The 126,169-nt window shown below is 39.6% G+C and overlaps 3 protein-coding genes across 8 annotated transcripts; 2 read left to right on the plus strand and 1 right to left on the minus strand.

Annotated features, from left to right (window-relative positions):
• Window positions 1-3,364: 3,364 nt before the first annotated feature.
• NBEAL1 (neurobeachin like 1) lies at window positions 3,365-91,265 on the plus strand. 6 transcript variants are annotated; one of them, XM_080621867.1, is made up of 56 exons: window positions 3,365-3,498; window positions 3,998-4,295; window positions 21,725-21,816; window positions 27,137-27,298; window positions 28,613-28,694; window positions 28,882-29,009; window positions 31,030-31,112; window positions 33,418-33,503; window positions 34,861-35,167; window positions 36,133-36,239; window positions 40,077-40,163; window positions 41,614-41,697; window positions 43,217-43,315; window positions 43,410-43,990; window positions 44,463-44,595; window positions 45,139-45,258; window positions 46,530-46,833; window positions 48,246-48,331; window positions 48,755-48,844; window positions 51,013-51,181; window positions 52,247-52,380; window positions 52,781-52,940; window positions 53,037-53,139; window positions 54,387-54,543; window positions 55,357-55,515; window positions 55,858-56,017; window positions 56,287-56,375; window positions 57,227-57,808; window positions 58,390-58,565; window positions 58,940-59,093; window positions 60,605-60,733; window positions 61,984-62,289; window positions 62,392-62,541; window positions 63,456-63,613; window positions 64,300-64,424; window positions 65,343-65,469; window positions 66,553-66,701; window positions 67,220-67,353; window positions 68,270-68,371; window positions 69,402-69,497; window positions 69,619-69,743; window positions 70,956-71,096; window positions 71,195-71,325; window positions 72,532-72,641; window positions 73,201-73,318; window positions 74,064-74,161; window positions 74,472-74,588; window positions 75,098-75,187; window positions 76,338-76,447; window positions 77,116-77,288; window positions 77,546-77,640; window positions 79,352-79,468; window positions 80,134-80,295; window positions 81,387-81,535; window positions 82,189-82,324; window positions 84,847-91,265. In XM_080621867.1, exons 2-56 carry the CDS (start codon window positions 4,245-4,247, stop codon window positions 84,946-84,948), a joined length of 8,175 nt encoding a protein of 2,724 aa, XP_080477993.1. In that variant the 5' UTR covers window positions 3,365-3,498; window positions 3,998-4,244; the 3' UTR covers window positions 84,949-91,265. The 6 variants fall into 6 exon arrangements, with proteins under 6 accessions (XP_080477993.1, XP_080477989.1, XP_080477991.1 ...); XM_080621863.1 differs by lacking the exon at window positions 40,077-40,163; XM_080621865.1 differs by lacking the exons at window positions 40,077-40,163; window positions 70,956-71,096.
• A 417-nt stretch (window positions 91,266-91,682) lies between these two features.
• Window positions 91,683-98,441, minus strand: LOC308222834 (alpha-aspartyl dipeptidase-like; the record flags this gene model as incomplete). Its single annotated transcript, XM_080621267.1, has 8 exons — window positions 98,313-98,441; window positions 98,149-98,237; window positions 97,031-97,105; window positions 96,437-96,516; window positions 94,864-95,037; window positions 93,353-93,412; window positions 92,300-92,382; window positions 91,683-91,761 (listed from the first exon to the last, which is right to left on the minus strand). The coding sequence occupies exons 1-8, from the start codon at window positions 98,411-98,413 to the stop codon at window positions 91,683-91,685; spliced, it is 741 nt and encodes a 246-aa protein (XP_080477393.1). The 5' UTR covers window positions 98,414-98,441.
• A 117-nt stretch (window positions 98,442-98,558) lies between these two features.
• Window positions 98,559-113,901, plus strand: CYP20A1 (cytochrome P450 family 20 subfamily A member 1). Its single transcript, XM_080621326.1, has 13 exons — window positions 98,559-98,635; window positions 99,232-99,281; window positions 99,369-99,535; window positions 104,415-104,560; window positions 105,215-105,382; window positions 106,074-106,152; window positions 107,835-107,950; window positions 108,365-108,419; window positions 109,668-109,788; window positions 110,679-110,790; window positions 111,435-111,499; window positions 113,370-113,459; window positions 113,632-113,901. The coding sequence occupies exons 1-13, from the start codon at window positions 98,564-98,566 to the stop codon at window positions 113,780-113,782; spliced, it is 1,392 nt and encodes a 463-aa protein (XP_080477452.1). The 5' UTR covers window positions 98,559-98,563; the 3' UTR covers window positions 113,783-113,901.
• The last annotated feature ends 12,268 nt before the right edge of the window (window positions 113,902-126,169 follow it).

The raw sequence follows: 126,169 nt of genomic DNA on the forward strand, positions 1-126,169 counted from the left end.
AGAGCCAACTTCCTCCTTTCTAATAGCCCACCAAATGCAATCTCAGGTTAATTAGGTTTGAATGGCTAGAAACTAGTACATACAAAGCCCTACTTCTTTACATACCCAAAAGGTATTTTGATAGTGGGAGTTTTAAACACAGCTGCCAAGGCCACTTGCTTACTTGGAATGTACAGATTACACTTTGCTTCTGTACAAGGGTCTGTTTGTATAGGAAGGTGGAAGAATTGAGAGGGAGGTTCAATTCTAAGCATAATTCAGGTCTTCATTGTTAGTAAACAAAGCATTAGCCCCAAGACATCAAGGAAAACCTCAGATAAAAACTTTGCCATAGATCTACCCCAGCATGATTTTTGCTGCTCCTGGGCATGATCTCAGTAGAAGCCTCACAGCCAAACAACATGTTTGAGAATATCTGAAAGTCAGATACAGATTTGTATCTTTTTCATTACCTCCTATAAAAAAATAAGTATAACTTAACAAAAGCTTTACTATAAAGTGTGTGGTTTTTCCTGCCACTTCAGAGGTCCCTGGTCTCCAAACTGCAATCCAATGCAGTCCACTCCTTTGTTGAATCTTTCCTTAACATCAAACTCATGCTTCTTCCCTATCCACACCCTTCTCTCTAACCTTTCTGTTACCTGAACTTGCTGACTGACAAGTTCATAGCAAGACTAAATTACTAATATGCAGCCACTGAAAAGAAATAAAGTACAAAACCACAAATAATGTACAACGTATGAAAAACAACCACTGCTGTAAACAGACAGTTACCACAAGACAGCAGCTAAGGGACAATGAAATACAAATGAACACTGCCTACCTGGCTATTTAAGATCCATGAAACAATTGATACATAGTTACAGAAGAAATGATGATGAAAAGTTTAGTAATTAGTTTTCATTGGTAGACCAATCCGTACACAGTCACACTTTAAAGTACCCATACAAAGCTAGTAATGCTTCTTTTTACACTCTCCCTCCATTCTTTGAGTTCCACATCCTTACCTGAGTCTTTATCAGAGTAAGCATATTAAATTATAATTTCACTCTGAGTTACACTACACCTGTAAGGACAGAGCTGTATTTCATCTTTCCCTACTGACCTCTCTTTGTTGCTCATATTTACATGTGAGAAAGAACTCAATGAATACTGCCTGTTTATCTATACTGACAGGGAAATATTAAACTTGTCCTACACCTGGCAACACAGACATCTAAAAGTCATCATAAAAATTCTACAGTGAACAAACTGTTTAAAAAAAACCTCTGAAAATCAGACCAGTAGACTACTCACCCTGGATGCTGCTGGAACAGGCTATAAGTGTTTTATTCTCTCTCCAGAGCACCTATAAAAGGCAAGAACTATCTACACAAGCAGCAGCAATTGCTTAAGCCCACTAGGATAACTATGTCATTACAATTCCAGTAGAGTAGGAAATGGCTGATTTATACTCTGTGAGCATCCCAATTAGGTGGGCAGCACTTGAGAAGGGAGGAGTCTCCCATCTCTGTCAATGGGTGTTTTTTATTGTTTTAGTGGAGTCTACTTCAGGACTTCTTTATGTAGGAGCACCTCCTATCACTGGTAAAAGTTAATAATGCAAGAAAACTGAGCTGTATTTCAAGCAAGGATTGGTGGGTTTGCATGGTTTTGATTGGGCTTGGCTTTTTCAGTGGGAGCAAATTGTAAGAGACGCTTGAAATAGACTGTTGTTTAGTCTAGGAAAGGCTATAAGAAGGTGTGATAGGAAAAATATAACTCAAAGTATGGTACAAAGAGTATCCTTTTTCCATATTACTATGGAAAGGACAAATAATATTTGAATTTGCTTCAAAGATGATACAGGTTGGCTGTTAGGGAGGACCTCCTAGCAGTTGAGTCCTGAGATAAGTCCCTCAAGAAGGAGGCAGAATCTCTTCTGTTCCCGGAGGAACAGAGTGCTTTAAGCATAGCAGGTCCTGCCCTGGGACCGAGCTGGACTCTGAGCTCCTGTTTTTTTCTTGATGGAAAAAATTATGATGCAGCCTTAAGTCAGGAGACCGTGGTGGCTAGCAGTAAGTACCACAGCACTTGTCTCACACAACTAAAAATATTACAGACTCCTTTTTGTCAGTGTCTCTCTATTCGTGCTAGGAATTATGTTTAGATACTGCAGTAAAAGATATTTCTCCCACTACCACAATAATGATCTAGATCATACAACACCAAGCACACATTAGCCCTTAAATTTCTCCAGGGAAAGTTCACTAATCCAAAAAGAAAGCCATATCACAGGGACCAATATCAGACTGTCTCTGGGCTTTTGGTGACACTTCTCCATCCCTAGCAATTTTTTATACAGCAGGCAATACAATGACATCATACAATCAATGCCTTTGCAAAGGACTTTCACAACTCACGTGAAACCATTGCAGCAGTGTGGAAATCCCCTGCAAAGGAATCAACAGCGCAATGAATGCTTCATCACCTGATGCTGTGTGAGATTTACACAAGTGAGATGACCCAGTGGCAGGAGCAGGGCTGTGTTCAGAGGTTGCAGGGCCTCACAGCAGACTGGAGGAGAAGGCCCAGGCCTCCTTAAACCTCCTTCTCCCTGCGTTGGAGCCTGACACAGCATTAATTTCCTGCCCCACTTTCCAAGGGAGCAGAGGGACGCCTGTTTCCTGGCAAGTCATGCTAGAAGGATCCTACTACTGAGCAAGTAGAGCGGGAGGAAAGTCCCTTGCTGAAGCACTGTGCCTTCGGGAGGGTCAGCGCACTATCCGCACGCTTGGGAAGAGCCACACCAGCAAGCTGAGGAATGTCTTTTCACATTCCTCCTTTAGAAATCTGACTTTATTTTAGGAGTGTTTTCTTAGTTCTACTCAAGCTCTGCATACGAGGTACAGACTGCTTTAAAGCAGTAGCAGGTTGTATGTGCATACATGTCCACACTCCTCAGGCTACGGAGGCAGGCCGCTCTGGAGTGTGTGTAAAACACATGTACGTGCTTCATTAGCTTTATTTCATTAGCTTTATCGCCTACAGTGCGGAGGTTTCCTGAGGTGCTCGCTCTCAAAAGGACTGGATATGCCGATCCTTTTACACGCAAGGAGACCCCTCGAGCAGCAGAGGGTCGCGCCACCTTACGGGGACCGCCTGCTCCTCAGGTGAGGTGCCGTGTGCTGCGTATGGCTCTGCCACCACAGCTGCCCCAGCCCGCCTCACAGGTCTCCCTCGGTCCAGGCAGCGACCCCGGCCTCAGCCGCTCCGCCTGCACTGGCGGTACTGCCCCTGCCCGAAGCCAAGATGGCGCTCGCGGCCTCCCCGCCCCTCGGCGGCGGCCCGGGGCGTGTGCCGGCATGCGGGCGGGGCGGGCGATGTGGCGAGGTCCGGCCCTCTCTGCCGCCCGGCTGCTGCGCGGCATTGCCCGGCCGCTGCCCGCCGTGGCCCGGGAAGGCTGCGGGGAGAGAAGGCGCGGTAGCGCGGTGGGAGCTGCGAGAGGCCGAGGGCGCGGTAGGTGGTGGCGCGGGGCAGCTGCTTTCTCTCGGGAGCGGGCGGCGGGGCAGCCCGCGGCCCTGCGGGGCGCGGAGAGGCCGCGGGCAGCGTCTCTGCCTGGGCAGCCCTCAGTCTGCGGGAGGAGACTCTGCCTGGGCCCGCCGGGCTCCGAGGCCGCTGCGGAGTCCGGGCCTGGGGCGAGCAGGGCAGCGCAGCGGTTGTCACTACCGGGCCGGGGCCCAGGCATGCAGGGGGCGTCAGTCCCCTCCGGGCGTTACCACAGCCGCCTCAGGGCTGCGCCGTCCCCTCTCAGCTGCCCCGCTGCTTCCCTGCAGGAAAAGAGAAAGCGTCACGGAGATCAGAAACCGAAGTTCTCCGTCGTAGGGGTGATAATGTCAGACACGAAAAGGATGCGACCTGCCGCCGCGTAATTCCCGAGGTCGTCTGTGGGCTTTAAGTGCGGATTTGTTATTTCCTTCCTTCACCAAAGGCTTGAAGGGTATGTTTTCACTTTCAGAGGTTAAAACCGAAGAGGCGCTGGCGAAGAACGGACATGGTTGACACTTGCCTGCAGTTGCCTGTGTTGTGCTACGTTTTTTACCCGATAAGGAGAGACTGAGACGCTATTATTTTCAACTTTGACTCTTCGGGTAATGATATAACTGTAATAATAAAGTAAAACCTGTGGAAAGAGCATCTGGGAACTGAGCATGGTAGGATCTTGAACAAAAGTAGCTGCTACCAGGAAAAGAGCAAGAGAAGGAATGGCATCCCGAGAGAGGCTGTATGAGCTTTGGATGCTTTACTGCAATAAGGTAAATATCTGGGGGAGTGTTGTTTGTCTTTTTCCTCTTCTGTTTGGAAGTCAGGTATTTAAAATGTGTCTCTAACATTTTTTAGCCTGTTATTATTTTTTTTTTTCCTCACAAATTGCATGGACTTGTCTGGCTCCTGTAAGGATATAACTGCAGACTATATCCAACTATATTCTTAGACTATATCTAACCTTATCTCTTGATTTGCCCTTCAAGTTGGGCTTTTTTGTGTGTGCGGTGTGAATTGCACAGTGTTTGTGGCTCAGTTTAAGCAGTTATTCTAGCTATATCTTTTAACCATGTGAATGCATATGTTCACATAATTCTTTTTATGGCCTTGGCATTAAAATGTATTAATTCAGTGCTGTCTGGTACTTAGCTTTATACTTACCTTTTATGTGAAGCTCCAGTTTCTTTTAAACTATGTTAGCAAAAGCCATCCTGAAGAGCAGATTTATCAAGTTACTCCCAAATCTTCCTTTGCTGGTTATCATCAGAACACCTAAGTATTCCATTAATAATAATGAATTTCCTTCATCTGGCAAGAATGTTATTAAAATACTGTTTCCATTTGCATTTTATAGCATAAAGCAATTGATATGTTTAAAGGACAGAGCCTAATTGCCTCTGGGTTGCTGAGTATGTACACGAATTGAATTGCAGATGATCTGAATAGATATCTGTAAAATAAAAAACATACAAAAAGTAACTCTAGAGGCATGGGAAAGGACGGGCCTACTGTCACTCGGTGGCAAGGCTAGCTTTTGGTGGCCTTACTCTCTGGGTTTGTTTTGCCTTTTCTCTTTGCAGTCTCATGCTTCATAGGTATCTCAGTTCCTTAAACTTTTCAAACCAGTAGGACATTAAGGGTAAAACAGACATTCCCTTGTTCTTCTTCCCAGTTAATTTCTACAGAAGGCCTATCTTGAGAGCATAAAATGTTAGAATTTAAGTATATGCAGTCTGAACAAGTGCACTAAGCAGTGGATGGAGGTTGCACAAAGCAGTGTTAATTGTAGCTTTTCTTAATTTTTGTGTGTGTGAGTTTGCAACCCTAATGCTCTAGATGTTAAAAATAAAACTAGTGCGAACATAACAGCATGGTATGACTTCTTGCTGCTACTAGGGTGGGTGATCTGTTGGGTTGAAACATATTTGCATAGACCTTTGCCTTTTAAATTAATTTAGTACTGCCAATGGTAGTAGGAAATAGCCTAGCACTGGAGGACATGGATGTTTTGCCAGTGAGTTCATCGATGTGAGAAGAACAAAGACGCTTGGAACAGACTCCAAGAATCCAGGCTTTCCTCTGCTTTGGGAGACTCAGGGCTGCAGAAATGAGCCAAATGAGCCAAGCTCTGAATTTCTTTACCCAGCCGGTCTATGTCTGTTTCCTCCCTAGTTCTTTATAAAATTTTTATGTCTGTCTTACACCTTCTCCTCCTTTGCTGGAACTTTTCATTAAGATTGTATGCTTTCCATCTCCATGTTGTCCTCTTGCTAGCAGGAAGTTTGCATAAATAAAGGACTGCTAGTTAAAATGTGTGCTTTGTGTGCTTTAGATCACTTAAGAGGACGTTCAGTTTCTCTGTGGGAATGCTGTGTACTGAGTCAGTTAGCTGTCGGTTCGTGGCAAATGGCTTATTAAAAGAAAAGTATCCTTTTATATACTCGGCCTATATGAGCTGTTGGTGATGTTTTTTTGGCCTTTTTTTTTCCAGAGCCATATGTTAAAGGCACAATTATTAAGTGGGTTCATATGTTGACAAGGACTAGGTTTTAAGTAGCAAAATACATATATGTATATATACTAAAAAAACACTAACTGTCAAAATTTGAAGGCAACTAGAGTAACTCTGAAAAAGGAATCTTCACTTCTTCAAAAAGTGCTGGACACAAAGCTGGTTTTTCTTTCTCTCAACTGGTTTACCTCATTCTGCTTGGGGCAGGCATCCAGCATAAGCGTTTTATCTTGGATTAAGTTTGCTGAAGTTAAGAGCAACTGAAGAAGCTAGGTCTTAGGATGTAAAATGTTGTAAAGCTTTAATGTAAATTAGATCGTTCAGTGATATATTGAAAACATCTGTGTGCTATACTTTGTTCTCCTTGGAGCATCTAGCATAAGGTGACAGGATGTAGTGGTTTAAGGAGAAGTCTCCGTATACCTGGGACTGCCCAGTGAAGTATCATATCCTGTATGTTGTACTGTCATGACTTTGTGGCTGACGTCCTGGGAAGGAAGAAAGCTAGGCAATTCCTCCCAACTACAAAAACTGCTGGAGAGTCACAACTGAGTAAGGTGGGAATTTGTTGTGCCACAAATACCAAGTATGTGGTTTTAGCTTTTGCAGCCTTGCTAGATAAAGAAACAGTGAAATCCAAGCTCCTTTTTTGTGATGCTTCATATTGTTGCTAAAAAATAGACTTGTTTGCCTTGCCTTTTTTTGATAATCGGGTCCTTCATGATAGTATGTTAAATATAGCACGCTGTGCTACAGCAGCCCGGTTTTTCATAGCTTCAAAGTGATGGGTAATGCTGTGTTAGTATCTCACCTTCTATCTGAGGTCGTGACTCTTGTTCTTTGTGATCACCTGACATCTCTGGCAGCATCAGGTGTCAGCCACAGCTATTAATTTTGTGTGAAGTAACATTAGGAAAGCATTTCTGTTTTCATTGCCTCTTCTGCAGTTCAGCTGGTTTGGGCAGACAGCAGCATGTAGCTGGGATCTCTGCAGAAGCGGTCTTTGGATGACACTGAGGTGGTTTCTTTTTATTTTTTTTTAAGGTCATGTTTGTGTGGCTGGAAAAGTTCATTTTTAGTTGGTATTCAGCTGTGTTTCATCTGGCAGTTTCTAATCTAAGGTTGAGGTTTGGTTTTGGATTTATATTTTTTAGCTTTTGTTCCCCTAAAAGCTATCCTGTTGGACAGTTGCTGCAAAGTGGCATATTACAATCTGCTGTTTAAGATGCCCAGTGAAAGTAGTAGCTACACATGATTTATGCATGGAAGCAGTTTAAAAATTCATTAAACTTAGTGAAATTGTGATACAACTGGGGTTGTATCACAGCATTGTATTGTTGATAGTCTGAGCTGTTAATGTTTGAATTTTGTTTGGTTTGTTTGTTTTTTCTTTTAAATGGTGATGTCAAACTTTTTGCAAAGAAAGCATTGTTAAGGATGCAACTTGCATGGTTTTTTATGCTTTTAAAATGTTTTTTTGTTCTGTTTTTTCTGTTCAATTATCTGTTAATGTACAACGCTGTTACTTGAATATTGATTCGGATGTAAGCTACTCTCCCCTCATCCAAATGTAGGAGCGTGGTGTCTTTTAAGATAAATGAATTATATGTAGAACAGGTAACACGAGTCCTTTCTAGAAGGACTAGACTAAAAGGACTAAAACTTTTGCTAGTGATAGAAGTCACTAGAAAAAGTTTTCTGCAGTAAGCTAGGTAGACAATAGTAATATCAAGCATATTGACTATCAGTTGGAGGCCTTCAATACACAGAATCCTGAAAGACTTCTCATATAAGTGCATATGCAGCAGATACCTGAAAAGGCTTTACTAACATAAATGTACATCAGAAGAGCTCTCTTAGGGGAACTGAAGTAGTCTGGGGAAAGGACATGCTTTCATGTGTATCTGTGACCTTTTCATGTTCACGTGACTGAAGTGATCTGTACCAGTTTTGCCTTGTAGCCTTAGACCAGCATAGCTGTAACAATATTACTATTGTAATATTAGTTGATTAAGCTTTTCTTAGATGTTAAGTATGTATCCATATACCAAAATAATCTGTGTTTTATAATCCTTTGAAGTAACCATTACTGCAGATTGAAATTAAAGAGGTTCAGCTTCTATTTTATCTGTAAGATTTTTAACTGTGTGTATCTCATCTCCAGTTGTTCTGGTGGGTGTTTCATACCCTTAGGCATAAAGCATGTCAGGATTTCTGATATTAATTATTTTACTTGGAAAGTGGTCAGATACCCTTTTAAATGGAAAGAGATTTTCTGCTCAATCAAAAAAGAAGGAAAGACAAAAAAGTCCTCAGTTGCCTTAAAAGTGGGGTTTCAAAGGCATAAGGGGGAAGGGATGGTTTGTCAGTTTATATTAAATAACATGAGGTTTTGCTTGTGAGGGGTTTTTAACTTCTGTCCCTGTATAAAATTGGAGAGTATTTGTAAATAAGCTAAAAAAGCTTATGATCAAATCAGCTTATAGTCATGACTATTGTAGGGCTGCTTCAAGTAATATGATTGAACTGAATTTGTTCACCTAAATGATATAGTAGTTGTGTTTCTCAAAGAAATGTGGTTTTAGCAAAATTAGGCTCAGTTATGGTGAAGCACATGTAATTCAACAAGAATATAATCTTTGACGTGAAACTGTGAGCCTCATGTGAAACGCTGACCTTTGCATCCCAAATATGATCTCGACTTGGCTTGCACTTGTTTTCTTTCTTGTGTAACTGCTGATTTGTCAGCGATTCATCTTGCATGACTATATATTGCCTTTGTTATGCTAGATAAAGAAGTATTCAGCTTACAGCTAGATGAATACTTGAGCAAACAAAGTGTTCAGTAAAAGTGGTTTCTCCTAAGTCACAATTATCATGTAAGTTCATGCCTCTGTTAAAACTTGTGAATGAAGATTTATTAAACAATTGCTGTGTCAAAATAACTTTTCTGCCCATAGTTTTAAATAAATCTCTGTATTCTGAGGGAGTGTAATTTGTAAAAGAGCATGTCACAAGTCACAGGTGGCCATATGTTGGTGAAAATAGCTTTGCCTTTGTTTACTAGATGCTGAACTAAGAATGGATATAGATAAACAAGAACAGTTGGACTTCAATTTTACTGTCTGCTATTTACAGAGCTGTCTCATAGTCCAAGAACTAACACAGTTCTGATATCTACAAATATAGAACTTTTCATATAAATAACTGACATATATATGAGATATCGGTCTCTTAACTTGTAGTAACCACTACCTTCCTTAATTGTGGACAAGGGGTGACCTTGTGCTGATGGTTGTTCAGACACAGAACAGCAACTCTGCCACAAAGAATGCAGACTTCAGGTTGAAATGAGACAGCAGAAAAATCTAAGAGACAGAGATGTAAGAAAACCATCATATTCTGAAAGCTACATAAAAACTATTTTTTTTCTTACCATTCTATAGCATCTTTGGCAATACCTATATGTAGCTGCTACTTTTAGATACAGAAGTAGCTGAGGTTTGTCCATGCTTTGACTCTAAGATTCAAGGTTTTACTGGTGTTCAGCATGAGACTGTAATTCCTACATGTCCACAGGTTTGTGGATTAGTGAGAAACTGTGGAATTAATGAGAAACATCAGTTCTGAACATACCAACAAATGTATTCCAGATCAAGTTTTTACAGAAGTGAAAGAATCTAATGTCTGTTAAATGGAATGATTTATCACAAAGCTAGAAACACAGGCTGTTGGCTCTGAGTGTTGATGTACTAATATTAGAGTGAATTTAACAAACACGGGGCTGTTGTGTGGTATGTGAGTTGTGGCACTTTTAATTTGGTCATGAGGTTCAGATCCAGGGATAGCGTGTGTTCCGATAAAAGAATATTGCGGAACCAACTCAAATGTGCGGTATGTTTGTGCTGTAATATGGAAACAAGAGAAAGGCTTGCCAGTTGCCTGTTGAACAGCATTGTAGCTTAATGCGTGAATCCAAATTTGTCAGTAGGTACTGTTAAAATATTTACAGGCTTCAGAAAGGTTAACCAGTTGTTATAGAAGAGAGAAGAGCTTCTTTAATTACTGAGCTTTTCTTGATGAAAGAAATATATGTAGTGAAAACCACCAAAACATGCAGATGTCTCAACAGTACAGATAAACATCTTATTTTTAAAAGAAATCATTTGTTCCAATAACTTTTCCGATTTATCTTCCGGTAAATGTGAGGCTGCAGTAGAGGATGGGAGGTGTGATGGAAACACCAAGAAATTAAAACTATATTTTAGTGATTTTTTTTTTCTCTTATCATAAATGCTGTTTTAAGTTGGACATCTCACTAAGGCTCCCCTATGCATCTGTAAATCCAAACATTAGCTCTTAGATTTGTGTGCTGATAAATATTTGTGTGTTGATGCTTATTCTGATGTTTAAAGCATTTATGACAATCTGTTTCTCTGATTTATGGTTGAGGATTGCATGTACCTATAGTAAGCATTAGGAGTAAGTGGCATTAAATAATTGTTTGACCATTGAGTAACACTGCTAACTATGGCTATATAAAATTAGCAATTAAATTTAACTGTAAGAATAGCTAGTTATAGCAGTATCTAAAAGCAGAGCATATTTTAAAACAGTCAGGATATTTAAGAGGTTAAATTCCAAAGGCTTTAAAGGCTTTTGAATGCTTTAGATAAAGGTTATTTGAGGAAGGCACAAACAAAACCTTAAATACTACTTTTACATAGAACAAAGCATAAAATCAAAGCAGATGCTAAACCTTTAATTATCCAATAGATAACAGTTAGGCATAGGAAATACAGTTAAATTACATAACTATTTTGAGTAATTCTGGCTTTTAGACTGAAGTTGTGGAGTGAATAGGGATGAAGCCAAATATTTGAGGACATATTCCTGAAGTCTGAATTAAAACAGTGAATGAATTTGCATTTAATTATTAATGTAGGGAGAATTGGTACTCTTTGTATTGTCAGTTGTCATTCACCAGAACCTGCCTGAGAGCCTGTAGGAGTATCACATAAGACATCTAAAAAAACTAATAAGGAAGTGAAATCAGAGGTTGGAAAGGTTTGGAAAAAAGGATTTGACATTAATGCCAGAAATATCTATTAAAAGGAAAGTAAAAATGAAGTGGTTTGAGTCTGACTCCTTCAATAGGATAGCATGATTATTCTGTTAGTATTAGTAATAAGTAATAATTCTAGGAAAACATTGCACCTTCATATGGCTTACTGCCAGTTTTCCCTTTCAATGTGGAAGGAGAATTTAGGAACCAAAACAATTTTAAAAGTTATTGACACTGCTTTTCCTAAAAGCATCATGCAGTAAGAGTAAATGCTTGGCTTCTGTGGAAGAGTGATGGAAATGTTAACCGACAGTATATGTGGGGTATCAGCTCAGAGTTTCCAGTGACATAATCTTCATCAGCTTTGTAGAAAGTGGTTATGTTAGGTGCGGGCTGCTTGTAAGTCACCTTACCAGCTCTGTCAATGAGTGATTGTCTAATGCACTCAACTATGTGAAAGTTGGTATTCATTTACATGTGCTTTTGCTGAATTTAGGACTAGCTGGAATGGACAGTTTTCTTGATAAATGACTGAAGCTTCATGGGGGGTGTACGATAAATGTTTTAGCATGTTCTGAGAAGCAAGGAGAGAAAAGGTTTTATTTGATGTTCCATAACTTAATTAAAAAACAAAACAAACCAGGTTTTGGTTAGATATGTAGCGTTCACATGCTTTCAAGGGCAAACTTGGAATTGGGGAGAGAAAATACCATGATGAGAAGAATGGTCCTTTAATAGCTGTTGTGTATAAATTACCTAAAATGCAAAAAAAGGGTCTCAAAATTGGCAGTGAGTACCGTGGCTCAGGTATGACTTCATGCAGTTTTTTTTGTCCTGAGGACCCCACATCATTCACTGTGCTGCATGGGTAAAGCTCTTGGAAATAAAGCAGGGCATACAGGACAGTGGTGTTATTTGCCAAAATCTGACCTCAATATCTACGTGTCCTAATCATTTAAATCTGTACTGGCAGAAGTTCAAGGGATACTAAACAGCAGTTGAAGAAGTAACACAAATTCTGCTATGGCCTAGTTTTTGAGTCTTTTTTTTTTTCTTTTTTTTTTTTCTTTTTTTTTTTTTTTTTTTTTAGAAGGGTTTTGAAAAGTGAATTTAGGTGAGGTGTTTTTATACCTTCACTGTGCAGTTCAGCTGCCTGGTGAGGCTGAGAAGACAAAACCAGTGAAATTCATAGCTAAAGAAAGGAAAACTTGCTTTAGTTAAATTTGGTGTATGGTAATCTTGTAACACTTTGAAACAAATACAGATGACTTTTTGACAAGCTGTGCACAAGTTCTCAGCCTTTGCTGAAAGACTTGACAATATTTAGCTGTTGGTTGGGTGAAATAATAGTCCGGTTTTACTGTTGTAGCACCATCCTGCTTCCTTTGTCTGTCTGTGTTAAACTTCTACATTACACGCAGTTAGAAACTTGATGGTGCATAAGCTGTCTTTGTGTGTGGTGTTGCTAAAACTCAGCCCTTTTCTCATGTAGAACGACAGCATAACTTGGAGTTTCAAAGCAATCAACTGTTAAACTCTAAGCCTTCCCTAAGCTATAGTTTGAATTTTCATTGTTTAGGCTGATCTTGGCACTGTAGACTTTTGACTTCATGTTTAGTTGTCTTAGAGTTGTTTAGGATGCTTCTTGTTCTCTTAGGCATAAAATACAGCTTCCAGGTTTTAATACTGTTGGTTTGTTATTTCAACTTTGATGGAAAAAGTGAATGTCAATAGAATATAATATTCTTGGTAAGTGCCCTGTGCAGTGGACTTTAAAAGGCTGAAATACTATGTATCAGTTTGTATGTGGAACTTGCCAAGTGGTACTTTCTATCAAATGTGAAGACATTGAAGTTGGATTAACTAGATTCATCCTATGGATGGCATCAGTCACATGCCAGATCCAAGCTACAAGGCTGTAATTGTGTTGTCATTGAAAAACAACAGCAAAAAAAGAACAAGAGATAAAAATAGAGGCTTTACTTCCATTTTAGTAAGAAAACTAGTTCTGTTTTCCCCGTTTTGTTGGGGAGTTGAAGTAGAAAAGAAATCAAATAACAGCTCTCAGATAATGGGCTTTTTCTTTAACCTAAGGCCTTAATGGAAAATTAGTGGAAGATTATAATTATTTTCCTTGCTTTGGAAAGAGAGAAAGTATATTGACTTGGACTTATGATGTTTGTGAGCTAAATTTTATGATGATTGACAGCTATAGGTTTATTTTGATATAAATCTGTATGCCAAATGGAGATTTTTAACTTGCCCCAAAATAGTTGTTTCTATCATGATTCACTGCAACTCCCACTTATAAAGCAAAACACATCCCCCTTTTTCTTTTAATTCCAGAAGTGGAGCAGAAGGCTTGTGTGAATTTTGGAAAAGGGTGTTTATAATGACTTGCTGGGAGCCTTCCTTCTTTTGGATCAACAGCTGATTCAGAAATTAGCATTGTGGTCAAAGGGAAAAAAGTTGTGCCCAAAGGTGGTTCCCTTGACAATTAGAATTGATTGAATTTGTCAAGGCAATTTAGCCAGTTTGACAGTTTATCATGAAGGCTTTTATTAATTCTAACTCTGTTGTTGCTATAATGAGGCTTTTCAGGTTTTATTTTGGCATTTTACAGATTTTAAAGGTTTATGGAAAGCATAAGCACTTTGGCATATTTTGGAACAAAGGCTGCTAGGAGGTCTCATGCTGAAAATGTTGCTTTTTACATCTGAAAACATGAAGAGGAAAAAGCTCCCTTAAAGCAAACCTTGTAATTCCCCAATGAAGAGTTTATTTCAAACAGTGTTGAGAAATGATCTACCGTTCTGTATTATGCAGGCTACTTCAGTTAGTTTTAAGACTGTTAAACTCGCTAGTGATCTAAGGGCAGTAGTATTTAATGTTTAATTTCCTAATGTCATTTTTGGTAGGTCTAATTCAGCCTTAACACCGAGGAATTGTTCTTATTTTAAATGTAATGCTTGGGGATGGGGAATTAGTTACCATAATACCAGTGCCAGTGGGATTTCATGGTAGTGCTTCTAAACTGAAATCCACTTTGAAGGTTGACTGACTGCTACGCACAGTAGTCGGACCAGGCTGGCTTTTTGATGTTAAATTTAACGACTTCAAACAACTGTCTTGTCAAACAAGTCGATCTTGTCTCCCTGTCTGACTCTGAACTGCCCTGCAGGGAATTTTTGCCTTTGGAGCATGGAATGTGACACCGCAAATAGCCTCGGGGGGGTCCAGCTTTTGTTTTAACAACTAATACTTCCTGGATGTTGCTATAAAAATTGTATTGAGCTTTGCCCTTCTAGTTGTGTCTGTTTGCTTGGAGGGTTAGTAGGGCTGGAAGTTATGGTTATATCTAAAAGCAGCACTTGTATTGATTTGAAACCTTGGGTGAATGTGCCTGTATTCCACAGGTGTGGGTCTAAACACTTTCAGTGGGAGGATTTCAATGCCAGTTTTGTGTAAGATGTTTTTGTTTAACTTAGGTGTAAGAATTCAACACTGCCTGGCTTGTTATGAGTTTTAAAAATCTTATTAGTGCAAAAAATTCCTGTTGACCTTCTTGGATAGGCAAATAGTTACTGGGGGGAAAAAAGGACTGGACATTTCTTTGTCAGTCATTTCATCAGTCTTCATAAAGAGTAGAGAAAGCTATTATAATTTCTAGATAATTTAGTATATCAAAGACAAGAGCCTGTCCAAAGTTAGTGTAGTTTTTGCTTACAGTTTCTTTTTCCTTCATTGCCTTAGAGAACGTTGTATCTTTCAGAAAGGCATTAGACTAAACTTCTCTGCTATTGGCTTTGGTTCAGCATAGCTAAAATTAAAGTTGGTGTTAGCATTGAGAGCTTGTTTCCCAGTTCCACCAAGTCTAAGGATAGCCTTGCTGGAGTTTATATATTGCAACTGTTAAAATGTAGACTTCCTGGAAAATTTGGTAATGTTTGGCAGTGTTTAGCCACAGTATTGCTATCCATACTGTACACCAAGAGACTGGTTTTATTTAGCAACATTTTTTTTAATTTTCTAGTGTAGTATTAACTATGTTAGTTAAAAAAACCCAAATGAATGAACCAGCCTCTCCTGGATGTTTTATGATGATTTTTAGTTGTTTTTGTTTGTTTGTTTGGTTGGGTTTTTTATGTTGGTGTGCTTTTTTGAGTGGTTTTTTTTTTTTTTTTTTTTGGGGGGGGGGGAGGTAGGGGGAAAGGGATGTTCCTGTTAGGAATGCAATACTACTTGGGCCTGGCAGTCTTTCCAAGTGTAAAGGGCTATGACAACTATTATGGTGCCAAGAGGATGTTATGAAAATGGAGGTTTAAAGGCTGGTAGTTTGGGGTTTTTTGTTTGGTTTTGGGTGTGTTTTGTTTAACAAAACCAGAAATATTTAAGGAAGGGCAGAACAAGGAAGTATTTTCACTTTCAGGTGCTCTGAGCTACATTTGGTTTAATAGGCTTAAAATATTTTTTTCTTTCATTACTGCAGGTGAATAACTGTTACTATGGCAGTTTCACAGACCTTTATTACAGTATGTTGAGCTCAGATGCCGAAGCTTAGGCTCTGCAGACTTCTGGATATCAATTACAGGACTGTTTACCTTTTAAATTATTTATTTATTTATTTGTTTTAGATTTGCACATATCCTTACAACGACACTCTCTTAAACTAGCCCTGTCAAAACTCTGGTTGTTCCAGTTTATTGTTATGAAGAGAAATAGTGAAATGGCTAACTTAAGTTGGTTTTTTAGCTTCTTGGAATTTTAAGCCTTGGAGAAATTATCTTCCAGAAGTATTAAGGCATGCAGTCTCCATATATGAATTATTACTCAAATAAGATACAGAAATTTGTTTTGCATTTACCAAATGGCATAAGGCAAGTTTCATCTAAAATAAGTGAAAAGATTAGGCTTGTGGCTTAGAAGGCTGCAAGGTTTAGAAAATCAACATTTTCTTATCTTCTTCTAGTGATTGGAAAGCTGTAACTGGTGACGGGTGTTTTATTACCACATCTAGCTTCTTTCTGCTTTTACTGCTTTGTACAAATCAAATGTTTCCTTTGCATTTCTTGCTGATCTCATAAGGCATGTCTGCAGAGTGTGTGTGGCAGGGCTGGGAAAGAACACAAACCTAAAATCGGTTTATCACAGTTTATCCTTGTGATGTATTATCAAAACATACATTGCTTTGTACACTGTGCTTTAAAAGCATGGTATGTCTTCAACCAGCACTACAGAAAACACCTTGAAGTTGTTGTCTGAGGTGTGGGCTGCAGCTACCAGTCTGCAGAATGACAACAAAGGGAAATTATGAAAGTGGGGAATCAGGTTTCCATAGGTTTCATGGCTTTTACTGGTAATAAGGCATCTGAGCGTTTAAGATGCTTTACTATGGTCTGACTAAGTTATTGCTTCCCTTTGGAGGACTCCAGATACAATGGAGTAGCTAACAATTTATAGTGTATCAATTGGAGCTGGGGTTGCTGTTCAGACATCTGTTACTCTCAGTAGCAACACAGATCTGAAGTATTGCCGTACACATGGAATGCTATCTTCTGCCATGTGGTAACACAGATACTTGTTGGATTGCAACATATACTGTCTTGGAAAGTTGATCTGGCATTGAAGAACACAAATATGTTGATGTTGAAGTTAGGTCAATTTGTATTCTGCTGTTAATGTGCTTTACCATTTGTCATGGGAAAAAAGAGGATAGTTGAAAAGGTGGGTATGGAGGGAACTCAGTTGATTCTAAAATCCACTGAATGTAAACTTCATATTGATGGCAGCAGCTGATGTCAAAAAAAAGTTCAGTTCAAGATAAAGAATGAAGCCTTGGGTGGCATGGTTTAGTGTGGGGTGTCCCTGCCCATGGCAGGGGGGTTGGAAATAGATGATCTGAAGGTCCTTTCCAACCCTAACTATTCTGATTCTATGATTCTATGATAAAGATGCTGGGTAGGATAATTGCAGTGTACATGGTGCAGGAAGCAGCTGAAACCCATTACTACTGTCTGGTTTAATTCTGAAATTATAAATGTAAACCAATATAAAAAGTCAGTTTTTATCCTCAACCAACGCTCTTCTGGTTTAGGAAAATATAAGATGCATTTGAAACTCTCTAGGCTGGTCTTCAGAAAGGTGTGTGTTTAGCTATGTTTTAGGAATGGACATTTTTGTATACTGTGCCATGGGTAACACCATTGTAAGTTTCCTTTCTTAAAACTGCTTCAGTAAAATTTAGATTTCTTGTAGCTTTCCACAGGTGACTGGTGCATGGGTTCTGGGCTGATCGCTGCTAATAAAGAAAACAGAAAATCTGGGCCAGATTCAAAGTTTGAAAGCTGGTTTTAACTGAAGTTTCTAACATCTTTGAAATAATTTATATGTCTGTAGCAAACCTGGTGAATATTGGGTCATTTTTTCCTGGAATGATGTACTCTTAGTTTGTAAGTCTCCGTATTTGTTTCTGGAAAGGTGGCATACTTCTATTAGGTGGTTTATAATGGAGATTTATTTCTTAGTGATTGTTATGTTGCTAAGTGATCTTGTTTGTTTTTTTGCCTTGATGATTTTGTTATTTTTTTTTTCCCCAAGTGCTATTGCCTGGATGGGAATCTCTAGATTTGTCTCAGAATGAGTCAATTGTTGTGTAAGCAATTTGCTACTGGCACATTCCAGTGGTGTTACCTTGTATTTTGATATCAAAGCTTGATTATTTTAATAACTTGGAATAATATGTAATTAGTAGGCTGACAGGGGATTGAGGTACAAGGGAGTTAAATATTGTGCTGCAAGTAATGATCGAACAATGCTACAGTTCTTGGTTTTTACCAGAATTGGGAGGAGTTTAGTGGTAAAGTGAATTGAGTAGTATGTGCTCTACAGGTAAGCAAAAACATTTAGCCTTTTATAACATCAGTGCCCTATTCTTGCCATCTACATAATTGCTTTCTACTGCATATTTTGTCTGCCAGTATTCTTCTCTTGCACTGATAGTCTTGCAAAGGCATTATAGTTTAAGGGTAAGGAGGCTTAATTTCATCTTAAAGTTGAAGTTGATTTAGGTTATATTATTAAAAATGAGCAAGCAGACATTTAATCTAATTTTGTGTTTTGTCCTCCCATTCCTCTCCTCTCATTCACAATCTTTTGTTAATGCAATTTTAAGTCTCATAATGACATTACTTGCACAATTTCCTTCAAGATATGCGACCAAGAAAAACTGAGTTTTCCTACAAAAGTTTATTGTCAACAGCTAGTGGTGAGCCTTATCTGTGGCAACAAATTATTTTAATTTGGGAATATGAATAGGATCAATTTAGTAATTCATGTTACATTTCAAGGAGAACTTGCTCATGCCAAGAGAAAGCTGTTTGTTCAACAGGTGAAAGTCAAATGTGTTCAGTTTTGCACATTGTCATTAGGGACATGGACCATGCATATGGCAAAATTGCTGTTGGTTACTTTGCCATGGATGGTATTGTTTTGTCCTCTGTAGCTTGAGCTATACTGTAATTGCTAAAATCATATCCTGGTTTTCCTAATCTTTATGATGCTGTGAAATGGTTTGCATGTGGCTAAAATAACTTGCTGTGAATTACAAGAAAGCTAAAGCTTTAAATATGAAATAATTTTTTAAAAGCTTTAGTGTCTGCAGACAACATCTGCAACTTTGAGCTCATTCTTTTCAGGTATTAGCAAGTCTTACCGCTTGCCCATCTTTTAGTTTTATTTTCAAGGTGTTCAATCTCTGAACCTTTGAAACAAGTATTCTGTACTCACCTGATTGAAATAATCTGTCTAACTCTGTAGAGGTGGCGTGGAAGCATTGAGTTTATTTTTTATCTCAAAGCTTGCTTCATTCTGTAGGTTGCAGTTGCATCCTTAGGGCAGTTACTAGGTGTGTGTTTAAGATAACTGTTTAGTACTTCTGTACATATTAAACGTGAGGACAAGACTACATTACACTTACAGGACGTAATACTTTTTTGACAAATTTATAACAGAAAAGGAGTGATGACTTAAAAATATGAAAAGGCAGTAACGCAGAGATGAGGAAGAAAGAATATGAATGAGGGAGAAACTGGGACTAAAGTGGAAGAAGGAAAAATAAGACAATTAGAAAAAATAAACAAGAATATGCATTAGAGGCAGTGGAAGCAAATAGGTAAGATATATATCTAGCTGAGGGTTTTATTTGACAGCTGTTGTCACAGTATCTGAACACATTTCATATATTATTAATAGTGATAGTTAGGTAAATTGTGTTGGGGTATTTCTGACACTTCTTGCTTAAGAGTGATATTTGGGGGTATGGGGAAGGGTGAAGTCTAGAATGAGAAAGGGATTCCCATGTCTTAAAACATGTGGAGAGATGCTCTGAGAAGCATTTAGCAGCTCTTCAGATTCTGGATTCCCATTTTGATTTTATTCTGCATGCCCTCCCCTCCAGAGGCTCCTTTGTACTGACAATTTTGCACTGACAGTACTCTTATCAGACAGTCTCTCTTGGCAACTCTTTCCGTTAGCTTGATATAGACCCAGAATACTGTGTGTGTTAGTTATTCACAGATTACTCTTTGGTCTTAAAACTGAAGGGAAATAATTGGTTATTTGGGAATATCTGTGGTAATATAAAGGCAACAAGCAAAAAGAAGGAGATACAGAAAAGAGAAGGATGATCAAAAAGGTTGAAGTCTTTTGCAGATTTTCATAAAATTTGGAGTATATCAGAAGCAATTTAAAATCTGTAATACTTCAGGCAAATATTTGAAAGTTATTTTGAAGATTATTTATAACATAGAATGTGGGACTGCATGATGTGCACTAATGGCCATGACTGTACAATCCTCGAGGAGGAACATGTTACCTATGGTCTGGCAGCTTGCTTTTGAAAATTAAGCAGCTTGACTTCTAAAATGACACTATCTCAAATGGCATATTTTGACAGAGTTTTCCTGTGGTGACTTGCAGTGGTCTAGTATCTACCCTACCTTCTGGCAATGTTGCCCAGCCCTGGGGAACTGGTCATGAGCAGAGTCTCTGTGCAAGAACAACTAGGAAGCCTAAATTTAGATTCCTGTCTGTTTTATGGGTATCTAATATACAAGGCACATGAAAGTATCCTCCTTTCCCCCATCTGTAAGCCGTTTGATTTGAGCTTTCATATGGGAAACAAGTGAGAGTGACAGAAGAATGTAGAAGAGATTGCTCAGTTTCATCAGACATTATAGAATGGCAGCAATGCCTCAGGCTTCTTAGGTTGAATTGATAATGACATTTCATCTTCAATCAAAAGACAGTAAACGAATGTACTGCAGTGAAGCTGAGTTTTACAGTGCTTTCACTAAAACTGAACTTGTTTTCCTTCATAATCCCAGGTGTGGGACTTATCCCACACTTCAGTGGTCCAGTTCCAAAGTGGATGGAGTGGGATTTTCTGTAAGAATAAGAAGAACAAAGTTGAAAGCTCCTTAGCATCATTCCCTACCTCCCTGGGAGCAGACGTTTTTCCTCTACAAGTTTATGGTGGCTTCTTCAGAGCATATTCTTAATGTCCCTTTAATTTCTTCTGTGTTAGAGTACCCTGTTATACTTTTCTCATAGTGGTTTGGGGTAAATGATGAACACAGTTGGGTTTGGAAATATGTAGCTTGGACATTTCAGGTTTAGGGCTACCAAAATCAGAAATGACTTGTCTGACTACCTTGGATTTTCTAGGGTATGACCCAGAATGTGATAATATTATTATAGTATGGCATGAGAGAAGCCTTGTTATTACAGCAGATAGATTAGTAAAAGCTAGACTATATATGTGTATATATATATATACACATATGTTTTTCTAGTGTTATCTTAGTACCTAAGTTACCAACATCTAATCAGCCAAATGCTTCTGGCATACAATTGACCTGTTGCTTTTGCTGTTGTCTGTTTGGCAGTCCTGCAGGCTCTAGTGTTTGTCCTCCCTTCTGTCAGTGATGCCCTGCTCTGAGGAACTGCTGGTCATGAACAGAGTCTGTGTACTCTACAAAGAACAACTAGGAAGCCTAAATTTAAATTCTTATCTTGTTTTATAGATATTTAATAGACAAGTCACAAGTTCTGCATTGTCTCTTGGAACACTCAGTCTGACTCTGATCTGCTGCTAGCTGCCATATTGATCAATGACTGAAGCAAAAAGCAAATTATTTTGTGATTAGGATTGTCATTTGAGTTCTTACCTAATTTTATAAACCATAAAGAGTGTGGTGTACTAACATTTATGCTATCTAGACTAGAATATACTAGTAATTTTGTAAACCTGATATGTATTACTCTGGAGAGTAGGTAAAGATTGGCTGTTTGGGGGGAGAAGCTAAAATGCTTTGGTTGGCACTGGTACCAGGAAGTAGAAACACATGAACTAATGAATACATTAAGAATGTCACATCAGCACCACATGGCTGGGAATTTAAAAGGACACTGGGTTTTAAATTTTAATTTTAAAATCTGCATATTCCCTCCTTTGTCTCATTGAAATGCATTAAAGGAAAGCTTTCTATTCAAGTTAGTATTTCAGAGTTGTTGACAGATTTTCTTGAGGGCAATATTGCTTAATATTCTCCTCTTATTTGCAGAAAGATCCGGATTACCTGAAGCTGTGGCTGGATAGCTTTGTTTCTAGCTATGAACAGTTTCTGGATGTGGACTTTGAGAAGCTGCCAACTCGGTATGTAGAATTACAGACCTGTTCATCTTTGATACCTGAAACAGACCTGGCTGAGAGCCCAGTCTTGTTCAATGTCAATACTACCTTTAAACAAAAGAAAGACTTTTCAGTTGTTGACTGGCACTCCCATTCTTTTGAAGGTCAAATCAGGAAGGGAATGATGAAACTAGGCAAATACTGGTATTTGCATTATATCAGGAGATGACTTGAGTATTCACTTGCTCTTGCTCACAGAAATACTGTTCCTTGTGCATGTTTTTAAATAAGTATTCATTAAATGTTGCATATGAAATATTATTAGTTTTAGTGCTTGGCATCTGTATCAGCAGCGACTGAAGAGAAATAAAATGTAGGTAAAGGGTTTGTAATTTTATCTCAGGGCTTAGCTAAGATATCAGAATCTTTCACTGGAAACCTTTTAAAAAAATATGTACAAATGGTAGACTTCAAAGTGGTTTCTTTGCAATCATGAAGACTTCAGTTCAGGGCCAGAATATTGCTGACTTCATTCATGTTGCTGACCACAGGTTCTCAGAGATAATTATGAGGTGATACTGAAGTCTAATTTCAGAGTTCCATATTTAGTATTTTGAATTTGCTGTGTTCTAAGGATTGTGTTTTGAAGACTAACTTTGCAAATGAGGAATAGAAACTTAGGCACTGGATGTTTCCTCTTGCTTTTGAGACGCTTGCATGAACTAAGGGTTTTAAGGAAGAACAAATGCTGTGGAATTCAGAATCATGAGAAGTGGTGTCAGTATTATAGCTGATACAGCTACTGGTGTTTGAATGCAAAGAATGGCTCTCCCTGCGTGATGGCTGCAGTCCAAGCCCTGTTGAAATCAATGGAAATTCTTTAATGGACTTTGGATCAGATCCTGTTTGAAGTGTAAGTGATAGCCTCTACTGTTACAATAAAAAAAAGAATGTTGCAGCTCGATCTTGGTGAATAAAAACTGGGCTTCTTGGCTCTTTGTATTAAAATGTTCTGCATAATGCCCATTCAGATGTAAAATATGTAGTGCAATTACCAAGAAGCAAGACCTTCAGCTTAATTCTGTGCTCTTTCTTGAGATCTGTTTTGTTTGCAGTGTCAAAAATGCATCTTACTTTGTTAAAGAAAAAGGTTTATCCTTTGGCACAGGTTATCTTTAACATCCTACTTAATATTGGAATCTGAACAATGGAAGAGAAGAATGCCTTGGTACTTTAAAGTTCTTAAGAGTTCTTTTGTTTCTCCCTGTTGATGGTTTTTGAGTTTTGGGGTTTTTTTTGTTGGTGGTTTTTTTACAGCAACTTAAACAAAAAACACATGAAGCTTAGTTATGCAGAACAATAGCAGCATCTTTGTTGTGCTAAATGATGGCTTAGTGAGCATAAAAATAGTGTATTTTTCTGAGGTTAATGACAGGATTAGTGATTTAGCCTGGAAGAATAGGCCCATGTGGATTTAGACTCATTTGTATAACAAATGTAGAGAAAATGTATCAAAAACAACACAGGGATGAAGGCAGATCAGTCCTGTGTTTTTATGGCTGGAATAAAAATTACACAGTTTGAGAGCAGATATTAGGATTAACAAATAATTTCAGTTTCTGCCCTTATTGGCATTTATGAGATAACCAGGTGTGTGAGAAGTGGCATCTTTCTGGGGTTTGTCAATTTATATTGCAGGCATTTACATTGTGGAACTGATATTACTAAGCCCACAAAAAAGAAGTGGGTCGGTGTGGAACCAACAAATACTGATTTCCAGTGAGTCTTTTCTTTGGGCCATAGGAGCCTGTGGACTCGAGCAACTCCAGTAAAAACAAGTTATTCAATAAGTAGTTCTGTCTTTTGATACTGGAAATAATGCATAATGCTAGTAAATGAGAAACTGTGTGGACTTTGGTGTTTTTTTGTTTTTTTTTTCTCCCTATATAAATCTCAGTATGCTTTACAGATACATGTCTGAATGACCTGGTGTGCTGAAGGGCAAATGCCAGGAAATAATGAGAAACTGTGCAGGGAGAAGAAAGCTTGTACAGATTGCTGGACAGAACTAACCTTTTGGAAGACAGGCATGAAGTTCTGTGTCAATGTAAAACATATGTGGGGTTTTTAGCATCCAAGCAAACACCACTTAAGAAATTTAATGAAACTATTAGTGATTTTGTGGGGTTTTTTTCCTTCTTGAAACAAGGACTGTTTGATTGGCACTGTCACATGCTGGTTTAACTGATAAAAGTATTTCTTCTATGAATTAAAATATATAATTTCCTGAAATCTGCTTTGGATATCTGAAAGATGCTACATAGTGCAGAATTAGGAAATCTCTACATACAGAGGATGTGTGTATTCAGGGATATGATCTGACTGTATAAGTAGAGCTTATACAGTTATGCAGCTTATAGGCTTATACAGCTCCATCTTTGTGCATCTACCCTATATTTTTAAATGAAATGATTCATTAATGGTATTCTTGATGATTTTACTGAAAAGGTGAGGTGATTTTACTGAAAAAATAGGTATGCTGATGGCTTTGAGCATTGAGCATGAAAGATTTTTAGTGCCTGTTCTTTCTCTACTATTCATTTTATATGTATTTACTGTGAAAAGGATAAAACCTTTGCCAGCTGGTGGGAGGTTTTTTTTTCTCCTCATTGAAGGAGGGGAATTGTCATTTGGTTTAATGCTTTTAGAAACAACAAAGGCCTCCAGAGTATTCACATGCTCTTTTTCTGCCTTTGGTTTGCATGATCTCAAGCAAAGCAGCTTAAAGGCAGCTCATGCAAAGTACCATAGAAACCATGTTTTGGTGACTTATTGACTTCAAACCCACATAAAAATGATGCAGGAATCATGATGGGAATGCTGATTACATGGTTTCATGGTGGTTGAAAAGTAAAGCCTGGTTTTCTACAGCACTTTGTTCCAAAGGTTGGAGGAGAGGTTGAAAGTGCCAGTGTGAGTTTGAGCTGCAATAGGTGAATACGATTTAGAGAGTAATTTAACTTCCTTTCAGACACCTGAGATGGTAGTTTATATTGCTGCAAAATGTTAATGTAATGCAAGGAAATTATAAACAAAAAGAACCCAAATGTGTCAAGGTCTTCCTCATATGTGAGGTAGAGTACCAGCAGTTGAATGTCAGTTAAGATATGTTTTTTTGAGATTTATAGGGGTTTTAAGCTTGCTTGCTTTTGGAATACTTAGTTTACATAGGTAGCCTTGTTGGGAAAAATTAGAACTACATGTCCACAAATGTAACTTCCTCATTTTTGTGGTGATAGAGTAGTAGTTTGCTCCAGGGTGAAAAGAAGTTTGATTATGAACATTTATATTTTTTTTTTTGTATACTTTGTATTATTTTCAGTTTTAGTATTTCTTGTGCTAGTCTTGCGTAAGGCAGTAAATGCTCATGGGTTGTGCAATAGCACAGTTAGGCAGCTACTGCAGAGAAAACATACTCTGGGACGTGAGGCATGAAGGGTATGCGGTTTGCTCTCTTGTAAAGCATTTTATGATCTTACTGAAAAAGACTTGATGGCCATTTTAGGGAAATTACTTCTGGATATATAATTTCAGCTGTCAAAAAGTATGGTTTTCCTAATACAGAGATATGGTGAATTACCAGATTATGAGGAGCCATGTTTATAGTCCCAGAGGGTATGGGTCTGCTGGCATTTTGAGGGGTGAAGCTGCTATCACAGAAATTGAGATTTCTTTCTTGGCAGTTGTGTTGGAAAAAAGCAGTTGCTTTTAATTTTGTGGTTAGTGTCTGTATCAGTTTAAAGCTGAGGCCCTGTAAATAATTCAGAAATTTTTAACACAAATTTGAAGATTCTGAATCCCAGGATCTGAAAAGCAAATTGCACAACTTTGTGAAGAGGCAAAGGAATCAACAGTATTCGGTCCTTCGTATACGTATGGGTTGCACTTGTTTCCTAGGATGTGGGAGCTTGCTGTCATTTACACCTGTCTAGTTTTACTAAATTTGGTCTCAGTTCCTCCCTTCTACATACGCTTCCTTTTCAATTTAAAATCTAAATGACATATTGTTCCCACTTTTCCTGCAAATAACTGGTATCACAGTGTTTAGTGTCAGTCATTGCATTTCCCTTATTCTTACAGGGATATACATATGCAAGTGTCATTAGTGAGTTTTTGAGCTAGCTGAATTTTTGTTGTAATTTTCCCTGACTTTAGTCATGTGTAAGGCTTTTGTAAGCTGTAAGGCTTTGCTTGTGTTTTCTTTTTCCTGTGTAGACTTCATAGAGAATGTGTCAGATTACACAGCTGATGCTAGAGGCAAACCCTCTTTAGCGTGTTCAACAGTAGATAAACATATTCACCCAAGAGAATGTTCTAACACACCTACATATTTCCATACTGTTGATGAAAATGGGTTTCTATGTGGCTGTAACTGGGTTAGTGGCTTAGCTACTGGGTTTTTGATTTTCTTCTTTCCTTCCTTTGGTTCTCACTAGTGTATTTCTAAAAATGTTTCAGTTTAGCAAAGACATTAGGCAAGAATACCTCATGTTCTTCAGGGCCCTGTCTGGCTGTTAATTTTAACTGCAACACAACAGTCTTCTTGACTCCTAAAAATAATCAGATAGCAGAAAAAAATCCTTATTTGCTGGGTTAATGATATCCAGAAACTAATAAGGATGGGTGATTTTTTTCCATGCAAAATTGGTGTGCCAAGACTTGGATTTTTGAGAGCTCCCTCTCTTGCACATTCAGACCTTGGTTTTCACATCTTCCTTTGTTCAATCTTATTGTGAACAGCTTTCTTTTTGTATTTAATCCTAGCTTTGTAATTCATGTAAGAAAGACACGAAGCTCACTGTGGATGTCTACCAACTGGGCTTCATTAACTATTTAATAATTGGTATCTCATTTATTTGGGCACTTAATCTTCAGTAGAAAGTTGAAAATATTCCCTTTGAGTTTAGTTTTCATGTTTCATTCAATTGTGGCCATCCCTTTCCTTATTTAGGGATTTCCCAGGCCACCCATTTACCTGATGAAAATTAATGTAATTTCTCCATGGCAGTTAAGGCAGATCATTGCATGGAGGAGCACTGAGGAATCCAGTTAATGAATTTTTAACACCTTTTTATTCAGTGACTTGTTGCTGGGGAAAAGGAAGCTCAAGGTGGCATATTGCCACCAGGCTTTCCCTTTTGGTTCATTAAGAAGTGTTTGTGAACCATCAGTTCAGCAACTTTTCTTTTAGAGGCTTATTGGAACATTACATAAGCACCTTGAAATTGATTGGTAGCATGTCATTTGCATGATTAACAGTTGTGTGTGTGGTTTTTCTCTTTAGGGTGGATGACATTCCTCCAGGAATATCACTGCTTCCTGATAACATTCTTCAGGTCCTCAGGCTCCAGCTGCTACAGTGTGTCCAGAAAATGTCAGATGGATTAGAAGAGCAACAGCAGGCTCTCTCACTTTTACTTGTGAAATTCTTTATCATCCTTTGCAGGTATTCGTTCTGATTGTTACCTCAGCAGTGCTATTGTTTTGTTAAAGAAATTGTGGTACAGCCAATAAATATAGGTTGTAATGACACAAACAATGTGATTTGACACTCTCCAGGAGAAACAGAGAAATTTCACTTCTCGCAGTCTTCAAAATAAAGGAAGAGGGAATAAAAAAGAGGGGAACAATGCAATCATCTTGGCAGTAATGGTTGCCATGAGAAATAGAAGGGATATCCTTGTAGTTACATAAGATATATCGAAGGGAATTCAAGATATGGTGTACCTGGTATAAGAAATACTTTTAAAAGAAAGGACAGACTCTAACAAGTGTTGGGTATGAAGTAACTTGAGAGAGAATTGTACAGGAAGAACTGTTTCACATTCTTAACATGCTTGTAATTCCATAAACAGCTTAAGAAACTGACTGATTACACTATTAATGCAACTGGATACCTTCTGAAACTTGTGCCTCATTTTGTAATTCTGTTGAAGCAAGTGAATAAACTGGTTTTAGAGATCTAGTCCTAACTATTCTTCAGTCTTCCATTATAAACTGCCTTAAGAGAGGAAGGGGATCTACTTTTCTGAGGAATATTTGAAGCAGCTTTTAAGACCACTGTCTCTCCTTCCCATGAAACAATATAAGAAGCTGTAGGGCAGTGTTTGTTTCCTGGAATATTAAATATAAGCTGAGTAGGTGGTGGTAATGTGTCTGAAGTACAAGCTGTTGTCAGTCTTTAATTGCTGTCAAGCTCTCCTTACATCATCTCTTCAGTATCTGATCTTTGTGACTTATCTTCAAGACTAAGAAATAACATGTGTATGCTATTTCCTTATTGCGTTTGATTTATTTATGTTCTAAAATAATTTATTAGATATTTGTTTTCCTTGAGAGAATTTAAAGTGAATAAATGCTTCTGGGTAATATGTTTGCTAAAGTTTTAGAAAGTCTATGCACAAGTAATGTGGGAGAAGTGGAAGCTGCTGTCTTTATTTTCAGATGCCATTTTTGAGCTTTCTATTTAGAGTGTCCTGGGAATCTGCTTAACCTTTGAAACCCCAAATTCCAGATAGAATTGGCCTATAGCAGAGTGACTGGGGCCTTTCTTTTCCTTCCAGTAGAAGAAAACTTGTGAGCTCTGTTGTTACTGTGACAGAAATAAACATTAGAGTACATGCAGTCTTTTGGAGAGTATTTTTGAAATGCTGTTATACTTTTGTATGGTTATAGACAGAATGCTAAAACAAATGTTGTTTGAACTAGGCTCAAATGGTACACTGTGTACATTTCTGTGGTTTTTATGTTGTCTTCATAGAAATTTGGCTAATGTGGAAGAGATTGGGATGTGTTCATACATTAACCATGTTATCACCATGACTACGTTATACATTCAACAGGTATGTGATTAACAATTCTCATTTTTTGCCACCCAATACTTCCTGCTCCTGCTTATATGATCCACTTTTTCAATACTAGTGTTGTGTGGGAAACAACCTGTGGGCTCAGAATTGTTCTGAAGGCGATCAAGATGAACTTTCAACTTCTAGAAATCTGATCACAGCTTTCTTTTTTTTTTTTCCTCAGTTAAAAAGCAAAACAAAAGAAAAAGAACTGGCAGATCAGACCCCTATAGAAGAATTTGTGCGACATGCATTGGCTTTTTGTGAAAGCCTCTACGATCCATATCGAAACTGGAGGCAGCGAATTGCCGGGTATGTGTGGATTGGAACAGGATTATAAATACTGTGGTTGATGATAACTTTAGATGAACAATATGTCAAGTTTCTAACAGAACTACTGCTGCCTGATATCAAACTAAAATAAAAAGTTGTTACCTCTATATTACTACATTTTACAACTGTTAAAATTGATAGCCTTGAGCACTTAATAGTATGTTTAAGGATTCTTTTTCCCCCCAAGACACACTCTTTAGAATAGCATTAATGAAATAATTTTTCTACCAAAATTAACATCATGAAACGCATGCTAGGAACTGAACTTCATTGCCACCAAAGCTGTCAAAGTAATATATCCCAAGAGTACCAGTAAATCCTGTTTCATTTAGTGAAAAGCTGAGTTGTGATGCTTTTTGTAAGATGGAAAGTGTAGAGAACCAGGAAATGGGCTTTTGGTGATGCTTAATTTCTGTCGTTCTAGATACAGGCCCTGATCTTTGAACCTTCTAGTGTTCTTTATCTGCTACAACTGGCTCTTCAGAGACTTCTTACAAATTGCTGAGAGATCTTTTTCTTGCACAGTTCTCCCTTATTAGCTCTAAACTAATTGCAATAATGTTAAATGTACATAGTTTTGTATAATTAACATGTTTTTCTGCTGTGTTGTCAAGGGCTGAAGTTGTTGTTTGACCCTTGCTGCTGTCATTCAGAGCTGCTTTTCCTTTACGTCCTCAGTTTTATTTCCATCACGACCATTTTGACATGCATCAGATATTAGACCTGTGCATACAAATAAATAAAGGGATAGAGAGATCATATCTCATGTTACTTAGTCTTGTAAAACATCAGGTCCATTCTCACAACATACATTCTGTGCAGCAAGTCACTCATGCAACTCCATGCAAACAGAATGGAGATGATATGAGCTGTCTACCTTGGCTGCTGGGGTTTCTTTGTAGCTTGAAACCTGCAGTATGCCATAATACTGCATGGACTGCAGGTTTTATGAGGCTGTTAAGGAAACAGAAGATAGTATTCTCAATAACAGCTTGAATTATTGTGCACAAAATTTTAAGGAGCATGTAGGGATCACAACTTCTGGTATTACTGTGCAACATGAGAATTCCCCTTTTCTAGGACAGAGCATGAATTGATACCAGTTCTCACATATGGCATGCCAGCATACTGCTAAGCTGATTTGAGATGTCATGTAGGCAATGCCAACAAATTTCATGGGAACTTAGGTAGAGTATAGGTACTCAAAATAAGTAAATTTACAACCAGTGAAGGTGTAGAATTTGGCAATGAATCAATATAATCACACCACAGAAAAGTAGTATGCTTTCTGAAACTGGATATGACTTAAATACCTTTCTAAAGTTATATTTACTAGCAGTCTAGGAGTTAAAACGAAATTGAATTTGAGGATATACTAAGAGGTGTTTGGTTGTAACTGACCAGCATGAAGGTCCTTCCATTGCTTTCTTCTTTCAGAAACAGGCCCATTTTTCTGAACTGGTGGAACAAGGATGCCAAAAGGGATTGGGAGGCAGACCTAGCTGAATTAGGGCAAAAGGAAATATTGAAGATCACAGTATATATGTTACATTTTTGAAAAGGTTATAAGTGTATCAGTAGAATTAAATCCCTTTAATTTGATGGTGTCATCATCTCATTCCGCTCCCTCTTCCTCCAATGAACCATAATAATGATTTGTGTCCATTTCAGATTGCATGCTTAAGAAATTTGGCAGTCTAGCTGGTAGCTTAGTTACAGTAAGCAAGGACTAAATAACAGCTTGCTGGCATCTAAACCATATTGTATAAAGCTGAGGTATTTCTAGCAGTAGAACAGTAAATATGGGATTAGCTATGATTCATTTTTTCAGGATAAAATATTACTATACTATTTTTCTTGATCCTGTAGGTGAAAGGTAACTCCTGATTTTTGGTAGTGTTTGGTAGTGTTTTTTATAGTATCATATAATATGGTATATGATACCATATACCCAAGGTGTCATATCTGATTTCTGTATCTTTTTTTAATGTAATTGCAGACGTTTCCTTAGTACGGTTGAGAAAAGCAGACAGAAGTATAAACCAGCTTCCCTTACTGTTGAGTTTGTCCCTTTTTTTTACCGTAAGTATCATTCACAGCATGTTTAAAAATAGTTATTGTTAAAGGAATCAACTTAGTGATTCCAAGTTCCTTTCCCCTAAGAATACCTGATAAATGTGAAAGCACCTTGCTTGCTTTCTGAGGCTGAATGAAGTGGGTTGCTTTCTTTGCTTGTTTCATGCTCTGAGCATCACCATCTTGCCATCCTTGCTGATCTTGGAAAGCTTGGATTTTTTTCAGACTTTGTCATTGCCTAATGTAATTTAAGAGGGTTGGTTCTCTAAATTGCCAACTTCTGTATTTATTAGGGTACATACAGTGATTGAATGTAAGATCCCTGTAGCAACTGTAATGATTCACATGGAAAAATAATCTCAGGGAAATATTCATGCATTTTTGTCTGTTAATATGATTTAGTAGCTAGAAAGAAGGCACCATTGTGCCATCCAATGAGGAAATGTTCCTTGGACTAAAAGTTTGGGAAACTACTTTGTTTTTTGTCTGGTTATGCCATTAAATATCATGATGGCTACTTTGGAATTCATGTGTTCTCACCGTTACAGATTGGCTGTGTGGAAAAGGAGGACTTATGTGGCATGTTCTGTACTTAAATCTTGGGAAAGTGGGGTACCCACCTAGTTTTCCAGTTTAGCATACCAAATTTCTGGTGACAACAGAGTTGAAGCAGCTAAGTGCCAATAGAATTGAAGTGGCAGGAATATACTGGAGTTGGGGTATGAGTGAAATTGGTCCTTTTTGCAGCTCTCTGTAACTCGGCTTTAATTGGAAATAAAAAAGGAAGGCTCTGTTCCTGTTAGTGAATTTGATTTCTCTAGGTTTGAGTCATATACTCGTGTTGTTCCTTGAGTTTCCCTCTGTATGTACATAAAATAGGCTAGTTGCCAAAAAGACTGAAGAGCAGATGCCAGTAAAATGCCGTTATCTTCATGCCAGAGTACTGGAAACCCTCTTTAAAGGCTGCTTCTGGGGAATATCATCTGCAGGTTCTTTCCTCCCCATTCAGTGCATTGCACCCTGGTTCTTCCTAAATCCCTTAGACGTTATATACTGTGACTGAACTACAAGTGTACTAATTAGCTGGCAGATACTCATCTGCTGGTTGGCCAACTGGCAGGAGAGACAGAACAAGAAATTGCAGAGCATGTGCTTTAGGAATTCTGCTGTGGCAGCACTTACGAGGCTTTTTGTTTTTGTCTGCCCACCCTAACAATTTACTTGCAATCTGCTGGGTGCTGCTCTTTTGAATTTGTCTGAGTTTCCCCAAAAGATTCAGAGACTGTCAGTCATGGGAATGGTGGGACTACCGTTAGAACAGTGTGATCATCTAAGCGTTGTTTCCTTGGAAGACCAGATTTAAAAAATAATTGTGCAATTTTCTTTTCAAACAGGCTTAATAATTCAGTATATAGTTTGAAATCTTACTTGTCAGTAATTGTTAATTGCCTTAAAGGTTATATTGTTATTTTAATGAATATAAAATCCTTGCATTTTCAGTTTCTATTATTTGCTTAAAATCTCATTTTTTACAAACCCAAGTTGTTATTGGTTCTACCTCATGATGTTATTGGAAGTTTTACAATGGTTAATTCCAAATAAAATAATCCTTTGTACTTTGTTGCAGCTACTTTGAATCTAGTGTTACTGCTATAGCAACAATATCCAGGTTACATCTCTTTCTAAGAAAAGTTACTGAGGCTGTTTATAGTTAATTAATATCAGATATGGCATAAGAAGAGATGCAGGAGAGTGGCCTTTAAAAAGACTACTACTAGAAAGGTTACAGACCTCCATAGGCTTCCCTAGGAAGTTTGGCATAAAAGGAGCAAATTCAGAGACTGTTTTTATTGAGCTACCTGCACTGCATATAGCATTAGACAATCTGTGCCAAAATTGCTCTAACTTTTGTCATGCTTGCTAGCTGCTTGCGTTTTAACATGTCCTCCTGTTTCCCATTAGTATGGACAAAATGGGCTCATGTTACATTATGGATCAGCTCAACAGCTGTTCTGTCTATAGTTCTGCCGGCCGGTGTGAAAAGTTTTATGCAACCTGAAGGTCTGGCTTTGTGAATTCCTGATAAGTGTAGTCTTGTTGTTACTTTGGTAATGCTGGAATTGATGTGTTTACGTGAAAGAAAGTGGAGATTATGTAGTTGAAAATTTTTTAAATAAAACTTTGCATGGTGATAGGGAGTGGAGATGCTTTTTATTATTTTGTTTGGTGTTCTTTTTTTGAGAGGAAAAACTTTGTATAATTTATGTGACCAAAGTAAGGAGTCCTCCTCCTTTTTATTTACTCCAATCAGAATGCTTTCAAGAAAGTGAACATCTCAAGGAAAGCCTAAAATGTTGCCTGCTGCATCTTTTCGGAGCTATTGTGGCTGGTGGTCAGGTAAGGATGCTCTGAACTCTTTTCAGCTGCTGAAACCTTCAAATGCATGTTTATTGTTTAAGGCTTATAAATACTCCATAACCCACAAATGAGAAGAATTTATTATTAACTATGATTTGTCCGTTTGTCTTATGAAGTTTAGGATAATTCTGTATGCAATAGTATCTAAAATGCTAAAAGCTAGGTCCTGCTTTCAAATAACAGTAGGAATTTGCTGTCTATGATAACCACGCATTTGTATGAGTTTACTGTAATAATTTTATATCACAAAGAAAAAATGTGAATAACTAGATTAGGAATTTCCATCTGCAGAGATACAAGTTTTGTATCAACATGTGAAATTCATCTAGCCTACTTCCCAATCGTAGAAGCTGTTTCAGTTAGAGGCACGGGGCCTTTATAGCTTGGAACCTGTTTAAAGTCTTTGAAAGAATATGAAGATGTGAAGAAAAGAGTATGTTCATTATCAGCAAAGCCAACATTCACTCTCTTGACTGACTTCTGTGATGTGCTACTTAGTCAGGTCACAAGCAAATGATGATCCAGAAGAGAGAAAACAGCAAAGCCAGGCACTGGTCCAGCAGGGAAGGCAGGATGTGACTGAGCATAATGACCAGGAAGGTAGAGGCAGTTGACCTCACTGGCAAAAGGTGCAGTCTCACTGTACTTGAACAGGGGGATATGAGTAGGTCTGGAGGTGGTAACCAGGATCGACCAGCCTAGATCACTAGAAAACTCCGTAGTGATGAAGCCTGAGATCAAGTCAGGAAATCTGGACATCAGGATGGGCATTTAGTCTTGTGGTGTTAACTAGGGTTAGTTAAGAGTCCAGTGGTTGCCAGCCCATCCATAGTGATGAGGCAGGTCTAAGGTCAATCTGGGCAGTCAAGGTTCAAGACAGTACGTGGCCTGGCGTAGGCCCAGCTGCAACATAGCTCAGGCAAATAAAAGGTTGGGAACCTGGAAAATGCATTTGGCGCCTGGACAAGTGTTTGCAAATTTTCAAAGATTTTAAAGTATCATGAATCTTATGATCTAAAAAGGAAAATTCAAATGCAGCTTTACCTATAATTAGCAGTTTATCAAGGCTGCTTTATAAGAATTCTTAACATGCATTTAAATTATATATCTTTTTCCCTTTATGCATTCTCTTTGAAAAAATGAACAAGATGGGATGCATTTCATCTGTAGCCGTCGATACAATCCAAGTAGAATGTTTCATATTTAACAATTACAGGGCATTAAGAGGTATAATAATGCATGTTGAATGATTCAACTCAGAAACTGCTGGTTTGAAGAGGCTTGATTTTTATATGTTACTTGTTCCTTAATCACTTCTTTACCCCATGGGTTTCAGAGGAATGCTCTTCAAGCAGTATCTCCTGCCACCATGGAAGTCTTGATGCGTGTTTTAGCAGACTGTGACAACTGGGATGACAGGAACCCTGAGGAAGTGAGCAGGAAGGCAGAGCTGACTCTGAAGTGCCTGACAGAAGTTGTCCATATCCTTCTAACCAGCAGTTCTGACCAGCGGCAAGTGGAGACAAGTACAATATTGGAGAACTATTTCAAGTTGCTTAATTCAGACCATTCAGCTTTACCTAATCCAAGGCGATGCAGGCAGTGGGAGAGCAGGTTCATAGCACTACAGATCCAAATGCTGAGTGAGTAGTCCATTGTGCAGCTCCTTTAAGTATCTCTTCATAATAACTCTGAAGCAAGTAATGATTAAACCATGATAGTAGTATAACTGAATGTCTACCAAAAAATGTTCACTTGGGTGAGCAATCCAAAAATTGCAAACATTTCTTTATTGACATCACTTTAGATGTATTCTTGTTTAATCATTCACTACAAAAAAACCCCAAAACAACGGAAGAGACTATCAGATGGCTACCGTTTAACCAGAGTGTCAAGGTTCATGTACTGCCAGTCTCCATTTGGAAAAAAAAAACCCCAAAACCAACAAAAAAACCCCCACGAAATCTTCCCACTCCCAAAAAACCCCTAAAACAAACCCAAACCCCTTTTGCTAGGCAACAGCTGACATCAGCCTATAATTGCATGGTAAAATTGGTCTGTAATAAAATACCCATGTAGTGGCTGTTTTGTGATAGTTCACTTTTCAAATGCCATTGTTGTAAATATTGGCTGAAAGTAATGGCCTGAAACAGTGGGTTTAAGTCACTAGATAAGAATTCAGGATTTGGAATTTTTTTCCATTTTGATGTACAAAATGGGAAATGTAAATAAAGGTATTTCTTTTCCCAGACTTCCAGAGTAATTGCTTCATGAGGAAGCAAGTGTTTGTGTGCTTTAAATAAAAGACAGGCTGCTTCCGTACTCGCAAATAGCGATGACTTTAAACAGAGCCCCAGAGCAATCAAAGATACTTGGTAGCTGAATTTTTCTCCAGAAATAGTAGGTTACATGATAATTTTTACAGCATCAAAATGTTTAGCTTTAGGCCTAGTGCTTTGTATTTAAAATGCACATCATTCTTGATCAAAGAATTCACAACACAATTTGTTGTATAATTTTCCCCATGTTTATTATGTAATGTGCAGAAAAAAAAATACTTGTTGGGAAATGTTTTGGTTTTGATGCCAATTCTGTTTTAATTTTATAGATACCATCACAGCCATGTTAGACTGCACAGATAGGCCTGTTCTGCAGGCAATTTTCCTTAACAGTAACTGCTTTGAGCATCTCATTCGACTGTTGCAGAACTGCAAGGTAAATTTTCCCTTATCAGCATATTTTTAACAAAACTTGTCTTGTAATACTGCAGGTATATTAATTACCTTTAGGTTTTCTTTCTGAATTAAATGCAATTTTATAGTGTCTGCATACTGCAAGTAAAACTTGGAATGGTTCGAGCCACTAATGCTATGAAAGATCTGAAAGTTTCAAGTCACTCTAGAATATTTATTCTTAATTAAATAATGGTGTTTGTTGTTTGTCGTGTGGTTAAAGCAATGAATGCTTATTTTCAGTCTCTATCTTCACAGACACCTCTTGGTCTCTAAAATCTGTTGAGGTTCTTACTGGAATCAACCCCCATAAAGAATCTTTTGGGTTGGTGTTTTTTTTGTTTTGGCATTATGTTTTCTATATTCTGTCACTGGATTGCTAGGAAGTCACAACTGCTGCCAGATGGAGGTGTGAATTCTAATTTCGGAAGCATATTTTTACATTAAAGAAAAAACAACAAACCCTTGCTGGTCTGCCTGGTAATTTATTCAAAATATTAGCTGACATAAAACACAAGTTCAAGCTCTTACAAATGTTCTTCAATTGTTCTTCTCCTTCTACATAGGACTTAGTGTTTACATAGATATTGTGTTTTCATCTCAATCCCAGATGGTGATAATTTGCAAGATAGTGTCTTCCATTGATTGCTTTGTAGATTTCATTTCTCCCTGTGCAGAAGAACATAGATGTGATGTAACTTTGTGGAATATTTTATTTCTGTCTGTGATACGTTGGTAGTGTAGCTATTTTGAGCTCATTTAATGCTAGCTATAGTATGCAATTTGATTCAAATCCATTTAGATTTTTTATTAGAACATAGTTCAGAGCAGTGATTAATTAAAAATAAATGTGTTTGGATTATGTTGTAACTATAACTATAATCAATGGCAGAATGCCCACTGACTTGAAGAGTTTTAATAGTGTTTGTAGTTTTTTTTTATCTCCTTCTGAAAATACATGACCTTTACATTCTCCTCCTCCTGTTTGGGAATCTGTGCCTATTTTTGTACTGACCTTTTACTCTATAAGAAATTTCTCTTTAGTTTCTCCTTAAATCATTAAGAAATGTCATTGTTTATCTGTTCATGGAGACTCTAGCCATGTTTCTGTTCTTATATAAACTAGTGGTGGAATTTAAGAAGGTGGGAACAGTTATTCTATTTTTGCAACCTGCTCCTTTTATTTTTATTTTGCTTGTGTGTATGTCACAAGAGATGCTTTTTTTAATTCTTTTGTTTTTTTCCTGTGATAGTTACTCATTACTGTGATTGGATATCAGTTCTGCCAGTTTGCCACATGGTGGGAAATTTTTATCCTTTCACAATTAGAATACTCTAAAGATGAGAAGTGGGGAGAGGGTGGACACTGAGAAGGTGTTTTATGTTTATTTTTCAGTATACTCTATTCTTTTTCAAAGCCAGAAAGCAAAGATGAATTTAGCTGTGGAATTAGGATTTCTCCTTATTAGCTGGGGTGGAGACTGTAGATCTTTTTACTTCACCTATGAAAATCTTGCTGCTGGATTCAACAGCAAGCTGTGTGAAAAATGTTCTTCACATAGTGGGAGAGTCCATATACATATCTGAAACTCAGGAAGCTATTGAATTTTCAGCAAATTTGAAGTGCAAAAATTACCATGGAAAGAAGGGGTAAAGAAAATCCATGCTAGTGTTTCTACTATGGATATCCCAAAGAACTTAGGATATTCAAGGCCAGACTTCTAGTCATACTTCTTAGTCCTTTGCAGTTCAGTAGTCTTCCAAAATTTAGATCTCCCTTATATTTACAGATTATAAGACTTATGGGCAAACTGTCTTCCCTTAACTATGCTCTAGGGTTAGAGATCTGCAGAAAACTTAAGTGTCTGGTTAAGTTTTGGTGGTCTGAATGTTGCTTTTTGCCTGTGACATTTGGAAGAGGGACTGTATTTTAGAGGTATCAGGAGGTGCTTATTCTACGCAGAATCACTTAACAAGCTGCATTATTGGCCCTGAATCTTTTCTCGTCTGTTAAATTCTCTTAGAGAGGTCAGACTGAGCAAAGCTCAACGACCTCTAGCAGTATGCCTGGTTAAAAAAATAGTTTCTAAACAGCTTTTACATAGAAGAATTAATACCTTATGGACATTGTCATAAAAATCTGTTTTTCCACTCGGCATGTATTATCAGAACTGAAGTAACCCATATGAAAAATCTGAGGGTTTTTTTGCGTGTCTGCATTTGCTTCTGTTTAATGTTCTTATTTCTACTTGTTATAACCTTCTGAGGCGTGTTATAGTTATTCTGCAATGCTAAATTCTTTTGACTGTAATGTACCTTTCAAAATGACATGTGTTTCTATGTGCTTTCACACCTATGTAAGTCAAAATAATATCTTGAGTGTTGTCCTTCTGTTTTGCCCTAATTTATGCAAGTTGATTTCTCAGGTTGTTCCTTTTCAGAGAGACTACCCAGCAGAGAATGAAACAAAATGTCTGAGGAAAAAAAAATGACAAATGCTGAGTTCTTACCCATTCAGGGCAACTATTGTTAATTTCTTTCTTTTTCTTTTTTTTTTTTTTTTTTTTTTTTTAACCCTACATGACTTCTAAAACATTCTGATCAGGGATCAGTAGAATCTAAAACCAGAAAAAGATAAATTTTAGTTCTGATTTGGTTTTGGCTAAACTTTGCATACAAAGTGACTGCAATTGATTATGGAGCACCTCCCATATGAAGACAGGCTGAGAAAGTTGGGGCTGTTCAGCCTGGAGAAGAGAAGGCTGCGTGGAGACCTCATAGCAGCCTTCCAGTATCTGAAGGGGGCCTACAAGGATGCTGGGGAGGGACTCTTCATCAGGGACTGTAGTGACAGGACAAGGGGGAACGGGTTCAAACTTAAACAGGGGAAGTTTAGATTGGATATAAGGAAGAAATTCTTTACTGAGAGGGTGGTGAGGCGCTGGAATGGGTTGCCCAGGGAGGCTGTGAATGCTCCATCCTTGGTGGTGTTCAAGGCCAGGTTGGATGAGGCCTTGTGTGGCATGGTTTAGTGTGGGGTGTCCCTGCCCATGGCAGGGGGGTTGGAACTAGATGATCTCAAGGTCCTTTCCAACCCTAACTATTCTATGATTCTATGAATTTGAGCTTTAAACTTATAAATTCAGGAACCGATCAGGAATCTAGCTACTATACTCAGAGCTGTTTCTTGGCTGAAGATGCAGTATAGGTGTATGTTTGATGTAATACTATTTACAACCTCTCTGATTCTTAGGATGATGACATAGGTATTTTACTCTTGTCCTAAAGACTATGTGCCCCAGAAATTCTGCTCCTGTTGCTGTTTGAAAATTAAAAAATTCTGTCTGTGTATCTTCAGTCTTCACCTAGGATGAAACATAAGTACAAAAATGGTGAAACGTCAGCACCAATTTCTTTGCTAATGCCCCACTGTTGTCTTTCTTTCTTACAAGTAAATGTTTGAGAACCTCCTGTCATGTTGCATACCTTAAATGAAAACCCAGTTGCTAAGCCAGTGACCAGTATGAATTCTAGATAAATCTGTTTCCTTGTCTCAGCCATTACAAACCTTCATTTAATTCTGGGGAAAAAAAAAAAAAACAATTACTACTCAGGAAAAATATTCTGTAATCTTTGGTATTGTAAGATCAACACAAGACTGATAGTAATGGAGGACTATGTCTCACCAGTGGGAGAATTTTTATTATTTTTTTCTATTTTTTAAATGTGAAATTCAGATCCAAGGCAGCCTCCACAGTTTTGGCTGCAGGTGACTGTTTAATGCGATTATTTCCATTGTTCTTGTCTCTGTTTCTAACAGCTGTTTTTAAATGCTAACAATAAAGTGGCAGACAAGAGTGAGAAAGACCTTGCCAACAAATTACTGACAGAAATGAATGAGGACCAGGTACCTACCTAACCTCTATTTTGCTTCAGCTGAAGTCAAGACACAATCACAGGAGAGTTGATTCCTGTGCTTCACCTTAACCATCCTGTTTAAGCCTTCTGCAATGAGATGAACTTGTGCTGCTGCACACACCAGTATTCCCTGTCTCCAGAAAATAATTTTTCTGAATTACTGATTGAATTCAATGTCAGTTTTATTCATCTGCTTCAAATTACAGATATTTGCAATACTAAGCTTCAGTTATGCTTCTTTTGAGGAAAAGGTGAAGTACATGAATGGAATCCAAGTAAATTCTGTCAACCTGGTGGTGATTTTTTTTCCCCCCTCCGTTTCCTCTTTTTCGCTTCTTTGTCTCAGCACTGTGGTGTTTTGGATTCTGGGGCCTTGTTTGTGAATCTCAGTGGTTGTATTTGTCCTGATTTTTTGCTTGTTATCAAGAACAGATGTTCACAAAACAATGGACAGGCTGAATCAGGGAGGTAGGAATAGCCTGTTGCTTTAATTTTTCCCAAAATACTGTGTAAAGTTTCAAATGCAAATTGTTGTATTAATTTTATAGTAGGATTTTGTTCTGATTTAAAATGTAAAGAAATGCTAAATTCAAGGTATGGTAATTATAAATTGTGATCCTAACCAATAGCTTTGGCTTTTGTAGAAGCTCAGTGCAGCACTCTAACCGCATGTAAATGTTTCTTCACGTCTAACACTGTCTTTGATTCTTGATGTTTCATTTTCAAAATATGTCTGATACACATATAATATTTCAGAGATGATGAAACAGGGTATGTTTGTTTGCGGTTTTGCTAATTAGATTTACTGATGGATGTGAAATAGTGATCCAACATATTTGTCCTTAAAACAACCAGAGAAATATCAATATAAACATGAATTACAGGGTTAAAAAAAAAAAACCCTCAAAAGATGGCTTAATTTGGAAAAAGAGATGTTGATCTATGCAATAAGGCTATGAGTGAGGCAGCCCACCCTACTGTGCTGGTGTAATTTCTCTCTTATGTTTTGTTTGTGTGTGTGTGCTGTATTGGTGTGTAGGGGCTTGGATGGAAAAGGAAACACTTTGTATGAACTGCAGGTGCCTGACTGTCCAGCAGCATACACACACATACTGCAAGGGGTTTCCTAATTCGTTTTCCTCCCTCCCTCTTGAGGTTGTCCATTAGACGCATGAGGAAAACCTGTTCGTCCATCAGAATATTTGAAGTGCAATGTGTGTTGTGAGTGCTTCTCTCCTCTTGAAGTATGTGGCTAGTTGTCTTCTGTCATGTAATTCCCGTAGGCCATGGGATGATGAAATCTTGACTGGTGGGGAAATGATTTTTGAAGCATGTTAACAAACTCTTAGTTTCCCTCCTGGCAGGAGGGCACAGTATAGATTTTAGAGCTGAACTGTCTTTGTATATTAGTATATAACTTCTGTACCTGCTACTTTCAGGTGTTTCAGGGGCACCTAGACCGCTTGGCAGTTTCAACCATTCAAGCCCTCACTGCAGTAATGCACAATTCTCCAGCTGCTAAGGTAACAGTTTATGCAGAGGTCTGTTTGCAGTAGGTTTCTTGATCTTGTGTCCAGTTAGTGTTTTTATCACAGTATCTTGATGAATCTTGCTAGTGAAGATGAGCAGGTTGTGGTCACACATTCTTGCCAGATAGGAATAGCGATTAACATCCTTTATCCATTTATATGCATTTAATGGATGGACAATGACCCATCTTTCTAACAAAACTGAAAGATTGAAGTATTAATAGCAGTTGGAACCTTTGTAAAGGAAATACATCATTATTTGCCACATGAATATTTGGGGTAGAATTCATGGATGTTTGCAGGAATTTTCAGGTAGGAGTCTGTGTTGTAGTTTTATTATGGCTTTAAACTAACCCAGGATAGTACTGCTGTCCAAACGGTGGTTTTGCCTTTCTCCTGACCTTTGCAGAATCACAGAATGGTTGAGGTTGGAAGAGACCACTGGGGGTCATCTAGTCAAATGTTCCTGCTCAGCAGCATCACCTAGAGCACTCTGCTCATGATTGTGTCCAGGTGGCTCTTGAATATCTCCGAGGAAGGAGATTGCACAATCTCTCTGGCAATTTCCTTTGTAATTATGCTTGTAATTTGATAAATGTTTAGGCTGTGGTTGGTTTGTGAATCTAACTGGAAAATGAGTGTATTTATTCTTAGATCGCTGAGTTCATTAGATTCACACCATGGTTGAATGATTCTCTAGTCTTGGCATAGGGAAAGGGATGTGGCTGCATAGTGGAGAATAAAGAAAGAGTGGGAGTCATCTGGTTTGGTTGCTATTTGCAGTACAGTCAGAGTGAAAGCTGTGCTCCTCCAGAGCATTACTGAGAGTGCTTGTTTCTCCACTGACTCTGGAAAGCCTGGGAAGAGTTGTATGTTGGAGGTGGCTGTGATTCACAAAGGGTCAGTAAAGTTTTCAATTGTACTTCCACCGCAACATATATATTTATTTCTTTCTGCATTTACCTAAGAAACCACCTCATTTCTGACAGATTCGTCCTTTTGCATCTTGATATTTTATTTTCGTAAAATCAGTTCGTTTTCAGAAAAGCTTCTCTGGAATGCTTCTCTAATTTTTAAAGTGTTCAGAATGGATGGTTTTTCATCAAGCTAGTCTAGGAAAGTCTTTCACTCAGAAATTAATAGCTGAATACTTCTAATTCTCAATGTAATCCCTTCATTTCATGCTATAGTTTGCATTAAAAAATGAAGCTATTAGTATTTTGTGACAGAACTAACATTTGTATTATACCAAATCAATTATATTCTTATACAGGTAATTATTAAAGTATAACTTTTAATCTTTAGTTTATCTGCATGCTGCAGTGAAATTCTTCTCATCTGCAGCATGCTAGAGATTACACATTGGACATAGCAAAAAGAGACTTCCAGCCTGCATTATTCTTGCATTCTAATTCTTTTGTGTCTAATATTGTGTTAAATTAGAACCTGCTGCAGTAGATGAGCAATTTTTGTCCATTTTATTTGTTAGTGAGACTAGGATTTTTATCCTCAGGAGGTCTTCAAAGAGAGGATTGGTTATGCACATATCTATGAGGTACTGAAATCGATGGGTCAGCCCTCACGGGAATTGCTGGAAGAACTCATGAATATGGTGAGATGTGCTTTTTTGAATACTAACATGCTTACATCTTTTCAACAGTACTTATAGCTCTATTTTATTGTATTTCATGTCTGCTGTTTTTCAGGCTGTTGAAGGTGACCACATGGCTGTTGGGATGCTAGGCATTAGTAATGTCCAGCCCTTATTGCTGCTTATCCAGTGGCTTCCAGAACTAGAATCACATGACCTGCAGATTTTCATCTCAAATTGGTTGAGGCGAATCTGCTGTATTAACAGACAGAGTCGTGCCACATGTGTCAATGCGAACATGGTCATCCGTATCATTGAGACACTGAAGTCTCACTCTGCGCTCCACTCTACTTGTGCAGAGAACCTCATTGCCCTTCTGGGCTCTTTGGGGAGCCAGTCAATGGGATCAGAAGAACTGCTTCAACTAATACGGCTCCTGAGGACTGAGGAACCAAAACGAGCTCACCCTTACGCCGTTCCAGTGATGCGAGCCATATTGGCAATGGCCCGAAAGCAGGGCATGGCTAGTGCTTTGCAGTATTTCAACTTGTACCACAGCATGGCTGGAATTGCTGTTCCATCAATTCACAAGTGGCCAGGCTCTGCATTTTCTTTCAATGCTTGGCTCTGCCTTGACCAGGACCGGGTGGACCCTAGCACAACTAGCAAAAGTGGCAAGAGGAAGCAACTCTATAGGTATTGTTACTGTAACTACATCAACAGCACAAATCTTGATCATCTGTTCCCTGTGCACATGATACCCTATCTGGTTATCTTTATAGAATGCAATATATAGTGCTTAGTTTGGGAAAGGGGTCAGTTTCACCTGTCACCTGAGCCAGGCTGTGTTGCAGAAGCAAACATGTAGTTTCTCCATTATAATGGTTTCTTGTCTACAGTTTCAGTATCTATAATTCCAAATTTTGTTAAGGTTCATAGCTTAAACAAAACAAGATAAAAAACCACCTCAGAACAGCCTTTTCACTGTTTCCTATAAAAGTGGTTTTCTATGACAGCACAATGAAAAGGACACTTCAAATAGTAAATGTTGGACCAACGACAAGTGGATAAATTGGTTCTCTCCTTAATGAATGTACTGTTAGGTGATTTCCAGTAGTTTTGGTGAAGTAAGTCCTTGATTGTGTGTTTTGTTGTCTTTTTTCTGTAGCTTTTTTACAGGAAGTGGTATGGGTTTTGAAGCATTTATTACGTACTCTGGGGTATTGGTGGTTGCCGTTTGCACGAAGAGGGAATATGCGACAGTGATGCTGCCTGACCATTGTTTTTTTGACTCTCTCTGGGTAAGATCTGATACTAAAAACCATTTTGATTAGGATAGCTGTGTTAGCTCAGGAGTCAAATTTCGATTTTTTGGTTGTTTTACAAATGGTCTATTATATTTAAATAATTCATGGCATAAGAACAGATCCGATCTCAAATAATGAAAGCTATTCCCATGTAGATTAACGGTTGATTGAGCTAAATTATGCCTATGTTAATAAGCATTTGTTACTGCACAATGCCGTAACCAGCTTATATTTGAGATTTTTTTAAACATCCAGATTTTTATATATTAAATTATAACAAGCATAGGTGGCTGTGGTGCTATGGGAATGAATTAAGTGTGCTATTGTGTTTCTGCCTTGCTTTTTTCTATTCATATACTTAAGGACTGATGTGCATTATCATGAAACCTGTTAAAAACAGCTTATCTTATTGTTGCTTAGGATTAATTTTCTTAAGCGGTTTCCTCACCAGAGTAGTGGAGATAAAGTTAAATATTTCTGTACAGTCATTTTGCTGCTTTTTAATAATGACCCAGTTATTTTATATTGCTTAACCAGCACAACATAACTATTGTTCACATGCCTGGAAAGAGGCCCTTTGGTCAGAGCCTTGTGTACATCTATGTCAATGGACAGCAGAAGGTCTCTGCCCCACTTCGATTCCCTGCCATGAATGAAGTAAGTTCACCTTCTGAATCATACTCCTGTTGTATTGAGCTCTTACAGAGCAATGAGACCAGAGTTGGCTTTTTTTAATTTGGAAATTATATAGGAGTTTACGATACCTTAGCCTATTGCTGTAGGCTTCTGTTCAACTTTGGACAGTGTCCAGAGTATCAATTTGGAATATTAACTAACCATTCATTAATGCTTGCTTAGTCATCTCAGTTTAAAAACCAAAGAGAAACTCCCAACCAGGTTAGTTTAGATTGTGAGGTTTTCCTCAAAATAATTATCTGATCATACTAACATAATTTTAGTAAATCATAATAAATCACAGCTCTGCTAGTAGGATTGATGTGTCAGTCCTCAGTGATGAATATTACCTGTTGTTTTTAGCAGTAACTTTTTTACTTGTATTTTATGGATGTTCCCTTAATATTCTAATCTCTCATCTGCTGTGTTAGCTGGATAAGCAGTTTACATGCAGTTACTCTAACTATTTTGAATGTTTCACATTTAGCCTAAAAAAATCATACTAGCCATCAAAATAAATATATGTCATGTTTAGCTTTCTTTGTAAGTTTTGTCCATTCCTTTTGTGGAACAAATCCATTTTAAGCTGGGCTACAGCACTGAGCCTTCTTCCCTCTTTGTAAATCCTAATTTTTTATTTGTTAAATATGTGGATCAAACACTTAATTTGGACACAGTCCACTTAAACACTCAAAAATGAGCGTAAATAATTTCCATTGCAGGATAAAACTCCAGATAATGGCTCATCTGTAGAATAAGCACTATAAACAAAGTAGCTAAAAGCAGGGCAAGTAAGCCTCTCATGAGAGTATCTATTTGAGTGGAATAGCTGATATGAGAAATAGAAGTAGGAGATATGCTGGGCTAGTATTTGGGAATATAATCCAGAAGAGGAACATTTACCAGGGTATTTGAAGCACCATAATTCTTGGCTCTGCTGCCACTAGAGGTTGGGCAGAGGTCAGACAACAGTTGAGGTGATCAAATGGCTCTTAATTGGAGAAGGGGCACTCTCTGCAGTTGTGCAAAGTTTATGCTTTTTTTTTGGCTTACTTCTGGATTGCTCCTTTTCTGGGGCATGCCAGAACTTGTTGGCATGCCAACAAGTTTAATAAATTAAACTCTTGGTTTAATTTATTTTGTTGAGGTTTGCTAGAGATAGTCTTCTGATTTATTTTGGAAACTGTGAAAAGGAGCAGGTTAGATTTACAGTATGTGTTGTGTTTTGTTTTCTTCCATGCATGACTCTCCAGTCTTTTACATCTTGCTGCATTGGTTCAGCTGGTCAAAGAACAACAACTCCTCCTCCATCTCAGATACCAGATCCACCTTTTTCCTCCCCCATTATGCCCCATCGGACATCACTTGGGGGCATTCTCTCTACCGGAAGTTGGGGTGGGGTGCTTGGAAAACCAGAGCTCATCACCAAGATGATCTCAGCAGGGACTCAGGACAGTGAATGGGGATGTCCAACATCTTTGGAGGGCCAACTTGGGTCAGTTATAATCTTTCATGAAGCACTGCAACCTCCTCAGGTGAAAGCATTATATTTAGCAGGTAAGTGGTAGTTACACTGGTTTTAGTGGCATAAAGGTATGAGTTATGGGCAAGATCCCACTGAGCTTTGCTCTACACAGATGCAAAATGAAGTTATAACCCAGATGAACTGCAGAGCTGACCTAAGCGAGAGGGCCTTAAAAAAAGCTTAAAATGGAATTATAAATACTTTATGAAGTTTTATTTAAAATGTTGTATTTGCATTAGCTCATATGTCATATGTACAGACCTGTCAAAATCAAAATGTTAGGTAGTATTTTCACTTGCAAGTTCTTAATTTTTGCTGAAAGTATTGCCCTTGTTTCGATAGGCCAATTAAAGACGATTTATGCTTGAGGATTTTTCCACAAGAATCCATTAGTAAATGAAGGGTCATTTGAAAAAAAGAAAAATCTGATGAAATAGGTCTTACAGTTCAAGGTATTAAGGTGTTATGTTCCATAATGACTTGAGGTTGTTAGAGAAAAGAAATATTTTGTGTTACTAAAAAACCCTCACTTAAAGTTTACTTGTTTTGTGGACATTTGGGTTTGATGACAGATTTGTGACAAATATGAGGCAGGTATTTCAAAGACAGAAACATTAGATCTGTTTGAATGTATAAACCCCCCCTTCTTTGTATAGTTTAGCTTTTTATCAAGAATGTATTTCTTTTTAAGCAGACCCTATGGAATGAATTATTTAAGTCATAGAAACTGCTTCAAAGCGTATCTCAAATAGGTATGGTTCAGAGTGTCCTCTTTGTTGTTGTAGTAAAGCATAGTAGTATAAAATCTGTGAAGGTTGAAATCAATATCCAGTGGACTCTTAACATATATAAGGAAGAGTGACCATCAGGTTGAAGGAGGTGATCCTGTCCCTCTTCTCTGCTCTTGTAAGACCTCACTTGGAGTATTGTGTGCAGTTCTGGTGTCCTCAATATAAAAATGACATGAAACTGTTGGAATAAGTCCAGAGGAGGGCCATGAGGATGATCAGGGGACTGGAGCACCTCCCATATGAAGGCAGGCTGAGAAAGTTGGGGCTGTTCAGCCTGGAGAAGAGAAGGCTGTGTGGAGACCTCATAGCAGCCTTCCAGTATCTGGAGGGGGCTTGTAAGGATGCTGGGGATGGACTCTTCATTAGGGACTGTAGTGACAGGACAAGGGCTAACGGGTTCAAACTTAAACAGGGGAAGTTTAGATTAGATATAAGGAAGAAGTTCTTTACTGAGAGGGTGGTGAGGCACTGGAATGGGTTGCCCAGGGAAGTTGTGAATTAGAGCCAGGTTGGATGAGGCCTTGGGTGACATGGTTTAGTAGGAGGTGCCCATGGCAGGGGGGTTGGAGCTAGATGATCTTAAGGTCCTTTCTAACCCTAACTAATCTATGATTCTATACATACGTATATAATTTAATATATTTTTTTAATAGGTCCAAACTGTTTAACTCCATGGAAGTCTCAAGAGGCTGAAGTAGCAGATCTCCCCAGTAAGGTGTTGCTCCATTATACACCAAAGGTATGAAACAATACATAACTTCTCTTTGATTACACAGTGTGTTTTTATTTCAAAATATGGTCTAGATGGTCTATTTTGCTTTGTGATTGTTGTTTCATAGAACAAGTGAGTTTACCATCTTTACCCTGTGGTGGTTATGGGGAGATAAGGAGCATTGAGAGCTTTCCTAAAGTATAGTCTTATGCAGGGTTGGTTTGGTTTTTTTGTCTGCCAAAAGGACAGAATTACCTTGTACAATTGTGAATGTCAAATCTAAGATACTATGTACTATATTCCGGGAATTCCAAATTGTTAAAATACTTCAATATCAACACAATGGCACAAACTTCTTGTAACATGTTACACATAATTTATGAATCTTGTGCTCAAGGATCTGTAACTTGTTTCCTAAATGATATTGTAGCCTCTTCATTTGTTTAACAGGCTTGCAGAAACCCAATTTGTCTTGACCTGTCTGCAAATCTTTTACATGGAAGGCTAACTGGAAACAAAGTAGTGAACTGGGACATAAAGGTAAATTCATTCTGAAGAAGCAGAACCAACTGTGAATGTGACAGTGGATGCATAAGTTCAATTAAATTTTGGAATGTGGAGATCATTATCATAATGCAGATACAGCATATGTTTTGTAATGAGAATTAATGGGTTAATGCTGAAGCTGGAGTAGTATTGCATTACATTTACTGATAATTTAAAAGGGCTACTGCTCTTCTCATAGATAATGCATTGAGATATTTTGTGGTGGCTATCTATTTTTCATAATCTGTTCAATACATGTTTTGTGTTGAAAGCATTTTATCATTTTCATCTAGGGAGCTCTGTCATGGTTTTCTTGCAGTTTTAGACTCTGATTTAGATTAAGAATAGTAGCGTTAACATGTATGACTTCTGCTGTGTTAGTCATAAAGAATGCTTTTGAATTGCAGACTAACTTCAGCAGAAAGCAAATTCTAGAATTCAAATATCACAAGCACCCAGCATTTATTTTAAGCAATAAGTTAATCTAGTTATCATATTTATTTTGGTTTGGGTTGGCAGGGCTAGATGATCTCACAGTCCAAAAGCCTCATTTCAGAGGAAAAAAACAAATATTCACTATAGTTTTCTGCGCTCAAAGTCTGAGTATAGAAAACTTGTCAGTGAATTACCTAATCTTTTTTGTCTTGAGGAAAAATATACAAACAAATAAGTATGAGCTGCTTTTTATATTTAAGAACAGTGCACAATCAACTGTTCTAGCAAACTAATAAGGAATACTGTTGGAGCTACACTGTGAGTATGCTGACTTGTGGAGATGAATGTTAAGAAAATTCAGGTACTTGCTAGTTAATTTTGCTATGATATGAATAGTTTGAAAATACTGCAATTTGTTCTCTTCATCCAGTAGTGGGAAGAGGGGTGGATGAGGAGTGTTTATATCTCTGGCTTTATAGGAAATCATATTGTTAGTGCAAGTTTTAGGAGAATCATTCGTTAAAAAACATGATGGGGTTTAGCCCCCTCTTGGGGAGGACTAGAGTGTGGAAAAAAACCTGAGAGCTGATGAGGATCTCATGAGGAGATAGAGACAGCCTAGAAGGAGCTACAGTTACTGCTGTCTTCTGGTTCAAATTCTGCTATTCAACTTTAAGTTGATTTCTGTTTCCAAAAGCTGCAGGTTTGTCATGCCTCTCGTTTTGCTGAACCATCCCAGAAATCTTCATCCATGAGATAAATTTTGCAGATTTAAAGAACCTTCTTAATATAAGTGTTCACTTTTGTTAAATTCATCTTAATAAATGTAGGCTGGAGAGGGAGCATCACAAAAGCACATGGAGCAGTGTAGCAACTGAAAAAGTAGAAAAAATGAAGGGGAAAATGATTATTTTCTTTACTTCTCCCCAATATTTCTGACTACGACAGGAGAATAATATCTAATGTTAATAAATTGGTTTACAGGATATTAGGGTTTTTTGGCTGTTAAATTTTTACTACGCAATAGTTTTCATTTGATTAAGCTGGGCAAATTAATTGGTGTGTCCAGCTAGTTTGCTGAGACCCTTATTTTCTAAATGGCATTGTGAATCACTTCTAGAAATCTTCTGGTTTGAGTATCTTATACCTCCCCACAAGAAGTGAAATCTCACGCTGTCCCTGCTTGAGGAGGGAGGAAAAAAGGGGGTTTAGGAGACCTGAATTTTAAAGAAGCTTAGAATTGAAGTATGTGTAAAATTACTTGGGGGGGGGGAGGGATATCAAATTTTATTATTTATTAACTGCCTGAAGTTGAAATCTTGCAGGAATGCAATTAAAACATGTACAGTGTTTTCTTACTGCTTGCTGCGAGTATCTGAGCAATAGGAGAAATGTTTTTCCTAGTTTTCAGATATACTTAGCAGAAGATTCTTTTTAAGATTTGTATCTTTCACTTCCCACGTTTATGTGGGGAGAGGAGGAAGGAAATGTGAAAATGCACTTTCAAAACAAGAGCTGACAAGAAGGTACGTGTATAATTGCAGCGTCTGAGACTTCGGGAGTTCTGTTAAACAGTGTTTTAAACTAGTTTCAAAGTGGTACGTGAAACATTCTGATTAATTCGTGAGTGTGTAAGGTTTCTTGTATTTGGAGTAAATCTGTGTTATGTAGATTAGGGGATTTTAGTTATGGTGATGTTTTTCCTGCTTCTTTTTCTCTTGATTTAGGATATGATCAACTGTATTGGTGGAATAAATGTGCTGTTTCCATTGCTGGAGCAGATCAGTTTTCTTGGTGGAAAGGTGCCCGAGAAGTCTGAAGGGGAAACTCTATCTTCAGAGCTAGTTACTCCTGTAGAGGGAGACTGGGTGGTGGTGTCATCCACAAAGGCATCAGGTAGGAAATTATAGTTGAACTGAAGTAATTTTTAAGCTTGTTTATTAAAAATCTCCCTGTAATGACAGAAAGCCATTGTGTTATGTGCTAGCTTTTGCAGAGTACCTATGTAAAGCTGAAAGTTTTTTTCTGTTCCTCGATTATCTGACATAGGTACTCGGGACGAACTGTTTAGCACTCTGTAAAATTAACTTACGTATTTAAAATATCTCTATATTTAATAGTATTATGTTTCTTTTAATGATTTACTATTGCATTAGTATAATTCTGAAAGTTTTGTTCTGATCACTTTGAGAAATTGTTTGTTGCAAAGCCTACTAATGTCAATAGGAGGAGCTTTCCTACAACTTGAGTGCTGGATCAGCCAGCCACACAAATAATTTGCAGCATCAGAGCAGTGTTATTTAGCCTTTAGCCAAACTTTTAGTAGGAAAATGTTCAGACTCCTACCTATTCCATACAGTCAGATTTTCTGATTTTAGTATTAAAATTTGAAAAATATGGAAAGGAAGCTTTAAGAATAGATTTTTTTTTTTTTTTTTTAAACTGTGCTAATACCACTGAAAATGAACTTTGATCTTAACAGAAGACTCGGAGAAGTCAGACCTTGCAGTGGAAAAAAGGGGGTTTGCCTTTTTTTTTTTTTTTTTTTTTTTTTTTTTGAGTTTTTTTTTCAGATGATGTGGAGTAAATAATAATAAAGTATCTTTTTTCTCTCTGTCTCTTAAATTTTCGCATATCATGGCTAGAAAGTGTCGGTTTTCTACTAGAGAGGGAGAATACTGCATCTTATGTAAAACATTGTAATTCAAAGAAAATGTCCAGTGTACAGCCAGATGGATAAAGCAACTGAAGTCAGGTTCTGGAGAGGCATGGAACAGCTATGACTCTGAACTGGAAAAATCTGAAGATAGCCTGCAGCTAGGGGACAAACAGAAAAGAAGTTGGGAAGCTCAGGAAATAGCAAGGAATATGAACACTTGGATTTTACTTCTTCCCTCTGCTTTTGTGCAGTGATCTAATAATAAACCATGAGGCTTTTGCTACTGCTGTTCTGTTTTGCAGAAGCCCGCCTGGAGAAGAACATTGTTGCAACTTTTATCTTGATGATAAAACACTTTATTCAGAGACACCATGTTAACCAAGAAAATCTCATTCACTCCCATGGAGTTGCCACGCTCGGAGCCTTGTTACAGAAGGTGAGGAACTTAGAGGAGCATCCTTTAGTAATAAGTGTTATGATGAGGTTGTGATTACTTTAGAACTGTCTTAGTTTAGCCAGGATGCTTCAAAGGTCTCCTTATTATGTGCTTTCCTTTCTCATGTTTCTGAAAACAAAAAAAGTGTGAGGAGTTGATCTTGGTTTGCAAAGTGAAACACTGTGTTTTGGCTTTTTTTAATGTTCTACTTTTTTTGTTATACATACTGTGTTTGTACGATTATTCAAACTGGACTGGTTTCGTGTTCCTTGTATTGCTTTAATGTAAGCAGACATTGCTGTAGAAGATAAAAGATTCTCAAAATTTGATTAAAAAAAAAAAGGTAGTTTTTTAGGATATTCAATTTTTTGAGTGCTAACACCTGTTGTTATTTTGAAAGGTGCCAAGCATCTTAATGGATGTAAATGTCCTGATGGCTGTGCAGTTGTTGATAGAACAAGTCTCTGTAGAAAAGAACATGCAGCTTTTGCAACAGATGTATCAACACTTACTTTTTGACTTCAGTATCTGGAACAGTGGGGACTTCCCCTTCAGAATTGGTGAGCTCTTGGACTTGGGCAACTGTGCGAAGACACAGTACGCTTCACTTGACATAAATCTTTATGTAGGTTCTAATAGAAAACTTTGCTTTGTAGGGCACATACAATATCTTTCTACAATCATCAAAGACAGCAGAAGACTCTTCAGAAAGAAATATGGTGTGCAGTTTCTTCTAGATACACTCAGGATTTATTATGGGTATGTGTTTTACCTCTTCTAATTCCTCATGTATTGTATATGGCTGTTGGTTTGTGGTTTTTTTCCCCCATCATACTAGTGAGAAAATGAAAAAATAAAGCTGGAGGTTGGCTTTGGGTGGTTGATTTAATTTTCAGAATAGCACTGTTTTTTTCCATTTGACTTAATACTTTTCCTTGACTTTAATTTTATGATAGTGTCATGGTTTAACCCCACCCCACAACGAAGCCTCTTGCGAACGTCCCCCGAGTGGGTTAGGAGTGAGAATTGAAAGAGTAAAAGTGAGAAAACTCATGGGTTGAGATAAAGACAGTTTAAAGGGTAAAGCAAAAGCCATTCAATGCAAGCAAAGCAAAATAAGAAATTCATTCACCACTTCTCATCAGCAAGCGGGTGTTCAGCCATCTCCAGGAAAGCAGAGCTCCATCACACCTAATGGTTACTTAGGAATATGAAAGGCATCACTCTGAATGTCCCCTCCACCCCCACTTCCTCTTTCTCCCAGCTTTATATGCTGAGCATGACATCATGTGGAATGGAATATTCCTTGGGTCTGTTGTATGAGGAGTAGAAAAGGCCTTGACTCAGTGTGAGCATGGCTAAGCAGTAATGAAAGCCATTCCTGTGTTATCAACTGTTTCCAGCACGATTCCAGAACACAGCCTCTTACTAACTACTATGAAGAAAATTATCTCTACCCCAGCCAAAACCTGCATGGATAGGATTATGTAAAATTCATGTCAGTTATACTAGAAATGCTTGGAAGTCATTAAAATTACAAAATTGAAGAACTTGTTATCAACAATGCAAGTTAAGTCATCATTACCATTATAAAAAGAGAGGGTGACTATCATTTTAAGTTCTTTTATATCCTTGTAGAATTTTAAATAGGACTTTTTTAGGAATATAACATTTTGGCTTTCAGTCTTGGTGATTTATATCTGCTTACGAGTATAGTTATATCACTGAGGAAGATTGGCTCTTTCATTTAGAGGGTGGGTGGGGGGGACCTGAAATCCTGACCTGTATCCTGATCAGTACAAGTCTACATGTCAGAGTTTTTTTCTGACTTAGTAGATCTGGTCTGCTATTGCTTATTACCATCCAGTTGCCTTACTTCAGTAGAAATTGATAGCTTGTGTCATGGTATCTGGGTAGATGAGAAATTACAAAGCTAGTATAGTCTAGCTGCTATTAATGGTCATGAAGAACTTCCTTAGGTTGTCTTCCTGTCTATTGGTGTACAGGAGTAGCTGTAAAGGCAGTGATTTGGCTCCTGATGACCTCAGAACAATACGGACATCCCTCTATGGATTGATCAAATATTTCCTGAGCAAAGGTGGAACACATGAAGAAATACAGAGCATCGTAGGATATATCGCTGCCACCAGTGAAGAGGAGCAGGTATCCAATATGGCATAAATTAATAGTTTAAACTGTACGTGTTTTTGATCTGGCTTGTTGGTGCTTGAAAACCTTGTGTGCTTAAAATAGGGGAGGGGAACAAAATAGAAAAAGACCACGAGCAAAGCGTTCTGTGTGGTTCTGTTTGTTTGTAGCTAAGGCAAGTTATGGAAGGAGTCTGGGTGCTTGACAAAGTGCTCTGCAGGTGGCCGTGTTTTTACTGGTTTTCTTTTCCCCTAAAGAGAGCAGAAAGCACATGTTTTGTAATACTGTCATTAGAAAAGTTCTCTTAGTTTACAAACCCAAATGAATTGGACTTAAACTGATCAAAAGCTGTAATGATGTGGTTTGTATTTAGTAGACATCAAGAGAACTTGAACTTGCTTTGTAGCTCTAATTAGCATTTGATAAGGTGTTCTATATATGGAAAAAATATATTAAAGTTTTAAATGCATAATATAGAGCAGATAAAATGTCTACTTCATAACAAGCAAAGGGTAAAATTAAATGTAGTTTCTTGCTACTCGTGTGGTGAGGGATGGAAGCACTAGTTCCCTCCGAACTAGGGTTGAGACATAGAGCATTCACAGAATGCGGGTCAACAACAATTTATTGCGCAGTTACAATTCCTTATATACGTTGCCTAAGCGCCTCCCTAGAGTCAGCTGGATCCCACCCCTCCTGGCAACTTCCTGTCACATCACGTGATCTTCCGTGCACCAGTCCCTACATTAAAAGCCAAGAAAATTTTTCCCAAACAGAGCACAAAGCCTGAATGAACTGTGAATTAATGCAATTGTCTTAATTTTGTAGCTGTGTGGAATTCTGGATGTCCTCTTCAGCCTACTTCATTCCAGCCCGACCCCAGACCAGCTTTTTCTATTGCTTTTTGAACCAGGGAATGCTGATATTCTTTATGCTCTGTTATTGCATCAAAAGTACTCTGACAGGCTAAGAGAACTTGTGTTCAAGGTAACGAATTGAATTCTATGACTTTAAAGTAATCAATTGAATATAAATTTGCATTTTTTCAATTGTGTGACTGCAGAAGTGTATTGTAAAGATACTAAACCTCCAAGTTCTATGAATTTTTTCTTCTTTCATGTTAGCTAGATGTTACTGTTTATTAAAGTAGTCATGGTGGAATTAGTATTTTCTCGAAATAGAGCATTGGGATCTGGAAAAAAGTCCATGTTGTTTGAGTTGGCACACAAAGTAAACTTTAAAAACAGTGCACCAGCCTGTTACGTATAATTAAGAGATCTGGATGCTCCCTTGTGTTTATTTTGCATTCTTCTGGACTTTTCATTGCAGATTGTGGAAGAGATGCTGAAATGTACTAAAGTTTATGAACGTAGTAAGCACCGTATGAGGCTCAGAGAAGTGGGATACTCTGGTCTGGGGCTCCTTCTGAATGAATCGCCAGTTACTGTTTCTCTTATTAAAAACCTTCTTAACCAAGTTCTGTATGCAGGTAATTAGCAAATGTTGTGCTTAGCATTAGTAAATTCCTGCTGCTGGGAGGCAAATATATTTGGGTTTTTACTCAGGAAAACTAGAGTCCTTACCTTATGGAGCTGTTCTATTTGAAGTTCTCATTAGTCTCCAGTAATGTGTTCTTAGTTCCTTTAAGTTTGTTCCCTTTACTATGCCTGGATGTAGAAGTGAGCGCTAAGGCAATTTTTAATATTTGGCTCTTACATTCTCTTGCATGATACTGTGTTTGTTTTTTCTCCCCTACAGATCCTGTTGTGAATTATAAAGATCTATTAGCTGTAGTGCATCTTGCTCACAGATCAGATATAAATGTGAGAGTGGTTATCTGTAGAAAGGTTAGTCATCTCCTTTAAAACTGAAATACTGTCCTTTAAGCCTATAAGCTGTATAGTGTGGTATTGTTAATTATTTGAGACACTGGGGTGATATTTGTTGCTGCTGCTCTCCTAAGCAATGATTTATGTTAAAAATGAAGCCCATCTGTCATTTAATGTTGAATTTTATGTATTCAAGTCCTTTTAAAAAACTAAAGAAAAAAACAAAGCGTCTGTCATGATTCTCAAATAGCTTGCATTTTTAATATGTTATTTTGATGGATCATACTGTGGTTCATGAGAGTGGTCGGGGATTCAGGGAAATGATAGGGAAGAAATGGTGACTTGACAGTGATTTCTTCCTAAACTGAACCCTGTATGTCTTGTATCACTGGAATTGATACTACTGAACTTAGCTGTGAGGCACTATATTGTCTATTAAGGTTTCTCAAAGTGAAAGAAGTGAAATGGTAATATGTATTATCAGTAAGCTATTAATACTGCAGCTTTCTTAATTTTATCTATTTAATAGTTCCTAATAATCCATGTTTTCTGTTCTAGATTTTCTTTTCTTGTAGAGTTGTGGCTGAATAGGATTATTTGTTGTGATAACTGGCTTTAGCTGGAATTGTTGCAGAAAAGTGGCTGAATGCTTTGATACGCTTCTTTTCTCCACTACTCCTCATATTTTTTTTTCTGTTTTTTCTCAAATATATTTTTCTAATGAGAAAAATGAATTTATGGCTTGTTTGCTTATTATTAACCACAAAAAACATTCTAAGATCATAAAATGATTATTGAAAAATCTAGAATTAATGTGGTTACAAGCAAAAAGTAATGTGTAGGTGTGGGATATCTTCTTCTGTCCTTAGGTTTTGCATCTTTTGCATTCCCAGTTGGATGCAGCACAACAGATTTCTCAGCAGCTGGGCTGGCAGGACACTTTGATTAGACTATTCCTGAAAGAAAACTCAGATGTTCAGGTTGTCTTTAAAGAGAACAGGGCTGATTCCACAAGGGAAGAAGAAAAAAAGCCTCCTGCTGAAGAGCTTCAGAAACATCAATCTGATAAGGCAGAGGAAGACAAAACTGGCAGCTTTGCATCTGTTAATGGTCTGTTTGATCAATGGAGTTTAGAAGACAACAAATCCCTGGATGTCCCTGCTCATTTCTCTGTTATGCCATTGGAGGATGCATCCACAGCGGAGATGTCTTTTAGGTTGGAGGACCGAGAAGAACTGTGGCACAGTAACCCTTCACATTTAAGTTTAGATCTGTCCAGTGTGGACTCCTATGAATTGGCTGACATTGTGAATCAGATGACAGATAGCCAGCCCAGCACACCATCACCTACAGAGACCACAAAACCATTCTCTGGGCATCCTGACAAAGAGCTGGGTGTTATAAATGATGTGGACTTCCCCGCGGATCTTTCCTTATTTGAAAACCAAGGAGTAAGTAGTTTACTCTGTGTGGTTAGTTTTTACAAATGTCTGCAATTCCTTTCTTTTCAATCATCTCTCTGATGGATAATTATTGTCCATTTTTTGTTCCTCCCATCTTCCACCAGAAAAGCAAACATATCTCTAGTACAGCAATTAAGGGTATTTTGTTTTGTAATGTCTTTTTTTTGTTGAGTAGTTGGAATGGCTTTGATGTTAAAAAAATAACAACAACAGAAAGAACATAAGATTCCCCTCCCCCCCCCCCAATAAAAAACCTACCAGCTCCCCCACCCCTCTGTATTTCAACATTCTTTATCATCCAGAGGAGGCAGGGAGCAGACTTGCTGGGAAAAATTCAAGAGTAGCTAAAGGTCGGGTTGAAATAACAATGTTGAAGTCAAGTCAGTATCTATTGCAGCATACAAGCAAGCCAGAGTCTCTTGTATTTGCATTTTCATGTATTTGGCAATTGGACTTCACACTGCAGAGTTTTCAAAAATGCTGAAACATGCAAGCATAAGGACTGTGATGAACAAGAAATGTTTTGAAAGTGTTCTAGAAGTGTTGTAAACATTTATCTTCTTTTGTAGGGGGGTGATAATGAACTCATACAGTTACTTACAGACATCCTACTGTGTATAATGTGGAAAGGCATTGAGAAATCTGATGATGATGCTTGGATTGAGAGAGGACAGGTGTTTTCTGCACTGACCAAACTGGGGATATCCAATGAGTTGCTGCGACCTTCTGATGAAATAAAACTCAAGTGAGTGTACAGTTCAAAGACAGGTTCTTTGATCCCTTTTGAGGAAAAACAGAAAAATAAGGGGCAATAGTGACACTGGGAAGAGGTGGCTGTTTCACAACAAGGTGTATTTTTTGTTACTCTCTCATCACTTACTGTCAGAAGCGTATTCTGCTACCTATTTAGTAGTGTCATGTGGCAATAAGATTTTGAAACTGTATTGCTGGTTTCATGAGCCTCTCAAAATCTCACGTACCTCTTTGGCTTATTTGAGGAGATGGAAGTTATGTCACTACAGACTAGGCAGTTCAATTAAATACTTATTTGGATTTTTTTAAAGCCACTTACATTTAGAACAAGTAATAATTAACTTTGGGATTTTGTTTTCTATGCAGCTTGCTGGAGAAGATGTTAGAATGGTCAGTCACTGATAACAGAGATTCAAAAGCTCTCCCTACCCATGCTGAAAATGCCTTCAAGCTCTTGTTAATTGTACAGGATTTCCTGCAGGCAGAAGGACTAGTTAATTCAAATTTGTGGACAGAAAAGGTATAGTAACTGCATGATGGAAACACTGTGTTTATGTTGAAATAGTTATGAAAAAGTTGTCTGCTTAGATACTCTCATCCCTTCTAGGCATATGCTTTTAAGCTATAGATATTAAAGGGTTCATAGTGGAATGGATTGCCCCTTCATGAGTAAAAAAGAATGACTACTTACTATAGGGAATATAGTTAATTTTATAAGTTAAATAGGCCTTTAAATGGTACAATGTATTGAAAATCCAGGCCTCTTCAGACTGGAGAAATACTTAGAAAATGTAGGAGCTAATGAAGCCATGTCAGCTGTAGCCTAAACAGATTTTGCACCATTAATCAGTCTGTATTGCTTGTTACATTGTATGTGTTCTGAATAAAAGACCAGCCAAAACTCTGCTCTTACTTGGAAGTGGAGAAATGTCACTTCTGGGCTTTGACCCGTATTGGAGTGTAAACATGATTTTGTGCATATATATGCAAATAGCTCAATTTTATGTATCAGAGCCAGAAACATGAGGTCTGAGGAAGAAAATGACTAGCAAACACAGTAACTAGTAAGGTAAGGAAGCTTTCTGTCATCTCTCTGCTTCTCTTGCCTTCTTGACATATATGTTGTAGACACCCATAATTTGCCTCAACATTCATGTAATTTCTGGCAGTGGTCTTGCTTCCTTCACTGGCTGAGTTGCCATTGATTTTTCCATTTTTCAAGGCCAAAGGGGAGAGGTGTTATATGTAAACCATCATTGTCATGATAAATCCTTTAAAGAAAAATCAGGTGGTTTAAGCCTACTTTTGAAGGAGAAGAAAGTAATGTTAAGAGTCATCAACACAGTAATTCCTAAGGTGTTTGCTAGAATGCCTGCTTATAAGTAAACTTAGCTTAATCTTATAGCTTTTGCTTGATTTTGAACAGTGTCTTGGTAAAACCTTTGCTTTCTGTTACGGTCTAGCTTTCTAAAATCTTATGATTTTAGAAATGAGATCTGAGCTTTGGAGCAGTGAGGGTTGTGCTAATTGCCAAGTCTGAATTGGAAATAACAGGAGAATTTAAATCACCATAATATTCTAAGCAGGAGAGCTTTCAGATTGCCACAGAAGCATTCATGTGATTCCAGGACTTAACAAAAGCATGATTTTACGTTTGAGTAATTTACTAGAGGATGTATCAAGTATGTTAGTTTTAAGCTAACACATCTGGATAGTGAAATATGTCATTTGCCCTGGGAGTATCTACCTTTCAGAAAGTTTGCATCACTTCTAGTATGGAATTACTGACAGAAAGGAGTATCTCCTGATTTATTTATTTTGAAGTGTTTTTAAAAATACATTAATATTTTTTTCCAAGACATTATGAAGTTTCAAGCATTTCACTAAATCAGATATTCATAAAAGAAGCTTTGTTTTCCTTCCTGGGGGACTGTGCAGATAGCTGCTTTGGCTGTTTGAAATTATTGTGTCTCCAGCTGCAGTATCTGTTGCAAATTTTATTTCATGCAAATCTTCTTGTTTTTACAATAGCTCTTGGAAGAACTAGTGACTCTCATGGATAGCCTGTCAGTCTGGTACTCTGCTGGCCTAGAAGCAATTAGGCTTTCGCAAGTACAAGTCCAGTTGCTCCTTGGATTCATTGCGCGAGATAACTTACAGGTTTGTTACAAAAGCCTGCAAATGGTACTGTGTTGTAAGTGCATGTTTGATGAAACTGCTTTGGCTTATGGAGATGCTGCTCATACCAGTGAGCAGACTGATGGCAGTCCTTCACCCTTCTATAGGGAAGATATTTTATTGGTTCTTACCATTGGCAAATTTCCTCTACAGTCTTGTCAATGTGCACTTCCTGAGCCCAAGAAAGAGGTAGAGGACAAGCTGTTTGAAGATGGGACTATAAAGGCACTAGTGGCAGTAAGATTTTGGTTCTACTGTAAAATATATTTATTAGCTGTTCCAGGTTTACATACATTAGGTGCATATGAACCTGGACTGTTGTGACAAATGAACATTTGGAACAAAGTTAGTCTGGAATATTGTCGTGGTTTAAGCCCAGGCCGTAAATCAGAACCACAAAGTCCACTTCCCCCCCCCCACTTTTCTTCCCTCCGCTTCTGGAGGGACAGGGAGGAGAATCAAAAGAATGCAACTCCCACAGGTTGAGATAAGAACAGTTTAATAACTAAGGTATAACACAAATCACTACTGCTACCACTAATAGTAATAATGATAAAGGAAATAACAAGCAAGAGAATACAACCGCTCACCGACCGGTACCTCACCCCCACCCTGCCATGATCCAGCCCTTCCGGGGACTCTCCGTTCTACATCCTGGGCATGACGTGCTGTGGTATGAAATACCTCTTTGGCTAGTTTGGGTCAGGCGTCCTGTCCCTGCTTCCTCCCAGCTTCTCCTCCTCCCTGGCAGAGCATGAGACTCTCAAAGTCCTTGGTCAGTCTAAACATCGGTGTTATCAGCCCTGTTCCCAGGCGGAAAGTCAAAAACACAGCACTGCACCAGTAGAAAAACTGACTGCTACTGCTAAACCAGGACAAATATGAACCCTTCAATAAAGCCAGGATTGTTAGTTTAAGTATGTGATTGTCTCAGTGCAGCTGTGTGACTTTAGGGTTGCAGCTGACTCAGGTTTGGTCATCATAGAACGAATAAGTGATCAGTGCCCATATAGAATCATAGAATAGTTAAGGTTGGAAAGGACCTTAAGATCATCTAGGTCCAGCCCTCCTTGCCATGGGGCAGAACACCTCGCAGTAAACTATCTAATGCAAGTGCGCCTTCAGGCTACTTGGTATACAGTTAGAATATGTACGTACTTCTGTGCTAAAAAGATAGGTGCTCAGAATTACTATTCTGAGAATTGTGTTCATTTTTTGTTGTTTCTGTATAGGTCTGTGCTATGGCAGCAGCCAAGCTAAACACCCTTCTCCAGACCAAGGTAATTGAGAGTCAGCCTGAAGCATGCTACCTCCTGGGGAAGCTGGAAGGCATCTTGAGTAGATCAATTGAAGAGAAGACAGAAACTTACTCATTTTTGATTCCCCTTGTTCGGACATTGGTATCCAAGATTTATGAACTTCTCTTCATGAACCTGCATCTCCCTTCGCTGCCTCCTACCAATGGCAGCCCTTCTTTCTTTGAGGACTTTCAAGAATACTGCAGCTCTGATGAGTGGCAAGTTTATATTGACAAATATGTAAGTAGTAGATTCTTTCTGTATCATTTTCCTCCTTTTAGCCACGAAAGCAGAGGGACTCCTTCAGAAATCACATAGTGCTTTTTGTTTTGGTGGGACCAGATTATTCCAAATATGAAGCAGTACGAAGAGAATTCATTCAGACATGATCACGAGCAGATGGCACTTTACTGGAAAGATTGTTATGAAGCATTTATGGTGAACATGCACAAGCGAGACCGGGAGAGAGGAGAAAGTAAGCTTAAATTTCAGGTAAGGTTTTGAGTGAGTTCAAGTTTCTCTTTGAAGGCAACTCCTGAGACAGTTTGTCTCAGGGATGGAGAAACTGAATTCCAGGATGATCCAATTCAAGTGATTGCAGGCAGATTGATTGTTCCAAGGTTTTTGTGGGCAGTGTGACTATATGCACTTGTAAGATATGCTTTTTAATTCTGTTCTTTCTATTTGAGAGTCTTATCTGTAAGCAGAGTTACTTCAGGAGAGTAGGCCTTTCTCATAGTACAGCAACCTAAAATTATGCTTAGCTATAAGCTACCTCTTCTTTTATTCTGATTTCTATTTTGTAATATTAAAACATTCTCCATTATGTGATGAGTAGGAGGGTTTTTACAATGAAAACATTTGAAATTCAATAGTTCCTATTTAATGTGTGGAAAAATTCTTTTTGGGCTGATCTTTCTATGTAAGGTCCAAACTCAGTTTAAGCATTAGAATTAACTGGTAATTACAGCAAATATTATAGCTAAGTTACATTTCTCTTTTATTCCCTTTGTCATCTTAGCAAGGATCCTTGTAGTAAGTCATTTTTTTACTCAGGTAGCTAAAGGGTGAGTACATTCAGTCACATTCTAGAATATCAGAATTTAAAGAAAAATCTTACCTAGATTTCAGATAACGACAGCTATTCTCATAATGAAAAATTGCTTTCATATGCATTCAGTATTGGTAACTCTTAATTCACATCTTTAAGTAGAAATTTGACTCCATTTCTTCCAGTACTAAGCATTTTAAAATTTCTCTCGTGAGCATTAACTTAAATTTTCAGAAGTCTTTACTGCTAAACTTTTGTTCCTTCTTAATTTATGAGAATTCTTGGAGGCCCCTAAACTGTGTTTTCAAAGGTCAGAGCTGTTTCAGTGATAGATATATTTTTAATGGTCTTTCAGGAGCATTTTGTGGAACCTTTCAGCAGAAAGGCTCGACAGGAAAATCTGCGGTACAACAGTATGCTAAGGCAACTTAACAGTCAACACACAGCTACTCTGAGACAGTGGAGAGCAGCACAGCTTTACTTACTCTCTGAACGTGGTCCTTGGTCTGAAATGTAAGAGTGAAGTTCTTAAGTCAAACCATAAATGATGCTTAAACCCTGTTTTTTCACATGACTAACTTGCTGTTTCACATGGTCAGTTTGACAAGGTTCACATGAAAATTGTCAAATTGACTTTGATAGCCATACTTGAGATGCGAAGTTAATATTGAATGCAACTTTTATAATGTTTTCTGCATTTAATTACCAAAATGCAAAGTTTGAAATGTAATGCTGAGCCATTCACCTGAAAACTAACTTTTCTTGCAACAAACAAAAAAAGTATTTATCAATGGAGTGTTGCAAAAACTTTTTGAGAGCTCCTATGGATCGGTGGTTCTGTTGGAAGACAGAGACCAGACTTGATAATAAAGATGAGGTTTTTATGCATAAAGGTAATTTGAGTTTAAAAGAATACATTTTGCTTGTCTTAGCTTTTTGGGGAAATTCTGGATAAAGTTCTGGAAGTGTAAGCAATTTGATACATTTCAGTAGAAAATGAATAGTGTTTACAGAGTACTTTAGGATGATAAGAGCTGCAGTGTGAAATATGAAATTAAAATGCAGTTTATTGCTTATATATTTTACAATGTACAAGTGGATAACCAGTATTTTTCTAAATGGGTACTCTTTTGTAATCAGTTCATTCCTATAGCTCTTCAGCTTTTTGACTGTTTTTATGAATATTCTCATTTTCTTAGGAAACGGCATCGTATTCACTGGAAACTATCAAACGTGGAAAATTTTTCACGTATGAGACTAAAACTAGTACAGAATTACAACTTCAACTCTCACCAGGATGCTAGTGACCTGAGAGACAATTTAGGTAAAGTTATATTTGATATTTTACTTAGTATTCTTCAATCTTTACTGAAGAAAGATACATGCTTTACTCTTTGTATTTAAGAACCAGTGATGGTAGATATCTATATCTTGGTTTTTCTTTATTTTCTCAGTAGTAAAATACGTAACATGAGAGTGGTGCTTTGACCTGAAACAGCATCTTCCTACTGAATTAATTTCCCCTTGTTCATTGAAATGTGTATTTTCATTGGGGGGGAGAAAACCAAAGCAACAGCAACAAAAAAAACCAAACTAAACCCAACCCAAAACATAACAACAAAACAAGCCACCAAACCTGCCAAACTCCTTTGTTATATAAAAATAAGCAGTCACATAGATTTCTTTCATAAGGTTTTTTCCAAGAAAAGGGAACAATGACATCAGAGGAAGTAGGCAGTATTTTTTTAAAACCTTTTGGAGCTTACTGTTAACATGTGTAAATAAGACGTGCTTTATTTCAGAAGCGTGCCAAACAGCTGAATTTAACCTGCTTGAAGTCCTTTAAATAGGTGTATTGGATATTAAGACTCAAACAAATAAACCTCACTCCTGTAAACCTAAGTAAGGAAAACCAAATGCAGTCTATTTCCATGAAGTTTGCATGATTTAAGCATCTGGCAGAACACTGAAAAGTGTTTTTATCAGAAATGTCCACATCAGGATTCAGTTTAAAATTTTCGTACGTGTTTCTGTCTTTCCTTTATACTGTTATAACTTGACATATATTTCAGTGCAGTTTGGGAGTATTTTTAGTTCTGCTTGCCCCCAGGAGTATTTAAGTCTGGTTGCTTCTTAACTCAGTTAAAACCAACATTCCACAGTAGAAAATACACTTGGTAGTTTAGCTTTCCAAAGCATTGTATCAAAAAATTTTCTGAGCTCAAATGTCTACTTATGATAGGTATGCATCAGACACAGCCCTCTAGTGAGTCTCTGCTTCTGGAGGTGGTGAAGCAGGTGAAAGTGAGTGACTTGGAAGATGATGTTCTTGAACTACTTGAAGAAGACACAGCAGCCAGTTCTAACTTGTAAGTACAGTAGAACAGAAGAGTTGAAATTTGTTTCTGTGCTAGGGATAAGGAGAAAGGAACAACTTTGGGAGCTGATTAGCATGCAAAGCTTCCCTCTTTCTTTTCTGGCCTTAACAATACAATCCAGGGCTTTGTTGTAATTTTGAATAGCAGAATAGTTGCTGTTGGATTTATCATTGTGAACAGTGAGAGATAGAGCCCCAGGGAATGTAAGGCAGAGCAGATGTTTGTGGTTTGTGAGGATCTTTTAGTGGTTCATTCCTCATAGCTGGCCTGAAGCTGCAGCTACAGAATTGAGGCTTTTCTATAATGTACATTTGCTATAATTCTCAAGAAGTGGCCTGCACGGTAGGGCATAGACCAGACTGGAACTGTCTCTTGTTCATAGATGCCAGGGGCATTCGCTGTACTGTCATCTGCATAGTTGCTTAGTTGGTATTAATCTGCTGGAGTCCTCTCTGTTTAAGAGCATTCCAGGGAGAAGACTTGCTGTGCTTCCTTCATGTGCTTTCCTTGAAGGCAGGGAGAGATACCAAATGCTTTGCTTCAGTAACTGCACATGTGATTTTGTGCATGCATTCATGTGTTCAAGTCCAGTAGAGATGTGGCACTTCTTTGAATGATACTAATGCATTTTCTTATATCATAAAGGTTATTAAATGCTTGCTTGTGATGTGTCATACCTATAGACTTCTGAGCAAGCATTTCTTCAAATGCTTCTGAAGGTAACTTTAGTCACATGAACCAGGACTCAGCTCTGCTCTGGGTCAGAGCATTTAAGCACCTAGCAATTAAATAAGAAAGAGAAATGCAGCCTCATGTTTTCATATTTCAAAGAAGGTCAAGTCCCTTGTGCCTGAGACTGAAATATCAAACCTGAAGAGTGATGCTATGAAATGATGTTAGGTAGTCTAGTCTGAAACATCCAAGAGCCCCGATGGAAGTAGCTTTATATAATAATTTATGTTGCACTTTTAATGCCATTCAAATTTGATTCTTTTCTGAACTGTACTCTTTACCAAGTACCTAAGCAACTGTATAATCTAACCAACTGTGTAATGCTTGGTGGTATTTTTGTAGGGATGACAAGGACGAGCAAAGTCAGAAAGAAAAGCTAATGCTGTCTGAAGACTGTGAACTCATTACAGTAATTGACGTGATACCTGGCAGGCTGGAGATCACTACCCAGCACATCTATTTCTTTGATGGTAGCATTGAAAAAGAGGAAGGTGAGCATGATTAGTATTTCTTTCTTTTCAGTGCAGTTCAGCATTCTGTTTTTAGTAGGATGAGTGTCAAACTAATTGTGAAGAGACAAGTTGTGAATCTACCTAAAATTAATGTTGTACTTGGTGATCAGTGGCTGACTTATCACTTCAGAATCAGGAATCTGGAACTGTACTTGCTGAGCTGTTAGATTGATTCACTATTCTTAGTATTTTTTTTTTTTTTTAAAAAAAACTTATAAAATTAATCAAGTTTGATTAAAAAGTCATTAACTCTAATTTGCTGCTTAAATGGCATCTCCTTCTTTTTGTCAGCATTATAGATTTAAAATGTGTTTTTGATCAGAAGGCAAAACCAAATTCTATACTCGATCAGGTATTTCCTGTTGCCTCTTTCTTTCAGCAGAACAGTAACTGAAGTTAGTAATGTTTTCCTAGCAAATGATTGGAAACGATACTGCATTATGTCTATGAAAAGTTTTTGATATATCCCAAGCCACTAATCAAAGTGCTCTTCCTAGGGGTAGGTTTTGATTTCAAATGGCACCTTTCTCAAATTCGAGAGATACATTTACGTCGGTACAACCTGAGGAGGTCAGCTTTGGAGATATTTCTTACAGATCAAACCAACTATTTCCTCAACTTCAACAAGGAGGTATGGGTTTCCCATATTTGCTTGATTTATATAATTAGCACAAGTGTCAAGTTTAAGTTCACTGATAATGTCTAATTTGAGGCTGGTGTCTTTCATCCTCTAATACTAGTAGCAAAAGGTTTGCTAGATATAGCCATTATGGAAAACTAGACTGCAGTCTGTGACAAATACAATCTGGCATCTAGAAACTGATTAATTGTGAAAAGATGGATAAAACAAGATTCTTCTTTTACCTGTCTTTCTCTCTCTCTGATACAGAACAATTATTCAACTAGAATTACATGAATAGTAATCTAAATATCTTGAAGCCCACACTTAACCAATCTTAAGTATTCTGAGCAAATTAATTAAAACACAAAAGAAACTTTCCATTTTACCACAATACTGGAAATTGTTGCTATGTCTACATTCCGTGGTTTAGGATTAGTGAATCATTCTTGTTCACTCCCTCTCCTCTCATGTCCCCTCCAGTAACAATGTCACTGTCAGTGACCCTTTGTATGAGGGACTAAGGTATTAGAATTTAAGATGAGTTATATACTAGTAGGTGAGTTTATGAATAACTCCTATAAAATGTGTGTGCTTAAGTAAATAAATCTTTGCAATAGTTTCGTAGGGAAAACATTGGTGTAATTTTATTTGAACAGCAGCAGTATTTCCCAGACAACTTCTCTGGCAATAGTGATTTTCTGTGTAGCATCTACACACAAAAAAAAATTACATATATTGCCATTATAACATGTAACTGAAGGATGTCACATTCATCCATGTCCCAGATGTTTTACGCAGCAAGAGATAAAGAGCTTGAAAGTGTAACTATGCTCTGTTTATTGCACATTTTAATTAGGAGGGAAGCTGTTTACTTGTAAGCTTCAATCTCCAGAATAATGTTTTTATTAATGCTGTTTTCTAACAGGTACGAAACAAAGTATATAGCAGAATACTGTCGCTGCGTTCTCCAAATATTTCTGGGACCAGATCTCCACAGGAACTTTTTAAAGCTTCAGGTTTGATGCAGGTATGAGACATCTGGAGCATTCCTCTGCTTCTTGAAGGAGTCCTGGAAGGTCCTGGACTACTGATTTTAGGTTGCTATTTTTTCCTCAGTGTTTAGATGACAACTGCCAACTTCTGTACCTCAGTCTGATCACTGAACTTTCACATGCATACTTTTTAGAACTGCTATGTTTTGTCTTTGCAGTCAGTGAGGTAAATGGAGTCAGGCTCTAGTGATGTGATTATGACAAATGTTCCAACAAGAATGGAAAACCTGCTTCTGTTTTTAGTGCACGGTCTTGAGTGCACATCTTGGAACTTCTTTCACCATCTGTGCAAATAGTTTTCCATGCTACCTTTTCATGATGGGGCTTTCCTCAAAGTGCATGTGAAGATTAAGCAGGAAATACAGTCTTTAAAGGAACTAGTAATATTGGTATAAAAGGAAAAAGTCAAAATGTCTGTATTACTCTAAACATGGACAAACTTTTAAGTGTAGTAAATGTGTTTTTATCTTCTGAGGGAGATCATTTAGGCTTCTCTGAAAAAGGTTTGCAAATGACTTTTAAAACATGGCAAATGCTTTTTCTTTTTTTCCTTAACAATAAAAGCTACCATGTTTTATGTTTACATAGAGAAAATATCTTCTGTAATGAAATGTCTCCATCACATTACAGAGAGATACTGAGATCTTCTGAACAGAGCTCTGTTGTTTGGTTTGAAGTATAATAGGTGGAGCAAAGGTGCAATGACAGTGTTAGTTCACAAATTCCTGTTTTTCTTCTTCTCTTATTCGGAGCCTGCTAGTTATCTGCTGCCCTGTATTTAAAACAGTACTGGCATCAATCAGGGACATTATTTCAATGAAATATAGGTAGCACAGTCACTGAATCAGTGGAAGAATTAACTTTATTATGAGAAAATACATTTAGACTTTCATACCATTCTTACAGTCTTGTGCCTTTCACTTCCCTGGCAAGTGAATGTAATTTGCAATAGTGGTATCTTTGCTATAGTAACTTCCATTGTATCTTTTTTCTTTTGTCCTTCAGAAATGGGTGAATAGAGAAATATCCAACTTTGACTACCTTATTCAGCTGAACACAATGGCAGGACGAACTTACAATGACCTCGCTCAATACCCTGTGGTAATGAAAAATTAAGAAAAATTTTAAATTTTTTAAAAATTTTTACCAAAGAGATGTATTTTTCTATCTTGAAAGATGTACTTTTAATCTCAGTTTGATCTTTGACTCTTTTTTGTTTTAGTTCCCCTGGATTTTACGAGATTATACTTCAGAAGAACTGGACCTGAATAATCCTGCAGTCTTTAGGGATCTGTCCAAACCCATAGGGGTGGTAAATGAAAAGAATGCGAAGACTGTGAAAGAGAAGTATGTGTTTGACCTCTCGATTATATTTCTTAGTCTTTTCTGAATCTCCAGGCCAATAACACATTAGAAAAGTAAAGTTGTAACAATGAAATTCTTAAAGCTATTTTTATAACATCACAGATACATTTGCAAAGGTTTTGTTCCTGCTGCTGTGAAAGGACAAAACTTATCATTGTAAATTTTCAATTGTTTCTTAGATGTGGAGAATAAAAACTGAAAGGCTGTAGAAACACTTAATTTAATGGCCCAGCACCTTGAAGAAACATACTGTGTCCCATGTCTGATTCAAGATCTATCAATTACTTGAGCTGCTTGTGCTGAGAGGTAGCACTGATCCTAAATCTGTGCTTCCTGTTCTTTTTGAGCATAGGTTATTAGCTTTAAAATAAAATATAACTCAATGACTTCCAGCAACTCCTCTACAGGTAGGAATGACATGTACTTACACCCACGCATCAACGTAGCGATCCTTCCTTTTTTGCTAGTGTGGAGAGCGAGCGTGCTGTTGTACCAGATTGCACTTGTCAGGCATCCGCGAAAACCAGCATTCTTCTGGATACTTGGAGAAACATAGAGAATTTTCTTTGCGATATTAGGCTTTTATCTCTGACTGTAATGAAATTGGTTCTCCAGCAGTATGCTTAACTATCTTTTCTCTTACTAGCCTTGTGACACTGAGGAATATATCAGCCAGATGGTGGCATAGTACTGTAGAGTGAGTCTGCCAGTAGAAAGGGAAACGGGCATCAGTGTTATATAAATCTCCTTCCTGCATCCTGATACATTCACACACACGCTTCCCCCACCAAACATCACCAGCCCCTTAAATCTTGCAGGAAACTGTCACAAGTCCTTTCAATAATAAATGTTCAGCTTAGTTGATGGTGGAGGGGTTGCCTGTTATAAAGGCATGCTAAATCAGTCCTATCTTACCCTTTATCCAGTTTCTTAAAGCTGATAGCAAATGCCTAGGGAAGAGTATAAGAATAGGTATGTAAAGGCTTCATTTGATGTATGTTTCTATCTTTCAGCAGCCTTGCTTAGGGACTTTCTAAGTCAGATTTGGAATCCTCATGTTTAATAGAACTCAATGTATTGTTCTCTTATAGATTGCTGTGCTTGCTTCTTTTGAATCCTTGCCTCCACTAAGCATAATCCACATGTGAATCAAGTGTAGGGCTCAGCTGTATTCACAAATATTTTTTTCTTTAGATATGAGAATTTTGAGGATCCCCTTGGGATGATTGACAAATTTCACTATGGGACACATTACTCAAATGCTGCTGGTGTCATGCATTACCTCATTCGGGTAGAACCTTTCACAACACTTCATATCCAACTTCAAAGTGGCAGGTATGATATGAGCAAATAAGCAGCACTTCTTCTTTTTTCTTCCATATCATTTTATTGAGGGAATGATTAAAGTCTAACCTGAGTTTCCTGATCCACAGATTTGACTGCGCTGACAGGCAGTTCCACTCTATTCCTGCTACCTGGCAGGCGCTCATGGACAACCCCAATGATGTCAAGGAACTTATACCAGAGTTCTTCTACTTCCCAGAATTCCTGGAGAATCAGAATGGTAAACTGACTGCTCAGAATATTTCCATAGAAAAGTGTTCCTGGATTCTTCAGATTTATTTTTTTTTTTACCACCATTTGTGAATGCTGTGGAACACTTCTTGTTTAAGCTTTATAGTGTGCTTATAGAAATTACTTTAATCATCATGTTGGCTTCAAACTGTTTAATGAAGACATCAGCTGTGCAAAGCAGCAGCCTAAATGTTGTTCAAAATTCAGACTGGGGGCTTAAGGATTGTTAAAAATAGTGTTATTTACCTAGTATAAAATATCAGAGGTGCTCATTTGGATGTTTGGAAAAGAAAAAGTTAGCAATAGTTAATACTGTCTAAATGGTTAGCAGAAGTTAATGCAGATTAATTAGTATTCTTTTTACTGAGTTCATTGGATGATAGAGTTTGGACATCTTCAAACATGTGAGGTCTTTTATTTGTTCCAGGCAACAAGCTTATTTTTTGCTTGTTACTGTTGAAAGTCACCTGATTTTAGAGCCATGTAAGATTTCACTACCCATCAGAAGAAGGAAAAAACCCCAAACTGTTTCACTCAAATATAATGCTGTTTGAAAAGGCACCATCTTGCATTATGAGATTCCTAACCATTTTTTAATTCACATTTGTTGTATAGGAAATTCTTTCTCTACCTATTATGCAATTTAAAAATGGTTTTGTTTTTTTGTGCTGATGATGATTTAGTCTGCTCACAACAATCTACTAGAGTTCTAAATTATAAAAATGGGAAACACCCAAGTCACGCTTTCAAAAGTCATTGAAGTATTTAGAGTTTTTCTAATTAAAGTTAGTGGGATTTAAGATTTACTGAAAGCCTTGATTATATAACCATTTAAACCTGTAAGTAACCTAATTCTTATGAATAACCTCATTGAAATGTTTTGGACTCCCAACCCTGTTAAAGCAAATGCAGATATGTTTACAGATAGGTGTGTAAAATATTTATGCTACTTTAAAGGTTGGGACTTCAGCTTCAAAATCACTTGGGAGCTTTGGATGTTTGTCATCCTTTATTATTTCACATTTTAAACATTCAGAGCAGACCCTAGCCTCCTATGTCAGTGGTAGGGTTATTGGAGATCTGCATTGGAATTTTTCATTATCCTTCATTGAGAAAAGAATGCTTTTTAATCTTTATTAAGAAATCAAGATAATATTTTGTAGTAATTCTTAAATTTTTCCAAATCATTCACTAGGTTTTAACTTAGGTCAGCTTCAAATATCCAAAGAGGTGGTAAATGACGTTGTTCTCCCCAAATGGGCCCATTCCCCAGAAGACTTCATTTATAAACACAGGAAGGCTCTGGTAAGATGATGTTTGTATATGTGAAGTAATGATAAAGAAAGCACATTTATACGTTATCACTGTGTAAAATACTGGGACTACATTCAAACTACAGTTGTGGCTGCTTTTGACTTAAGAATACCATTAGAACTTTCAGTTAAAAGCGCTGTGCGTGTCAATAAAGTGTTCAAAAGAAAAAAAGAAAAGTCCTGAAGACTAATAATTTGGGAATTTGCTGCCCTAGGAGATACCATACAGAATTAGGTGGGTTTAGGTAATAAGACTTCCCTTGCTTTTTAAACACTATTCTGTGTGGTGCTAGGGAACTAGCAGCTTACCTTTGCTTGCACAGTTGCATTTCAGTAGTCTAAATGTGCTGCTTCACTGTATTTATTTTCCCTCTTACCTGGCAGTTACTGCCCTGAACACACATGGATATTCTTATGCTTCTGCCCTGTACATTGGTATATACCTGGTTTGTGGATACTCTGAGTTTAGTAATTATATCTTTTCCATAGAAAATACTTCAAGAAGGGAGCAGTACTTATCTTACTCTTACAAGAGCATTTTTTTCTTCTAGGAATCTGAGTATGTTTCTGCTCATCTTCATGAATGGATAGATTTGATTTTTGGCTATAAGCAGAGGGGACCAGCTGCAGTGGAGGCGCTCAATGTATTCTATTATTGTACTTATGAAGGTACTAAGCAGTATGCTCTCTTGTCATTGTCATCAGACTTGTGGGTTTTCAGTATTAGAAAACACTTGATTTTTGAGCATGCCATACAGTAGCATACGGTAAGGTAGCAGAATCATAGATGAAATATGGCAGCATAACTTGTAATTTATCATCACATAAACAGAATATTTGATGCTTTGATCAGCAGTTGTGAACCTGAAATATTAATAAAGATGTTCTGGTTTTGTTTGGGGGGTTTTCGTTGTTGTCAGTTGGTTTTTGGTGTTTTTTTTTCTTTAAGGGGGTGGTTCCAGTGGCTTGTATTTTTGTTTCTAAAAGTGCTTGAGGCTTTTTGTTAGTTTCTCATTTGCTTGCTTTAAAGCATTTTGTGGGAAGAAGCTTCTTGTGGTTTAGGGGTCAAGGCAAGTTACTTAAAACAACAAATACTTAAGACAGATGTTAGTCTGTTAATTCGTTGGAATTTTGGGTGGCTTGTGTGCAGCTTGTTGCATACATGAAACATTAAATTCATTTGATAAGACAAAAGCCTACAATTCGTGCACTTACGTATACTTAAAATGCAGAGTGGAGTTTTCAGATCATATTTTATACAGAGGCATTGTTTGGAGGCTTTTCCTGGGTAAAGGATGATAATGATGAAATTAAGTTCTGCAACATTTGTTGACCATATTTATTCTCAGTAAATTGTTTGGATTATGTTGTTTTTCATTTTTTTCTACCCTTCATCATTCTGGTTGTGATCCAGGGGCTGTGGATTTGGATGCTTTAACAGACGATAAAGAAAGGAAAGCTTTAGAAGGGATGATAAACAATTTTGGACAAACTCCCTGTCAGCTGTTAAAGGTAATGCTCTTTGTTGCCTTTCAGTCAGACCTTTGTGGTTAAATCCAATTGAGTTACAAAGGACTTCTGAGAAAGTGAAAGAATAATGGTTTGTAAGATAATAGTTTTGAATTTTAGGAATATTAAGTCTTTGCCACATTACCATTTGTAAAGGTCAAAATGATGGAAATGTAGCGTACAGTTTTCAGAAGAAATTAATTTTCTTTAAGAAGGAAAATTAGGCACTTGAAAGTCTTCTTTCCCATTGATTGCCATACAACAACTTGATAAATTTGATTAATTTGATATTCCATCAAATATTGTCTCCTAGGAGCCCCATCCACAAAGGCTGTCAGCAGAAGAGGTAGTACAAAGACTAACTAAAAGTGATACCTCTACTTTGAATCTCTTCCAACACCTCACTGAACTGAAATCATTCTTCATAGAGGTACATGTGCTACTTGAAACTGTTTAAAGTCTAACCTGAAACTTCTGATGTACTTGAAACAAAAGATCACAATGTAGATGAAAATAAACTTGTTTCCTATTTATAGAAATATTTTAAAATGCAGTGTGCATAAAATGAACTCTGTCTTCTTTGTTAGCAACATAGAGGTTGAATCCCATAAATCTGTATGTGTTGGCCACTTGTGTGGGTGCTGTTTGAGTATTAAGTTAGCCACCACACAGGGAAAGCTAAGAACATCAGTGGTGGTATCTTAGGACTTGCTGAACTTGGTAACTAAACTCACTGATTCAGGACAGAGCCAGGGTTTAATTTCTGGTGTTTGTGACAAAGCCTACTTGCATGAATTGAAAATGTGTGTGCCAGTACCTTAGAGTACTGTAAAGGTCTGGCATTAGCTTTAGAGGTGCTGCATATTACTCCTTACAAGTTCTAGATTTGTCCTTCAGCTCTTGGACATAATCAGACCAAAACCGTGTCCTTTCTTGTAGGGAATAAGTGATGGTGTGCCCATTGTCAAAGCTGTTGTCCCCAGGACCCAGTCACGTTCTTTTATTTCTCAGGGAAGCCCAGAGATTTTGGTGAGTTGTGTGTTTCAGTGCTATTCTTAAACTGCAGATAATCAAATAGGTGTATTTTTTCCCATACAGCTTGTGAATAAGCACTTAACTATCCCTGTTCAAATGTGTTTCCTTAATCTATAATGAATGTCAGCTGTAAGTTAAATATTTGTCTTCTGAAGGGAAGCCAGGCTGATTTGTTGAATGGCATTTAAGAGCTGCTGATGATACATGAGTGTAAGTTGTAGTGAGGTGTGTTGTAAGTTGCCCACTTGATCTGCTTCCATGGTAGCAATTTCCTAATGCAATGCAGCCCAGCTTTAAAATGACAGGATTGAGTTATTAATAGTATCATTATGCTTATCATTACTTTCCAAATCATATATTAAACTATACCATATGTGGCATATACATGCTCCAGAGGCCTTCACTGTTCATAAAGTTAACTTTTGCACTGACTAGTAAAGACGCGGGTACTATAACAGATGGCTAAATGATGAAAGGAGGAGAGTGGTTTTGTGATTACATCTGTATGTATGGTCTGCATACTGGCAGATATTGAAAGAAAAATATTCTTTTTCAATATTCCTATTTTGTAGGTCAGACTTATTGTCCTGGCATAATGTCGTATGTGCATGTGACATTTGGAACTTGGACATGTCTAAAATGCTTATTGAAAATACACCTCAACTATTTGGATTCTTTTCTTAGTTTCTCAGAAATAGAACTGTAGTGTAACTTTTTCAAAACCTTCTGTGTTAGTATGTTAACTGTTAGTGATTACTGTTTCAAAGTGAAGCAGCAACTTAAACTAAATGACTGAACTGTAATGAAATGTTTATGAGGGGTTGGTTGGCTGAGTTTTTTGTTTTGTTTCATATTTTTTTGTCTCTGCCCTTTTTTCCCCATTCAACTTCTCTGACCTATCTAAAACATTCACTGTTCTAACTCAGTAATATATACCACACACAGATTAACTCACCTGAGTGAGGTTATTTTATTTACTTGTTTAGAAAATTTGTGGGTGAGGGGATGTGTATTTTGTTTTTTTTTACTTTGTGGTAAATTCTCAAGAAGCCTATACTGGATTTTATGCAAGCTCTGTTACCATCAAAGCAAGAAGAGAATATACCTCTGAGTTTCACCGATGTTTCTATCACACCATTTTTAGGTAACGGCAAGCCTCAACTGCATTATTGGAACTCATGGTTGGCTGCCTTATGATAAAAATATCTCCAACTACTTTACATTCATCAGGGATACCACAGTGACAAATCCCAAGTAAGCAAATGATGAGGAGGGGTGCAGATGAATAAAATTAATTTTATAAATTAATATTATATTTTTAATTATTATAAAATTATTTTAATTATTATTAAAAAATTACAGTAATAAAATACAGTAATGGTTGAACAGTTAGTGGATTGTACTGTTACCATTGCCTGAATTTTCACCTAAGAATGCATCTTCCAGTGTTCAGTAACATCGCCTCTAATCTGTAACACCGTGAAGAGTTATGCAGGTGGCATTTTAAGGTTCTGCATTCTAAGAGCTATTTCTAATTTTTTTTCTAATAATCATAAAACCTCATCTTGGAATCTGAGATGGGCGATCTTTATACTTTGTTATACTATAGCACAGGTATATGTGGTGGTTTTGTTTCTCTGTTTTTAATTCAATGTTTACTTACTAGCCACATGAGTTATTAAATTGCATAAAAGGTTGAAAAGATCTAAGGTGAAATCTTGCTTCCACTTGCCAATGGCAGTGAGTTTTGCTGTGGTTCATGGGAGGCAGAATTTCGCCTTCTTTTTTTTTTTTTTTTTTTTTTTTTTTTTATATAGCCTCTTTTATAGATGGAATTTCATAATTTTAAAGTGCAAAATACATAAAATATATTGATTTGGACTAAGGTTACTCTTATTTAACTGCTCATCATTTCCCTACAGAACACAACGCAACGTGAGTGGTCCTTTTGCCCCGGGGCTGGAGATTACCTCCAAGTTGTTTGCAGTATCCCATGATGCAAAACTGCTCTTTAGTGGAGGACACTGGGACAATAGCGTTAGAGTAACATCGCTTACAAAAGGCAAGCTGATTGGACAGCACATCAGGCATATGGGTTAGTAACTAATTCTTTATATTGTGAAATTAAAGATTTTACGTGTTGTAGCTTGATGTTTGGTCTATTTGGAAAGAACTATAGCCAGGGCACTTGAGCAGACAAGCATAGCAGGTATAAAGAAATGTCAGTGTTAAGAAGAATGCTGACTGCAAACCATCATACATTGTTGATGTATTGCATGCACATTGTAATTCTGTGGGAAAATAGTCTTAAATATGTATGTGATAACTTTCTGTTTTCATTCCTTCATCTAGATATTGTGACCTGCTTGGCAATCGACTACTGTGGAATTCATTTAATTTCAGGCTCCAGAGATACTACCTGTATGATATGGCACATAATTCATCAGGTAGGTTATTTAGGCATATTCTAAGAAGCAGTTTTAGAATGGTTTTTTTGTGCTTCTCTGTTTTGGTGTGATTGTTCACTGATTTCCTTCTTTTCAGGATTGCAGGTAAGAAAGTCCACTAAAATTGATTAGCTTAGTAATTTTGTTATTCCCGTTGTGTTCTGTGTTTGAAATATTCACTTACACACATTAGTTACTATATAGCTGAAGTATGGTATTTTAGAGTCACTCTCAAAGATTTCATAGATTATTTTCAGTATGGGCAAATATTACCCCTCATCATACAGATGGGAGAATGGAAGGAGAGAAACACTGCTTTAGACTACCAGAGTTAGTCAGAACAATACTTATAGTTGAGTATTTTTACATTTCTAGGAGCTGTTCACTCCAGTAGTTGCATTTTAGCATTGCATTTCCTCTGTGGGTAGTACTGATGACTATACTAGGAGTTAGCAGTGACATTAGACTGTTTCCTGGGTTTACACTTGTGGTTTTGAATTCTTTAATATTAGTCTTGTGCTTTCACATAATGAAAGTGCTTGTGCAATGCATGTCTGTGCTTACACTCAAAATGTAATACAGTTTCCATTCTTAATGCATGTTAAATGTTCACTTCTGATTGCTGCTTCAAGCAACTTTAGATATACAGGTGGAATTAACAGTAGGCAGGAGCTGTCATGTTACAGACAGTGAGACTCCTTAGTGCAGTATTTGTTTGTCTCAAGTAAGGATAAATGTTGGAACTTTAAAATTTATTTCTTTGCATTTTGTGAGTTAAATCATCCTCTGGTGATTAACTTTGTTTAGAATTGCTTTTTTTAAGACTTCTAATGTATTTTTCTTTTTTATGTAATGTATATGTAAGTGATACTGTATGTATTTTAAATCCTTCTTATGAGACTTTTATCTTGGTCTTTACAATGTGGCAGCAATGGGACTGTGTGCTGTCACTTCTGTTCTACTTGTCTGTTCTGCATTGTCACCTTCTATCCCAGCTCTGTATTTTGATACTGGTTCTGCATTCCTGCATGCTTCAGGCTTCCAGGGCTTGGTTGGCAGTCAAATTTCTATCACAGAAATGAGAATAAATAGTGCTTTGCAGAACTGTTTTCTGTACCTTCTCTTTAAGTACAGGTCTTGCCTTTGAAGTGGTTTGTGAGAATAAGTCTGTATACGCTGACAGTACACTCCCTGGAACAAAGTATTAAATAATTTTGACACCCTGCAGTCATGTGGGGAAATTACTGTTTTCAGTGAACAGTATTGCAAGATTTCCTTTGCATATCACTCTACTGGTAGTCACTGAGAAGGATTATTTCCATACTTTTTCCTTAGAAAACAGAACTTAAAATAGAAAATAGAGTTGCTGTAACTTTAAGCAAAATAGCTTTCAGTCTCTTTAAGCTTGGCTGTGAAGGTAGTGCTTAATTCCTTGCACACCTGGACATCTGAAGGGATAGAAGTCAGCTAAGTAAATCTGTCTTTCACATCCACATAGTAACTATGTTCATTCGTTCTTGTGACTTCAGTAAATAGGGCTGCTGACATAAAAGGCAAAAAATTGAAATTGGAATGTGTGAGTTGTACCTTTGGTTTTGGCCTATGTCAAATATACATCTCACACAACCGATACTGAAGATACCAGAAACTTATTTTTTGTTTGTCCTTCAGCTGCAAGAGAATGTGTCATTGCACTTTTTGTTACTCTCAGGGAGGAGTGCTTGTAGGCCTGGCACCTAAGCCATTACAGATCCTTTATGGGCATACTGATGAAGTTTCGAGCGTTGGCATCAGCACTGAACTGGACATGGCAGTATCAGGATCTAGGGTAAGCGTCCTCATACCTTCCCCTTCTTTGCCCTCTTCTCTACTCAAACCATAGAGTGTGTCTGAAGTTGATTGAGTACAATAAAATGTGACTATTTCACAATCTTTTTTTTCTTCAGCCTTGCAGAAGATATGTGCCATCTCCCTAGCTGCCTGCTTGAATCAGGCTCTCTTAAACTGCACAGCATAGGCCTCAGCTACCATGCTGTGTTATTCTGCACAGAGGAACTTTAATGTGTGTGGACTTACTTGGAGATCTTAAGTTTCTCATAGAAACAATTCTGTGACAGTTTCTTCCCTGATTCCTTAACCTTGAAGGTTCTGTGCAGCTTACTCATGCTCTACTGTACTCTACTATAGGCAGGCTGCTGAACTCTGACTCTATACAGCACATAATGCTTACTTATAAATATGACATATGAAATACCTGATTTACTGTCTGTCCTTCCCCTCTTGCCCTGTTTGCTTTTGTTTTTTCACATGCCTATAGTACATGGCCTTGAGGGGAATGCCTCTTCGTCTAGAATTCCTAATGCTCAGGAGTCTTGATCTCTGGTTAAGGATTTAAGTGCTTTCAAAGTATTCTCTCTGTATTTAAATACTCTTTCTGCATGCTGTGGTAATGTGTCTGCTGAGTAGCAGCTTAACTGAATTTGGTCACTGCAGGATGGGACTGTTATTGTCCGCACTATTCGGAAAGGTCAGTACGTGAGGACTTTGCGACCGCCTTGTGAGAGTTCTCTCCTGCTGACTATTCCCAACCTGGCTGTGTCTTGGGAAGGCCATATAGTTGTCCACACCAGCATAGAAGGAAAGACTACTCTTAAGGTATTTAGTTTCATGGAGTACCTCTGTTTCACTGAAGACTTTAATAATAAATGTACCTCACTTTATCCTTATTTCATAAAGTAATGAGTCTTTTTAAGCATGCTGTGTCTGTTTCCCCGTTTTCTTTTTAATTTTGCTAGCCAATTTGAATGGAATTTGATTAAAAGATAAATCACAGACAGACTGTGCTCGTGTGAGCTTCGTGAAAATCTTCAAACACCTGCAAGGAAGATGCCCAAGCATGCACTAATGAATCTTCCTGGGGGAGCTGCTTTGAAACATAAAACTAGGGAAATGAGTTCCACTGTGCACAGATAAAGAGGCTTATAAGGGGAGCATTAAGTTCTGGGTGCAAGATGCCCAGTGACTACACTGATGTTCCTTAGCTTTGGATTGGAGTTATAGCTGAAATGTTTGCAGTTTACCTTATCCTATCTATTGAGTAGCTGTGTAGTTGCTTTAATAAGGGTAGAGCTATTATTTCTATGAGCATAGGAAATCTCTTGGAAGATAATTTTATTGGAGATAGGCATGCTAGCTGCATTGGGAAGATGGGGAGAGAAGTGACCAAGGTGTTGTCAGGCTGGAAGAGCTTCATATGGTCATGTTAGCTGTATCTTTAATTCATCAAGAATTCATTGCCTTGTCCAGAAAATGCTTATGTATCAGGCTCTGTGGAAATATACCCATTTCCTTCTGCTTTTCAGATTGGGGGAAAGGGTAGCAGCAGGGCAGAAGATAAGTGCTCTTTTCCCTTCTTCTCTCTTAACAAAAACCCATATAAAATAGACTTGTCCATTAAATCCATGGATGTTTCCAGAAAATTTGGGATTGATTAGACAGATAGGTAAGACGTTACCATGTTGCATCATGAGGTAATGAGGAATAACTTCAAAAATTCCCATAGAGGACCTGGTATACATACACATCACATACAGGCTTGGTACTCTTGTATTGTTCAGCAAGGAGGCTGTTGTCAGCCATATGTGGATTATTGTCCAGGTTAGCTCCTGTTAGAGAGCTAAAGATACAAATAATACAATCTTAATCCATTCAGTCCTCTGTGACAGATTTATTTTTGATCTATTCAGGATAAGAATGCATTACATCTCTATTCTGTCAATGGAAAATATCTGGGTTCTGAGACTCTGAAGGAGGAAGTGTCAGATATGTGTGTGACTGGCGAGTATATCGTGATGGGCAGCTTACAGGGATTTCTTTCCATACGGGATCTCTACAGGTAATGTACCAAAACCATCAGTAGTTTATTATTGAGATGTAAATATAAAGGCTTACTGAGAAAAGCTGTGATTGTCCCCATGTCTCATTAGTCACTGGGAAGGCAGCAACTGCAGGTTCAAGCCTCATGTAGTTCTGTGCGGAGTTTTAAAGTCCGTGTACTGCTATGCCCTGTAGAGCTCCATTGCTCCTCAGAATGGGAGTTGTTATAGAATCATAGAATGGTTTGGGTTGGAAAGGACCTCAAGATCATCTAGTTCCAACCCCCTGCCATCGACAGGGACACTAGGCCATGTTGCCCAAGGCTCTTTCCAACCTGGCCTTGAGCACTGCCAGTGATGGAGCAGCCACATCTTCCTTGGGCAACCCATTCCAGTGCCTGATCTTGTCTCTTAGGCAGTTGTGGGACTAATGTCACAGTTCTTCAGTGAAATGGCTTAACTTACCTGTCCATGCCTTTTCTTGTTATTTGAGCTCTATTCTGGGATACGGTTAGATCATTCCTTAGGAGTTTACAATAACTGAAATTGCTAACTGGATCCTTGAGAAGCTGTTCTAGAATGCACCATGTGGACAGCAATTTCAAATGCAGAGTGATTCTTTGCAATATGTGCAAATAAAAAATATACTATATGTGGTTTTTGTTCATTTCAGCTTGAGTCTGACCATCTCCCCCTTAGCCATGCGACTGCCAATTCATTGCATTTCTGTCACCAAAGAGTATAGCCACATCCTTGTTGGCTTGGAGGACGGCAAGTTGATTATCGTTGGTGTTGGCAAGCCAGCAGAGGTAAAACCCGCCATCAAGAACTTTTTCTACCGAACAGTGGGAAACTCACTTATTTCTGCTTTCCAGTTGAGCAAGAGGTCTCCTCTATGGCAGGGTAAACTTAAGAGCAAGTTTCAGTTTTCAGTGGGAAAGAAATAACTTTTGAGACTGCTCTACTGAAATTCCTCATTAAGAATCAAAGGTATAATAGGGATCGCAGATGGGAAGCTCAGCTGGACTAACTTCCAGACTTCTATCACACCTGAATGAGCAAAGTCGTAATAGCTAACTTTTCTGAAGGTGATAGTGTTGTCAGCCACTTCTTGATGAGATAATTTTCCAGAAGAAAATTGGAAATGAAAGAGAGCAAGATACTTTATTTTTTATGGTTTCTGTCAGATATCTTTTAATATGCATTGTGTGACACTGGGGGAAAAAATATTACTTCTTTCTGTTAAGTCTCTAATTGCAATGCACAGAGAATCACTTGTGTAGGTTCCCAATATGCTCTGTGCTCCATATGGTGAATATAAACTTGTTGGTACTGCATATGCAGTATCAAATACAGAGCATCCATCTGTCAAATAGCTATGCCCGGCTTTTCTGTGCAAAATGTAGATTTTGCTTTAAGTACTACTTCTCATGACTTTCAAAGTACTTGAGTTAGCTTATTCTCTTTATAACCCGATCTCCATTGTGCTGCAGTATATTTATTTGAAAATGTGATTTTCACTTTTGCATGACCTTTAGTAAATGGCAGAGAAGATGTATTAATTTAATTTTGTATTTTAATTGTGAAAACAGCAACTTTATTTGCCAGCATTTTGAAATGTTTTAGCTAGGAGATACATAGTTTAATATGGTAGTCTGATTTTGCTTGCAGCAGATGGGGGGGAGGTTTCCACTGGCTTCCAGTTGGACAGCTTTTTTGTACTGTAGAATTGACAAGGAGCTGTTTATGATGTGGTTAAACATATGTTTGTAAAGCAGCTTTAAAGTCACTGTCATTTCTAAGCTTCCTATTGCATAGAAAAGATCTTTTGTAGGCTGAAATTTATGTATCTCATTAGACTGAAGGCTTTTTCTTTTTTTTTTTTTCCCCAGTTCTTTATCACATCTATTTTTCTAACTATGGAAAAAGTGTTGTTTCAAATACAGGGTTCCTTTTATGAATGTAGAGGCTTTCCAATGATTTTTCAGTATTTTCTGTTTATAGTTCAGATGATCTGCAAGCTTAATATCCATGTACATAGATTTTTTTAAAAAGCACAAACATGTAAGGAAAAATGTTATATCACAGATTTTCTAGTTTTCTATAATGGCATCAATATATTTGAAAAGTATGTGTATGTGGGGTATTTATTTGTTTATTTATTTGTAGTTTGGAAGAAATATATTTGTTACTAGAATTTCATCCTTATGCAGAAGATAGTGTTGTAGTTTGGGATTTCAATGATACTGATCCTTAGGATAAAGGGAGAGACTGACCTTTAATGTGCGAAATGCTGCTTGGTGTTAAGATTGGCCTATAGTGTTTCCACATTGACAGTATCCATTATGATGTGAAGTGTAATAAATGTCTTTGTATTTTTAACAATTACTTTAGCTGTTTGGGATGTTGCAGAACTCTGAGGAATTATCACCTGTTAGCATTAATCTTGGTCAGCACTGTGCCTTTCCTATAACGCTGCTGCTGTGGTGGTAGAGTTCTTAAGCATGCTTCATTTGTGGTGTTAATTGCTGGGAACTGCTCTAAACTTGTGCTGTTAAGGCATGCATCCTGTTTATTAACTGGAAGGGATTTATTAATCTAATCAGCTGCCAGGCTGATCAGTGCTGGCCAATCATAAGTGTTGTACTTGAGTAAATTAAAACAGTTTCTTACAAATTATTGTCAGATTGCAGACCTACCAGACGCTGGATTTAATACAGCCTCTGGTTGCTTGTTACCTGTCTTGACTTATGCCATATTCAGTATGAGTTATTTCTGGTTTAAATTTCACTCTGAGCACTGCACACAGAATCTTTGGAAGACTGTATAAATTTGACACCAGGAGATAACCTTTCTCTCTTACCTTCCTTCTGCCATCACTGCCCTGCATTTTGGTTATCTTTTCCTTTTCACTTCTAGCAATTTTTGTTTGAAATCTCTAAAATAAAATGTCCTTTCTTCTAATTTAGTTCATTTTTGCTTGACATTCATCTCATATTTCTTTCTTTTTTTTTTTCCTTCCTAACACTGCTTCTAAGCTGTTTGAAGTAGGTTAAGTATTAAATACACATGATTTGGCATTATCGCTTTAACTGTTCAATATCAGAGAAGACTGTGGTTAGTGTTTTGTCTGATGTTTTTTGTCAGTCCCAAATATCATCCCTAAATGTAGCTTTTGGTTTGTTTTCAAATAATTTTTGTTGGTGTGATTTTGTTTATGCAGTACATTGTAGTGTCTGCATTTCACCAAAATCAGTGTCTGAATTCCTTTTTAATTTATCCACCTTATCCCTTCCCCCTCCTTTTGTTTCTCTGAATTACTTTTAAACAGATGCGCTCAGGTCAGCTTTCCCGAAAGCTGTGGGGATCAAGCAAAAGGCTCAGCCAGATTTCATCAGGAGAGACTGAATATAACACTCAAGATTCCAAGTGATTGCTGCTTCTACCTTCTCTCATGGATCCCAGAAACATGTTTAATCTTTTGGTCACTTTAAATGTGTATCTCACCTTTCAGAGCCTTAATTCTTAAGTCTGTTGATGATGAACCTATGGTAGAGGTATAGTATAATAAGCATACGTAATCAGGCAACTTAGCTTGCTTGCATATTTTCCCTTAACTGTGTTGATGTGGTCACAGCAGAATCCCTCTCTAAAGAGCTGCTAAAAGTGTGTTTCAGAAAAAAAAAAAATTTGATAATTGAATTTAAGATAAGTAGCATTTGATTTAAAGCTGAATAGGGCCAGGTGCTCCTTGATCACAAAGAAGCTATTTGGCTTTGCTTTGACAGCATTGTAATTCTCCAGCAGTAAATGAAAATTCTGGCAGTCGCAATGGTCAGATTCAGAATTGAAATAGCTGGCAGTTATGACCTTTTCCGTATATTTTTTTTTAGCCCAATGAACAGTCTGTGTTGCAGTTTGTTCCTGTAAATGGCTATCACTATCTTCTTTCGTGTAGTTTCAGTTTTAGGCTGTTCTGCAAGGAACATCTGTGTTGCACTACTTGATTATCAGAAATTGTTAGAAGTACAGATATGACTAACTTCAAAGGAGTTGAAGGTGGTGAAGGAGCTCAAGGAGGTAGGAAATACTTGCTGCTGAAAATTTATTTATATTGTTAGGTAGACTAAGCCACACACCAAGAAATCCCATAATATATTTAATATCTCTAAGAAATACAGAGGAAGAATCGGTATCTATATATTGGTCAAAGATCAATCTGCTTCATTAGTAAGGTAACTCCTACAAATAAAATAAGATTTCCACTGCAAAATCATTTAAACAATGCAGCATAATTTAATTAAATAGCATCTGTTTGTTTCTTGGCTTGGTGTTCACCAAACCACTTGTTAGCCTTTTTTTCTTGTTTGCCCTCTATAAACAAGCAAGGAAACAGATAATGTATCCATTTTCAAGATGTGTTTAAGACATGGGATGAGAAAGTATCAGATCCTTACCTGTGCTATATCCAGCTAAATAGTTACGGATTGTGTGCTATATTTTAGAGAAGCCATTACTGATTTGTTTGTTGTTTTGTTTTTTTTTTATGATAGAAGGGTGTGTGTTTTCCTATCCTGACATTTTTATAATGTTATTGATCTAAATGATAAACCCTATACTGTTAGAAAAGCCTGGTGCTGAGGGAATAAGACAGGCTTTTGAGTTGGCATGCAAAGGTATGTGTGCATATGTATTATATGTGTGTATGTTTGTATATATATGTATATTCATGTATGTATGTCTATTAAAAGGAGAAAATACCATGGGGTAAGAGGAATTACTGGTATAAGGCAGAGCTCTAAGTGATTGTTAGCTACTATGTTCCCATTTGACTACCCCTTTCTTCCCTCTGCCATCACTTTTCTTGTTATTTTTATTTATTTATGGAAATGAATGTGTGTTGTATCTCTTATAAATGTTATCAGATATTCCCTGTGACTGGGGAGTTGTTAAACTACCTGAGGAACTCCATAATGTATAATCTTATTTCATTAACTTCTAGCACAATATTTATTAAGTTTGTAGAAAGAATATCTCCTTACCCCACAAAAGGATAATCTTAACAAGTTCTGTTAGTCTCATTTGAACTGTTTTCACTGCCTCAATTTCTTTACTGGAAAAAAACCCACACGGCCCTCCTAGTGACTGATTAATGTGCTGTGCAAAGAAAGTCGTGCTGCTTTTTCTCAACTTTTGTAAATGAAATAATAAGTCAGACTAGTGCACAAGTGGGTCTATGCATAGTTGCAATATTCTAGCTAATCACTGTGACAGACTGGATTGTCTGGAAAGTTAGGAGAAATAAGAATTATTTGCCTGAGTCACTTGCCAAGAAGAGCATTAAATTTTCTGAAAGTACAGCAGTGTGTTTTTTTTCAGGCTCCCTATATATAAAGAAACTACCCAAATGCATTTGTACTTTCAAATAAGCTACAGAGATGTGAAAACACTATTTTGTAATCAATTACTTATCCAGTAAGAATACTAAGGATACTCTGGAAGTATTGAGTGTGTTCATGAGAATGTGAAGTATGTTTGTCCATTATGATTTCATGAAGGAGGGATTCCAGGGGAGCTCTTCTGAGAGTAGTTTAGAAGAATTTCAGTTCAGAATGTGAGATCTTTCTGTGTTATGGGAAGTTGGAAAATTCATTTGAGACATTGAGTTGATAGTTTTTGTAAGTTCGCATGTATGTTCTGTCTAAATGCATATATGAGGTTAAGTGTACTTGCAGGGGAAGAGGACAGGAAATGATGTTTTGGGCTAGCAGAATCAAGTGGAAAAATTGAGGAAAGAGGTCTTTTGTAGTGTTTGGTGAAAGCATAGTTCATTTTTTGTCACTTCCACAGAGGGGTTCAAATAAGGGTTTGAAAACATCCTACTGTGAGTTAGGTAAGTTTATACAACAGTTGAATAAATGGTTGTTTGTAGTTTAGCATTAAAGAATACTGAATACACTGCATCAGTTTAAGTAAAATACAATGTTGTTGCAATAATTTGGGATGAAAGTCTATGGTGAAAAGCTCTGACATTGAGTACCATCATTTCATTACATTACAAGCATTACATGATCTTCACAAATATCTGAGATAGGTTAATTGTGGGCATTTCCTGATTTCTGAAACTTGAAGCAAGTTTGTGCTCAGGACAAAGCAGCAGCAAGAATGAAGAGGGGCAAAGGTGAGCTCTAGGCTGCTTTATGCTCTGTGTGGAATGGCAACATCCATTGCCTTTTGATCTTTTATCTGATCCTTGAGGATGGGAGGTAAACACCATTGCATGCTTAGCCTTCTTGCCAGAGACCCTCTGGAAAGACCCCCATAGGCTTGAAGGTCTGCACTTTGAGTTTATCTAAAACCAGCTTTAAATAAAAGATACAGGACACAAGTGTAAGCATTAGGTGGTACGTTGTTTCTTTTGGCTTTAACTTATTTGTATAAATCTTTTTTAAAAATAGAAAATATTTTTTTCTTATCAGCTATTTAGGTTGGTTGAATTGAGGTCTGTTAAGCAGTGCACTGTGAATTAGCAAACTGACTTCCATAATTCTTTCATTTCCTCAAGTTTGGTGGTATCTTCTTTTAATTTTTTGGAACCACCCTGATGATATGTATCAAAGTTTAAGATACTCTTACCTTTGAAGCTGAGTAAGTAGGAGTGTAAATATATATATATCTCTGAAAGAAAATGAAACCCAACTCTCTTTCCATACTTGTATATAAATGAGATCAAGTAGTTAGCAGTATTAACTTCTCCATAGCACAGTTTTGAACTTGCATACCAAAGGATGATATTTAGAACATGTTTCTCCTTTATTTCAAGTAAAATGTTTGTTAAACTTCTCTATCAGTTTACTTGTTCTTGATAATATTTTACTTGTCTTTATCTGTAGTGAGGAATCTCATCTAGTCTGTGCAGGTTTTGTACTATACAAGCATTCAGAAAGTGAAGTAGTGAGGAATCTCATCTAGTCTGTGCAGGTTTTGTACTATACAAGCATTCAGAAAGTGAAATGCTTGCTGTTCAAGTTAGCATCTGACACAAATTACTTGATATCAATATATTTGTTACCTAATAATCATAGATTATCTAGAAGCTACATCTCTGTCATCCATCTACTTTAACAACACCAGCACAAAGTAATAATCTTAAACTAACTGTACTTCTCCTGATGGTTAACAGGCATTGTGGAAATTAGGGCCTGATTGATTAAAAAGGAAACAAACAACAAAAAAATAAAAAGAAAAACCCTGCCAGCACCCACACATTACAATTGTTTTGCTAATCTGCAATTGAAATAAACAAGCTTTCTTCCCCCCAGTGTACTTTAGATCATGACTTTATCTTAAAACAGGTTTATTCACAGGCTTTAAATAAGTCTAGTCAATCAGCTGTTTTGTAAGGATCCTCTTAAGAGTTGTATTTTTGTGTCCTTTAAATGAAGTGCAAGGAACTAAGCTTCTGCATTGTTCAAATGCTGTGTGGGACTGGTAACAGTCCTACATCAGCCTGCTTTAAGACAGTCCTGCAGGAGTGGTGAATTCATTTTTATTTGTCATACACAGTAATTAGCTAGGTCTTCCAACTCTTGCCTTAGTCAAGCAAGGGAGCTGTATACCTCGCTTCCCTAGACTGTGTTTCCCTCCTCCCTGTTTCCTCTGCAAGTCTTTCCCAATCTCATTTAACAAAATCATTGAAAGTGTATGTACAGCAACCAAATGCTTCACAGAGTTTTTAGTGTGTGTGTATATTTAGTTGAAAATGTGTATCTATATACAGATTATGGTAGGGAGCTTTAGAGCTGGGGAGGGAAGTAGAGGTGTCCGCCTCCATCCGCTCCTACACTGGGAGTCTGTGTAGACATTTGCTCTGTATTGTCACCTGAAGGCACTCCTCTCTTCCACTGTTAAAGACATCTTGCTGCCTAGGTTAGGTGCTGAGGCTATGTGCTGTGAATATATTTTTTTCCTGTCAAAGAATTACCAAAAAACCCCAACCCACATATAAATACATATCCTAATGTGAACCTAAGCCCTCATCTAATACTGTTAGCTGAAAGCACTACATAGGGTTATATTTAATTGGGTGGAAATTCAAGCATGTGCTTCAGTGCTTTCTAGAATGGGCTTTTCATGCTTTTTGTTTTAAAAGCTACGTTGTTTTCAGCTGTAAACACGAGTAGTTTCCTTTTGGGGAAAGTGACAATTTTTGTGCAGTGATATGCATGTGGGTTCATTGTATACTAATGTTAGACTTAATTGGTGTCTGGAAGATGTCTTTCCTTCCATCCCAAGAAGCCAAATTTCCCTCATTGCTATGAATTGCCCTTGTTAACAGATACTTTTAAAGGAAACAAGGGTTTTCTGAAAAGCTATTGCAGTTAAAAAAACCATAATGGTAAAATACTGTTGTCCCCTTCACCGCTGTTATATTCATCAGATGCCTGAATGCAGAAATGCCTCTGAGTGGCAGCATAGCATGCTCTGCATGAGTTTAGATCACACACTATTCATCTTAACTGCAGTCTTGGACACTGCATATGTGAGGAACTGCCGGTAGTGTTTAATCAAAGGTACCCTTTGTTTGGTTTTAATTCACCTTTTGCTGTGCATCTGTGGAAGAAAATTGGTATGTCTTCTTTTAGTTACCATTTACCCAAATGGCCCAGATAAAATAGGTGTTTCACTTGTTTCCTTCAGGAGAGAGTTCCTCCGGTCATGTGTTCTTTCTATTTTTGTCTACTTGGGAAATTTGGCAAGTATTTCCAGAGCTTAGGTGTGTGAGTAACTGCACAGAGAATTTCATAATGCATCTTGTGTCCCAGAAGCATGACTGTCAGTATAGGTTATGGTTTAAAGCTGCTAAGGTGTTCTGAGATTAAAGTAAAAACCATCCAGCCATATATATCTTAGATCTAACTGAACTTAGAGGCCACTTGTTTATTTAGCTTCCAATCTAGTCAGTATTTTCCTCTTGAGGGAGCCATACTTTTTGCCTTTAAGTAACTTTGTAAAATAGTCTTGCACCTCCTGACAGTACTGCTTTAGTCGTATGTAGCTGTGACCTGTTGCTTAAAGACAGCCATGGTGGGGGAGGGGAGGGGGAATCAAGGAAAATTTGTGATCTGTGTTCTGGTTCAACCCTTCACTATGCAGGAGCAGCTTAATAAAAGCTTAGAGAAATGCTGCTTGTGAGACTTGCCTCCCTTTGGTCAGTGTTTTGATGGAAGCTGTAATGCTACTCAGTTTGCTTGATGCATTTTTACTAATGCTAATGAAGGAGTGGAAGCAAGGGCCTTACAGCAACAGTTAACTGTATCTTCTCAAATTCTTACAGACCGTGCAATTATGTGATTACAAATGGATTTTTAAATGCCAAAAAATGCCTTTTTTAAGAGTTAAATATTAGGTCTGAGGAGTGTTGGAAATACCTACTTTCAAAAACGAGCCTTCAGACACTGTAATGAACTTCCTTGTCAGTCTTCTGTGCAATATCTTTTTCCCTTCTGGGTGCTTTAAGAGTATACTGTATGTCTTACTTTGTTTTGATCAGTATGTTTTAAGAGTGTGTATATTGGCTAATGATGGATTTTTTTTCTGTACAGCATGGTGGAAGATGTTTAAAAATTTTGCACTTTTCTAGGATTTGCAAGTTTGTAACCTGAAATTTTTAACATGCACACTTTTGTATATAATTAGCATTGTATATATTTAACATGAGTTTGAAGCAAATAAAAGTAATTGAATGCATTAACTTCTCCCTTTATTAATAGTGGAAAAATGAAGCTAAACATGTGGGAATACACTAAACTAACAATTCTTTAATTTAGCAGGTAAAGCTAGGCAGCAGAAACAGCTGACTCTGTGTCCTGTCTTAAATGTGTTAAACATTTGGTGGAGAAGGAATTGAAGTGGCTACATGAAAATACAGACCCTTTCAGACTAAGAATAGCTATGATTACTCAGGTATTGCAATAAAAATTGTCCTTTTGCTGGGAAAGAGAGATGTCTGAGACATGAATTAGGGTGGGAAAAAGAGCCTACTAATGCATATTTATCTTTATTTATAAAGATATGGTTTTCCACCCACCCTGGGACTAGAAGCATCCCTTCCCTCCCTCCTCATTGTCTCCCCATTTAGTGACTTTTGCTGCAGAATATACAAGGCTACAGATTCTGAAGATTACTGTCTATCAGGAGGAAACTGAAATCTGTTCCAGGCTCATGTTCAGTCGGTTTCTTACCCCTGTAAACAAGAAAAACCATTCTGTGAGCTTTAGCAGGAGCTAGGACTGTGCTTCTGTCTGTTTCTAGGGATAGAACAAGGCATCCTTATTCCTATCAAGCAGAGTTGTGACTCCCTTTCTTGCCTGCATCTCGGGACATACATATTAGATTTCTTAGTAATGTTTATATGACAAAAGACATGAGTTCCCTTGTTCTGGAGTTCAGTGCATTAGGGCCAAACTGGCATTCCCCTGGCCTTCAGTAACAGGACTGACTACAGGGGCACTTCCTGTGAATGGTAACTATAGTTCGGAAGCATAAGCATTAGTGGATGTAACACCATAGAACTAACTGGGTAGGCTAGACATCCTTTAAGTGCTGTCATACTGCTTACTCATCTGGAGCATAAAGCAATACTCATGTTTTCCCCAAAGAGAAATGGAAGCAAGGGATTAAGGGATTCTGATGTGGGGGACAGGCAGCATGGACCAGGAGTCTAATAGTATCTCTCTTCCTTTCTATGTGAAGGAGGATATCAATTCAAATGAAGCATTTACCTCAAAAACAGGCGTGCTCCTGTCACTCCTTGCAAGGTGGCTTTGTCTCCTTCCACTAGCAGCATCGCACCTTCCCGCAAGCCCTAATGTAGGTGGTAACATTTACTGTTATTATCAAGCTATATGAAAGGCTAGAGTGCTTGTCACAAGCAGGCCAGTCTTAGTGTAGCTCACTGTGACTACATACAAGAGTCGCAAGACTTCCATACATATTTCTAACAAAGATGCCAAGGCAACACTAGGTGAGTTACCTTGCTTTAGAAGCCAGTTTTGTTTATTTTATTTCTCACTTTTAAAGGAGAAACAATTAAGTGTATTTTTTCCACGATTACTTCTGCTACATTCTTATATTCTTATCTCTTCTGCTACTTTCTTATATTCTTATTCTTCTTACATTCTATATTCTTAGCTCCAGTTTGGGCCAAGCAACAGCCAGCTGGGTTTGGTAGAGTACAGATTGTATTACTCTAAGCTCAAGCACAGGGACAGGAAACTCTGAGGTCCCAGTTTCCCATTTAGACATACTGTAATTATAAACATAGAATCATAGAACAGTTAGGGTTGGAAAGGACCTTAAGATGATCTAGTTCCAACCCCCCTGCCATGGGCAGGGACACATATTACTGAATGAGCAAATTCAGAAACCTACAGAGATTAAAACAAAATTTAAAGTTAAGAGTATATTCAAAAAGATTACAGGGAGTTATCTTACCATCTGCATGCACACCACCTCCAGCATACAAGAACACAACTGGTGGCTGGTGACTGGAAAGATCAGAGCTGCCTCAAATACAGTGTTTTGCAACAGGACTCCAAGCATCTAATGGGCAGAATGTATTTCATTTGTTCTAACCCATTTTTTGCAAGTGAACAAAATCCAAATTTGAAGCTCTTGGCTAGAATACAACTAGCCTTCAATGCCACAGTTCTCTAAGGCTTGGAACTTCAGGCAAGGAAAATGACAGTGAAAGCTAGCAAGAATGCATATAAATGTTTACCATACTACAGCCATATAAAATCAGTAGTAGTGCCTGACTGGAAGTTACTACCCACCAGAACTGGAGGGGTGTTTGGTTCTTCATGATACTGGCGAATTCTTTCCTCTCTTGTCTCCTGCAATAATGAATGTAGATTTAGCTGCCCAGGAAGTCAGGTAGGATTTGGAGCTATCCAGTTAGTGCAACACTGACCAATTTCATAACATTAAACAAAACAGGTACTTCCCCTCAAACAGAATGGAGTGACAGGATTGACTTTAATAGATATGTATTTTACCCGCCATCATTAGCAGTAATTGCTGCGGGTTGATCAAACAGAACCCTCCCAATCCTGATAAGTCTTAAAACTTATTTCCACTCAATTCAACCAGTATTTTGGGGTTTTTGGTTCTGGGTTTTTGTTTGTTTGCTTTAATGCTATCTATATGTGCTCACCCTCAGAACAAGAGCACTGAAGCAAATGGATGAGATACCACCTTCAGGGAGGAGGTTAGTGAACCATGAATTTCTACTGATTAAGTATATGCTTATTTGTCATTAAGTAGGTATTACACTGAAGAATTTCCTTCTGTGAGAAGCTCTGCCATGTTTCCTAAGAGTTTGCTGCTGAACTGAGCAACAGTAGATGAAGAAATCAAACCAGAAGGATTTGTTGGTAAGGAAACAGGAACACAGCAGGGACTTGGTACGGCACAGAGCTTCCAGCGTCCTCTTGGAGAAAGAGCAGAAGTTATTTATAGGGAGAAGACTGCCTGCTTATCTAGTGACAAGCTGATTAAATGGGTACCTACAACTTCATCTACATTCTAGAAGCCCACCCTGATCCTTCATCTCTTCATTGTTCCCTAAGTCTTAATACTTCTCTAACCATGGGGAAATTTTGCTTACAAGGAGAGTTGTTTTTGGGCTATTAAAAGATGCACCACAGAAACTGCTCTCTGAGGAAGTGGCTCCTAGCAAGCTATTCAAGAATCAGCTCCTCCGTACAGTGGATGGCCATCTTTGTGGTTGAAGTTTCTGCCATACCAGTACATGTGCTTGCTCGGCACTGGCCACTACCGGTTATGCTCTCTCTGAGGACACTGGTCCCTAGGTATTTTCTTACAGAACAAGACTGCATGCAATCCTAGTATCTCCCTGTTCTGATAGTTTCTTCAGACCTTTAGATATTTAGGCCTCTTAATGTATGTTTAACTTGAGTCAAGCAGCAGGCAAGACAGACTATAATAGGACTTTGCAGAAACAGTGTATTGCCTCTTAATGTTTCAAGTTCCCTCACCCCTCCAGTTCCATACCAGGTATGAAGCAGCAGTATTTCAGATACTGCAAAGCTTCTGTTTGTGAAAAACACTTTGTTCCATGTCAGTAATACTGTTGCCAACTCCTCTTCCCACTCAAAGTAAAACTTCAGGAGGGAGTAAAGTGTTACTGCTTCATTGGCATTTCCAGGTGCTCTAGGAAGCAGCTGTTAGACATCCTATAGCTTTTGTGAGGCCTTACAAGTGCACATTATCATTAAACCTCTGCACCCTGATTCCTGTGTTAGCTCTGGCATGCTTTACTTACACCCATGTGACTGCTTTTAACATCTGGGTCCAGGTAGTGGGGGTTAATATTAAAAGGAACTAAGCCTAGGGCCTGCAGGGAAGGTGGATAAACAATTGGCATATCATTGGTAGTATTGATGCTGATGGTAGCGACATTAGTTCCTGCGCTGGATCCCATGTAAGGAATCCCATCCTGAAAGACAAAAGCAATGATTAGTATGCAGTATCACAACTAGGAACTACATTTTATAGCATCTTCTGTCAATCTCGGAGACTCAGCAATCAGATCAAAATCCTTCTAGCTCATCTCATTGTTAACTTTACAGATGAAAAGCAGAACAAGAATTCAGGTTTTGAGGTGAGCAACAGTTTGTGTATGTCATGGTTGTGAGAGAACTAGTTGTTGAATGTCCTGTACTCACAACTCTGATCCCAGTGCAAGGAGGAACTCATGAGGTTGTCAGTGCATATACTGGACCCCACTATCGAGAGACTGGTCTACATTTCAGTTACAGGAAATACCTGAACAGGTCTTAACTAGCTTCTGAAAATAGCAGATTGTCTGAAGCTGAGTACAATGGTGCCACAGCAACAACTTACCAGTACTGTAAGCAGCCAGTTTAGGGCTACTTTTGGTATTACTACTACATACATAATACTATGCTATACATGGAAGGATTCCATATAAACATGCAAGTACGTGGATAATGCTGAACAATTTATAAAAACAAGCTATCTTGAGAGAACTGGTGCTAATATAACCAAATAGTTATCTAGACTTCACGAGGACTCGAAAATTTTCTGTCTTTTCTGCCCGCAACAGGCACTGGATTTCTTTATATTAAGAGAGCCTAGCTAACCTTTCTTCTTGGCAGCTACCCTTTTCAAACAAATGGTGCATCAGTCTGCCTGAAGTCGCTTGGAGTTCCGTATTGCTAGGGGAACGCCTTGCTTCTGTTCTCCTCCATGGATGGTGTATCTTTGTTGTGCCTTACAAGATTCACCAGTGAGAATGAATGGGGCTGCTGACCAGAAGAGCTCAATAGCATGCAAACTCATAATTCCAGGTTAAGGATGTATGCAAGGTAATTACACCACTGTCAGCACTAACAACAGGACATTAAAGGACATGTCTAAAAGGCACATATGGATCAAATTCTGTCATCAGTTTATTAGCAAAAGATCTGCCATGTGAACAAATCAGTATCTATTAACAAGAAACAAAGTGGACATCTCAAGTTGAAAAGCAGGGTTTCTGGACATAGATTAAATCTTGCACTGCTCTTCATTAGTATGGTAAGTTGAGGGCCTTACTTCTAAGGTACTACACAGCATTGTCCATCACAAAGTCTTGCAGTCCCACATCTGGAAACTGCCCTAGACAGATTGCTGACCTTACTCTTTTTCAGGCTTCAGTGACTAATGACAGCCCTATTTGGCCACAGAATTTAAGTTCACCAGATTGCATGAGATGGCTCAGTATTTGAAGTATATTAGAAACAAAGGTGTAGAATCAACTTGGATTAGTCTGAAAAACAGCTTATGCATGAGATTCTGCCATTCAGACTTGGCCCAAGTCTTGTAGTTTTTACCTCAAGAACTCTTTTCCTGATCTCCTGTATCAGACTGTTGTCATAGAGAGCTTTCAGGAGACGGAATGTGTTCCCACCTCCTGCAAAAAGAGAGTCCAGCTTATATAGTGTGCTTTTGCCACCAGTTTTAATTGAAGTCTTTATAAATTTGGCAGGCTCAATGATTTCTATGCTCTATTCAGGATAGTATCCTGCTTTGAGCAGCAGTAAAACCAGAAGCTTCAGAAGGATGGTCACTGGGCAGGCCCCAAGTCCTTGTAACACTGATGCTGGCTGTATGACAACAGACACTGTTCTTATATGCAGGAGCATGGTATTAGGACTATGGGCAGTTTAAGCACAGTAGCCCTGGATCTTCTTGGAACTGAGAATTGAAACTTTCTAGAGATGAATTTCCATTAATCTCTAATATTTCCCTCCCCACCATTAAATTTAGGGTGTTATTGTTCCAAATCAAAGTGCTGTTTTATGTAGTTCCTAATAATTGCTAGATCCAACTTTTTCATTGTTGTCACTGTAGAAGTACCAGCTCTAAGCAGGACTAATCCAGTGCTCTACATAAGCCCTCATCAGAGAGCAAGAAGTAAAACTTACCGATAAATATTGCTTCAGATTTCCTTACAGCTTCCACTGGATCACAAGATTCATGAATGCTGTCCAGCCCATAACCTTAAAAGAAAAAAAAAGTATTTACCTTTGCCACTTCAGTTTGGTGGAAGAATGTGGTATGTCCAATCCCTCCCTACCCACCCCGACCCTAAGCCAAATGTCTCACCAAACAACCAGGGAAATTTCAGAGAACTCTACAACATAAATCAGAGCATTTGTCTAGCACAGGGCTTCTGCATCCAGCTGTACCAATGGAAATGCCTGCTTTATGGATATATGTGCTCAGTGTCCAAGGGCAGAGCATTTCACTCAGCAGGTGCAGGCTCAGGCACGAAGTCATGCTGAGCATTACCAACTAACTAGAAAATAAGAAAAAGCTGTCAGTCTTCAGCTTGGCTGTGAGTCTGAACAGGATGCCTTGCATTAGTGCAAGTATCTGATCTGAGTATTGTTTTAGTAATGGCTAAAATGTCTAGCCTTCACAGATTTGCCTTGCTGGGGTTCACTGAGTATGGGAAGTACCAGGAGAGATGGAAGAACATGGACATGTGATAGCAACAATCGTTCTGCAAGGCAAGGAGCAGTGTGCTGGTCAGGGAAGTGAGTACTGACTATTCCTACAGTAACAAATCCAAAGTTATCCTTAATGGTGATAGATATGAGGTGGAGGTGTTGCTGTAGGCTGCTCTGGAAAGATCATTGCCCTAAGCAAAGCTCAGTTGCTGCTCATCAGGGAAGCACATTATAGTAATGGTCTTCACTTAATACCAGTAGTTGCACGGCTTGAGAAGGTTTCAGATCTCCTAGAAGAATCCCCACGTGCTTAAGGAGAATAAAAAGATGCCACTTAGGAATAAACATTTCCTCCCTGTAAGATTTCGTCCGGAGGCCTCAAAAGCATCTACTTCTAGATGGGAGTCAGCAACCAACTTCCTGCTGTTCGTGGCTCCGCAGCGTGCCGCAGAGCTAGCCGAACCCATCCCCACCCAGTACAACAGCCTGCTCTCCCAGAGGCGTTCACCGCCTCACCTCCTCCTCACGGCTGCCCCACGGCGACGTTTCCCGGCAGCTGCCCGAGGGGCTCGGCGCCGGCCCAGCCTTACCCAAGCTTTCAAACTTCGTTCTCGCGGTCCGGGCGTAGGCATCGCGGTCGTGCAGGGCGTAGGGAACGAACAGCACCCGCTTCACCTTCCTGGGGAGGGAGAGAGCTCTTAGAGGGGCGGGGGGCCCCCTTGGCGCGGTCCCGCAGCCCCCACGCAGCGCTTACTCCCCGAGGAAGCTCTTGATGTGCTCCTGGCAGTGGCCCAGGTACCCCCCTCCGTGCAGGGTGGAGTTGGACACCAGCAGCAGGCGCCTCGGGCCCCCCATGCCGCCGCGGGCGCTGTGTGTAACCACAGCCCGCCCTGCCCCGACTCGGCGCGGGCCGACCCGGCCCGCCCCTTCCTGCCCCGCCAGCTGCCCGTGAGGTGGGGCTCGGCTGCCGTTACCGCCGCCACCCCGACCCGGCCTGATCTTGCCATGCTGGACTTCGCTATCTTCGCCGTCACTTTCCTGCTCATCCTGGTGGGCGCCGTGCTCTACCTCTACCCGGTAATGCTGCCGGCAGTGGGAAGGGAGGAGGCACGGCCCGGTCCCCGCTGCAGGCGAGCAGGGAGCGAGCGGCCTTGGGGCCGAGCCGCCACCGCTCCCCGGGCGGTCCAGGCCCCTTCCACATCTCCTGGGCTTCGGTGGGGTTTCGGGCTCGCCGTGGTCGTGTCCCGGGGCCCAGGTCCTGCCGTGGACGTGGCTGGTGCCGGCGGCAGGTCGGCCCGACCACGTTTTGTGTGAATCCTGCTTAGAACGGCTTTGTCTGCTCACCTCGCAGTGCTGCACTGTGCGGCTCCCCAGGGCAAAATCTGGGTGTAAGATCTGCATTGCAAACCTGACCCTCTAAATCTTTTTGCGGGATTCTTTCCTCTAACCAGGTGGATAGTGCTGGTTTAGCCAGCGGGACCAGGCACACACGGTTGGCTTCATCAGCCTTAGCAGATTTGAGGCCTGAAGATGTGGGTTATCTAGCATTTGGTTAACGTTGTAAGTAGTGCAGCAGTATTGATGTGGAAAAATCCAGCTCTCCTGCTGGAAAACTGTGGGACTTGTATAAAATCTTACGTTCAAGGAGGTCGATACATTTCCTTTTACTCTAGGCATCTAGGCAAGCATCAGATATCCCTGGGCTGGCTCCAACTGATGAAAAGTAAGTAGTTTCCATCTCCACATCGATCAAGTTCAGCTTTGGCAGAGGATGCGGTTCATGACCAGATACCCACTTTCTGTTCTTCAGGGATGGCAACCTTCCAGATATCATTGCTAGCAGGAGTCTGCATGAGTTCCTGGTGAATCTTCATGAGAAATATGGCCCGTTGGTCTCTTTCTGGTTTGGAAGGCGTCTTGTTGTCAGCCTTGGCTCCATTGATCTCCTGAAACGACATATTAACCCCAACCGGTTGTGTAAGTGTTGTTTACTTTGTCCTTGAGTCCATTTGTTAGTTCTGGCCTTGATGGGCATCCCATGTTGAAGGAAATTAAGATTTCATTCTAAGTAGAAAGAAAGTGAGACTTAGTTTGCATCTGACATGGTGGTTCAGGTATGGCTTTGGTCCTGCTTATTTGGACTTGTTATATCAGTGATCAAGAGTTGCTGCTGTTCAGTGGCTGTCAAGAAATTAGTGTGCTTGTGTCTTTTACCATTCCCTACAGGCAGATGTTTATGGAAAGCATCATGCTCATTAATGTCGCTTGAAACAGCAAGGTGAAGATCCTGTAACCACTTGACATACATCTTAAAAGCAGCTTGAAATACAATTTAAGAGGGGGAGTTTTGCTAAATTAGCTGTGCTAGTTTGTGATAGCCCTGTTGTGCGGTTCAGTCTGAGGTTTAAAGTATTGTTTGAAGAAATTCTTTAACTTCCGTTTTATTTTGGTGTGCAGAATTTTGTGCTAAAAACCTTAAATGATCTTCTAGTCACAGAAGTGGTCAGTGGTGCTGGTAGCTGAGTTGACCATTGTAGTCCTGGTAGGGTATTTTCATTTATGGTGTAAGCCTCTTAGGTGTGTGTTTTGTGTCCTAAGGTGATCACAGACACTACGTTAACTCAGTTTCTGTTTGGGCTTAACCTCTTGTTTTTCCAGTTTTCATCTTACAAGGTTGACTGAGGTACTGGTTGCACATCTCTGACCTGTTCCTGTAGTCTGTCTTTAGGCACAGGCAGGTATCTCATCATTGCTTTATGCTGGGGTTGTGATGGGTAAGCTTCTTGTATAGTTGCATGACAGACTTGAACAAAATGGTGACAATCTGGGGAAGTAGTGGGCGTTAACAAAGATCAGCAAGTCACAGTAGATAGCAGTGGCACTCCAGAAGGTGGAAACTCACCCTGAAAGATCTGAATGCAGTCAAGCGAGTTTGGGGGGAATTGAGCACAGTCCCAGAAAAGTGGTGACAGGCCTCTGAGCACGCAAGTTCCCTGAAGTGTTCTGAATTTGGGAGTGCCAAAATACTAGAGAAAACTAAATAAAGTTCCTGGACTTAAATGTGGGAAATGAAGTGACCTAGGCAGCTACAGGCTAGTCCAGTGTCCTGCTATGCTAAGGACTGAGCGTTTTTTAAGCATTGGGATAAATAGGAAATGCATGCCTTACTTCTTTGATAACTAGACTAACAGACAAAGAAAGTGATAGAACTGTGTTTCTGTCAGGGTTTTGGTTCAGAATTTGCTTGGATACCGCTTGAGTCGTCACTGAAGCTGGAGGTAATGGGATATGAGAAGTGGAAGAGGAAGCAAGGCTGGATTGTGTTGGGAAAGTGAAATGCTGTGTTGGGGAGGTGAAATACTCCCACTTACGTTAGCAGTCTGCCTTGACTGCATCATGCTGAGACCCCTTGTCAGTACAGGGAAAAAATGAGATGGGTAACCTTGAGCCTGGGGTAGCAGAAACAGGAAGGGGAGGAGCAAAAGCAGGCTGCATTAATTGCCTGCAGGATGGAAAAAAAGAGAAGGGTACGTTGAGTCATGTATTTTCTGTAGAGAGACAAAAACATCTCAGCTATTATACAAGATGAACATGAGCCAGACCCAGAATCCTGTGTATGGCTCTGACTCTGCTCAGGCATGATTTTGGATAAAGCAAATGCAAAGAAAGGCTGCCTGTGCTCTCAGGGAAGGTGGGAGCCTGTCAAGCAGGAGGAGCCAGGGAAAGTGTATTCAGCCCAGGAGAAGGAAAAGCTTATGGGGGCATCCTCATAAAGGCAGCAGCAGCAGGCTTAAGAAGGGCTCTCATGATCTGTACTGAACTCAGACTTGAGAAAGCAGTGATGTTGTATCAATGCTTTCCTTTTAGCACTGATACTTGTCAAAAGTGCTCAAACTTTATTAGAGGTGAGGAATCTTTCTGATTATTTTTCCTGGAGCTTTGAGGTATAAACGTGCATATAGTAGCTAAGCAGCTCTAGCAAAACACTTTCTGTATCATTTGCTCCAAGGAGACCTGATAAGCAGCCTTCTAGTACCTAAAGGGGGCTTATGAGGATGCTGGAGAGGGACTTTTTGCAAGGGCATGTAGTGACAGGACAAGGGAGAATGGCTTTCAACTGAGAGAGGGTGGATTTACATTAGACATTAGGAAAAAGTTCTTTACTGTGGGGGTGGTGAGACACTGGAACAGGTTGCCTGGAGAAACTGTGGCTGCCCCATTCCTGAAAGTGTTCAAGGCCAGGCTGGATGGGGCTTTGAGCAACCTGATATGATCAAACTTCTTGGAGAGAGAAAGTGAGAGAGAGGCGCTGATAGTGCATCTTTTATGAGAGCCTTGAAGTTGGACTAGTTGTATTCATAGTTATTAAAAGGTTCCCAATGCCAGGAGACTGTTTCCCCTCATGCTTAAAGCAATATTTGTAGTTGGTATGTTTTCATAGCTCCTTGAAGCTTGGTTGAGATTAATTTGCAAAGTGAATTCAAAGGAAGTAAAACTTTGCTGCTGATACCAGTGATTCCTGTGAGAGGCTATGAGGAAGTAGTCCAGGCCTGGGAAGGGTATGGATGTGAACAGGGGGGACTAGTTCAGGATCAGCAGTAGCAGTGTGTTCAGACACCCACTTGGGAAACTCCCATGAGTCGATGTTGCCTTTTGGGTTGGAACAACGAACCTGAAGCACACTGGATGCTATAGATGGAGTTATGAGTCCTAGCCCGTGCATTTGTACTGTGCAGCTTCAGAGGTCCTTTCCATCTCTGATGTTCAGTTCTGTTTGGTGTCTGTCTTGACTATCCAGAGTTATTTTTTCTCCATATTTACTTACAGTGGTGTCCACAACATTGCTCTCAGGTTCTTGGGATGAGAGAGATCTCCTTGTAAGTGGAAAGTAAGGTCAAAATTTCAATATGAGGACTGAAAATATAACCCTAGAGATGTTTTCAAGACAAGAACAAAGGAAGAAGTCCATTGACTTACTGGCAGGCCAGAGCTCTGTCTCAAGAGGCAATTTGCACCTTGTGGAGTCACTAGCCTCCTGCAGCTGCAGAGAAATAGTTGTTTCTCAAGTACTGTGAGGTATGGCCAGCTCTGAGCAAAGGACAGCCTGGGCTCTGCAGTACTGAGATCACAACACTGAATGGACCAGTGGCGTGGAACTTCCAGTTTGCACTAGGGACAGGGGAGAAAAAAGTGGAGCTCATGGCTGATCCAGCAGGTTTCTTTCATATGCACCAGGAGAATTGCAGTTTCTGCAGGTGACTGTGCTAAGCATCCTCTGGCTTCTCCAGATGCCTCTGCTTGCCAGATTTGCTGTGTGGGCTTTACCACCAGCCGTGTGTCTTTCTGGCTACTCTGGTACTGCGCCTAGCTCTGCCAGGGCCAGTCAGCAGAGAGCTGTCACATGAATAGCAGCAGCCACCGCTCCATGGAAAAGTACCTTGGAGGAGGAATTGTCAGCAGCAGCTAGAGTCAGATAACAGCCTGCTCCACGTGGAGAACCTCAGGTACCATCTGCTGCGCCAAACGACACATACATGTACTCCTTGTCACTCAAAGTGAGAAAGGGGGTAAGATCCAGAGTTTAGAAACATTGGAAGGCAAATTATGTGAGAGAAAAGCATTTAGGAAAGTTTGTCGTATTCGTGCTTTCTGGGTTTGTTAGCTTCTTTTGTGTCATTGGGTAGTAAGTCCTCTGCAGGTGGGAACTGCCTCTTCTTGTATGGTTGTCTAGTAGCACAATGAGTCCCTGAATCTCTGCTGGGAATCCTAGATACATCCACAGGGGAATCCTAGATGCATCCCCAGTTGGTAGAGTCCCAGCCTTGATGTTTTCTGATGCTCCAGAGGTTTCACTCTGCACCTGGGAGAAATAATAGATTGTGGTAAACAGTGAAAACACTCCTCTTGAAACCTTCCTTGATTGTTGCTTCCAAATAGTTCCTTAAAGATTCTGCCAGCTCTGCAAGACCCACAGAAAAGTTTATAGAGAGGGAAAAACACAGACCATGCTTTATTGCACAGTTTTGCATTACCACCTAATTCAGGAAATTTATTAAATAGAGGCCCCTGGTGGTGAAATTCAGAGTTAAAAATCTAACTGAAGTGAGCCATGGATATGGATAATGGAAGATATGTGTTTGTGTCTATATGTTGTTGCAAGTGTCTGTATGGAGGGAAGGTGGAAAGTAAGGTGATTAGCAGTAGAAAGTGTTCTGTAGCTTAGTAGGGTACTGTTTTCTGTAAGAGCTTCTCTGCTGGAGGCAGCCCTGGCTGAGAGAGGTAGGTGTTAGTTTGAGAAGGGCTCTTAAGCAGGGAACTCTGCATGCAAGGAAAATCATGCAGAGCAGTAGGGTGTCAAATGAGGTTTGCTGGGGCTGTGAAGTGAGGTAAGGAGTGCGGAGAGCAACTTCTGGCAAAGTAACTCATGCGAGCTGATATATCTTGAGTGCATAGCCGTGGTCAGGGCAGGAGGATGCACCAGATGTCAAGGGGGAATGTGCTAGAGGGCTGCAGATGAGTCTGGAGGAGAAGGGGAAGGAGCATTGCCATGCTCACTGTTGTCACCAGGTCGGTGGCACAGCCAGTTGGGAACTGGTAAGCTGGGAACAAGCTTCCCAGGCATTATTACTAAAGAGTTACTTGGTAGAGCTAGCAGGCAGCCTCTGCAGGAGGAGCTGTTCGCAGGATGGTACCCTGACACAGAGAAGAGACCTTATGAGGTTCCAGCCCACACTGAGCAAGAGAAGCTTGACACCCTGAAGAAGCTGTTCCTGGGGGAAGGAGCCATGCCTTTCTCACTGGTCAGAAGTAGCAGTGCCTGATTAAAGAGGTTGCTGTTTCCTTTATTTGTTTTCAGTGGATCCCTTTGAGACAATGCTAAAGTCCCTCTTGAGGTACCAGTCCAGCCTGAATAGGGATACAGGAGAGAGTCACATGAGGAGAAAGCTGTATGAAAATGGTGTGACCAAGGCCTTGCAGAGTAATTGTGCTCTCATCCAGAAGGTACGTAGCTGTCTTTTTACAGGTTCACAGGAAAGTTTAGTAAGAATGATCACTAGGATAAGGGACCTGCTTTCAAATTAGTGCTGGGACTATAAACGTCTGAGACAGTGAAGAGCCTCTACCCATTCAAGCATGGTGTGAATATTTGGTTTCTCTTAGCTCCAATGAGTTATGGGAAAGGACTGATCTTAGTGATCCTTTCATGCCAAGGTGCCAGATGCAGTTAAATGTACTGGAGAATTTGGATTCTAGATTTATTTCCCTGGACAGGAGGGAGGAGCAAAGAACCACCTATTGGGTCCACAAACAGGTTAAGAGCTATTCTGTTGACTCAGTCCAGCAGCCAGAATATGTTTTCCCATCTGGAGCTGTTAGAATTAAAGAGTTTAAGGTTTCTTTTGTGACAAAGGGAACAAGAGAGGAGGACAGGCATGCCTTGTTGGGGGAAATCTTGAGAAGAGGCAAAAGATATGAGGCTAAAATGTTACTGTTTAAATTAACAATGGAAGGAAACCCAAGAAAGAATGTAGCTTCATGACACAGCCATGAAAGTGTGGTCTGCCTTAGGAACTAGGTGGAAATGTCTCCAGGGTGTGTTTGGTAAATAGGCTGCTGATACTGCTGCTGTCAACTAATGGTTCCTTCCCTCTCAAGCTGTCAGAAGAGTTGCTAGCCAAATGGCTCTCCCTCCCTGAGGCACAACATGTGCCACTCTGCCAGCACATGCTGGGCTTTGCCATGAAGTCTGTCACGCAGACAGCTATGGGCAGCAGCTTTGAAGATGATGGGGAAGTCATCCAATTCCGCAGGTATCATGATGCAGTAAGTGTCACAAAGATCCAGGATATTTCCTTTTGTATTTTTCCATGCCAATAGCACACAGCTTGTGTCAGCGTACAGTTTAGTACAAGCTACTGCAGAGAATTTAACATTGATGTTAAAGAGATTAAAGGCTCTGCCTCAGTTGTCCCAGGCTTAAACTATCAGAAAGATCCTACTGTTAATCCTGCTGTCATTAGTCTAAGGTGTTTCTAAAGGGTCTGTGGGGATCAGTAACCTAGATCCAATGGCAGTTGAGAGCTATTTGGTACCTAAGTTAGTTAAACTCTACTGGGACTGCCAGTGGAACGTCTCCTTTTCAAAGATCTTCTGAAGGCTTTGTGACATTGTGGAGAAAGGAAAATCTTAGGAGGTCCCAAGCTATGTCCTCATCTGAGGATGTTGAAACTGCTGACGATAGGGTCAGAAAGAAACAGTTCTATTTCCCGTTGAAGATTCCCATGCCTTTTCCCGTACAGTTGTAATTACAGTTGTTTCATTTCAACTCAATTTCAGCTATCATAGATGTAATACCTGGAATGGGATACGGTGTCCTAAAGAGGAGAGCAGTTCCATATTCACAGGAAGTCTTTCTTTTATTTGGTGTTTTCATTTTCCTGAATAGGAAAGAATGGAAGAGTCTCAGCAGTCTCAGCCTGTGGTGAGTGATGGTGCTCTTCTCTCTTTCTTTCAGATCTGGTCAGAGATTGGGAAAGGTTTCTTGGATGGGTCCCGTGACAAAAACATGACTAGGAAAAAGCTCTACGAAGATGGTAGGTTCTTCCCAAAATCATGGTCTTCCTTCCACTCTGATTAATACTTAGAGTTAGCTCATGTATGGAAGCACTTAATTTGCCAAGCTCTTTTGGTTTTTCTGCAGAGTTGGTCATCATGCCATAAGCTACCAGATGTGTTCTCCTTACTCTCACATAAGAGCATTGTTTTGGAATTGAGTGACAAGCCTGCCATTGTGCAAGAAGTTTATAGGAGTAGAACTGTAGTTCCAGGTCTAGTTCTAGGATCTGTCCAGTCTGAAGACTGCTAGAGGATCCTGGGAAGTACTGTGGTGTGCTTGCTCCCTTCCTATTCTGTTTCCAAGCATTCACTTTTGACCTCTTTTGGAGGCAGGCAACTGTGGAGACAGAAGGGGCCATTTGATTTGGCCTGTATGATCATTCTTAAGATGCAGCATCTGGTGAATGCACTGCCAGTCACTCACAGGCTACAAGGCACAAGCACAGAGCTTAGTTTTTTTGATATTTTAGGTATTTGATGGATACCTTTCATGTGATAGCCACTGATGTGCTGTGTCAAGGTAACATGATTTTCAGGTCTATTGTGGCAGTGCTTTTATTTCTCATTATTTCACAGTAAGTTATTTTATTTTTCAGTTATTCCATCTTTTTTGTTGTTACTAGTTAATCCTTTCAGTATTGATTGATAAGATATTAAACAAAAGCAGCTTGTACCTAGAACTAAGGATTTGCTTGTAAATCCTCCAGTCCCAGTGTTTCCTTCTTTATGTTGCTAGTTCTGTGGATTTCAGAACCTGAGGACAACTACTGCCCCATTAAAACGAGCCTCTCCCATGGGCACTTGTTCAGGACCCTTCCTGAGTTGTAGTAGGATGATACATTAGGACACAATTTTACGAACTCCAGATAGTGAGGCTTGGTGTGTAAGTGTTGCTGGCCTTCCTGTGCGGAGAGGAGGGAGGAAGGGTAGTTCTAAGATAAAAGGGCTGGATTGGGCCTTGGTGAATCGAGTTTCAGATCCAACTTCTGCTCTGCATTTCCTGAGTAGTCTTGAGTAGGTCATTTAAATCAGACAGTAGATGGCATCTAGGTCCCTGATTCCCCCTAGATCCCACAACATCCGCCAGGAGTTAGGCACCCAAATATCTCCAAATATGTGACTCTGTGCCAAAACCCTCCTATGTTTTCCCCACCTTCTTCTCTCTCTTTGTGCAGACTCTTTAGCACAGAACCATCTTCTTGCACCACGCTTGTAGAACCCCTAGCGAAACGGACAGCATCAGTGGCTGGAGGTGCTGTCACGCTTTAGTAATTATAACTGTAAAGCCCATGCAACTGGTGTTATCTGGCTCAAACATTATTTTATATGGGGGCTGATTAATCACATTCTCTGATGGTTCAACACTAACTGTTATTTGAATGCCCCTTACATGATTTCAGCTCATAGAGTACACGTCTCAGTTATACCTGTAAGGGTGGCTTTTTATAGTCAACCTGTCTTACTTGATTCCTACATTTTCCACTAAATTGGAGATACTGCCTTCCAAATTGACAGTAACGTGTAACAGAGGCTGCTTCTGTATGTGAGCCCAGCAGGGACAGCTGGTCTGAAAATCTGCTTGGGGAGATGGATTTGCTTCTCTGCAGCACTCAGGATGACCACATTAAAAAAACCCAAACATTTCATTTTGCTTCCACAGCTCTGATGGAGATGGAATCCACCTTAAGGAAAGTTACAAAGGAACGCCGAGGCAGATCATTCAACAGGCACGTCTTTATAGACACCTTGCTGCAAGGGAACCTGAGTGACCAGCAGGTCTGTGAAGCTTTTATATCATGACACTGTGATGGAGTTTTGCTAGATGGGCAGCTCATTACATTTCAACCTTTGACTGATTTAAGTTTTTGTATTAGGTCAGATTTCTTACTAAAGCAGGGTTTCTTGCTCTTTTTTTCCACTCCTACAATGTTTAATTGCATTAGACTTTGGTAGCTTTCCTTGCCACTGCTTCATTGCTGTTTTTATAAACCAGAAGTATGTTAATATTAAGCATGTCTTATGTACCATTCCAGTGGAAGTTCTATAGAGAGTTCATTCCATGTCTTCTAGATGTATTTCCTGCTCTCTGCGCTAAAGCGATTTCATGTGCTTGAGTGGAGGGTGTGCCACTTCTATTTTATCTTTACAGTCTTATGATCTTCATTCTCTGAAGTAGATTTTATTTCCTAGATTCTAGAAGACACAATGATTTTCTCCTTGGCAGGATGCATGATCACTGCTAACTGTAAGTACTGATTGTAGGTAACTTTTCATCTTTACATTCAGCTATCTAAAACTGTGTGTGATGACACGACACTTATTCTAGGCTACTAAAGAATTATATTCATCATTCTTTTTCTCCTGGGCTATAGGTGTATAGAAGAGGCTAATTTTTACATCAGACTCTTGACACAGATTCACAGCTAGTGAGCTGAAACTAAGCTGTTTGACAGCCTTCCCAGTCTTTTGGTGAACCTTAGAATTTCTTCCCATTGCGTTTCGCTTGCACTCTAACCTGAGCCAACTGATGCTAAATTTGATGAAAAACCACCAGGTGATGTAAGCCACAAAGACCATGTTATAAAATAGGTTCTGGCACATGGAAGGGAAATTAAGGCAGAGTACTGGAATCTGACTGACTGCTTTGAATTTCTGGAAGATAGGTGTGTTCCATATGTGGAAGACTTTCAAAGGAGCTACTTTGATGATTATCAAGTCCTGTATCTCAGCCAGTGGTGCTGCGACTCCAAAGAAAACCTCTCAGGTGCAGCTGGGTGTTAAAGAATATGCAGAGTAAATTTGATAACTATGATAAAACTCTCCCCAGAGAATATCCTCTCCAAGTACTCCAGGAATACTCTTATTTTAAGGGGCTTAAATCCTCAGGGATTCCAGATAGTTCTCATGAATAGATGGTTCGGACTGGTAGAAACATTTCCTTGTAGCTTTAGGGAAACTGCATCTTACATGCTTATTTCTTATGCAAGGTTTCTTTTTCACTTTGCTATTGAAGATACTTTGTGTCGAGTACCTCACAAAAGGATGTAGGGAAGACAAGTGCTGGCCAGCCTGCTGCAGAGAGCTGTCTGGGAGCCCCAAACATTGGCTGACATCAGTACTTGCCTGACATGTGCTGGGGAAGCCAACTAAATAAGGGATTTTTCTGATGTTTTGGACAAACCAGCCTTTCATTTGCATGGTTTGTCTGATAACCCTGGTTCCCCAGGGCTGCGGGGCTGTGTGGTCCTTTCCCCAGAGCTGTGAGGGGGAGTGGCTCACTGCACAGCTCCCTAAACTCCTCATAGCATTGCAAAGAATTTTTGGGTCTCTACTCCTGCCACTGAATGCAGAATCAGTAGAGCCTGCTGTGAACAGAGGTCACTCTTTTCTGGCTCAAGAAGTAATGTTGCAAATACAGAAAGTAAGAAAACTGAATGCAGTTTGTGAAGGATTGAATCTTGTGGGTCCAATCTTGTCTTGATTTCTTCCCCAGTGTGTACCTGGGCAGTCTATTTCCTGACAACCTCAGAAGATATTCAGCAGAATCTCTACAAGGAGATGGACCGTGTTCTGGGGAAGGGACCAATTACACATGAGAAAATCGAGCAGCTCAGGTGGGTCCCATGGAAGGAACAGCAGAGGAAGGTTACTTCATGTGGTGAGTACAGGGGCTTCATGTGCTAGAGCCTGATGTCCAGCCTAGACTGGGCCAGAAGAAGGCATCCGAAAGCTACTCCCTTCTTTTTGTCTGGAAGCGATCAAACCACAAGCTGACTTGCAGCACAGGGGGAATATGCTGAAGGGCTTCTGGATGTGGGGACCAGGCTGCTCTTTTCAGGGTGTCTGTAGGAAACCTTTTAGGTTCATCAGCAGATGAGAGGACCGAATCAATGCCCTGGCTGCCAGGCCACAGGTTGTTTGCTTACTGTCTTGTTTCTGATCTAGTTTTCCAAAAGTAGAGGTAATCAGTCATTTTAGTGATTAGATTTGTGTTAGACATATTTAGAGAGAAAGCAGGGAATAATCTTCTTTTCAAAGGGCTACAGGATGATGACTGATAAGCAGTGTACCTTTATTTTATTTTGCATTTGTTGGTGCAACTGTGTGCATTTGTATTATACTAGTGTTAGAGTTTCAATAGGGGAGTACTGAGTATGTGGGTTTCTTGTTGCTTCTTGTATGCATGAGAGGTCCAGGAAGGGGGTTGGTGTGTTTATACTTTTTAGCAGAGTTTGTTTTGTTTAAAAGCTGGTTAAAAAAGTGTGGCAAAGAGAGATTTTGATAACCTTCCCTAAAAGCTGACAATGAGATTTAATGCTTCTTTCAAGCATGTTGGGACTCCTTGCCAGAAAAAAAATGAAGTGCCTCAGTGTGGCTTGACAGAGCTTCAGGAGCAGACTGTGACCCTTAGTACAGCAGGTGACTCAGCTCTCCTTGCTGCCACAAGGACATGGACAAGCTTTTCTCTGTGAGGGTTATAGTGACCAAATCTTACCGATTGCAGATACTGTCGGCAAGTTCTGTGTGAGACAGTGCGGACAGCAAAACTTACTCCCATTGCTGCACAGCTGCAGGAGCTGGAGGGCAGAGTCGACCAGCATACTATCCCCAAAGAGGTAGGGCCATACTGAGAGCACTAGGTCGCTCTCCTTTCCTGTAGGGGTATTTGCTGTTTCCTTTTCTTTCCGTGGAGGGGTGAGGCAGGAAGAACATTTCTTCTGAAGCGGTTGAACCTGAGCAGCTGTCTGTCATCTGAATGTACAGTTTAGCTCAAAGTTTGCCCTGCAGTTCCTCTGTGGGAAAGGCTCTGGGGATTCATGTTTTCCTGCTGAGCAGATTTGCTTCCAGTTCTGGATCCACCAGGGACGACTCAACTTTTGAAGTGGCTTATGGACTCAGTTGTGCATAAAAGAGCAAAATTTCAAGCCTGATCATATCACCCATGTTTCCCACACAGTATGGTACCTTCCACTGCAAAGGATAAAACAGTCCATACACACATGCCATCAAGAGCAGAGGAATGCCATCAGACCCTCTCTAACTACTAACAGTTGCAGCATGCGCCTTAGAAGTTAAGATCCTAACATTTGGGCATGGATTATGGAAATCTGTAGATGAATATAGCATATTATCTTTTTAATCCACCTAATAAATCTGAGTAGTCTACAGAATAATTGTCACCCAGCAGGGCTGTCCAGACGTGTCTTTTAATTGTGCATTTCTTTCTGCTCTGACATACATGTCCTAATTTTCTTTGCAGACACTTGTTCTTTATGCTCTTGGTGTGATGCTGCAGGATAGTTCATCTTGGCCGTCACCATATAAGTATGTAAAATCAAAGACTTTTATTGCAACTAATTCCTTTTGGGTTTTAATTAATATTCTTTAGATCATGGAGCACAGCCTGTTTGGCTGCAGGACCTGCCTTAAGCAGATCCTGGAGATGAAAGGGAGTCTGTAAGAAGATCAATTTATGAAGGTCTTGGTTTGTTTGTCTCCGTGGGTGGGATTTTGGGTCAATTGAAGTCATGATCCTCCCATGCTGCAGTCTGCGTGTGCATGTATGTGTAATAGTTTAAAAAAACCTACTTTTGCGTGCACACATGCACGCAGCTTCTGTGGCAAATGCCAGTAAATTCTTTTTAAGGTTTTCTGTGAGAGAGAAACAGTGATTTGCATGGCTTTGGACTCACTACTTGTCATCATGATGCAAAGGAGGAAATGTCAGTCTGAAGTTTAATTTTTCCAGGCAGAAGGGAAATGCTTCCTCATTTCTTCTATCTGTGAAAGCAAAACTGGATCCAGGCCAGTATTTCAGAGGTTAAAGAAAAAATTGCTGTAGCTTCCTGTGGCCTCCTGGTGGCAAATATTAACATGTATTTGACTTGCTTCACTTGGGCTGGGAAAAAAATGTGGGTCAGTTATTCCAGACAGAGAGAACAGACAGCTGAGATTTAGCAGAAAGAATACAGCCTTTAGAACAGCACTTGTCCTCTCCTGCAAGTGTAGCTCTTACAAAAGGGTCGGGCATTGATGCACTGATTCACGAGCATCTTGGCAGGGATTGCCCACTAGAATAGGACACGCACTGTGTTTAGGAAGGGTTTACTGAGGCCTTGTGGGAGGGACCATGAGGACTTCTATAAACACTGTATTTATTCCAAGGAGAAGGAGGTTGTGGTTTAGCCTGAGGTAGATGTGTATTTCAGTGACAGAGAGAGGTTAGCTCTTTGTGATCCTTTTATCTACCTACCTAGTGTACAAAAATATTGTGCGTGGCTGTTTGCCCTCCCTATTTCTTTGTTAGGCGAATGCATTTTCTTTCCTATTACAACATCTCTAATTTGCTTCTTCAGTTCAGGGAAATGTAAGTTTGATGCTGCTTTTACTGAGGGTCAGCACCCACATGCCTTTTCACCTTGGTAGAAGCAGAGCTTGGGTGTTCAGGCAGTTGGCCAAAGGCTTGAAGTATAAGAAGAAAGGTTTAGCTGAAAGGGAACTGACTTCCATCCATCAAATTTCCTGATTGCTCTTTTTTATATATGTATTTAAATTGAATTGTATTTTATTAGTCTCCCTGTAGTTAGTTGATTATGGGAATCTTGTTTTAACCCATGCCAGCCCTGGATAATAGTTTTCTCACAGACTTCACCATCCTAATGCTGGAAGCCACTTTTCTCACTTGAATGAGTCACCAGCTTCCCTCCCCCAGCACATACACATACACACACCAGCTGTTTGAAGAGAAGGGTGAGGGGCAAGTTGAAAAGGGAAGTATTTTTGGAAGTGATAGAGGAAGGGACACAGAGAGAGGGAAAAGACAACAAATCAGATTGTGTGTGCCCTGGAGGGGAATAGGGGGCAGGCAGCAGCATCAGCTCAGCTGTGTACTCAGGCTAAATACCCACTGCTGAGGGGTAATGCATGTTAGTTCCAGCCCTGTGTCGCACTAACTCAGTTTATCAGCATTTTGACCAAGCTGGGACACAGCTGAGCAGCTGGGAAATTCAATGAAGTGGATGCACAATTGCCTATATATATGTGTATGGAATTACCCAGCATGATTTAGAGAGAGCAAATTAGTGAGATTCAGTATCTCGTTGCCAGTTTCTTTACTCATGTGTGTTCGCACATGTGTCTGGGGAAAGAATCCTGTGCCCACATAGAAAGCCTCAGTGTATTTTGTCTTTCATAGGTTTGACCCGGAGAGATTCAATGAAGAATCAACCATGAAAAACCTCTCCTTGTTGGGTTTTTCAGGAAGCCAGGAGTGCCCGGAGTTGAGGTGAGCATAGGGAAGGAGGTCTTTGTGTCTGTGGCAGACAGGAGAGAAGGTGCTTAAAAGCCTCTTCCTGTTACTGCTGAGGCAATCCGTCCAAGCTGGCAGTTGTTCTTCAGCAGATTTACATCATAGCAAGGGTTTTACTCTTTTTTTTCCCTTCTGCCTCTTCACTCAGGTTTGCCTATATGGTGGCTACAGTTCTGCTGAGTGTCCTGGTAAGGAAACTGTTTCTCCACCCAGTGAAAGGACAAGTAATGGAGACAAAATATGAGCTGGTAACCTCACCAAAGGAAGAAGCATGGATAACAGTGTCTAAGAGAAGCTAAGAGTGAGCATAACAAGGGGCTAAAAGTGCCAGCAGTGAAGTTCTGACCAAGAGTCTTAGCGGGTATCATGCTGGCACCGTGATGACTCAGCCAAGGAATTTTACATTCAGATTTTGTTACCTTCGACGTTCTTAACCACATGCTTCTTTTGGGTATTTTTTCTAACTCAACCAGTCATATTAAAGTAGATTTCATCTGTATGCCTTTTTTTACATTTGCTTTTGGATCTCTTTGCAAAGGAAGCAAGAAGAACTTGCAGTGGTTTATGTATGAGCTGTTGGGTGTCAGCTAGTCAAAGACCAAAGCTCTGGTTAATCCAGCCCCTTTTCTACAGCAGCCAGAGGTAGGTAATAGTGCTTCTCTTATCCAGTGGAATGCTTCTTCATGGATCCTAGTTAGAGAAGACCTTGGAGAAACAAGGACAAATCCTTTCTCTATATAGAGGTATTTTTATTCAAAGTGTCTTTCCTTCCCTTCAGCTATAGCTAAAATTGTCAGGAAGAGCAGATATATCTTGTGAAATGTGTGAGTGTATGTGAGAGAGAGGGAAATGAAGCAGGGTGGGAATTGCACCACCAGTTCTCTTGCTATGAGAGATCTATCTTGCTATATTCATCTTGCCATGCTGTGGGGTTGCAAGAGAACAGATGACTGAGAAATGCTAGTAAATCAAGAGGAATAAAATTGGTTTGACCCCTGAGAAAACAGAGGCATCAGTAACAATATAATGAAATGAAATAAAACCACAGAACAAAGCCATGAGAAAGGGATTCTCTATCCTGACTTTTCTGAGGGCAGCGTCTAATCTAATCAGCATCAGAAACTGACACATGCTTGCAGTTCATTCAGCACTTGCAGACCCATTCAGCATGGGTCAGCAAGAGGCTGGTCATGCAAATACTGGAGAGAGTGATGATTTTATAGGGTTTTGGAATAATGTTGTACTTAATAATTTAAAAGCCTTTCAAAGAATCCTTTTTCTGCTCCAAAATGGGTGCCAGCCAAAGCAGCATCACATGCCATGTGTTCACGTGCTTTTCCCTGCTTCTTTCTCTTTTGGCCATCACAGGCTAGTTCCTGAGAGGTTTTTCAGAGCCCCACTGAAGAGCTTGTGAGGTAGGAGCCTCTTACCTCCTTGTCTCATTGAGGTAATTGCCATCTGACTTCTTTTTCAGGTTGTGTTTCTCCCCCTCCCCTCCCTTTTTTTAACTCCTCTTATGTAGGATCACCCTTTACCTGATCTTTTATAAGTCTTTTCCTCATAAACCTGACTTCTCTGTTAGCTCTGGTTCCTAGCCCCTTTCCCACCCAAAGCTGTGTGGTGGTAGATGAGGTGTTGCTCATCCTGCAGTGGTGTACACAGCTACCGATGCACCACAGAGCAGGCTGGAAGTATGTGGCTCCAATTAGAGCTACTTTCTGCTGCCTCTGCAGGCAGGGCACACATACCTGGTAGCTGCAATTCCCATTTCTACAGACATTGCTCCTCTCACTGGCACCTTGCAGGTCAGGAAATCTGCTGCTGTTATAAAAATGTTTTGGCTCTTGTATTGCTGCCAAGTGCCAGCCTAAATGCAGACCTGTCAGCTCTTATGGGGTAACATCTGATGCCAGCCTCTGTGGGCATCAGACAAAGAAGATTCTGCTCTTGGGTTTAATGTGTGAGCTCTGCTTTTGGTGGAGCTGTAGAGATTCAGATCTCCACCACCCCAGTGCAATTTTTGTTGGGGAAAAGGTGGGACAGAGATGCTGTTCTACTGGGGTTGTCTGCTGGGCAGAAAAAGGAGTGTTGTGCAGTTCAGCTTGCTGCCTGACTTGCATTGATTTTTAGAATGAACTGCAAGAAAGCTCTTGCTAATCTGACCTCCATTTAACTGAAGGTTGGTCATGTCCCCAAATGGCAATTCACATTAGGTTTTGCTTCACTGCTTCTGCAAAAAGGCCTGTTTTTCTTGAAGGTTGCAGATGTTTCCTAAACCTTCCGGAGAAATCAGTGAGGTAAAGGATTTTACTTGAAAACAAACCTGGTGTGCAAACAAGGCAAAATGGAGGCTAAGTTATTGCCTTCTTGGGAGGAAAAAATGGTAGGATAGCGCTGTCTTTGCTAGGAACTGCACAAGGAATAGCTGCCTGTTGTATAATTGAGTGGCAAAGATCTGAGATCTGCTTTCCTGTAGCCATGTCATAGGAGTGGAGCTTTCAAGCACCATAAAAGCTTCCCAAGTGTGATTGTTCAGACTTCTGTTACAGCATTTTTCTGCCTTCCTGGAGCTGTACAGGCCAAATGCCCTGCAGTAGCCCTTCCCCAGTTACAAGAATCAGAAATGGGAGTAATTCCCTATAATTTGTTATGAATTTTCTGTCAGTCTGCAGAGGTATTACGTCCAGTAAGACTGTGCTCTTAGGCTGAGCCAGTAGCCAAGCATGGTAACAGGAGTCCCTGACTGATACAAGAGAAGAATGTGGCCCAAAGTGCTAGAGAAAGCCAATGATTAGTTTGTGTTTGCTCAAAACTGCTGTCAAAAAAACACCCTGACTCATCAGTTAAGGAAATGTGTTAAGGATGGAAGGAAAGGAGGGGGGGGTAAGGTGCTCTCAAGCATTTGTTATGCACTGCTGTAGTGGCATTGAGGTCACAGCGACATTGTTTGCTAAAGTCTGCCATTTTCCATTCCTGACTCTGTGTTGGTCATTTCAATCAGCCTAACTATGCAGATTTTTTTTCCTCACTTCTTCCATCTTCCGGTGATGATGTGGGACTGAATGGGAAAATTCAGTCTGTAAATGATTGGCTACGAGACTGGTGCTTTAGGCAGGGCTTTGGGTTCTTTGATAACAGCTGGTTTTATAAGGCTCCAGTCCGGATGATGGCACGTGGGAAAGGTTTAACTCACAGAGGCAAAAGGATGCTGGGGCATGAATTAGCAGGGCTCATTTGGAGAGCTTTAAACTAGATTCGAAGGGGGATGGGGTTGTAACTGGGCTTGCCCCAGTGGGGCAGCACTCTAGGATTGATGAAGACTGGGAGGCCTCCTATAATCCTAGGGTGAAATCGGTGAGCTCAGCTCCCTCCTTGAAATGCCTGTACACCAATGCGTGCAGCATGGGAAATAAGCAGGAGGAGTTGGAGACCTGTGTTAAGTCAGGAGATTATGATGTGGTGGCAATTATAGAGACGTGGTGGGACAGCTCGCATGACTGGAATATAGTCATGGAGGGCTATGTCCTTTTCAGGAAAGACAGGCCAGCCAGGCGGGGTGGTGGGGTTGCTCTTTATGTGCGAGAGCAGCTGCAATGTACTGAGCTCTGTCCAGGGACAGGGGACGAGCGAGTTGAGAGTCTGTGGGTGAGAATTAAGGGGCAGGCTGGCAGGGGCGATACTGTTGTGGGTGTCTGTTACAGGCCACCAGATCAGGGTGAGGAAGTTGACGAGGCCTTCTACAGGCAGCTGAGAGCGGCCTCACAGTCACAGGACGTGGTCGTGGTGGGGGATTTTAACTTCCCTGATGTTTGCTGGAAGGACTACTCAGCAACCCAGCCACAGTCCAGGAGGTTCCTCCAGTGTATGGATGATAACTTCCTCATCCAAATGGTGGATCAGCCAACCAGGAGAGGAGCACTGCTGGATCTCATCCTCACTAACAAGGAGGGTCTGGTCGAAGCAGTAAAGGTTGAGGGCTGCCTTGGTTGCAGCGACCACGAGATGGTGGAATTCAGGATCTTGTGTGGTAGGACCAGTACAATAGCAAGTAGAATTGCAACCTTGGACTTTAGCAGGGCAAACTTTGGCCTTTTCAAGCAATTGCTAGGGGAAATCCCATGGGCAAGGCTGCTTGAAGGTAAAGGGGCCCAAGATAGTTGGTTGGCATTCAAGGATTGCTTATTCCAAGCTCAAGAGCTGAGCATCCCGACATGTAGGAAGTCAAGGAAGAGGGCTAGGAGACCTGCGTGGCTGAATAAGGAACTGCTGGGTATGCTCAAGTGGAAGAGCAGAGTTTATAGGTCATGGAAGGAGGGGCTGGCCACTCGGGAGGAATATAAGGCTGCTGCTAGAGGATGTAGGAAGGCAGCTAGGATGGCTAAGGCCTCCTTAGAATTAAATCTGGCCAGAGGGGTCAAGGACAACAGAAAGAGCTTTTTCAAATACATAGCTGATAAAACTAACACCAGAGGCAAGGTTGGCCCACTGGTGAATGGGATGGGTGCCCTGGTGACAGAAGATACTGAGATGGCAGAGTTATTGAATGCCGCCTTTGTCTCAGTCTACTCTGCCGGAGGCAGTCCTGAAGAGCACTGTACTCCTGAGACCTCAGATGAAGTCAGGTCACTGGAGCAGTTTGCCTTAGTCCATGAGGAATGGGTTAGGGACCAGTTGAGCAATCTGGACATCCATAAATCCATGGGTCCAGATGGGATGCACCCGCGGGTGCTGAGGGAACTGGCGGAAGTCATTGCTAGACCACTCTCCATCATCTTTACCAAGTCTTGGGAAACGGGAGAGGTGCCTGAGGACTGGAGGAAAGCAAATGTCACTCCAGTCTTCAAAAAGGGCAAGAAGGAGGACCCGGGTAACTATAGACCGGTCAGCCTCACCTCCATCCCTGGGAAAGTGATGGAACACCTTATCCTTGATGCCATCTTAAGGCATGTCAAGGATAAGAGGGTTATGAGGGGCAGTCAACATGGCTTTACCAAGGGGAAGTCATGCTTGACCAACCTCCTAGCCTTTTATGAGGAAATAACATTGTGGATGGATGATGGCAGAGCGGTGGATGTGGTCTACCTTGACTTCTGCAAAGCATTTGACACAGTCTCCCACAGCATCCTCATAGCTAAATTGAGGAAGTGTGGCCTGGATGATCAGGTAGTGAGGTGGACTGTGAACTGGCTGAAGGAGAGAAGCCAGAGAGTTGTAGTCTATGGGGCGGAGTCCAGTTGGAGGCCTGTATCTAGTGGAGTGCCTCAAGGGTCAGTACTGGGACCAGTATTATTTAATATATTCATCAATGATTTAGATGAGGGAATTGAGTGTACTGTCAGCAAGTTTGCTGATGACACTAAGCTGGGAGGAGTGGCTGACACGCCAGAAGGCTGTGCTGCCATCCAGCGGGACCTGGACAGGCTGGAGAGTTGGGCAGGGAGAAACTTGATGAAATATAACAAGGGAAAGTGCAGAGTCCTGCATCTGGGCAGGAACAACCCCAGGTTCCAGTATAGGTTGGTGAACAACCTGTTAGAGAGCAGTGTAGGGGAGAGGGACCTGGGGGTCCTAGTGGATGGCAGGATGACCATGAGCCAACACTGTGCCCTTGTGGCCAAGAAGGCCAATGGCATCCTGGGGTGTATTAGAAGGGGGGTGGTCAGTAGGTCGAGAGAGGTCCTCCTTCCCCTCTACTCTGCCCTGGTGAGACCGCATCTGGAATATTGTGTCCAGTTCTGGGCCCCTCAGTTCAAGAAGGACAGGGAACTGCTGGAGAGAGTCCAGCGCAGGGCAACTAAGATGATTAAGGGAGTGGAGCATCTCCCTTATGAGGAAAGGCTGAGGGAGCTGGGTCTCTATAGTTTGGAGAAGAGGAGACTGAGGGGTGACCTTATTAGTGTATATAAATATATAAAGGGGGAGTGTCATGAGGATGGAGCCAGGCTCTTCTCAATGGCTAACAATGATAAGACAAGGGGTAATGGGTATAAACTGGAACACAAGAGGTTCCACTTAAACTTGAGAAGAAACTTCTTCTCAGTGAGGGTGACAGAACACTGGAACAGGCTGCCCAGGGAGGTTGTGGAGTCTCCTTCTCTGGAGACATTCAGAACCCGCCTGGACACATTCCTGTGTAACCTTATCTAGGTGTTCCTGCTCTGGCAGGGGGATTGGACTAGATGATCTTTTGAGGTCCTTTCCAATCTCTAACATACTGTGATACTGTGATACTGTGATTTAGTGCAAAACTCATCAGTTCAACTGTGGATCCTTTTCCTGTACAGCAAACCCCCTTTTTTGTGTGGGAATGTTCATGGATCAGAGCTTTCTCATGAAGTTTTAATCTATTTTGATTGGAAGCTTGAAATACCAGTTTTGTCTCATTCCTCCCCTCACCCCTTGTCCATCATGTACTGTCATCTAGTTCTTGTTTGGCCTGATTTCTTAAGGAATACTTGTGTTTGTAGCATGTGCTCCCCTCCCCACTTATGTTTGACCATTTTCCCCTTTCTCATTTCACAAGAAGTAACTTCTGAGCCTTTGGGGCAAATCAGCTGCATTTGACAGGAATCGGGGTTTGACATCTCAACACTTTTATGTTCCTACAAATTTAGGGAGGTGGGGAGAGGTGACCTGGCACAGGGAGTCTGTGCTAGACGTGTCACAAGATTGCAGCCAAAGCCAAAGCATTGAGAGATGCCAGCGTGGGGAAAAGCCTGAGTCAGCGCCTGCACTGTAACAGATAGCCAGTCTCAGGAGTCAACAGAGAACAGGGTTTTGTCAGTCCTACTGCTCAGACCCATGCACTAAGGACACATCTAAAGCCCAGAAATTCCTTTCTGGCTGTAACATGGGAATGCAGGCAAGCATTGCAACCCGTAGAAAAATAGGATGCCTTAGTCTAGAAACAAAGCCAAGAGGGGGAGGTTGCTTCTATAATATAGGGAATTATTGCTTTCTATGCTTCATATTCTGTTCTACACCAGAAAGCTGCTTAACAAATTCCACAGGATGGTTTTGAAATGCATACAGAAAAGCTGTCATTTCATTCCTTGGACTCTTATTGTAGAATAAGCTTCTACAGAGGGCTACAAACTCACGGAAGGTGGGAGGCTAAATATATCTCTGTGCCTGTACAACCTGCTGCTCTCAAAAACAGGCAGCCAGCACAGGTGTCAGGAGCAGTCAGGCCATCAGTAACTGATTGTTATTTCTGGTTTTTTTTGGCTGACAAAGCCGTATGCTTTTGCCCCTTGTGCTGGTGGCAACTGGAGGTACAGTTAACTTCGAGACAGCTTATTGAGCTAGCTTCTCACTACCTCCAAAATATCCATGAATGGTGTTACCTCTAGATTTTAATTAACCTGGGCTGGATATAGAGCCATTCTTGCAAATTAGTAATAGCCTTCTGTTCCCAGCAATTTAAGGACTTGCTGGTAATGGCTGTGGCATGCAGCACAGAGTTGGGGGCTGTACGTTTTATTTTCCATCATGAAATGGAAGGCATGGTCTTCGCAACTTCTGTCCTTGCTGCAACAGTAAATGGTGGCTGTTGGGTAAGAGTGGATGTTTGCTGATTTAAAATACCTTGGTCAGTTCTAGTGCCAGATCCCCCCTTAGCTGTGCAGTTATGTGAACCTGGGGCTTCTGGCAATCCAGACTGGGAAAACAGTGTATAGTTTCTGCATGAACATTTTGGTAAGCAGCATTGATTGCCTTCTCACTCTTTCTGTTTTGGGTACTGTGCAGTTTTTCACTGACTGCAGAAGATACCTGTACAGGCTCACCCCTCAACAGGACCATGTATGACTTTCCCGAGGTTTCTGTTAATGCTACAGAAGGGGCTCCCTGACATTGACCCTTGGATATAGATATATCCTAATCAGCAGCATTCACTCTACAGTTTATTGACTTCCTTTTTGTGCTCAGATCCTCTTGTAGCTTTGGGGCAAAAGCAATGTGGTAATGCAGTACCTTCATGAAATGCTTTGAGCATACAGGATTCATCCACTTTCCTACCCCTTTATCACAAGTGACAAGGAAGGAGCAGAGACTTTTAATGCGAAGGAATATCTTTATCACCTGTGGGTTATGTCACCAGGAAGTGGCATTGTTGTAATTGCCGTGGCAGCTCTTGCTGCTCCTTTCCACTTGTCCAAAGCAGGAATTGGTGGAAAATATTCCAGGCGTCTTTCTCTGGAGCCTGAGAGTACGTACCCATCTTGGCATCTCTCTCTAGCTGAGCTAGGGACTGTTTTTAGCAATCACTTTTCAACTAAACAAAAGGCCTGTTTGACATCTCTTAGGATTCAATGCCAGGTTTGTGGCAGTAGCAGACGGGGAAGAGGAACTACCACATGCAGGAAAAAAAAGATGAAGAAAATGTTCCTTGCATATGGAGGGTGGGGAAGGAGAGAAAATAAGGGTTTCCATAGCAACATTCCTTGAAGATAAGTATTTTTAAATCTGTGTGAATTTTAGCATTCAAAACACAGTTGTGATTCCCACAGAAAGATTTGGGGAGAGCTGAAGTGGAAAGAATTTTTTCCCTACTTTTCAGGTCCTTCCTATTTCTTTTACAGAGGAGCCTGAACCCAAGATAAATGAAGTATGTGCAATGGCTCTGATGTTAATGCTCCTGTAAAGAAAAGCCTTGCTTCCAGGAGGCAAAAGCATCAGTCATAGTTCTGTATCTCCACCAACACCTGTGACACAAGCACTTGATAATTTCTTTAATGGGAAAAGTAGTTTAAATAGATCAATGTTAGGCCAGTAAAAAGTTGCAATGACAAATTGTACAGGATTCCACATTAAAACCAGTGTAACTTGGAGCAAAATCTTAATTATAATTGACATACAGATAAGTGATAGTAGTGGTGATAAAGTAGCTGAGGCCTTTTGCTTTGGCCAAAGAGGAGAGGATGCAGAACTTAAAAGGCAGAAGAACCAGTTAAAATGTGTCCCTTATGAGTGCCTTGGTTACCTCAGTGACAGTGAAGCATTGCTGCAGGAGAGCAAGTGATGCTGCAGTGACACTATCAGGTAGGAAATGTTTGCTATTTATATGGGGTATCGGAGGTGGGGCCACCTCTGAACCTCTCCTCTGCTCCAGTCTCTGCAGTGCTGAGCAACTCATGGGCACTGGCACGCTCTGCTCCTACCTCCCCGCTGGCATCCAGGCAGGTCAGCTCTGTCACAAGCCTGGCAGTGAGACATCCAATGCTGTGCCTGCTTGGCTGCCAACTCTAGTCTCACCAAAAAAGGCTTTTTTTAACAGTTGCTTCCAACTCAGTAATGACTCAGACACTGCAGCAAGGGTAAAGCGATCATCTTCCCCTTCAGAGTTCTATGGCAGAAGGCCCTGGGTATCCTCTCTAAAAGAGAGCTTGCTGGGCCCAGCCATCAGCTGGATTCAGATCTTTAATTTAACTGATGGAATGAGACGCTCCAGCAGTGCTATGTACCTGCTGGCCCAGGGGCTGTGTTTCAGCAATAGACTAGTTGATTTCTGCAAGTACTTGGTGTTCAGAAGCCTTGGGGAGGGGAGGCTGGGAGGAAATGAATAGTCATATATACAAGAGAAGGTGCTATTCACCCATTAAGGCTCTCTCCCTGGACAAATTTCCCTAGGCCATGAATCCAGAAAGAAAAATCTGTTGGAACAGTAAGAGAAAAACAGTGATACTCAGCCATTTATCTTTTGGGGTGAGGGAGAGAAAGCAAATCAGGGTGTCTGAAAAAGCGAAGTTCATATTGTCAGAGGATGGAAATAGGCACTTAGTAGCATTGTTTCATACTGGCCAAGACCCTGATACGCAATAAGCAAGGCTCAGATCTAGCTAGGGTGACTTTATTACCCTTGACAACTTCCCTGTCTCTTACTCCATCCTTGAGTGCTTCTAAGTCAGCCTGATACAGTGATGGGCTTTGGAGCACTACGGGCATTAGCAGTAACTGTATTGCTGCTGTAAAAGGGGTGTGGACAAATGCTACTCTGTTATGATGTGTACAAGTGTTCTCACATGGCTCTAAACTCCCACAAATGCAGTTTCCAGGCCAGAAAGCCCTGTCTTTTGGCAGCTTGGCTGCCACCTGCAACTGTCCTGCTTGGGAAGAAAAGTGCAGCAGACTTGTTTCTCAACATGTCCTGCTTTTGCACGCTCTTCCAGGAGTCTGAATGGGGGAAAGGTGCCTTGGGAGGAGTGAGCCGTGTGAGCTAATGGGAGCTGACAGGGATGTCTGCAAGAATACACCGTGGCATATGATGGGAAACCAGCTGGACTAATGGTTGTAGCTGCCCCACATTCATTGCTGAGCAAGGTATTTGGGAACGGAGAGGGTGTTTGAAGAATGTAGTCCTTCTGTTGTGCAGAATTCATACTAAATTTGCCACAGCCTGAGCCTTGATTTGATGATATTGTTCTGAAAGGAAGGAGTAAATTGATTGCTTGCTAACAGACTGCTGTAAATTAACTTCAGACGTGTGCCTGGGCCTGCAAGCCTTTGTATGACTGTGGCTATTATTTATGCTGTGTGATTGCATTGAATACTACTGACTATTCATATACTGGCCTAGGACAGTTGCACTTAAATCTCAGTTGTGGCTTTCAGTCACTAGAAATGAAATTTTTGAAGCTGTTTAGATGTTTTGATTTTCTGTACCCCATTAAGCACCTACTTGACTATTGAAATGCCTTGATGTCTTTGCAAGTCTAGTATTGTCATAATGCAAAGAAAAAGGAAATGATACAGAGGATTTACTGGATCTGGTTTCATATCCCAGCAGTGATAACTAGCTAGGGCCACTTGTTATACGTAGTTCATAGTGAACCTCTTTCGTGCTTGGGGAACCCTGATGATGATAGTGACTTTTACATAGTAAAGATAAAAATACTGCAAACATACAGCCTGCATTAGCCTTTACTTATTTTATAGCCATACTGTTCCAGTGTGGTAAACTGAGCTGAGCAATCACATTTTCTCAATTACCCTCAAGAACTGGAAATCTTTATCACCTCTGTGTTTTTTTCTCCCACTGCTGCAGCACTGGTCTTGAAATTGTCACCACAACTAGAAATCCTCATTGTGTAGAATAAGCTGTGATTTAAAGAAATTTTACAGTGCAGCCTCCTCATAAAACTCCACCAAGTCTTTCGCTGATGTGACTCACTCAATTACTCATGTGGGCAGACATTCAGATAATAAAAGTAGTTAATGGAAAGCTGTGAGAAATACTGCTGGTTCCTGAGGAGGCAGGGGAGGAGGAGGGCTGCTGCAGGTATTTTATCCTAGGAGTTGCTGAGCTTCCAGGCATTTTTTTTTAGATAAGCATTTCTCCATTCTGCTTTTTTCCTTTGTATAGAAACAGCTTGAAAAATCAGATTGGCAGTAGAGGAGCAAAAGTACACCAGCTGTATATGTTTGCTTCTCTGCTCTTCTTCCTACATATTAGAGATGATAGCCAGTCTGTGCCCTGAAATAATCTCTATCCTAGCTGTGTGTATACTCAAACAACACTCAATACTCTTAATGAGCTCTGGATTTCTGAATCAAGGAGTACAGCTAGCAAGTGGATAGATGAGCTCTTTGGTTGGAGGTGTCACGTATGCTGACAAGGGCCAGATTTTTCTGGAATGAGAAGCAGGCCCTTGAGATTTGGTGTGCAATAGGTCAGGTAACACAACTAGAAGGCAGATTTCAATGACATTTCAGTAAGTGCACATTGGAGGAACATGGCACTTTTTGAAGCTACTGAGGCAGAAAGAGTAGGAAGGTACCACTACTTACTGAAGAGTAGGAAGGTACCACTTTGATGTAAGAGCCCTCGTATGCAATGAAATTATACAGGAATTATGGCTTACAAAGAGCCTTAGAATTAAGCCAAAATTGGAACTAGTGGAAGTGGACAAACTGATTAGAGCTGAGGGCTAGCTAGTGTTTGCAAAACAACCAGAACAGTTAACTCTTGGTTGTGTGGCTCTGAGGCTGCTAGGTTTTTGAGAGATGTGCTACCACAAACGGCCCTGTGAGCCCCTTCCAGCAACAGCGATGGACGTGAGAAGGGAGAGGACATGAGGATGTGCTCATTCTTCATACAAGATGAGCTGGGAGGGAGACTATGGCTTGGCTTGTAAAGTAGAGCTTCTGGCACACAGAAGCAACGCGTGCGTATTGAGGCTGTGGACCTGAGAAAGTTAAGCTGTCAAATTATATTTAGCGAATGCATGCTGCAGCAAAGTGCAGAGAGGGAAGGAGGGGAATTAATGCATAGCTAGGCCCCATGGGTAGTGAGCACAGAGCAGGGAATGAGGCTGTTTAGAGAGGATGAATTGCCTTGGTGTTCCTGATTCACATAAATCTCTGTGTGCGGTCAGCGATCTACACAGACTTGTATGATTGCTTTGAACAGCAGAGCTCAGCTTTGTTTATCTCTCAGTGGCTCAACCCCAGACTCCATCAGGTGAAGGGTGACCAACCTGTGGCCTTCCAGCCATTCACCTCTGGCCTTGTGCTAGGGATGTCTCCTGCAGCAATCACATTCCCTAGCTAGGGAAGCAGCAGTCTGACATTCCCTAGCTAGGGAAGCAGCAGTCTGACAGAGACTCTTGAAATCAGTGTCACAAGTACACCTCAGCTGCACACCCACCTCAGCCCCAACTCACTAGAAGCTTGTTAGCTAAGGCTGG

Source organism: Psittacula echo (assembly GCF_963264785.1).
Source record: "Psittacula echo genome assembly, chromosome: 6".
In the NCBI taxonomy this organism is placed as follows: Eukaryota; Metazoa; Chordata; class Aves; order Psittaciformes; family Psittacidae; genus Psittacula; species Psittacula echo.

What these genes read in the sequence shown, in the direction of transcription:
- NBEAL1 (XM_080621867.1), top strand. Translation starts at nt 4,245, where the DNA reads ATGGCATCCCGAGAGAGGCTGTATGAGCTTTGGATGCTTTACTGCAAT. An exon ending in GATTCCCTGCCATGAATGAA is followed by an intron (nt 45,259 to 46,529) that starts GTAAGTTCACCT and finishes ATGACTCTCCAG; the next exon opens with TCTTTTACATCTTGCTGCAT. An exon ending in TCCATACGGGATCTCTACAG is followed by an intron (nt 81,536 to 82,188) that starts GTAATGTACCAA and finishes TGTTCATTTCAG; the next exon opens with CTTGAGTCTGACCATCTCCC.
- CYP20A1 (XM_080621326.1), top strand. Translation starts at nt 98,564, where the DNA reads ATGCTGGACTTCGCTATCTTCGCCGTCACTTTCCTGCTCATCCTGGTG. An exon ending in ATTGTGCTCTCATCCAGAAG is followed by an intron (nt 104,561 to 105,214) that starts GTACGTAGCTGT and finishes TTCCCTCTCAAG; the next exon opens with CTGTCAGAAGAGTTGCTAGC. An exon ending in ATGCATGATCACTGCTAACT is followed by an intron (nt 108,420 to 109,667) that starts GTAAGTACTGAT and finishes TTTCTTCCCCAG; the next exon opens with TGTGTACCTGGGCAGTCTAT.